The sequence below is a fragment of the Musca domestica genome, unplaced genomic scaffold, assembly GCF_030504385.1.
Source record: "Musca domestica strain aabys unplaced genomic scaffold, Musca_domestica.polishedcontigs.V.1.1 19, whole genome shotgun sequence".
NCBI classification, from domain to species: Eukaryota; Metazoa; Arthropoda; class Insecta; order Diptera; family Muscidae; genus Musca; species Musca domestica.
In genome coordinates this window covers 4,555,472-4,699,650 of record NW_026712245.1, presented here as the reverse complement: position 1 = coordinate 4,699,650, position 144,179 = coordinate 4,555,472, and the positions used below count along the sequence as shown (strand labels likewise).

The 144,179-nt window shown below is 35.5% G+C and overlaps 3 protein-coding genes across 5 annotated transcripts; 2 read left to right on the top strand and 1 right to left on the bottom strand.

Annotated features, from left to right (window-relative positions):
- Positions 1-20,760: 20,760 nt before the first annotated feature.
- On the bottom strand, positions 20,761-23,345 carry LOC101900527 (cysteine protease ATG4B). 2 transcript variants are annotated; one of them, XM_020038617.2, is made up of 5 exons: positions 22,569-23,345; positions 22,429-22,508; positions 22,003-22,352; positions 21,264-21,714; positions 20,761-21,160 (listed from the first exon to the last, which is right to left on the bottom strand). In XM_020038617.2, the coding sequence occupies exons 1-5, from the start codon at positions 23,063-23,065 to the stop codon at positions 21,063-21,065; spliced, it is 1,476 nt and encodes a 491-aa protein (XP_019894176.2). In that variant the 5' UTR covers positions 23,066-23,345; the 3' UTR covers positions 20,761-21,062. The 2 variants fall into 2 exon arrangements, with proteins under 2 accessions (XP_019894176.2, XP_019894174.1); XM_020038615.2 differs by having other exon boundaries at positions 21,579-21,714; positions 22,569-23,202.
- A 3,066-nt stretch (positions 23,346-26,411) lies between these two features.
- On the top strand, positions 26,412-29,395 carry LOC101900356 (protein asteroid). Its single transcript, XM_005175920.4, has 2 exons — positions 26,412-27,545; positions 27,611-29,395. Exons 1-2 carry the CDS (start codon positions 26,568-26,570, stop codon positions 29,249-29,251), a joined length of 2,619 nt encoding a protein of 872 aa, XP_005175977.2. The 5' UTR covers positions 26,412-26,567; the 3' UTR covers positions 29,252-29,395.
- Positions 29,396-31,049: 1,654 nt separating this feature from the next.
- On the top strand, positions 31,050-137,245 carry LOC101893603 (protein Star). 2 transcript variants are annotated; one of them, XM_059121170.1, is made up of 5 exons: positions 31,050-32,938; positions 102,966-104,228; positions 131,280-131,818; positions 131,893-132,063; positions 133,799-137,245. In XM_059121170.1, the coding sequence occupies exons 2-5, from the start codon at positions 103,139-103,141 to the stop codon at positions 134,042-134,044; spliced, it is 2,046 nt and encodes a 681-aa protein (XP_058977153.1). In that variant the 5' UTR covers positions 31,050-32,938; positions 102,966-103,138; the 3' UTR covers positions 134,045-137,245. The 2 variants fall into 2 exon arrangements, with proteins under 2 accessions (XP_058977153.1, XP_011294313.2); XM_011296011.3 differs by lacking the exon at positions 31,050-32,938 and adding an exon at positions 102,136-102,291.
- The last annotated feature ends 6,934 nt before the right edge of the window (positions 137,246-144,179 follow it).

The window sequence follows — 144,179 nt, the reverse complement described above, 5'->3', positions numbered from 1 at the left end:
ATTTTTTCTAATTATTTTTTTTTTTACATATGGTTGCTACATAGCTTGGTGCTCAGGTGATTGATATGTATCATAACATGTTGAATGAAATTTAAAAAATATATTGAATCCTCTTTGAATCTAACAAATATAATACATAAGTATTAATAATCAAAATGCATGCATTTGGACTTCAAAATAAATGGCCAAAGTATCAAAATTTGGGGAAATTAAATGAAAAATACGGCTAAAAGGCAAAACTTCTTAAAATCGGTTTACACCCTTATATAGGCACTATACCAAACAGTGGACCATTTCTTAAACCAATGATCAATGAATTACTACACAATTTTCCAAGCTCTTGATTAAGTGTTGCTAAATATATAACAAATTATTGAGGTCCCTTTGTACATGATCAAGACTATATAAAGGCTTATAAATATTTAGCGAGAACCCGAATCTCTTTTGGAGGTTTGATCTACAAACCAAGTACTATCCAATCCACTTGGAATTTTCCACAAACCAGACAGGCTATTGGACACAGAAATTATAAGAACTTTTGGAAAAAGTATTTAATTTGTTTTGTGCAGAATATAAAAATACAAATTTCTGCGCGACCTGAATATAATACCCCAACACATAGTGTTGTAAGGTGAAAAAAAATATTACAAAATTTATATTTCAATATTGTAAGTCAAATTGAATAAATCTCTGCGATAAAACAAAAATAAAAAAAAAAATAAATAAACAATTTAGAAATATTCCTCGGTTTTGCCGGCAGATACATACCCTCAGCCAATGCTAGATTATTGAAAAATATTTTGACTTCTGTTATGATTATTCAAATTGTTGAATATAGGGTAGGTTTAGAAGGAATGTGTCAATATTTTCCATTTCGTATCGGTCCTAAATAAATATTGCTACGTGCTGTTCCGACTATATTGGTTACTTCATCCTCTTTTAGAAAATCTTAAAATGTGCGTGAGTTACTAAATATAGTCGACCGAAGTATTCTACTTTCATACCTATGCGAAATCATGAATTCTATATCTATTTCAGGTTTTTGCTTGAGAAAAATTTTTAGATATAGAAAGAATCGCTGACTTCTTTCCAAAGTTATGACAGATAAAAGATATATATCATCCGCAGTAGCAAAAATGTTTGTATGTGTGAAAGTTGAAGATAGTTGGATGCTTATTTCGCTTTTTTTGAGCGTTTTGTTTTTCAAAATCTTGAACCAGAGAGGTACCAGAAGAAGTGGTCCGATCCCTCCAATTGTTGTAACAGATCTTGTGTTGATGGAAATATTGAGTTTTGCTAAATCTGAATGGAATCGGATGTTAGTTTCGTGTTCCCATCTTCGAAATGGATCTAAGTTTGACAATAATATTACTATGTATCATTTTTGAACCAAATCGGATAATTTCTTTGAGGGTCAGTCAGACAGACAGACAAACAGACGAACGGACGGACATCCCTAGATCGACTCCAAATTTCCTGAAACGAATTTTGTCCAAAGAGACCTAGAGTCTAAAACCGTTATTTCGATGAGGCACGTTTTGACCGTATCAAAGATATATACCCTCTCCAGACATATGGAATAGGGCACAATAATAGCTGAAAAGTCGCCCTTTTCAAGAAGTGGTGGGTCAATATTATGCATGTTCCCTTCTGAGTTAAGATTGACATAAATTTAAACATTTAAAAAACTTAATTATTGTAATGCTTTATTGCGTAACTAAACAAATAGCTCGGTCTACCAACGCGTGAACATGCCAGGAACAGCTTACCATGAGAAAAGCAAGAACATGTCAAATTTAGTCGGCATACACGAAGGGTTTTTACTTCGGTTTTATTAATTTTATAGCAAATGCCAAGCGTGCAGAAAACAGCAATCTTTCAAAGCTGAGTGGCATTTCTGTTGCAATTAAAGAATTCGAGGTAGCAATTAAAGAATTCGAGGTTTACTGTTAGCAAAGGGGTTGTGGTTCAATTCTTCTTAATACAATTGTATCCCAATCTAAACCGATTTCATAACTTGACAAAATTTACTTTTACACCAAATTCCCTCACACCTTCCATATTTCATTGAAATTAGAGGTACATACCGTGTTTGCTGCATAAAATGTGAGAAATCGGTCTAGAAAATATATATGGGAGCTACATCCAAATCTTAACCGATTTCTAATTTGTTTGTCAAATTTATTTTTGTACCAAAATTTAGTCACTCATGCCGAATTTCATTGGATTCGGACATACATATCGTGTTTGGTGCATAACATACATGAAATCGGCCGAAATATATATGGGAATTATATCCAAACCTCAACCAATTCAATATAATTTGACAATTTTTTTTTTTTTTTTTTTTTTTTGTACCAAATTTTGCCACTCTTTTCGAATTTTATTGGAATCGGGCATACGTATCGCGTTGGGTACATCAAATATGTAAAATCGGCCGAAAATATATATGAGAATTATATCCAAATCTGAACCGATTTCAATTTAATTTGACAAATGTATTTTTGTACCAAATTTAGTCACTCATGCCGAATTTCATTGGAATCGAATTTACGTATCGTGTTTGGTGCATAAAATATTTGAAATCGGCCAAAAATATGTATGGGAACAATATTCAAATCTGAACCGATTTCAATATAATTTCACAAATTTATTTTCTAACCAAATCCCATCACATATTCCAAATTTCATTGGAATCGAATCGTGTTTGGAAGATATATCCAAATCTGAACCGATTTCAATATAATTTGACAAATTTATTTTTGTTCCAAATTTCTTTACGCATTCCAAATTTGGCTGCATCTGTGTTTATAACCGATCAATAGATAACTAAATAGAAAACTAAATTTTCTGGTGGTACTTCCGATTCTGATGCTACATCTCCAGTTCCAAGTAGAATTTTTAAAATTTATATAGCCTAGGTTACTTTCAGGCGAAGCTGTAGTATATATGGAAATTTTCAGGAAAACCTGTGAAGCGATTTTCGAGTCGATACATTATACACATACAAAAATTTTCCTCTTTTATAGATATGGATATATGTTAGATTAGGGTAGAACGATATATTCCATTTCCTCTAACATAGACAAATATGTTGGCATATACAACATTTAAAGACTTTAAGAGAGTTATAATTCAATTTGTCCAAAATTGTCTATTCCCGCAAGTGTAGTTAGTCTGATATGAATTTCAACTTATGGCAATTTCGAAATAAATCGCGTACTCCTCGTAGGTCGTGGCAGCAGATTAAATGGACTGATTTATTCAATTTTCTTTTTTTCAAACTTCCTATAATAAAGGAATAAAATTTGAAAAAATGTGACATCGATTCCACATTTATTTGAGTTCAGATTCCTTGGAACCCATGCATTTTAGGCAATTAAGCCTCCTGGCAATATTACTTGCAAGAATCCGGAAAACAAAATAACCCATAGTCGAGTCATTTAGGTCCTTTTCATCAATTTTTCATTCTTCATGAAATTTTACTGCAGGTGACAAAACTTGGAAATTGGTAATGATAAAAAACACGTTTTAAGATAACAGTGGCAGATTATGTCTCAGATTATGCCAAATAATTCCATTAGAGATCATTGTGAGTGATGACGCAGAAAAAATTCTACGAAATTAACATAATTGACTGTAATTTAAATGACCATAAGAAATTCAGTTAGTTTATGGAATTTTTTTTAGATTCAATGGTTAATTCCGAGTATTTCTGCATAAATCATTGTAATCTAATCAATACACGTGTGTCTTATTTTTAGTTCCGCTTTCTTAATCTTTCGGATTTTTCCTGTAATTTAGAAAACAAAAAATAAATTTGTTGTTTGGTGGTATTAAAATAAGTTATATTCTTAAAATAAGACCAATGCTAAAACAAACGAAAAATAAAACTCGCGTTTGTTTCTTAAGTCTTTCGTTATTTTCCTCCAACCTCATTACAAATTCTAAGGAAACAGCTGTGATTAATTCATCTACTTTGCGAGTGTGTGTTTTTCTTTTCCATAAAAATGCATAAAACATTAGCCAAATGTCAGACTTTGATAAATCATTTGATTGATTTGTAACTGTTTCTTTAAAAAGAACCAAACACCGCCTGTGAGGGTGTGTTGTGGTAGCAGCACAAAGAATATTGAGTTCAATTCACAATTTGATTCGCATACATATTTAATATCATGCGATTCTTTTTTGTTTTTGTTATAATTATTAAGTATCACTTTCAATAAAGTTATTGAATAATTTATAAACTTCCTGTCACAGCCAAATTGATATTTATCATATCTGTAATATGACTTCAGGTACCCTACACTGCAATGGGATGAGGATTGAATTTGTTAATTGCTACAAACTGGAAGAAAACATTTTACTGTTAGACTAAATCAGATCTTATTGGTTAATTCAATTTTCAAAATGAGATCTTAAATTAACGATTTTTTAAGTTTATTTTTCTAAAATTTACCGATTTAAAAGATTATTTTGATTGTTAATATTTTCTGAAATTTACCTTTTTTCATTTATATTTTTTGCAATATCGGTGTAGGGTGCAAAATCTTCGACAGCCATAGGTTATATAATTTAATGCGGCCAAATCGTGCCTCATCGAAATAACGGTTTTAGTTCCTAGGTCTCTTTGGACCAAATCCGTTACAGGACATTTGGAGTCGACCTAACGATGTCCGTCCGTTCTTCTGTTTGTCTGGCTGGTGGGCACGCTAACTCCGATTTGGTCCAAACATGGTACATCATAATATTATTATAATACTTAGATCGAGTTCGGAGATAGGGAATATCGTCCCACTGCTTCTGATACCTCCCTCACAATAGTTTGAAAAAATTTTCAAAAAATATATTTTCTGCACAAAAAGAGAAACGATAATCCGATTTTGCTCCAAATTTGCAAATTATAATATTTTCGTCAGTGATAGCTCAGGTGCGAGAATGAACAATATCGGTCCTCTCCATCAAGTACAACTCTTATAAAATGTGATGTAAGAGTCCGTTTGTCTTCAAATTTCAAACAACCCAATAATTTTATTAAACAAAGTTCTGGTGTTAAGATGGAATATATCGGTCAACTCCATCTGGTACCTCTCCCACATAACGTTGAAATATTTAAAAAATATATTTTCTGCGCCGACTTTTCAAATCCTAATATTTCCATCAGTGATACGTCAGGTGTGAAAATGAACAATATCGGTCCACTCCATCAAGTACCTCCCCCATAAAGAGTCAAAATTTTGAAGAATTACAACTCTTATAAAATGTATTGTAAAAGTCTGATTTTCACAATAATTTTAATAACCCTAGGTCTGGTGTGAATATAGAATATACCGGTTCACTCCCTCTGGTACCTCCCCCCCAAAGGGTCAAAATTTTGCATATCCATGAAGCTCATAAAACGCCAAATCTCAATAATTCTCTCAACTTAAGATTTGTTATAAAGATTATAGAGATCAGACCATTCCCTCTGGTACCTCCCCTACGAAGGGTCAAAGTTTTGAATATCCATGAAGGTCATAAAACTCGAAATAAGCATCAGGCTCTCTATATATTTCACACGTCCCATTATTTCTACTCAGACAAGATCTATTGCGAAGATGGGATATATTGGTGCACTCCTTCTGATACCTCCCCCACAAAGGTTTAAAATTTTGAATATCCCTGGAGCTCATAAAAAGCGAAATTAACATCCGATTCTATTTAGACTTGGCACACTTAAATGTTTCCATCGACACAGGATCTTTTATAAAAACGGTAAAAATCGGACCATTCCCTCAGGTACCTTCCACACGAAGATGCAAAATTTTGAATATCCATGAAGGTCATAAAACTCGAAAAAGGATCAGGCTCTCTATATATTTCACACATCTAATTATTTCTACTAACACAAGATCTGTTGTGAAGATGGGATATATCGGTCCAGTCCTTCTGGTACCATTCTCTAAAATGTATCATTTCATATAAAGTGAAGGAAGTAGCCAATATAGTCCAAACCGGGCACGTCGCAATATTTATATCATATGTATTCAGGTCCGACACGAAATAATCAATATTGGCCCATTCCTTGATAACCTACTCCATAAAGGGTTGACAATTTTAATAATCATAACAGAGTCAAATCATAACAGAAGCCTTGACTGAGGGTATACATATGTCGGAAAACCGACTAATATTTTCTAACTTGTTAATTACAATATCGGAGTAGGGCATTTTATTTTCGTTCTTTTTTTAATTTCATTTTTTTTATTATTTTTTTACCAAATGTATCTCAAAACATCATCTGAAATCCAAGATATGTTAACACCAAACACCCACCCACACACAACACCAGACAAAAAACCACAATCGCTGGGCTTGAAGTTGTGATTTCGGTGCACAAGAAGTCAACAACATTCACCATTCATGATAAGTCAATTGAAATTATAACAAATTCGGTATGAGAGTTTGTATTGTTGTTGTTGTGCTGTTAACAAATCCGAATGAGACATGTTGGGCCATGTCTACGCTACAGGTACTGTCAACATGTCAATTTGTATTCCTCCTTAAAAAGTCTAAACAATTGTCTAATTGCATGCAGCGGCTTGGAAAAAGGTTATGGCTTCCAATGTGAGATGTGGTTGCAGTTGAGGTGTTACAGCTTCAGCTCCGTTTCTAAAGCTGAAAATCTAGTGGAAGTACTCTGTCTTGCCAAAAGGAGAGGGAGAAAAAATCATATCACTGAATTTGTAATTTAATATTTTGCTGACATTTGCTCTCTCAAACTTGGCTGAGAAAATATTCCTATGACTCAACGTGAAAACGAAACATGAGCCATTGAAGGAAGTTGAATTTGGATTTTCCAGTTGGCGCCTTGCCAACCCAAATTGCCGTTAACGTCTGTCACAAATAGATCAAATTCATTTTGTCAGTTCGAGGGAAAATAGTGTGTGTTGGTGTTGTTATCCATTCATTGTGTCTGCAAATATTATTTAAATATTGCCGCTCGCTCTATTCAATCAACTCACAAATGGTGTAGAAGCTTATAAGTTATGGCGATTTAGTTGTATCGCCCATAAATTATAGAAAAATTACCATTAATAATAACTTAGTGTAATTGGTGTATGTGTGTGATATTAGAAAACCATTAAAAAGGCTTGTTTTAGTAATTTAAAAACAATTTATTAAATCAGAATTAAGATATACCACATGGGCTTTGGGTCTGAATGAATTAGTTATTCATATTATGTTTTTCGTTTTCATTGAGTAAACTTAGAGTGAGTTTATAGAGTTCTCGGTGATTTAAGTCTCAGAAATATTTGTCCAAAATTTATGCTCCACTTCCTCCCTTTCATATTTAAAATTAAAATCCAAGTTTTGAATATTTTTTTTTTTTTTGAATTATTTAGCTTTCCTTTAAAGATTGTTTATGGTGTATTATACATTTATTTTTATACCCTCCACCATAGTATGGAGAGTATATTAAGATTGTCAATTCGTTTGTAACACCTCGAAATACACATTCCGTCTATCTGTCTGTCACTCTAGCTTCCGAACAAATTGAAGTGGGTTGATACAATTTTACTCAAATGTGTGTCTGTAGGACTTTTGGTATTGAAAATGAGCTATATGGTCCACGTTTAGATATAGCCCCCATATAACTGTACCTCCCTATACTCGGTATTTTGATGATTTTAACGACATTGTTCACCAAACCGATTCAAATTTCGCTATGAAAGTTCGTAATTGGTACTACAGTCTGTGACAGAAAATTGTTTATGCAGGTCCAGGTCTTCGTATTACCCCCATAAAACGGTACCCCCCGATATTCGATATTTTGATTATTTTATCAGAATTATTCTCCGACATTTTTCTCAAATTTCGTATTTAAAGTTCGAAAAGGGTAGTACGGTCTATGACAAAAAAATTTGCATGCACGTCCACGTCTTTGTATAGCCCCCATATAACCATATCTCCCGGTATTTGGTATTTTGAGACATTATTCACTGGAATTGTTTCAAATTTCGTAATTGAAGCTCGTAATGAGTACTACAATTCCCTATAACGGGTTTCCTTTAAACGATATTTTTCGACGGAATTTTTTGGAAATTTTTCAAGTTCCTTCAAAATGGTGGAAATAGGCCCGGCCGAACTCAGTTCCTTTTTTATACCCTCCACCATTAATAGTATGGAGGGTATATTATGTTTGTCATTCCGTTTGTAACACCTCGAAATATACATTTTAGAACCCACAAAGTATATATATTCTTGATCAGCATAAAATTCCTCTTCTTCGTATAGACCCCAATGACGGTACATCCCGATATTCGGTATTTTGATAATTTTGGCTACATTATTCACCAGTATTGTTTCAAATTTCGTATTTGCACTTCGTAATGGATACAACAGTCTGTGACAGAAAATTTTCTATGCAAGCCCAGGTCTACGTGTAGCCCCCATACAACGGGGCCTCTATATATTCGGTATTTTGATGATTTTGGCTACGTACAGACCCCAATATAATGGTAACTCTCTGTATTCGGTATTTTTAAGATTTTAACAGAATTTTTACCGTTGTTTTTAATTTCCAAAATTTTTCCAAATGGTGGTGGTGGTGTTGAATGTTCGGCCCGACCGAACTTGCTGCTTTTTTACTTATAACATTTAATTTCTTATTTAAAAAAATTTAAAAATTCTAAAGGATTCAGAAAACTAATTTTTCAAAATATGTTTTTCAAGGACTTTCGGAGGATTATTTAAAAATATGTTTTTAAGGACGCAAAAATAAGTTAAGAAGAAACTTTTGGAGAAACAAACGTGGATTTTTAAAAAATATTTTCTAACTGGCTTTCAGAAGAAAAAAAAATAATATGTGTATTCTTTAAGGATTGTTTAATATTTTTTTTCAAAAACATTTAACCCAATAAAGGACGACTTTTTAATGTTTTTTTCAAGGACATTAAGGGAAGTCAATGAGCATATTTTTAAAATAACATTCTCAATATTATATAGAATTACATATTTTTTTAAATAATTTTAAGGACTTTCAGGGTAATCTAAGTGGATTTTTCAAGAATACTTTTTCAAAGCCATACATAACATATTTTATCAGTGACAATTTAGTAATTAACGTTAATTCTTTGAAAAAATTTCATGGATAGTTGGGGTAATCAATGTGGATTTTTTAAAAATATTTTTTAATGAATATTTTTAAATGTTCTTGAAATATATTTTTTAGAATATTTTTATTTTAAACAAAACGGAATTTTTAAAGAATGTTTCAATGAGTATTTTGAAACGTCCCTGAAATATTTTTCGTGAAATAAATTAGTAGGTTGTTAAAACATATTTTTAAAGAATATTTAGAGTAATTAAAAAAAAATATTTCAAGGACATTTAATCCTCAAAAGATGATTTTTTAAAATATATTTTTCAAGGACATTATTTTATGCTTTAATTATTTTCAAGGAGTAATAAAAAATGTATTTTTAATATTTGTCAATGAATATTCCTCAATGTCCTTAAAATATTTTTTCAAGAACATTTAGGGTTAGTAAAAGGGAATTTCAAAACAACAATCGAGGATATTCATAACATACACCCCACAGTAACAATATTTGGTACTAGATGCCTCTGTCAAATTCAATGTGCAGATTAAGATATAGCTCCTAAGATATACGCCCATTTCAAATAACGATTTGTACGATTTACTTCTCATAAATTCGCAATCTTAAAATATATTTTTGTTACAGGTAACTCTGCTAAGTAGGGCATCCTATTGTCGGCACAGTCCGACTTCTGTCATTTACTGGTGTTACTAATGTGTGTTTTTTAAGAAATCAATGTTTACTATAATCAAAGCTTCAACGTTGATTATTAACATTGCCCTACATGTCGTTCATACGTTAAGTGGTTGTTGACATAACACCCCCAAAAAGTAAAAGTTCACAATTATTCACGAACCAACCACATGTTTGTAAGACAATTGAATGGTACCTAAGCTATACAGGCTGATCGTGCATTCTCCATAATTACTTAATATCTTAATGATGGTCAACTTTAAAAATGCATATTCATTTCCAGCGGAGATGATGGTTATTAAGGTTTAGAGAGATTTTGAACTATTTTTTGTTTTGAAAAAAAAAAAATAAATGTAAACAATGGAATAAAACGATTGGTTGGCATCTTCATTATTTTTGACCCAATTATTTAATTTCAAATTTATGAAATGGGGAATGTTGAACAAGTGTAATGGTCAGCCTATATTGCGATGACAATAAATTAAAGTGGGTTACAGTAAATTGGTCTTAAGGGCTAAGGAAATGTACTGTTTCTATAGAAGAAAGAAGCCTAATTATAACAAACAATTAACAAATTTCTCATATAAAATTAAGGTAATTTTTATTTGTTAATAAAAAATAACTATCACCAAATACCCGTGTTTAAACAAAAGTTGTTATCGGGAGGTTAAATGAGGGCTACACTAAAATCTGGACCTATATGAAAAATGCTTCCAAACAAGATGGTTCTCAATGCAAACCTCAAAAAACAAATTTCAAATAATTATATTTAAAATGTGGCTAAAATCATAAAAAATACAGATATTGAGAAGTTTTATTACATGGGAGCTGACCTATTGAATGGTCCACGTCCACCGAATATCGGATGATAGTTCTGATAGTACAAAAAATCTTAAAAAAAAACAGTTTATTAGACTAATTATTCCTTTCTTCAAAAACAAAATTAGGTGTTCATAAATTAAAAATGTCAACAAATCACTGGTCTCTGAAAAATCCCTTCAAATCGAAATCAAAACAACTAAAAAACAATTCACTTAGAAACCACACCTCATAAATCTAGAAATATACCCTCCTAGTCCTTGATATCAATAGAAAACGTAGTTGGTCTTTGAAAAAAAAAATCCTCATTGAAACCAAGAATGATCCTTCAATATGTTGATAATAAGATCCGCATTTGGTCTTTAAAAAAGCATTTCAAAAAATTCCTGACCCTTAAAAAAATTTCACTAAATCCAAGCCTTGGTCCGTGGAAAATAAAACCATTACAATATCTATGTTTAGTCCTTAAAAAATTCTGTAAAAATCCATTCCTGATCCTTCTTAAAAGTACCTTATAAAATAAAAATCTGATTTCAGAAAAATGACCATAAAATTTAAAATTTTAAAAATGCAATCCAGGTACTTGAGAAACTCGCCATATAACCTACGGCTAAGAAAATTGATGAAAACCATGCTTAGTCTTTGAAAAAATGTCATCATAAAATTCATGGTTGATCCTTCTAAAAAGTTCCTCATAAAATCCACAACTGGTCTCAAAAAAACTCATAAAATAAAAAATCTCAAAAAACACAGTTAGTCCTTGAAAAACCTTTAAATCATCTACGCCTATTTCTTGAAGCATTAGAAAATCATGTTCTGTTCAAAAAACTGTAGAAATGTTCGTTTAATCCTTATAAAACCAAACCACTAAACAATCCATGTTTAGTCCTTGTAAAAAAATCTCATAAAAATCACTCCTTGAAAAGATATTAATAATCATATGCTCTTTAAAAAAAGTTAAACATTTCCATATTTGATCCTTGACGAAAATCATCAAAAACTTCGCTTGTCAAAAAAATCCTTATGCAACGGAATCTAGTACTTGAAAATCCGTAAAGAGTTCAATCCTTAAAATTCTCATGAAAACCCCGCCTGACCGTTAGAAAAATGCTTTAAATTCATTCTTGGTCTGAAAAAACACGTTTAAACCTTGGACATCCTTTAAAAATCCGTGCCTGATCCTTGAAAAATTCCCATTAAATCCTCAGTAAATCCTCATTTGGTCCTTTGAAAATATCCATTTCTGGTCCCAAATAGTTCTACATTGATCCTTCAAAATCCAGGCCTGATCCGCGAAAATCCCATAACAAATCTGCGCCATGGTACAAAAAACAATAAAAAAAAATCGTTGCCTGATCCTTGAAAAAATATCATAAAAACCTCAAAAAAACCACCCCAGCCCATTGAATGGTTCATCAAAAGTTCTTGGTTTATATTTGAAAATAATCTCAAATAATCCAATTCATTGATCCTTAAAAATAATTACTTAAAATTTATGTCTAATCCTTGAAAAATTTCTTGCCTGGGCCTTGAAAAATTAATTAATAAATCCAGTCCTGAGGCTCAATTCTTGTTCTATGAAAATGTGAAATGAAAAATCCTGTAATGACAATTTAATATGTTCTACATAGGATGATGGAAGATATATAAATGATGTTATTAAGAGTGTAAGTCTCATTTTTGCCCCAAAAACCGGTTAAATTGCTTAAGTTATCCCTCGACTTGCGAAATTTTCTTTACTGTTCTAAAATTTTATAATCTCATCATTCTACATCGCAACACCCTTTTCTGACTTACATATATGGTAGACAAAGTTTGTCACATAAAAACCAGTAATGTCGCGACAACTAGACATTGATAATGAAAAATACTGAATAAAATAAAACTAAATAAATAAATGTTTATTGTTTAAATTATGCGTACATGTCTATAATTATTGCAAATTATTGATTGTTTTTATGAATTTGTTATTACATCACATTGCAATGCCGTACGTCAAAGCCGGCATGACATTTTAGTTTTTTATGGAGACATTGAATTGGCTACTTCCCATTGGTAGTTTAAACGGCGCTTGTGTCTTAAGTCTTTTGTTTTCCAGGTTTTGTCATTTGAAGTCAATGAAAATACAAACAGCTGTAGATCAGTGTTCATGTAAGATGTTGATATAGTTCTCTGATAAATTTTAATTTTCACGATGAAAAATCAATTTGATACTGCTGAGTAATAAATATATATTATTTCTGGGAAATTCAATTGTGGAGTTTGACTCAAAATTGGCATAACATCAAACTAGATGCCCATATTTGGTCTGTTCTTGGGATTTGTACGGGAGATAAGATATAAAAACCGCTTTGATATTCCATTTTCCTTTCTAGTTTGCATAACAATTAGTTCAGTTGTTGATTTTTCTTACTTCAAAACAAATATTTAATTAAAATTCACAAATTCTAAGCTAATCGCTTACATTAGATCTCGACAAACAATAAAAATCATAATAATTGAAATTTACATAAAAAAGTCAAACATATGGTCGTTTGGTCGGTCGGTCAATTGCTCTTGAACTAGAACTTTTCAATTCTATTGTTTAAAACCACATACATATATGTTCTATCTCCCACATCTTGTGGCATTGATCTAAATCGGATTATTCGGTGGCATGGTAACCGGGACTGGGTTTCAATTTCATAGCGACATGCTCAAAAGCTCAATAATAATAAGTATACCACCATTTAAGGTTCAAGATCAAATGTATTTGTTACCAAAGTATGGCTGCTTTTCCATTAAAATTATTTTTTTCTTGGTGCAAACAATCCGACATACATCCATACCTAAATACATGCGCTGCTTTGCCCAAAACAATAATACAATAAGTTAATTACATTATGGCCTGTGTTCAAAACAAATTGAATGGGAGGTGTGAAATATCCCATTTAAGGAGTGTTTTTTTCAGGCAACATGCAGACACACATGTCTACTCCAACGTGTTAGCCTTTCAAAAAAAAAGCCAAAGTAATCGATTAGCGACCATATAATGCTAATGTTAATTAATTAGTTTGTAATGATTGTTGGCGATTGGATATAGGGCGATAACAGTCGCCGTTTCAACAATTGGCGGTAATTAAAAGAATGTACTACAACTCAATTCACATGTGTAGGATTTAAAATAACGAATGTTAAAATGGTTACATTGTTTCGGAAAGGGCGGAGGTTAGTACAAGGAGATTAACACAAACTAAAAATAGAATAATTTTTAAATGAGAACAAGAAATAGACCAATTTTTTGAGGCTGTCACAGTTATATTTAGTTAGTTATTTATAAGCTACAACACTATGTGTTGGGGATATTATAAGTTTGATTGGGCCAAAAATTATCTACCACCTCCAAATATTGGTTTCCCACATAGGAAAGTATATATGTATCATTGTATCTCGCCGTCCGTTCGTCTATCCGTCTTTCCATGTTAATGAGGTTTGGGTCGCACAATATTTGTGGTTGAAATGGACCAAAAATAGAAAAATTTCCTGATTTTGTAGTTGTTCTACAGGAATCAATTATGAACCAATTATGAAACTCTAGCAAAGGGGCTAGAGTATAAGGCTGGTCAGAAGCCTACCATTTTGTTCGGTAATCGGACAATATTTAGCGGATGAAAATATACCACTACTTTTATGTAAAAAATATGAAAATTTCCACCAAATATTTTTGACCCTGTCGAAATCACAAATGCACGAAAATGTCACGTCTGACCGTTACATATATCGCATATATAGCAAAATATGAACAAACTCCTATATCAATCAAGGGGGTGTTAGTAAGACCGCTTATAACTCAAGAACGGCTGGACGGATTTTGACAATTCTCACAAATTCGAAATGGCCTTTTGCCAGAAAAGGATAAAAACTAAAAAAATCGCGTAAAAATATTCCAATAAAAAGGGAATATATTTTTATTTTTGTCATATATTCTATCGCATGAGATTTTTTTTATATTTGTCTTACAATATTGAATTTTTCGTTTGGTAATACTTTTTCACCTAACAACACTATGTTTTGGGAGTATTATATTCAAGTCGCAATTTCCGTCCGATACTCAAGAAATTTTGCATGGGCATAGAGTTAGGGTCAGAATTAAAGCCTATTGTTCTTCAAGATGTATATTTAGGGGTTCAAATGGACGCTGATCTTGCAGTGGCTCTACAGGTCACAATTATAAACCAATCCGCACGGAATTTTGCATGTGGTTAGGGTTTAGGATAGCACAGAAGATGCTTGAATTAAATTTGGCTGGTAAAATGGACCACAACTTTTGTGTGAAATTGTTTTGAATACCTATCAGCACGACATAGAGTGTAATTATAAGGAAAATTTCCCTGTAAAAACCCAACGTAACATTTTTGCAGGACAGTATGGCATTTTTTTTTTTCAAATAATCGACTAAAATTTGTTTGGACTTAAGGAGGTTTCCATTATATTATAGGGTTGTAGGGTATCACATAGTCGGTCTCGAACGACTGTAGCCTTTGCTTACTTGTTTTGTCTTGTCTTGTCTTTGGTCGATAGGTGTTAAAATTATTCCAGAGTTTCTTCGCCTGGCCAAAAGTGGTGAACTGCCGAATTTGGTTTTTTCCGATGAGAAAATATTCGTTGTCCAGCAGTTTGTAAACAAAGAAAATGATTGTGTTTACTTTCCAAAGAGATCAGCTGAAAATGTGCACCTTCGGTTGGCCACCAGAGCTCAAGCCCCGGCCATGGTGATAGTGTGGGCCGCCATAACAGCCGATGGTCGCTCTCCGCTCGTATTATTCGACTGTGGCATCAGAATAAATGCCGAATATTATCGTGAAAATATTCTGGAGGGTGTATTAAAGCTTTGGGCACGCAAACATTTTGGCTTCAGACCTTGGACATTCCAACAGGACCATCGCACTCAGCACGCGCCACCCAAGAATGGTTACAAAATGAGGTTCCTCGCTTCATTTCCAGCGTACAATGGCCCCCAAAATCTCCGGATACCAATCCGTTGGACTATTGTGTCTGGATTATTTTGGAAAGCAAGGTTGGCATTAAAAAATACCAAAGTATCGATCACCTCAAGCAAGCGCTTCGCCGGGAATGGGCCAAAATACAGCAGAGCAACATTCGGATATGAAGGCCATAATTCGTGCCAAAGGTGACCAATTCGAACAAATCTGAACTTATTCAAAAAATTTATGCTATTCCCGACATTTTTTGCTTTCATTCAATAAAAATTAAAAAAAAAATGTAAAAATTAATGAGTTTGACTTCATTGCAGTTTTTTTTATCTCACCCTTTATGTATACAGTGTCTTGCCACTGAAACTAGAACCAATTTCGAACTACATTGTGCCTAAAATCCTCAAAATACTGAATATCCGAAAGTACCATTATATGGGTGCTATAGTAAAACGTGGACCCACACAGACTATGTTCAGCCACCAGATGTAGGCTGAGGGAGATAATATTATATTTATATAAACAATTTTATGACAAAATTTCATCTGACAAGACTTAAAAAAATATTTTTAATAAAATCTATGATCTGATGAATTTTTAAAAATATTTTTCCTAAAATCTTCAGCTTTATATGATTTCAAAAAAATATTTTTTTAATCCACGAACTGATAGTATTTTAAAAAATACTTTCAAATCTGAGAAAACATAAACATTAATCAGACAGAGCTTTAAACAACATTTTTAATATAGTTAACAATTTCATAGAGTCCAATTTAATTAAACCTCTGTTTCATAGAAATAAAGAACTTCACTTGAAAAAGAATTAAAAAATATTTTAATAAAATGTTTTAAATGATCTAAAAACAATTTTTTTCAACCACAAGTTTGATTTAATTTCAAAAAGTATTTAAAAAATCGGAAAAATTTAAAAAAAAAATTAACGAAATCTCTTCTAGGACTATCGGGATATATAAAATGATATGTTTCTAATATTGTCTATCAAATGTTTGATGATCACCTATCTGACAAACAATGTTTGTCAAACACTCTAAACAACTTCACCAATACTTCACTCCGAACCAATCGAACCAGTTTTTTATCTTTTATTGTATATTCCGTTTTTGCAGAATAATGATATTTTCAGATTTGTTCCAACAACAATAACAATCCTGCTAATGATATTGAAATTAAACCCAATTTTTTGATATGTCACTTTGCTATGCTGTGTTACGAAGTGGTAGCTTTGTTACTCTAATATTCAATTATTAGTTTTGTTAAATTGTAGCATTTTTCTCCCCAGATAAATACTCCAAAAAACTTCCTGTTAAGCAGGAGATTGAGCTATTAACAAATTTCGAAATTGATTAATTACAATTTAATAAAGAAATTCTGAAATAAGTAGCGGATGTTAAAGAAATCTTTTGAAATTTGGAAATAATGATATATGATTTTGTTTTTTTTTTCGTGATCCGGGTAATTGGAAATCCCTTAATATTTGAAAAATAAAATGAGTGGTGCAATGTCAAGGAGAACAAGCAAGTGGGTGGTGATTGACCCAAGCTATTGTTGTGCTGGTGAACTTTGTTGAGTTGAACTGATATATTTTTGTAAGCTTTTATAATAACATCGAAGCAATGAAGATTAAGAACAGTAAACAACTTCAAAACGTTATTCAATTAAAATTTTTATTTTTTTGTCTATATTAAAATGAAAGATTTTTGTCAACTGTTTGTTTCTACAATGTCTCAAAACTTCTAATATTTTATCACCATTATTAACATTTTCTATTTTAATTGCATATGATTTATGTACCACCCAAAACCTTTTACTATATATTTTAATAATTAATATTAAAAAATAAATAGTTGTTATTGAATGACTACGAAAGCGGCAGCAAATACAAAACACAATTGGTTTCTTGTTTAGGCCACCAGCAACTCCACCACCATAACCAGCATAAACCAAAATGAAAGTAAAGTCAAGGTGGTCATAACATTTAGGTGTGGTCACACTTTGTCTGGCCACCAAGCAAACGACCAGTCCTAGTCGAAGTGGTCATAGTTAATGCAAAGTTTTATTTTATTTGCAATTAAACATTATTTCCATGTTGCTGAGACAAACCAAAAAAAAAGTGGTCTATGCCATGGCCCATATGACAGTGGCTAATATTTCAACATTATTATACACTTAGTTTTTATTTAAAATCCATTATTTTTAATGCAAATTCTAAACCACTGTCCCATTTTTGTTTTATTTACAGCCCAACCAGTAGTTCGTTAGTTTAAAATCCTAGGTGGTACAACAAAGCATGCAAATTGAGCCTTCGAAAAAGAAGTTGAAAAACTGAAATGTATTGGATTAAAAATGTAGGGTTTTGAAATAGTTCTGAATAAATCGCCAAAGTCTTCAGGATAGGGATAAATAAAAATATTGGGATTTGCAAAATTTAAAGAAAATCGAACATTTATTTCCAATTTTATTTGAATAATTGTTAATCAACATTTTTATCTTTTGTGGAGGATGTATTCCATATTTACATCAGATCACTGTCTGAGAGAAATCAGAGATGAAAAAACTGCAACAAATTTCAGACTGCTGTCTTTTCTAAGCCACTCGTCCGACACTTGTTAAAATTATTCCAGTGACAACTCATTTTTTCCAAAACCATTTAAATATCCTTCAGCCAACACCAGTTTTAGTATTATTAAGAAGTTTTTTTACAAATATAGGGCACATTTACAAAACCACTTCAATATCTTAACCAAAGACTCCAACAGATACCTTTTTATTTGGCTGGAAAACCACAAGTGGCTGTCGTTAGAGCACTCCAGCATTTAATTGTGAATAAATCTTTTGTGTCTCGTACCGTCGCTCGTTACCGTGATGCTGGTAGCGTAGCCCGACGTCAAGGAAGTGGACGGAAGAAAACAGCAACACCAGCAGAAATGGTTCGAAAAGTAAAGAAGCTACTTGATCGAAACTCGCGTCGCAGTGGCCGAAAAATGGCTCGTGAGCTGAACATATCACAATATTCCATTCGGCAAATATTAAAAAATGAGCTCGGGGTAAAGTAATTGAAATTTCAAAAAAGTGCAAGAACTTACACCACAACAGAAGGAAAATAGACTCAAGAGCTAAAGATTTGCTTCGTTTGGCCGAAATTGGTGAACTGCGGAATTTGGTTTTCTGCGATGAGTAAACATTCGTTGTCCAGCAGTTTGAAAACAAACAAAATGATCGTGTTTACTTGCCAAAGAGGTCAGCTGAAAATGTGCACCTTCGGTTGGCCACCAGAACTCAAACGCCGGCCATGGTGATGGTGTGGGCCGCCATAACAGCTATCCGCTCGTATTATCAGAATAAATGCCGAATATAATCGCCAAATATTCTGGGGGGTATATTAAAGCCTTGGACACGCAACCATTTTGGCCGCAGACCACCCAAGAATGCTTACAAAATGAGGTTCCTCGCTTCATTTCCTGCGCACAATGGCCACCAAAATCTCCGGATACCAATCCGTTGGACTATTATGTCAGGAGTATATTGGAATGCAAGGTTGGCACTAAAAAATACCAAAGTGTCGAACACCTCAAACAAGCGCTTCGCCGGGAATGGGTCAAAATACGGCAGAGCAACATTCGGGCAGGATGTGACGGTCTTATTGGCGGTTGGAAGGCAATAAGTCGTGCCAAACTTGACCAATTCAAACAAATCTAAACTTATTCTAATAGTTGATGCTATTTCCGACATTTTTTGCTTTCATTCGGTAAAATTATGATCCCGCTAAAGGGGAGTTTTTATCCATATTTTCAAAAAAGGACCAAAAAGGCCACTTTTTGTCTTACCTGAGTGTTACAAATTTTCGACTAAAATATTGCTCATATTGTTATCTGCAATATTGCCGAAAACATCATCCGAACATTTCCAAAATCATGATAGACATTGAAAAGCAACTCTTAAAAATCCACATATCAATATCAGCTATGAAGAAATGCCCGATTTCAAACCTGCTAAACATTAATAAACTATACTTAAAAAATTAAATTTTAAGATCAAATAGATTTTCAAATCTGATAGGCCTTCTCAAGATATAATTTTCAAAATCATGATAAAACTTGAAAAAATAATCTTTAAAATTTACGATTAAGGCCCTTTAATTAATTTTTTTAAATTGTGATCAACCTTGGAAATTTTTTTTAAAAAATCCAGAATTATGAATCTTCAAGACCTAATAGAATTTCAAAAAATACTCTCAAAATATCTGATAGGCCTTCTCAGGATATAATTTTCAAATTCGTAATACAACTTGAAAAAATAATCTTTAACTTTTGATTAGAATTGTAATGAATTGTAAATCGCGGTCAACCTTGGAGAAATATTCTTAAAAATCCAGAATTATGGATCTCCTGGCAGACCTTGACAAATTATTCTATAAAATCCACGACTGAAAATATAATACAACTGAAAAAATATTAAAAAAAAATATCTTATATACCTTTAAAGTATTCCTATTAAATTCACAATTTTAGTTCCGATAAACCTCCAAATAATTTAAAAAATACTTAAAACCCCTGGCCGATAAAGGGAAAATCGGTTATGGTAGTAAAAACTTGCAGTTGTAGAAAAGAAAAAAATATAACAATCTAATTTAAATACTAAAGTTTTATGAAACTCCATCTGTTATAACCCTATAACTCATATATGACTAACTCCATTTTCTTGATTTTTTTTTTTATTAAACAATAGAAAATATGAACAAATTATATGAAATTAATATTAATTAGTACTAGAAGTTACAAAAAAAAAAACCGTAATCTATTCAGTGGTCAATACATATTGGCTGAATGCTCACTGTCAACTTATAAAGCAATTTGTAGGAATATTTATTTTTTATTGAAAGGCCGGCAAAAGGGTGTGTTTACTTTCGATATTTTCAAAGATAAAAGCATTGTTCATTTTATGGTGGTTTCAAATGGTTTGGTACTATGGCATAACAATTCATTAAAAAACTGTTAAAATCAGGGCAGTAATAAAAAAACTGTTCATGCTAATATGTTAAACAAACACATGTACAATGGACAAAGTTTAATGAAGCAATTGATAATGTAAGAAAAACAACAAAAACGTTTTGCCTGCAGATATCACGTTCTAGATGTGGATTTCTTTTTTTTTTTTTAACACAACACACTAGATTCTTAAGTTTAATATTATTTATTTGTTTATACAAAAAAGGGGAAAAAATAAATTGAGACTAAATATAAATGAATTTTGTTTACCACTAAATATTACTAAATTGCTGCAGGAGGGTACTCCATGCAAATCCATTTGAGAAATTAAAAACAAAAATTAAGACATCTGTTTGCAGTTCTTATTTCCTGGACTTGCTACCACTCTAAAAAAACAATTCTCATTTCGTTTCTTTTTGTAAAAACCATAAATACAAATATTGTAGTTAGCAATTTTTGTAAAAAAAGACACATGTTGTATTTTAAAACTATGAAATAAATTCAAAATCATCATCGGAACCAGTGTATTCATCACAGCAGTTACGTGGCCTTAACTCCTCTGAAGTGTGATTCAGTTTTTCGAAATCTGTAAAATGAATTAAGAAACATTTTTATTATTGATGATAGTATTAAAATCGAATATCAAATGAATTTAAAAAACAAAATTAAAAAAAATGTTCAACAAAAACCTTCTGTATCCCCACAACTTATAGTTCGCGTTGTGGTCGAACTATAACTTGTCAAGTCATCAGAGTTGCTGTTGGTGTTGTAACCAATTGTCTGAAATGTTTGCAACGAACTCGAATTCATTTCACAAGAATTTGAGAAATCTTCAAAAGAGTTATAACAAGGATCGCTAATTTGCATTATTTGATCTCCGTTAAAGTTGTTATTTGTTGTAGTATTTATACTGGGATATTGATATGTTTTACTTGTATTAAGATTTGTGGTAGTTGAAGATGTAAGATTGTAAGGCATAGTAGTAGTAGTTGTGGTGGTAGTACCTGGCATACTTGATACCCATTCGGGGGATCTCGTTTTAACAATTTCAAATAATGGCTGAGTACTTGCTGTTAGAACTTTTGTTTTCAAATCCTCCAGCAGTATGTCGAACGAAATACGCGTTTTACAAAGGAAACACTGAAAAAAGGAAAGAAAAAAATTACTATGATTAGGGAAGGAGTGTATAACTCGTATCGCCCTGAGTATTTTAATAATTTTATAATAGGTGAAGTTGTAAAAGGAAATCTTCAATGTTTGCAATTTTATTTTATTGCCCCATGACAACACCAGGGCGATTCGAGTTAATTTCAAATTTACAAATTTTATGCCAAGATAGACTAAATTTACCAATCCATTCTAATTAGTATATCTTTGGAATCCAAATCATTAAATGGCTCCATTAACTTCACTTTCTCCAAAACTTACCACTGCCAACGACGGATCCATATGTGTAAACGGTATTCGTCCAGCATATTTCTGATGAAATGTTGCATCAAACTCAATTTCATCTTGTGAGGTTTTTTGTCCCACCGAACCGCATCTTTGTGTTGTGTGTGGATCCAAAAACAACACCTCATCGTCCACATAACCCATAAAATACAATGCCTGATTTGGACGGCCACCAATCATGCCACAGAAACCAACCAATTCAAAACATTTCTTTAGTGCTGGTATATAAATGGGATTTATATCGCTTAGACCCAGGCGCAAGGGGATAATAAGAAGTAATGGTTTCCAGGATTCGTCATTTTGGGGATTCTCTAGACAAAGGGACACTGTAAAAAATAAAAAATGGAAATCATTAGATTTGCATACTTCGATACAGTTAGAATAAATAAACCACAAACATACTGATGTCATCCGAGACAATTGACATGTCCATTGCCACATGAATCATTAGGCTACACCAATCATCATAACGTACTAGTTTCCTGTAAGATATTAACACTTTTTATTAAAAGGCAATCTCAAGGCAACGATTTTCTACTCACTTCAAAACCTGTGCCACAGTATTTGGACCAAACCACTGACCCACTTTTTTATCCTCTGAATCTCCCATTAAGGCAATTTGATGTATGGAGAAAAAACTTTTCCTCGAGTCCTCAAAACGATTGACTATTTTCAAATAGGTTTGATCTCGGGTTTCCGGTGTCCAAAACCAATCACGTCCCAAATGTAAGTCAATCAATGCCTGAGCCAAGACCATTTGGCCACAACGCAATGTACAGCCCCAACCTTTATCGGTGGTCAATTGCGGCTCCCCCAGAGGGACAAATCCCCGACGATATGTACACCACAAACGCGATTGGACATCTCGACGTATCAATTCCAATTCTTGTATGGCATTGTAACTTTTACCCAATATCCAAACTGTGGTATTAACATTTGGTATATCATCAGGTTCCCCTGTTGCTCCCGCGACTGCACCCACCACCGCCCCTGCCAAGACGCCGTCCGGACCTAAGTATGCTTCAAAAACACTATCCATTTTACGTGATACATTGGTGTACAAATCAATGAATCGATCGATGTTTGCAATGCACTTCAAACGCAGATAATAGATACGGGGACTTTGGCGATAGAGCTCAACAGGATGTTGTCCCAACCACGGTAATGAAGCCACTATATGAATTATTACAAGGACTGCAGCGGCAACAGCAAGAGTTTCCAGCAGTCCAATAGCCCAACAGCTGGTATTGTCCAACAGAAATGAACAGCCAGCGGACCAAAGGGATGCAATGCTATTAAAAGCCAATGTGTTTGAAAGTTCTCACTGAAATTAAATTGAAATAAATTTATAGAATAATTTTTGGAATATTGTAAGGTACATGAGGATGTAACTTACCACAACCAGTGTTTCCGTATTCGCCAGACGCTCCAAACAACGAGATTATTTTTACATCAATGGTACACCAACTGGGTAAATCTGTAATGAAATGAAGACGTTATTTATAAGACAACAAATTGTGCCACGCCTTGTAGTGGCAGATAAAAAAACACAGAAGACGAAATATACTTTTAAATATATCTATTATTACAAAGTGTGGAACCTTTTCCGTTTAATATTGTCGTTAGGAAATATATGATACTTCAGGAACAATGTCCTAGAGACCAATGCTTTTTTTCTATTTCTTGCTAGTGTGGATTGAATCGAGAGCAAAATCTAGACAAAATATCTAAAAGAGAAGTCGAAGCCATGACGATGGGGAACTCGCCGTTAGACATCTTGAAACAGCCTTGCAAAATATTTGATGTATTAAACGTTCCACTGAACCACCTGATCTGGTAGAACACCCTACTAATATGCTCAGAAGTGCTGTGCTACTTTCGGAATCTATGATCAGCAACTAAGAAGCATCTGTTGATGGTAAGTCTTGATAGTACCTCCAACTCTTTTATTTAATAATTGCGACTATTCTGTTGTGAATCTACAGCTGTTTCTTACCCAAGTAGCATAACCCAATCATCGAAATATTTGGTTTATTCCAAAGGCGAAGGACATAAAAAATCTAACCCAACTATTTTATTAATTCCATTTAAGAGTCTTAACATTTCGATAATGGTGTAAATTACCATAATTTACAAATTATCCTTAACTCATATTCGTGACGTCATCATATCTTCTCACACCAAATCAAATTATTAATATATTTTTTCTTACTTATCTAATATTAGTCTATAGATTAAAAAAACAACAACAATGTTTAATACGCAATTCCAAATGGATTAAAAAATATATGCATATTTTGCATATATACTCAATTCAATTTCAAAGCAATGCAAATATAATATTAATGTTATTTGCTATCCTTTTAACTTTTAACTTTAACACTTTAAATAAAAAGTTATAATCGAAGTATTGTATCATAGCATACAACACGATTTATTTTTTAAACATTTTAAAACGTTTCTTTCAACGGCAACTCTAATTTTCAAATCCTTCCTGTATTTATTACTCTTTTTCACATGCACCTTGTTCTCTCTGTACATTTCTCTCTAATTGTGTGCCACTATGTTTACATTCTCTTAGCACCCTTTGAAAAATGTTTGAAATGTCATCATCGAAAACAACAACGACAACGACGACAATGAAAAAAAAACTACACACAATACAAAAGCTGTCTTTATTTCTTTGTTCACCTTTCGCTTTCGATTTAAATTGAATATATTCACAAATCCTGCTTCTTTGGCAGTGTTTTAAACATATTTTTAGAAGAATTTGGTTATTTTTTATTCGTTAAATTGTTAAAATAAAGAAAACACTTTAGTCTTGGACGTTCGTAAGCAAAACAAAAGAAACCAGGGATATGTCAATCGACTTTTGAATAGAGTTGTGTCATTTCGGAAAGAACCGCTTTAAATGAACCACTCCGCAAAAGGAACAATCAGAACCATTGTAAACTAATATAGGTTGTAAAACAAACGAAGCAACAATCACATATAAATTTGTTTTTGTGCTTAAAACTAGTGTAAACATACCATAGATTTTCAATATATAATTTTAATTTCAAAAATGTAAATTTTGGTAATTGACATGGTAGAAGAATATAGGTAGACGCGTCGACACAGCTGCTGGGATAATGAACTGTCAAACTAATTTTGGAATTGAAAATGTTGAATGAAAAATTATTTAAATTTGTAAAAATTGTTGAAAAACGCGAATTATAATAGCCTCCGAATGACGTAGTATAAGAAAACATATAAAAATATACTTATATTTGAAAAAACATTTAAATTTTTTTGACATATCTATGCTCCCAAGCGTTGATGCATCTACCTGTATTCTTCTGCCATGGTAATTGAGTTATTAAATTCACAATGCACAACCAATATTTCTAAAATGCTTAATAGTAATGCTTTCATATCCTTTCTCTCAATTTATAGTTGTCAGCTGTAGGTACAAGGAACGGCTAGGAAACCGTCCTAATGCCTTTCAAAATACATACCTACGTAAGATGTACTTCATTTTACAATTTTAGAAAATATGGAAAATTCCACTACACACAATGCGGGGTCCCTGTTTTTATACCGTAAATAAGGTTTCAGCACTATCGTTGTTATATAATAATCGAATTTTATACTAGTTTTACTGTGCAGTCAAATTAGCTGGGTTGTGCTGCTATATTTTAGTTATTTTTCGATGGCAAAGGTTTTTGTACTTATAATGCGTGATTTTTAGCTGTTATCTTTTAATTTTAACGACTTTAGATTACTTTTTCTTTTATGCCTATACAGAAGAGTCCACTTCAATTGGCGCATTGGAAGACAACATTGAGAGACATTGGCCGCAATGTTGGGAAGAACATGCTAAAATCCGTTTAGTTCAAGGATGGACAATTTGAGGCGCAGTTGCGGTCGACATTTGAAATAATCTTCAAACATTAAATTTCCGAATTGTATGCTTTGTTTTGTATAATTGACATATAATGCTTACATTGATTTCATATTTTTATTTATATAGCGCGAAAAATTAATGAAATGCCTCGATCTCCTAGCAAAAATATTCTCCAAAATTTTTAATCTTTCAATCATTGATTTTGATTGATGATACACAAAATAGACAGAAGTCGCGCAAACTCAGAAACAATTAATCAGCTGGTAGCTCTGCTTTCCCTTTTTTGTTCTCTGCATATATCCATACCTTTGTTTCCATGTTTTCGTTCACAAACATGCTTTTCAGAGAAAACAGCTTTCCGCAAATGCCCATGAGAACATGGCATAAGATAAACAATAAAGTGGCATGGTAACATATACAGTCATCTGGCAACTCTGTTTCATTTACCCATTTTACTTTGCATTTATATTCATAACAATCATATCTTAATATTGTCTCTTCCCATTCGTAATGTTTTCGGCGATTTGCCACTTCCTCCATTCGAAACTGCTGGCACGTTTTGTATAGTTCCTGGGACTTCACAACTTAAACTCTACGTGGGATTATGGATAAAGCATAATAGTCTTCTTTAAAAAAAAATTAAATTCACAAGAAAATGGGAGTTCGTGGTCTAACTGGCTTCATAGCCCGCAATGCTGAGAAATATTTGACTCCATACGAACTGCACGATACCAATTTGGTCATAGATGGTGATAACTTGGCGTGTAATTTGTACAAAGATGCATCAGGAATTAACTCCGCATTTGGTGGTGACTATGATGAATTCTACAGGGCTGTGGTTAACTTTTTTGTGGTGCTGGCTGAATGCAACATCAAGGCATATGTGTTGATGGATGGTGGTTACGAACAACGTAAATTGCGTACAGTGGGAAAACGTATGCGCGGCAAAATTTGTGTAATAAAGCGCATTAATCCCAATGCTTCCATTACGGTTTTCCCTCTAATGATGAAGGAGGTTTTTGTGGATGCTGTAAGGGATTGTAATGTCCCCGTTATGCGTTGTGTCTTTGAGGCTGACGATGAGCTGGCTGCTCTGGGAAGAAAGCTCAATTGCCCCGTGCTGAGTTATGATTCCGATTTCTATATACACAATGTACGTTATATACCTTTGATTACATTGACCGTTAAGGCCCATACAAAAACCTACAAGGAGAAGGAAAAGGACAATGGTACGGAGGATTCCGAAAGAAAATTGCGAAAAACTGAAGCCAAGAAATTGGATAAGCGTACAAAAAATAATCGTGTAATGGACACCATTGTTGTCGATAACAAAGAGAAAAAGCAATATAAAGGGAAAACCTATAAATATTTGGATTGTTGTATGTATCGCGTGGAGAATTTAATTGCCCGTGGGTCCCTGAGTAAGGAAAAGCTACCTTTGTTTGCCGCCTTGCTGGGTAATGACTATATATCACGATCGGCATTTAGGAATTTCTATTTGTCTGGCATGGTTAAAGTGGGACGAGGTCGTAAGCCAAATCATCAGCAACGACGCATAAGGCTCATATTGAAATGGCTTAAAGATGAGACTGGAGAATCAGCCATGAATAAAATTATGTCAAGACTAAAGAAGGTAAGATTGTGAAATTAGAAAAAAAATTATTTGGTTATTCCTTTATTTGGCGATTTCCTTTTTAGAATCAAAGAGAATCTTTGATGGCCCAAGTGGAAGCTGCTGTAAGTGGTTACTCCAATGAACAATGTCGTTCCTATGAGTTTTTTAAACAACATTATGAAAATGTCTTTGAGGACTTTATGGACGGGGTGGAAGATGATGACAGTGATCAGGATTCTTGTTATGAATTAGAGGACGATGAAGATGAGATTACCGAAGAGGAAGAAGAAATCGAGGAAGACGATGATGACAAAGAAATTACTGCAGCCCCAGATAATGACGAAGGAGAAGCGTCGGAAATTGTTGAGGCCACCGAAGAAAAATCAGAGGATTCTGAGGCGGCATCAGAAAGCGAGGATGATGAAGACGACGAAGAGGGCGATGATCCAAATGATATAATTTCCAAATTTCCTCAATGGTTCCTAGATAAACTCTATCCCGCCAAATTACCAAGATTTTTCGTGGATCTAATGCATCTACGTAAATATATAAATAATCCACAAATTGAACATTATCCCTATCAGGATTGCAATGACATTGCTGTGCCAATATTGAGCTTAACATACTCCCTGCTAAACAATGTCAAAGGTGAAGAATTTGTGGAAAGAGTCAATGAAGATGGTAGCATACGACATTTGTATTACACATATCTGACACGAGCCACACGAGTCACCAATATCCAATACATTACGGTGGAAATCAAGGAGAAACCAAAATATGAATTTGAGCCGGATAAACCCAATCCATTGTTATTGCAAACTGTATTCGAACACAAAATGCCAGAGCTGCAAAGGGAACTACTGTTTAAAGAAATTGAAAAATTACCCGAAGATTTGCGTTTATATTTCTTGGCAATTGTCTACTGGATGCACAAGTCACAACACTGCGATTTAATTCACCTGCATGCTTTGCTAGTATGCCTGGTGGTGTTAAGAACCATTGATTCGAAAATTCCTCCCGAGCGAGATATTAAAACATTCAATAAACGTTTTGGTAAAATATTGAAGAAAGAAAGACAGGTGCGAGACAAAGAAGCTGCCGAGGGTATAAAACGAACTATACGGGATGATTTGAAAGAACTGCCCATACCGGAACGCATACAATTCATACAAAAATCCGATTGTTATTTGGTGCAAAATGAACTTCTAAAACACTTCCACATGCAAGAGTTATTCAAAAAGAAATATGATCTTTTCTCGAGTACGGTCCTACATGCCTTTGCCGAATTGCAATCTGTTGTCTTCCAATTGCACTCACTGAATGCATTGCTAGAATTTCCCTATCAGGCACCACAAATGTGCCAACTATATTGTGGCACCTTCCTATATAACCTTTACGACTTGTTCCGCAATCGTTTAGATATTGAATATTATGTTCGTAATTTTATTTTTAAAGATTCCCAAATGATGTTTGATTTCTATACATATCTATGGCAATGGTGTGAACAGTTTATACCCACATGGAAACGTACATCGGGGCAGGAAACTTTGAAAACAGTCAATAAGAAAATCATGAAAAAGAAACGTCAATTGGAAAGGAAGAAAGCTGCACAGGAAGTGGAAGCAGTTGATCCCTATGCCGATATGTTGAGCAGTACTGGAGAGGGTGAAGATGAGTTTATTGATTTGAATAATAAATTTTGTACTATGTTAAAGGTTAGCTAAAAAATGCATTGAAGAAATAACAATTTTAGATATGTATAACAAAAAAAGAAAACATGTTTTATATTTTTATAAATACCTATAATGTTTTAAACAAATAATTGTTGAACTCTAAACCTCTTATTTAGAGTTTTAATGTGGCCCTAAGTTGTCTTGTGTTTAGATTCTTAAATGAGAGGTGCAAAATTGAAGATATTTGGGTATAAAAAGATCGGTCGAAATAGTATTCAAACGAAATTCTATTTTGAAAGGCGATTGTTATTCCAAGATCCTTCAAAGTGACCGGCTGTTGAGAAGATCATAAATGGGGTGAAATAAATGCGTTTGGGAAAGGATGTTGATTTTGAATTTTTTTCGGGGGTTAACCTTCCTCAAGAGCAGACATGAACTCCTGATGAGTGAGGTGTATATTTCCGCAGCAGAAACAGCCTAGTGAAAGTTTAGACACCACTCGCACCTCGAAATGCTTGCAAATTTCTATATTAGTTGTTCTATGTTGGCTTAAATCTTCATCATGAAACTCAGATAGTGATTTGGGGGCTTTATGTTAAGCTTTCGCTTTTCGTTAACAAATGGGTTTGGTAACATTGGAGTTATAAATCTATTCAAGTTTTCCCCCAGTATTTTTGGATTATGTACTACGCATGGCAGAAGAATACAGGTAGATGCATCAACGCTTGGGAGCATTGATATGTCAAAAAAATTTAAATGTTTTTTCAAATATAAGTGGATTTTTATATGTTTTCTTATACTACGTCATACGGAGGCTATTATAATACGAGTTTTTCGACAATTTTTACAAAATTTAAATAATTTTTCATTCAACATTTTCAATTCCAAAATTGGTTTGACACTTCATTGTCCCAGCAGCTGTGTCGACGCGTCTACCTATATCCTTCTACCATGGTACTACGGCCACATGCCTTTCTTCTGTCAAACTTACAACACTTCATTCCAATAGTTTGGTAACGGTAAATAGTCATACGACATACGTTACGGCATCCAAATGAAGTAATCCGTTCAGGTATTTTATTTGAAGTAGTCGGTAATCATCAGTCGCCATGTTTCCGCAAACAACTGTTTTGGGAGAGGAATGAGAAGAGAGAGAGAGACATTTTAATTTGTACAACCGAGGCATGCAATAAGAAATTGACGGCGGCAATACTAAGACGGCTTATTTATGAAATTTAATTTCTCACAAAAAATAAATGTGGGATTCAATCCTAAGTTTCTAAAACAGAAAGAGAGTTGAAATAAACATGCCATTTTTTAGAGAACTTGGCTATTATCTCATTTTCACCACATTAAGTTGTACGTTTGGAACTATTCGTGTTCCTCTGATTTTTTGTCAATTTATCTAAAATGATGTGCAGTTATTAGTAAAAATTCGATTTTTGAACGACCGATTTATTACAAACAGGGCCTCAATTCTTGTTCTGTGAAATGAAAACTTTTATTAAGCAAAGAAATGTCAGATCAAAAATTTTATAAAGGACATATTTTTCATTTCATATTTTCAAAGACCAATAGTCCACTCCCAGGTCCCATTGAAAAAATTATTTTTAAATTTCTCTATTTCTTCATTTCTAAAATATTGTAATGCATTTTCTTTTAAAACACTTTGTTTCTATGAATTGAATAATATCCCAAATTTTACAATTCAATACAATAATATTTATTTCAAGCCGTTACCATGAAACCATACGGCGGCAAGAACTGTCTCATTGAACAACGCCGTTATCGATGACGGCTCATCCCATTTGTTTACCGACTGCGGCTTGTGGCTCTGTTTGACACACACAGCCATCATATTGTGAGAATTTACGAACGAGAGAGAACGGGTACACAACGGACGGATGACAGTTTCTCAAATTTTGTGTGAAAATAAGGCCGAATGAAATCAATAATAAAAAATTAAGAAACATTTAATTCGATTCTATTATAGAATTAAAAAAGTGCCTTCTATTTAATGTTCTGGCGAAATACGGTAAAAACAAACCTCAGTGTGTGCGGGAATAAAGAAAAGAAATAAAACTAACAACCGGACGAAATAAAACGAATGAAATATTTTGGCCAGCAGCAGTATCAGCCACAAAAAGAAATGAAAAAATATTTTATGGCAGCAAGTGTGGCAATAAAATAACAAAAAGAAAAACAAGTGAAACTGCAAGACCTACCATTGAAAGCGTGAATATATTTCTTTTTCTGGAAATAAAAAAAAAACAAAGTGCAAAAATTTCCCGATCATTTCATAGAGAATATTTTTGGTGGTACGTTTCTTGAGATTTTCCCATTTACGATTTATTTCTCCTGCTTTATTATTTCTTTGCCGTTCCGTCGACGTCGTTGTCGTCTTCATTCATACCAAAACGTAACGCCAACGAACCAACCAACCAACAAACCAGACCAACCATCGCAAGAACAACAACAAAACCAAAACCAAGAAACAACAACTAACCAACCTAAACAGTGTCTAAATGTGTGTGAGTGTATGTTCATATGCGTGTGTGTAATAATAGTGAAATATGTAAAATTAAAATGAAATTAAATTAGAAATATTTAACGAGAAAAGCTAAAAAAATTGTGTTGAAACAAAAACTCCAAAACAAATCCCAATAAACAACGTTAAAATTAATTGAAATTGTCAAAAAAATTGTTGGTGTTTTTTCTTTACATTTCTATTTTGTGTACATCAACCAACACCAAGGCAAAATAAACGTAAACCAACCAAACGTAAAAGCAGAATAGTGGAAGAAGAAGAAGAAGCATTATAAAAAATAAAGTGTGTGTATTTGTTTACTTGGTGTCTTCATCTTTCCATTCAAGAAATCATTAAAACGAAGCAACAAAAAATTATATCAAACGAAAGAATAACATACAACAACAGCAAACAAATACAGTTAAAACAACAATTGCTCAAACATCATCTCCATTGACAGCAGCGAGTGAGTGCTTGTGCTGTCTCTGTCATTTGAAATCTTATTTTGGAGAATTTTTCTTGTAATTCATCTTCTTGGTGGTAACTGCATGGGGAGCCATTGAGCCCTCTCCAACCAACAAATACCAATTCTCCACAAAACTAAAGGAAAAAAAATAATAACAACAAAAGAAAGTACAAACAAACGAAACATCGTGTTGTGCTGCAATCCAACTCTCTGTGTGGAGAAAAACAAACAACAAAAATACGACTCTCTCTCTCTCTTATTTGCAAATCTCCTCATTTGTTAGTGAGATTTTCATTTCTATCATTCTCATTGAAAGTGTTGTTGCCGTGCGTGGTTTTTTGTTTTTGCAAATTGGAGATTTCTTTGCCAAAAAGCCGGTCACGTTTTATAATCGCGTATTTAGTTGACGATTATCAGTCCGGACATCGTTGCCACTGCCGAAGTCCTCTCTAGTTGGCTGGCTGACTACTGGCTGGTGTTATCCTTTCCAGCAGGTGTTTTCCAGCGGCCTGCCTCTGTGACAGTAGTCGTTTGGCATTACTTCATTGGATTGTATGCGAGCAAATAAAACACACGCAAGGACAAGCCGGATTTTTAAAATAATTCGAAATAATCATTGCAAGTGTTCGCGAGTGAAAAAAAAACGAATTAATAGAAATTTCAACATTTGCCTTGCGGATTTCAGACTATTCTATTGGATTAGCTGAAAGTGTTGTGGATTATAATTATTAATCATCAAGTTCAGGTAAGTTAGTGACAAGGATTTTTGAGACCGATGAGAGTGGAAATTTACAATTAGGGCTGTATTTACAAAAAATGACTCAGTTTTAATCACGAGAGGGCACTAAATGGAATTAAAATGTAAAACAAATTGACAATTTTGACCAGCGAGTTGGGAAGTATTAATTTTTTATTAATTTGCCGTTACTATTTGTACTTTTTAAGACTATAAGGTCAAGCTGTATGTGCTCCAGTCATTTATATACAACTTTTTAAAAGTCGAAGACAAGAATAAGTCCAACATGAGACACTTCCAAAACAAAATCGATAAATGTGATCATAATGTAGGGGAATACAATTTAGGCTGATTAATCCGTCTCTTTTTGGGTGGCGATGGCATCAGTTTTCTCTAGCACTCCAGGGTCAACTCCATTATGAGCACTAATTTAGATCGATTCTATTTTATCTAATTGTTTTTCATGATTTCTGGAGACATTCTAAAAGAAACTGCTGGCAAAAAATAGATTAACCAAGCATTAAGTGAATTAAGCTGCAATATATTTTAGATCTACATTTGTTGAAGTTTGTTTCGTCCTTAGATTCATCCTAGATTTTTATGCAACCGGCCTTCACCGAACATTGACTCTTATATGTACAGCTATAGGCAGGACTTGTAATATTGCAGCCATAAATTGTGAGATTTAAAAAAAGCTATTTTTTATATTTGATCTGTCGATCGAATGTGAAACCTGAACTTCTTTGACAAGCTCTTTTTGAAGACGGATTATGAAAAGTACTTTCTTGACGATTAATCAGGTCTCGATATCGGAGTCCACAGACTGCATCTAACTTCTTGTACTGGTTTTAAACGACGTTCTGATATCGATTTTGAAATGCCTTGCATTCCGTTTCACAATGTTTCTAGCTTCAATATAGATCCTTATTTGTTCACCTCAGTACTTAAGCATTATATAAAGCATATATAATCATGATCAGCATAAAAATCTGAGTCGATCTAACAATATCTGTCCCTTGAAATAACGATACAGGCCACATTATTTGACGTAGAGCTTCAAAATTTGATACAACAATTAGTATTGTACCTAGGATGGTTGGTATTGAAAATGAGATATATCGGCCCACGTTTTGGTATAGCCGCCATATAACGTTTCCTCCCGATATTCAATATTTTGATGATTTTTTTTTCGCAGATTTGTCTAAAAATTTGTATTTGTGGGGCCATAATGGGGTCTAGTTCCGTTGGCCAAACATTGTATGTATAAGTCCGCGTTTTCTAATAGCCCCATATAACGGCAACTCCCGATATTCGGTATTTTTATGATTTTTGCCACATTTTTTCGCGGATTTGTCTAAAAATTTGTTATTGTGGGTCATAATATAGTTTCTAATGTTTCCTTTACCCTAAGGTGGAGGGTATTAAAAGTTCGGCCCGGACGAACTTATTGTTTTTTTACTTGTTCAATTCTGAAATGCCGATTTTTCACATATAGTTGCCATTTTGGTCTTTCAGGAGTTCAGAGGATTTATCCTTTCCTGTCTTCAGACAAAATTTTAATATGTGCTCACTATGTGACATCTCGTAATAGGTTGGATTTCGAAAGTTTCATTCCAAACTCTGAGGCAGATTTGTTGTATTTTGGGTCCTCAGGGAATACATATTAATGCTTCGAAATAAGCTGACCCACATTTTCCAAAAAAGTGTCCGAAATTCGATATTTTAAAAACTCAGTGGGAGTAAAAAATCACAAAACTGATCAGATTTTAGGGAGGTAATTATATTGTTGTGAACCAAACTATTTACAATAAAATAAACGTTAAACCAATTTCTATGAAAGTTTAATTTATGTCGGGCCTTGTATAGAAATAAGACCACAAGAGGTCTCCTATATATTTTAAACCCTCTCCGAAGATCTCTAAAAATCGAAAATATCAACGAAATCTGGAGTAGAAGTAGACAAGATTTTTTTCTAATGTCGGGAACAAAAGATACAACTTTAAAGTCGACAGAATAAAAACTCTAAAGTTGCCTTTTATGGAATAGGAGGTTTTATTGATTTATATTATCGAATACATTTTTAAGACGACTCTTTAAATATATATTCTGTCCCAAATCATCCCCAATTATTTTCCCAACAAAAATTTCATCCAAATTGTCCTGTGGGAAAATTGTAACAAATTCCAAATGTCCTGGGAAATATTGAAATTCCCTGCTTACCATCGCCGACATCAAATTCCGATCCCTTAAATGATCTACTACTCCAAGCAACTTCTGTTTTGTTTTGCCGCGCCGCAAAATTTCCAAGAAAACCTAATTCTTTAACAATTTCCCAAGGAACATTTTTCACGAAATTTATCCAACATTGGCAACTTCCTGTTTCCCACACACTCAAACACACACACTTGTAGGCGAGCAAACAATGCCAAAAAAAAGTAGAAGGTGTCTCAAATGAACTGCACTCAAAATGGAAATTTTGGCGCATTTTCCGGTACGAAAAAAACAACAAAAAGAAAACCTGTTCCAAAAAGAAAATTATGCACAGCCACAAACAGGGCACAGAACCGAAAACATAAAATGCACAAGCTCATCATGGGCTATAAACAAAATAAAAACAACAACAACAATAATATTCATATAAACAGGTAAATAAAATTGTTGGTGTTGGAAAATACCCAACGAAATGAACAACCAACCACCGCTACTTTAATGAAAATGACAATGACGAAACCACCTAACATGGAGCTGGCCATAGATTTTGCCAAATAGATAAACAACAAAATAAAAATGTTTCGAAAACAACCAACCAACAACCTGAGAAATACCGAAAATAAAAGAACAAACCTTCGAATAAACAACAGACATATTTATATTGGAAACCCACAAACGCAACAAACTACTCTTACCATTTTCCACGATAAAATTCAGTTATGAAATGCATGTGTGTGTGTTTGTTTTAGGTCTGTTACCCTTAATGGCTCACCCGGCACTTGTTCTGTATGTGTATGTGTGCCCTACACCATTTCTTTGCTTTGGTTGGTAACCATGTGAACCATTTCATTTCTGTCCAAGCGGGTGGTGTCACAAAACGAATTATGGAAAAATCGTAAGAAAAGTGTCCTTAATTCATTTCATTTGTTCGCTGCTGTAAACATACCCACCGAGACGATAACAAATCTAATGATTTAATGACGATTGTTGCAGACAATGAATTGTTGTTGTTGTTCTCCTCCATTTGGCAAATTTTCATCGTCATTACCCAGAATCACGGCATGTGTGTGTAGCGAAAATCTTTGGAAAAATAACTGCGTCTTTTCCGAAGCTATTAAAACTTTGCACTGCCCTGCTTTCGATTTCAATCTTTTGTATGTGAAAAGAAATCATTTCCTGTGGTTTTTAATGTCTCGAACTGGGAATGGCGACAATCATAACTACCTCATCTTGAATGGAACACAATTGCGTTTGAATTTTCCTCTATGTTATAAAACGAGTGAGAGGAAAGCCTTTGGAAAAAGTGTTTGCCAAATTTTGTATTTGTATAAAATAAAACACATTCGGAATAAATTTTGCAAAAAAAAGGAACAACAAATTGATGTTGGGATTGGTGCCAGTGGAATGAGGTTAAAAGTTCAAATTGCCATACTGAGCTGCAATAAACTGAAGCTTTTTTGTTTTGTTTCTTTGTTAATGCCAAGGAGAACAAAAGTTCAAACGGAAAGCCAAGTGAAGAGTTGACATAAAGGGGGCCAGTGGTTAAATGTCCTTCTGAAGACATTTATGGATTTTTATTTTTAAGGTCCTTTGGAGATAGAAGGTTTTGTATAAGGCCTAAGGTCTCTCCTTTCGACAGACTTCCATAGATCTTCTCTAGAATAGATGACCTCTTAAAGGCCTTCTCTAGTGTGGAAGATACCTTAGAAAACTTGCCTGGAATACCAGACCTCTATAGAAGTAGATACATGTTAAGGATCTTCCACTACATAAAAGACCCGCTAAGAGCCTTCTTTGAAAGGAATAAGGTTGAAAGTTCAATTTGCCATACTAAACTGCAATAAACCAAAGTCTTTTTTTCTTATGTTCTTTATTAATGCCAAGGAGAACAAAAGTTCAACAGAAATCCAATTGAAGTTGACATTTGAAATATCTTCTATTGAGAAGAGGACCTTTTTATGGACTAACATAGAGTATAAGACCGTCTTACGGTCTTCTATAGGGTGGAAGACCTTCTCAATGCCTTCTATAGAGTAGAAGACCGTCATAAGATCTTCTATAGAGCAGAGGACCTTCTTGATGTCTTCTTTAGAATAGAAGACCTACCTGAGAGTGTCTATAGAGTAGAATACCTTTTTGAGGTCTTATATAGAGGTCTTCTGTAGAGTAGAAGACCTTCTTGAGGTCCTCTGTAGAGTAGAAGACTTTCTTCAGGTCTTCTGTAGAGTTGAAGACCTTCTTGAGGTCTTCTGTAGAGTGGAAGACTTTCTTGGGGTTTTCTCTAGAGTAGAAGACTTTCTTGAGGTCTTCTCTAGAGTAGAAAACCTTCCTAAGTTCTTCCGCGGAGTAGAAGACCTTCCTAAAATCTTCTATGGAGTAGAGTAAAAGACCTTCTTGCGGTCTTCTATAGAGCAGAAGACCTTCTTGAGGACTTCTATAGAGAAGAAGGCCTCCCTATGGTAGTCTATTGAGTAGAAGGCCTACCCAAGGTCTTCTACTGATTAGAAGGCCTACCCAAGGACTTCTACTGAGTAGAAGGCTTTCCCAATGTCTTCTATTGGGTAAAAGGCCTTCTCAAGGCCTTCTATAGAAGGTCTTCTATTGGGTAAAAGGCCTTCTCAAGGTCTTCTATGGAGTTGGAGGTATTCTTTAGGGTCTTCTTAAGGCACCCCTTCATAGGATGTTTTATGAAATTGAGACATGCCATGGTCATTTTAGGGGGTTTCTTTAGAACACAAGTCCTTACATAACTCTACTATAGTACAGAAGAAGATATCTTTGATGGCCTTTAATGGAGGAAAACAATATTTTGTATTCATCATTAGAAGTTGTCTTAAGGATGTTCCAGGACCTCCAAGAAGTATTTTTTACATGGAAGAAATCCCATTAAAACCTATAATTTGCCTAACAATCTTGTCATTTTTTTAATTAAAAGTTATTTTAAGGATCTTCCAGGGCCCCCAAAAGTATTTTTTATACGGAACACCCTCCATTAAAAGCTCTGATTTGGCTAACAATATAGCCATTTTTAGTTAAAAGTTTTTTTAAAGATCTTCCAGGACCTCCAAAAGTATTTTATATACGGAATATTCTCCATTAAAAGTCCTAATTTGACCAAGAATCTTGTCATTTTAAACAAAACACCTAAACGTCATTATAGCTCTGCTACAATTTACCTCTTTTGCTGCTCAACGCCCGCTTTTATTTTGACAATGTTATGGAGGTGTTTTCCAAATGTCATTGCTTGCTCGCTTATTTCCCATTTGGTCACGTAACCTCATTTATGATTTCATATTTTTGATTTATTCGAGCCGTTGTCGGGATACATTAAATCACCCTCTCCCTCTCTCACCTACCATAGACGGTAGTCATGCCCAGCGTGGGATCATTTTTTTTCTTATGGTTTTAATAATTTTCCCAACATGATTTGCTGTTTTGTTATTACAAACGGTAGTTGTACTCGACTGATGACTGGGTGGTGGTGGTGGTGGTGATTTTAATAATCCCACAAATTTTGCAAGTCATAATTTCAGCCCCGAAAAAAACCCTACACAAAATGAAAACAACTCAATACGAATATTTTCATGTCGTTTGGTTTTCTTTAAGTTGGCTTGTGGGGAGGGCTAAAGTAGGCAAACTGAAGGTTTCCACCCTTTTTAGTTACACTCTGGTTAGTTTTTAATGTGTTTTTCCTATTCTCTTTTCCTTTGGAATATCTTCATTTGTGGTTTGTGAAAACGAGGAAAGTATAGACACTCCATGCTTTGTGGCTTTAGTTGTAGGTATTCTTTATTCTTTTGTGGTTTTCACCTGTTTGAGTTGTGTGAAATATTGAGTTTGTTTTTTTTTATGTTTAAAATCAATAGATGAGAGTTATTTATGGCATAGATTTGATGTGTGGCCTGTTGGCTTTATTTTACTCAGCTGACATTAGATACATATCAATCATCATCAAGCACGTCTTGTGCATAGATCGCTCTCTCTATATAATTCCATTGAGAAATTAACGGTAAATGTAAACATCTCAAATATATTTTACATTTCTCAAAGGTAATATTCTCTCATTTTTAAACGGAAAAAGGAGAGAGAAGAGAGTTGAGATACGATTTAATAATACAGTTTTCCTACAGACACCAGATTTTGGGTGACCTGTCCATCACGCACAGTGTGTGACCCATTTAAAATCACAAATTAGAAATTTATGAATGAAACTGTGTAGAAAAATCTAATTTCATGCTATAATTTAAAATTTTTCGATTTTAATTAAAGGTGTTGATGTGGAAAAATAATAAAAATGAAACAAAACCCCGAAATTCATTAATAAAATTTGACCATTTTAATGAATGAGTGAATAGGTATTATTCATGTATGTATCGAAATACCTACCTACATTAAAAAAATACGGTGGTATTGCTGACTGTGCGTGCTCTTATTTCTAGAATTATGACAATTTCAATGTGGTGTTTTTTTGTTATAAAAAAATATTACTCATTAAATTCCGCCAAGTAGAAATTCAGAACGCCAAGGTGAAACTATTGTAATTTTGTTTTCAACAATAAATTGCTTTTACTTCTTTGAACAAAAAAGACCATAGCAATTGATCATTGGTGAAAAAATCAGGGCCTGCGGATTATTGTTGTTGGTGTTATTCGTTATTTTTGTTGCTGTAGTCTTCATTCATTGTGGATTCCAAGTAACCTATGCATGACACATTCGCTCATACCTGCGTTGAAATTCATAACGATCGTCACCGAACACCCTCCATTTTGTTATGACGTCACTTTATTTGTTGTTATAGTATTTCCCTGTTTGTTTATTGTTTTTTTTTTGTAATTTTTGACATTGTTGTAGCTTTTTTTAAGAAATGTGACTGACTATTCACAGTCAGTTTCGGATGACTCGGTCACAAATTGATTGATAATTTAAACTTGAAAATATTTCTGTTCACAAATGAAACAAAATACCGCCAATAAATTATAAAAAAAATTGGCAAAGACAAATAAATGTCTTGGCTAAATCGATTGTTTTTGTTGTTGTCGTTGTGAATGCAAAAAATAAATAGCTATTGGAAATAGAATAGCCAGTAAACACGTGGACCTTGACGAGGTCGTCTGTACTAAAGAAGGAATTAAGACTTTTATGGGATGAAAGTAGTTCAAGGTGTCTTCTGTTCCATAGCAGAACTTTTTAGAGGTATTCTATTTTAAGCGGTTCTGGATTCAATGAAATTCCTTTTCTGTGGCCATATACAGGGTGAGATAAAAAACTGCAACAAATGCACTAATTTTTACTATTTTTTTAAATTTCATTGAATGAAACCAAACATGTCGGGAATAGCGTCCAATTTTAAAATAAGTTTACATTTGTTCGAATTAGTCACCTTTGACACGAATTATGACCTTCAAACGGCCAAAGAAACGTTCACACGATGCTCGAATATTGCTCTGCGGTATTTTGGTCCACTCCCGGCGAAGCGCTTCTTTGAGGTGATCGACACTTTGGTATTTTTTAGTGCCAACCTTGCTTTCCAAAACAAGGATTGGTATATTTTGGTGTTATCCGGAGATTTTGGGTTTCCAACGGATTGGTATCCGGCCATTGTGCGTTGGAAATAAAGCGAGGAACCTCATTTTGTAACCACTCTTGGGTGGCGCGTGCTGAGTGCGACGATGCTGAGTCCTGTTGAAATGTTCAAGGTCTGCGGCCAAAATGTTTGCGTGCCCAAAGATTTAATACACCCTCCAGAATATTTTCGCGATAATATTCGGCATTTATTCTGATGCCACGGTCGATTAATTCGAGCGGAGATCGACCATCGGCTGTTATGGCGGCCCACACCATTGCCATGACTGGTGCTTGAGATCTGGTGGCCAACCGAAGGTGCACATTTTCAGCTGACCTCTTTGACAAGTAAAAGCGATCATTTTGTTTTTGTTTACAAACTGCTGCACAACGAATGTTTTCTCATCGGAGAAAACCAAATTCGGCAGTTTACTTTCGGCCAAGCGAATCTACTCTAGCTCTTTTGAGTCTGTTGCGGTATAAGTTCTTGCACTTTTTCAAATTTCAATGGCTTTACCCCGAGCTCATTTTTCAATTTTTGCCGAATGAACTATTGCGATATGTTCAGCTCACGATCCATTTTTTCGCCCACTGCGATGCGGGTTTCGACCAAGTCGCTTTTTGACTTTTCGAACCATTTCTGCTGAAGTTGCTTTTTTCTTCCCTCCACTTTCTTAAGTTGCTTTTTTCTTCCCTCCACTTTCTACCAGTATCACTGTAACGAGGGATAATACGAGGCACAAAAGGTTTATTCACATTTAAATGCTGGAGTGCTCTAACAATAGCCACTTGTGGTTTTCCAGCCAAATATAGAGGAATCACACTATCACGCTTGAATTACATCACGAGTAACTTTTTTTCTGGAGAATTCTCATCAAAATGCTTTTGTACGCTTGTAAACAATATAATGAGCTGTCACCGGAATAATTTTAACAGCTGTCGGACGAGTGGCTTAGAAATGACAGCAGTCTGAAGTTGGTTGCAGTTTTTTCATCTCACCCAGTATATATATTTTGGCCGATTTCATGTATTTTATGTCCCAAACACGCTATGTGTGAATGTGTGGAGGAATTTGGTACAGAAATACATTTTGCAAATTATCGGTTAAGATTTGGATATAGCTCCCATATATATTGTCGGCCAATTTCACATATTTGATGCTCCAAATACGATATGTATGTCCGATTCCAATGAAATTCGGAACAAGTGACGAATTTGGTACAAAAATAATTTTTCCAAATTAAATGGAAATCGGTTGAGGCTTGGATATACCTCCCATATATATTTTCGGTCGATTTCGTATATTTGATGCACCAAATACGCTATGTATCTCCAATTTAAATGAAATTGTGACAAATTTCGTCACAGTAAAAGTAAATTTGTCAAATTATATTGAAATCGGTTCAGATTGGCATATGATTTTATTAGAAGCATTGACCCACAACGCCTCTGCAATGATGTTAGGCTAAAAAAACTACACAACAATTTAATTTAGGATACGATTATTAGGGGGAAGTATATTACTACCTTGAATTCTCTAATTACAACATAAATGCCACTCAACTTCAAAAGATTGGAGTTTTCTGCACTTTTGGCATTTGCTATGAAATTATTAAATCCGAAGGACAAACCCTACGTGTATGCAGACTAAATTTTACATGTTCCTGTTTTTCGTGAGAATACATTTTAAGGGGTCTTACTTTTCGCATAGAACCTCTAACCTTTTTTTTTTTTTGGATTTCAGAAATTCTGCAGAGAAGCTTATTGACGACATGACATTGACATTTAATCCTGTAGAAGACTTTTTAAGACGTTTTCTATCCTATAGAATTGTCAAGAAAAAAATGAAAGATGTCTAGTGTCGGTAACTCTCTTAAAGAGTTCACAATCTTCTGTATTCATTAGAAGTCATTCAAATATATTTTCAATTCCATAATCGACCATAAAAAATTTTTCCATTCTACAAAATACCCTCTTTAAGGTCATTTATTCCAATGGAAAGCCTCCAGTCTGTCTTAAACTCTTTACCAATGCCCTAATATGGCTGTCAATACTCCAAAAAAATATAGAAACCCACTATGGCAACACTGGTCAAGATCAATATCATTTCAATTCATTCATAAATCCGATTGACTTTGGCTGACTGGCTGACAGTCTTAAGTCAATACATTTACGTATTTTTCCACCGCAAACGCCATCCCAATGATGATTATAGAGGGGGGCGGGGGGGTGCGAGAGTGTGTTTGTGTTGGTGTGCAGCATGCTGCTGCTGCTGTTGGTGTTTGGGGGTTCCGGTTTCCTTATTTCAACTGATTTTTTTTAAATATTTCTTTCAATAGTTTTTATCTTTTTTTGTGGTAGTTGTTGTTGTTGTTTTTATTGGCAAATTATTTTTTTTTTGCATATTATATTTTTTATTAGCTATGGCTGGCTGGTCTGCCACTTAATATTTTACCGCCAACAAGTGTTGATTTTCTTAAAGCTTTTTATTTTGTTTCTTTTGTTGTTGTTCTTGTTGCTTTTTGTTTGCTGAGCTGTGTGTGAATTGTTAAAAATGTGGTGGTGGTGGTGTGGTCCAAGATTTATTGGTGATTTTATTTTATGGCGTCAAAAGATTATTGTCTGTTTCTTGGTGAAACGCTTTCATCTCGTCGCCACCAGCCACCAGCCACCAACCACCAACCCACAAACATTCATCCAGCCAGCCAGCCGGCTAGCTAGACAAACAATAAGAAATTAGCTAGCCAGCCAGCCGGCCGATCTCGCCATATATTTTCAAGATCTTAAATATCTAAGCGATTTAAAATAGACAAATGACTAATTATTGCAAACAAATTGGAACCACCTTCGGAAATCATTTTCATTTGTCAATGTGAAAATGATTGAAGAGATGAGATGGGATGGGTGATTTCCAGCATGAAAAGAAAGCCACTTTTCCGAAATCGAATTTTAAATTTAGATCGGAAAACAGCATGTTTTGTTTTAGTTCTAATTTTTAATGTATTCTCTTTGATTGTTCGTCTTTCCCCCCTCGGGGCGCATTTGATTGAATTTACGTGTTGCGCTTTACGTAAATGGGCTAAGAAACGCCTCTTTGCCAAGCAAACGTGATGTTTGTTTTATAGAATGAACCAAGCAGTACCAAAAAAAAAAAACTACAACAGCAAAAAAAATATAAAAATGGAACTATGCAACCAACCAGTTAACCACAAAGAAAACTGCTGTTTAACACAAAATTTGCATTTTGTTTGAAAACAGAATAAAAAAAGAAATAATAACAAAAAACAACAGCAGAACAATACTGCTTAGAAATATATGAACTTGTAAACAAAAAAAAAAGAAGAACTCATCAACAAAAATAGACAACCCAAAACATTAAAAAAGGTGGAAATAATCAACGGCGAATCTTCATATTCCGAGTTCTTTGTGATTATTGCTGTTAAAACATTTCAACACCGAAAGAATGCAACAGGTATAAAAGTGAATGTGAAAATTTAATATTGAAGACTTAAAGGGCATATCAGAGGTCTTCTTCATAAGATAAAAGGTTTTCAAGAGGGATTCTATACAATAGAAGTCATATATGTTAAAGGATACTTCAAAGAGGGCCACTAAGGAAAATGATTTCTTTTGGAGGCCTTCTATGCCTTGGTAGGCAACTATAGGCCTTCCAAATAGAAAACCTTTAAGCAGTCTTCTATAAAAGCTCTCTAAAGTGACTTCCACTTCTACAAAGTGCTTAGAAAGAAAAGCAGATGAAATCCTACTCTACAGAAGCCCTCACATGTGATCAATTCTATGAGTTAGACGTCATCTATTCTATGAAAACCCTCATAGGAGACCATCTATTCTGTGGAAGCCCTCATAGAAGGTCATCTATTCTATGGAAGCTGTTATTGGAGGTCATCTATTCTAAGGGAGCAATCCCAGGGGCATCTCATGTGAAGTCCTCTGAAAAGGCATTCTATTCTAAAGAAGCCATCTCATGCGGTCTTTTGTTCTATACTAGTTCTCACATAAGGTTCTCTATCTGTAGAATTCCTCTCATGAGGTCTTCTATACCATAGAAGTCCTCCCATGGTAGACCTCGTATTTTATAGAAGTCCTCTTATTGTAGAAATCTTATAAAAGACATTCTATTTTATAGGAGTACTCTTATAATTTCTTCGTTGGGATTCTTCTTAAGAAGTCTAATATTCTATTAAAGCCCTCCTATAAGTTTTTCTGTTCTAGAGAAATTTTCTTAAAATGTCTCCCAGAGGTATATACAACTCTTAATACATCTCTTCAATTCAATTCAATAGAATCCTCTCATGGTAGACGTCCTATTTTATAGAAGTCCTCTTATGGTAAAAATCTTCCATAGGATTAATCTTAACAGGTCTTCTCCTCCACAGAAGTCCTCCTCTATGTGTTTTTGTTCTAGAGAAAAATTTTTAAGATGTCTTCCAGAAGTGTGTTCAACTCTCTTCAGATATATTTTACTACAGGTCTTTCATTCTGTCTTATAGTCTATAAAGTCTTCTATTTTACAGAAGTTTTTCACTCAGGCGGTCATCTACTCTATGAAAGTCCCGTTACTAGGTCTTCTGTTTTATAAATTTATTCTATAGAGATTATCGGTTTCATAGAAGTTTTTTTAAAAGGCCTTATGTTCTATAGAAGCCCGCATAAGTGGTCTACATAACTGGATTCTCCATTAAGAGGAGCTCAGATTTGCTCTTTTTTATTCGTGAATACAACACATTCGCGTGGAGCTCGAGAAGAGTGCGAACTTTATACGAAGTTTACTCTCCACTCTTTTGATTTATGTGGGAGAGCTCCAAGTTTCTTCTGTTTTAAAAATAGCAATGCTCCAATTAGAGTAAGAGTTTAATCTAAGAGTGTGTGAGAGAGAGAAGGGGGGAGAGGGAGGGAGAACGTTAACAAAAGCCAGGAATTGCAGATTCAGAAAATGACGAAATACCACGATTTCGAGCGAATATTACTCTCACTAGAAAAAGAGGAAAGCATATTAACTCTTATTCGTGCGGCATAGAAAAAAGAGTAAACACGAAAAAGAGCGAGTATGCTGTGCTCGTTTTCGAATGGGAGTATTGTTTGCTGGAAATCAAGTAGATTCTACTCTTGCGAGTACTCGTTTGACCTCACAGCATTTCACACGTCTGACTTCAATAATATCCTCCGTACACAGGTACCTGCGCAATTTCACCATCATTTTTCCAATTTTTAATTGGGATTCTATTGTGTTGACCCTTGTGATATTGAAGCTGCACATCGGTCTCGCCAGATTTTATAATTTTGGATGGTTTTGGACAAGTGTCTGGTTCAAATATTTCTCAAGTTGCCCGACTATGTTAACATTTCCATTCAAAATTGTGTCTAGACCCAAAATTGACCTCCTGATATTTCTAATTTTTCCAAGGATGGTACCCTAACTCAAAACTAATTGGTTGTAATTTCGTATTATAGATTCTCAATGGATGACAAAAAATCAATATCAGTCCATATTTTGTCGAAGTCCCTTGTAGGCATGTCAGGTGTTTGTATTTATCGCTATTTTAGGTGTTTGTAGCCAGCCCCCCAATCATTGACAACCATTTGAGGCTAAAATAATGGCAAAAAAATTAAAAAGTAGACCTGTTTGGACATATTTTACCTGATTTGTATCAATCTAAATACGTTTGATTATATTTGAAAAAAAAAAAAAATGATTATATAATGCCCGTGAAGATAAATTTTAAAATATAAATGCAATGTGTTGGTGCGCAAGGGGTTAATTGAAAAATAGTTTTTTTTTAATATTAATGATTTTTACCACTTTTTTTTGGATAAATCAACGTATTTTTAAATTAATTTAAATTAAATTAATTAATTAAATTAATTTAACAGGAAAATGACACAATTTCCCGACGAGGACGAATAACAAGAGTGGTGTTGGCGGTAGGGAAACTGCATGGAAAATGCTGAATTGCACAAAAACTATGCTAGCTGCGTCATTGAGGCGGGTCTTAAATGAAAGGTCTCGAGGAGTACTTTCTGGCTATATATGCCTTATATTCCCAACTGATTTCAGATAATCGAATGTTTTCGATTTTGTAACCAAAGTGGCGGTTTCGGTAGGGAAACTGCATGGAAAATGCTGAATTGTACAAAAACTATGCTAGCTGCGTCATTGAGGCGGGTCTTAAATGAAAGGTCTCGAGGAATACTTTCTGGCTATATATGCCTTATATTCCCAACTGATTTCAGATAATCGAATTTTTCGATTTCGTAACCAAAGTGGCGGTTTCGGTAGGGAAACTCCATGGAAACATGCACAAAAACTAGTCCCCTGTTATGATCTAAATAATTACACTCGTATCCATGATCCAAAATGCATCAATAATCATAACAGTGGCAAAGTCCAAAACTGCCTCACTTACCTAGGCAAGCGGCTGGCAACACTGAATACATTACGGACACAATTTCGAACAAGTTTGAACGTTCAGATGGAACTTGTTTGATGATTGCCTACTATAGTAGGCAATGTACAGAAGACGTTCTGGATAAACAATATGTATGAGTGTGTGTGCGAATAACGTTTCATTGTTTTTTTTTTTTTTTTTGAAGAGAAGCACATCGCTCAAATTTTAGTTTGTGAAGTTGCACATAGACCGTTGAAGGATTCTGAAATCAGTTGGGAATATAAGTCATATATAGCCAGAAAGTACTCCTCGAGACCTTTCATTTAAGACCCGCCTCAATGACGCAGCTAGCATAGTTTTTGTGCAATTCAGCATTTTCCATGCAGTTTCCCTACCGAAACCGCCACTTTGGTTACAAAATCGAAAAAATTCGATTATCTGAAATCAGTTGGGAATATAAGGCATATATAGCCAGAAAGTACTCCTCGAGACCTTTCATTTAAGACCCGCCTCAATGACGCAGCTAGCATAGTTTTTGTGCAATTCAGCATTTTCCATGCAGTTTCCCTACCGAAACCGCCACTTTGGTTACAAAATCGAAAAAATTCGATTATCTGAAATCAGTTGGGAATATAAGGCATATATAGCCAGAAAGTACTCCTCGAGACCTTTCATTTAAGACCCGCCTCAATGACGCAGCTAGCATAGTTTTTGTGCAATTCAGCATTCCATGCAGTTTCCCTACCGCCAACACCACTCTGGTTATTCGTCCTCGTCGGGAAATTGTGTCATTTTTCTGTTAAATTAATTTAATTAATTAATTTAATTTAAATTAATTTAAAAATACGTTGATTTATCCAAAAAAAGTGGTAAAAATCATTAATATTAAAAAAAACTATTTTTCAATTAACCCCTTGCGCACCAACGCATTGCATTTATATTTTAAAATTTATCTTCACGGGCATGATTATATATTAATTATATTTTCTTTATTTCAGGTCAGTACCTAATTATATTCACACGGTAATTTGGTGAGTTAAAAAAATTGTTACAATTCTTCTCTATATTCAATTATTTTTGTCAAACCTAATTTTGGACAGTCTCTTAAGATTTTTGGCTTTAGCTTTATTTCCATTTTTAACCAAGATTCTTATTAAGAAAACTTTGCCATATTTTTGTCAGTGTTTCATTTTATATTCAAAAAAGTAGAATTCCCCTTTCTTATTAAAGCTCTTAGTTTATGTTTGTTTGTGTTCTTACAATTTTCCCGAGTGGTGGGTAATTTGAATAAATTTTCCACATGGCAACATACCAACATATGTACAGACATATATATATTTGTAGTTGGTGGCTTGTTTCTGTTTCTTTAACAAATCAAGAAGCTAACCTAGAGTCGCCGGTCAACTAATAATAATAGCAATGTGTAAATCGTTTATAAATTGTAATTTCCGTTTTAACTAAACAAAAAAAAAAAAAAAACAACATACAGAGATTACATGGCCTGAATGAATTGAAGGAGATGAGCCACAAGAAAGGAGAGACAGACGTGAGGATGTTTATATGACAACACTCTGCCATCTCATGGCTGATGAGATGACGCCGATGATAATAATAATCGTTGTGATTAGATGGCAAATTAAAATAAATCTCTAAGCAAAAAAGTAATAACCAACAAACGGGAAAAATTTGCACATTTAATCAAAGACAATTGAATAATTACAGTAAGCAAGTGAATGGACGGCGTCTCTTACACTCTCGCTCCCCCTCGCAAAACTCATCTTGAATTTCTCTCTGACTTAGTCATTTCCCACAAGAAGATGAGAATTGATTTGTTTTGTTTTATCTGCCTTAAACCGGCCACTAATTGTTAGCCTTCTTGTTGTTGCTGCTGTTGTGTTTAATCACCAACAATCAACTAACATAACACATTACTATATGTTGTTGTTTTTGTTGTCAGACTAGCAACAGTTTGTGACATAAAATGTCATTTAGCATGGATGGCGTCAACTAAATAAAATTTATGAAAAATTAGAACTTGAATGACATTAGCATTCTCAGAGAAACACGCTCTCACTATCGTATTCTCTGTTATAGGAAGTGATGACAAATTGGCGATTTTCTTAAATTTCACTGTTGCTATTATTGGAAACAACAGAAAAGGGTTGAACAAAAAAATTTGTGATTTATTCCCCAAACCACACGAATTTTCAAGTTTTGGCAGTATGAGGTGATTTAGAATAAAGAAATGTATTATAGTGAACCAAGGGGGATTGGAGTAGCCAAAAATGTTTCAGTCTTAAAAAAAATCCGCAGAAAAATATAGATTTTTGCCGAAATGAACAAACTTATAATTGTGTTATTTTTTGTGTCATTTTTTTTTAATTTTCAAATCTCTGACAATAACGCATTTTCACTACAAAATTGGTAGTCAGATGAAATCTCTGTGTGACCTGTTCATAGGCTATGAACTGTTCTCTATTAGGCAGTGATTTAAATTTTTCGTGTTTTTTTTTTTTATATAAAAATCAAATATAAACCCATTAACTCTCTCACAAATACACTGTGTCCCGTCGCAATTAAAAGTAAAGGCAACTCACTAATTGACAGTGCTGTCAATTGGGCGATTTTTTTCGAACAAAGAGTCATGTCACTTTTTCGAGTTTTTTTCGAGCTTTTTTTTTTTTTTTTTTTTTTTTTTTGAAAACATGATTTTATATCGGAGAAAGGAACGCTCACCAACGAAGTGGTGAAATTGAATATTGCCAAAGTCTACTCTCTATTGACAGTGTTGTCACCTTGGTGATTTTTTAATCGAAATATAATTGGCCATTGCCAAACTATTGATGCCAATGTGAAGTTTTTATACTCTCCACTATTTTTTTTTTGGAGGGTTTTGTCATTCCGTTTGTAGCTCCTCAAAATGCTAAGCTTAAGGTACATATATTCTGAATCAGCGTAAAGTTCTAAGTCTAAGAGTACCCCAGCCTATGACAAGAAATTGCATATACAGGTCCTCGTCTTCGTAAAGCCCCAATATAACGATACCTCCCGATATTCTGTATTTTAATGGTTTTAACGACCTTTCTGGTGAATTGTTTCAAATTTCGTATTTGAAATTCGTAATGGGAACTACAAGCTATGACAAATAATTGTCTATGCAGGTCCATGTCTTCGTATAGCCCACATATAACTGTAGTTCTCTTTATTCGGTGTTTTGATGATATTAGTAATATCATTAAACGAAATTGTTTCAAATTTCGTGTTTGAAGTTCGGAGTTGGCATTACAACCTGTGACAAAAAAATTACTTATGCAGGTCCAGGTCTTCCTAAAGCCCCTATATATAACAGTTTTAATTCAAACTTTATTTATTGACCATTTTTTTTGAAATTTATCATGGCCCTTCTAAATGGTGGAGGGTATTGAAAGGTCGTTACGGCCTTTATTATCACACACATTTTAGTACAGAAAAATGTTGAGGCTAGAAAAAATGGAGCAAAACATGAACCCTATAGATACAGATTTGGAAATATCCACCATATATCAATGAAATCAAATAATTCAAAAGGCAAGGTTCTTCTTAAATTTGGTATTTTTGGTACCTTACGAGTTCAAGACGACAATTTTCAAAAATATTTTAATATTTTTATAGATTTTACATTATGGAGGTCATATTAACTTCATCCTAACCTAACTTAATACCGCTATTTCATGTTTCAAATAGATTTATTTCGAATTGGTTGTCTCCAAAACTTAAGATTTTTTACTTTCTACTGATAGTCTTCCTAAAAACGTTTTTTTATTATTATTTTTTTAAATTTTGGCTAATTTTCTGTGGACATTATTATTATTCCAGCTTTTTTGAATTTTCAACCTGACTATTTTAAACATATATAAATTGAAACCTTTGAAGATTATGATTTCCAAAGTTGACAACACTTAAACTAGATCTAGTTCTCTCGATCTCTCTCTTGCTCTTTTCTAAGTCCATATTTAATTTCCTATGACAATTTCCTTTTTAAAACTAAACTGCCATCAAAACAAACATCACCAGCAGCAGCAACAACAACAAAAACAGCTACTACTAAGCGCAGTAAAAATTAGTAATAATCACACATGTCAGATGAACACACTGTCATGTACATACATACTTGACGTTTTTTAGTCTGTTTTTGTTTAATTGGAACAGATGCTTAATGACGGTGGACGACAACGACGGACAGACGACAAACACTTGTGTCTGTCTGTGTATGTCTCTCTGTCGCCGACATGAGTGAGACAAATACACAACATACGGTGGCAGTCAGGTCGGTCGGTCGCAGCGGCAGCAGGTTGTGAGTGGTGTTATTATTTTAATTCCTAACACTTAATATGGGTAAGCAAAACACACACTCACACAAAATGAAATGACATCTTCTTAAGGACCCAAAAAGGAAATACACTTCGTTGAGGATAGTATTTTTCCGCTACACGGTCTAGTTGAACGCGTGTCCTTTTTTTCGTTGGAATATATCAGATAACAAGTGATCATGTTTGGCGCTACAGTGTTGCCAATATTGGGGGTTTCTATAAGGAGTTTGTGGGATTTTTTTGAAGAGGGCCCTAGTTTTAGTTTTAGGATGGCGAGTAGGTTTTTTGTTGACTATCATGAATGTATGGAAATAATTTTTCCAAAATTTACTGATATTTTTACATAATTTCATAGTTTTTTTTATTCAAGATTTGAATGAATTTTGTTGATTTTTAGATGATTTTAACCTCCATTAATTTAGAGATCGAGAAGTTATTTAAACAATTCGGGAAATAAACCATAGAATCAGGTTCCTTTGGAGATTTCTTGAATTTAATTGGGAGTTTTTATAGGGGTTTGGTGATTTTTCCTTGCAGAGTACCTAGTTTTAGTTTTAGCGAACATTTTTTTTAATAGGAATTTTTTCAAACGTTACTGATATTTTTATGTAATTTCATAGTTTTTTATAAAGCATCAAAGTGAATTTTATTGATTTCATCATGATTTTCCCTTAATTAATTTGGAGGTCGAGAAATTATCTAAACAATTCTTGAATTGAACTATACAGTCAGTTTCCTTTGGAGATTTCTTGAATTTGGGAATAAAATAACTGGCAACTCTGTAATCCCCTGTTGTCAAGTGAGAGAAAACCCTAAACTATTCCCAAAAACTAGACAAGTCATATCAAGAGACTTAAAAACAAACAGCAGCAGTGAGTGAGAGAAAGAGATGGAGAGAAAGAAAGTTGATTACATTCCTCTTCCTAGAAATTTCAACATCTGTCAGAAAGAAGACTCTTAAAAAACAAACGACGAAATAATAAGTACTCACATATGTGTGCTGCATGCCATAAGAGTTTTTATTGATGGCAACCAGGGATGGCAATGCGACATCATAACAGTGGGATTTTCCGGTTTTCAAAAAAGTGGAGAAAGAAAGAAAAAAATTAAGTTATGGATTGTTTATGGAATCATACAAAGCGAACACAAAAGCCAAACCAAATGGAGTACAACTCGACTCATTGTTGATTTCTTTTGTTTTTTCATTCTTCTCCATTCCCTAAGCAGCACTTTAGCCTAATTCACAATTTTTTGATTGTAATTTTTAATTTTGAGTTCCCTCAACACAAATGTCAGTCACCGAAATTCCCCTTGAAATCAAATTTGTAATCAAAAACGGTTTTCTAATGATTTCTTTTTTTGATTCTATTGTTTTCTTCATTTCTTATATTTTTTCCATGTTGATGTCGTTTTTTGGTAATGAAGACGGTTTTTTTGGGTTAAGGGAAATTACTTAGGAATTGTTTTCTTTTGTTTTGCGTATTGAGTTTGAGGCTTTTTGTTTGGAATTGCTTGCCTGCATTGGGAACGCATCAGCAACCAGCTGTTGTGATTTGTTCAAATACCCATAGCTATGAAGCTTGAATGAATTGTTTGAAATGTTGATTTCAAAATGTTCAAATTTTAGTCATCGATTTGTGTAAATCGAATGGATTTACCAATTTCAAATTTCCTCAAATGAAGCACCCTTTTAAAATTACATTTCCTGCTAATTTATGCAGAGAAGAGGAGGGTGGCTCTCATTTGTCTCTCATTTCGAGTGTACTCATTAATGAGTTGTGACATGTTTGTTGTGACATGGGTAAAAGTCATAGAAAGAGCAATAATGGTGTGGTTTAATTGAAGTTTGATGATTAATATGCACGTGTAGAACGCATAACAACAATGGCAACATAAAATAAGCCGACAAAATCATAATGACAGCAGTAACAACAACAACAACACCTACAGCGGCAGCAACAGCAAACAAATATGTTTTGTTTTATTATCACCATCACAGCCAGAATAAAAAAACCTTTCTCTTAATTTCCGCTTTTTTGTTGTTGTTTTGTTTTAGCTTTTGGCTGTTGCTATGCCCCATGTGTTTTGGTAGCATGTTGCATTAATATGATGGCTTGATTGTATTACCTATAATTTGTTGCAACCAGAAACAACAACAACAACACCTGAGAACTTTGTTGTATTTTTAGCCACATTTCGTGTTTATTTCAGGTTTAATTTTTGTGGTTCAGTAATTCTGGCTATTTTTTTTTTGGTTTTGAATTTGTGGTGCTTCTCTTAGTTGTCTACCAGACATACGTTGCTCTCTTTCTATATACCATTGCTATTATCCATCATTTGTGGTTTATTTTTTTAATTTGTTGTTGTTTTTTTATTTTTTTACATTGTTTATTTTTTATTAAAGATTGGTAATTTTGATATACCTACCTAATTTTAATAATTGTCCTTCCTTTTCGTTTAATGTTGTCCCATATTTGTGGTTAAATCGTTTATTGAGACAAGAGTGTTAAATGTCATGTAAGAGAGAGAGAGAGAGAGAAAGAGAGAGAGGAGGAGATATAGAGAGTTTGCAAATGAGAATCCCACCAAAAAATTTGGAAGTTGAATGAACCGAATAGTCTATTATAAGGTAATGTAAAGAGACTACCTTTTGCATTACCTGTAGGTGGAAAATTATGGGTTATCTCTAAAATAAAAGGTAAAATAACCTACTTCTCACATTATCAAGTAATGCGAAGATAAATTTCTATAGCAAAGACAATGACCCAATATTGTCCATTTCGTATCGGACCTAAATAAAAAGGATAGAAATATTGCGACGTGCGAAGTTTGGATCATATTGGTTACTTCTTTCACTCTATATGAGAAATGTGATAATTTTTAGAAAATTTTAAAATGTGCTTGAGATACCATATACAGTCGATCAAAGTATTCCATTTTTATACTTCATCTAATAAGATAAAAATATTTATACAAGAAAATCTAAAATTTATATCCAATTTTATGCGAAATCATAAATTCATGGATATTCAAAATTTTGACCCTTTTTGGGGGAGGTACCAGAAGGAATGGACCGATATATCCCACCTTCACAGCAGAACTTGTGTTAGCAGAGAGTGAGAGGGTGATTATTTCGGATTTTATAATCGTTTTGGTTATTCAAAACGTTGACCCTTTGTGGGGGAGGTACCAGAAGGAATGGTCCGATCTCTACCATCTATATATCAGATCTTGTGTGGATAGAAATATGGAGATTTGTCGAGTTTGAATGGTATTGGATGTTAATTTCGTTTTTTAAAAGCTTCATGGATGTTCAAAAATGTTACCCTTTGTGGGGGAGGTACCAGAAGGAGTGGACCGATATATCCCACCTTCCCAGCAGATCTCAGATTTTATAAAAGTTATAATTATTCAAAATGTTGTCCCTTTGTGGGGGTACTTGATCGCACCTGACCTAGCACTGAAGCAAATATTTGAATTTGAAAAGTTAGAGCAAAATCGGATTATCCTTTTTCTTTCTCTGCCGTAAAATTTTTGGGTTTGAAAATTTCAACCTTTTGTGGGGAGGTACCAGAAGCAATGGTCCGATCTCTACCATATTTATAACAGAACTTGTGTCGATAAAAAATATTGGGATGTGCCAAGTCTGAATGGAATCAGTTGTTAATTTTGCGTTTCCTGAGCTTCATGGATATTCAGAATATTGACCCTTAATGGGGTAGGTACCAGACGTAGGTACCTTCACAGCAGATCTTGGGTTAATAAAAATATTGTGATGTGTGTAATTGGAAGGTAATCAGACCCTTACATCACATTTTATAATAGTTATAAATATTCATAATTCTGACTCTTTGTGGGGGAGATACTTGATGGAGTGGACCGATACTGTCCATTTTCGCACCTGACCTAGCACTGATAAAATATTAGGAGTTGCAAAGTTGGAGCAAAATCGGATTATCATTTCTCTTTCTATTCTCTAAAATATTTCTTTTGTTGAGAATTTTGACCTTTTGTGGATAGATACCAGAAGGAGTGGACCGATATTGTCCATCTCCGAACTCGATCTAAGTCTGAAAATATTATTACGATGTACCAAGTTTGAACCAAATTGGATTGTCTTCGAGAGTTATCGTGCACACCAGCCAGACAGACGGACAGGCATCACTAGATCGACTGCAAATGATCTAAAACGGATTTTGTCCAAAGAGATCTAGGGTCTATAATCGTTATTTCGATGAGGCACGCTGAGGGTGTCAAAATGTTGTCCTGTGAATCATTTCTGCTAAATTTATCTCCAATTTTTGAGGAAAATTGCGGTAACAAATTGACGACACCGAGTGTGCTCCTGGGAACAGAAAAACATCGAGCAAACTCAATTTTTCGATGTAGCCCCTATAGGAGTAAGCATATTTTCTTGTTTTTGAGTGGGAGCAAAATTCGTTAAAAATCGAGCAGATTATACTCTTGCCGAGTACTCTTTTAATTTTTGTCATACGGTTGTTGTATATCTATGTATGTGTATTTTTCTGTACAAGATCCACCCTCTCTTACCCTCTACTGAGTTAAAAGCCGATTTCGTAAAAAAAAACTCCCACTCAACGAGCATGTTTTGCTCCCTAGCTGAAAACGAGAAAATCTGTGCTCTGGTATAAAACGACTTGGAATTTGGAAGATAAGTACCTGAGTTGCTTAAGGACAATTTCGTTATCTGCTGTAACTGCTCTAACCAAAGTACCATGGAGATTATTAACACTCCTAAACTGCCAGCAATGAATTCAAGAAGGTATATAGGGTAAATAAAAAAATAAAAACAGCGTTTAGTTCGTTCGGGCCAAACTATTTATACCTCAACGATATGGAAAATCGGCTATCAAAAAAAACCTTAAACATAGAATTTTCCCTAACAGTCGCACTGAGACTTAATTTGGTCGAAGATTGGGGATAAAAACTCAAAAATGCGAAAAAAAAGTGTTACAAACGAATCAAACAATTAAATATACCCTCCATCTTATGGTGGAGGGTATAACATATACCATATATATTTCATTGACTCCTTTCTCCCTCAAATTCTCAACTAGTTACTTTCCGCCTTAATAACACATTTTCTTTTCCACTTTTATAGTTTCAACGGTTTCTTTTTTGTTTCAGAAAATTGTTTTAAAGTAGCAATCAAAAAACCCCAAAAAAATGTCAAATGTTTAAAGTGAAAAAAAAAAAAAACAAAAACTATTTTCTTTGACATTTTCAAACACTTGGCAAATATACTACTGAGTTGTTCATTCAAAACGCAAGGTTTATGAGCGCTAGGAGGTAGCTGAATGAATTGCCTCAATGGCAGGCATTATATACCAGTAGCCCAGTACTCCATATGTTGTTGTTCTGAAACAACTCAAAGAGACTAGACAACAACTATCGCGTAAACGAGAGGGGTGGGGGCACTAAAAACAGTGGCCAACAACAAAATCATGTAAAAGGAAATTTTTAACTAGTCAACTACGGCAACAGCAAAAAACGCATTAAAATCATGTTGTTGTTGTCGTGTTTTACAAGTACTTTATGGTCATACTAGCGGAGAGGCGGAACCAGGGGAGTCCAGCGGTAGGAAGAAAAAAAAAACAAACCTAAGAATGGTTTACTTATACACTTGTACAGGAACAGCAATATAATGATGTACATGTTGGTGATGATGATGACGACGACGAAGTGCTACCACACATCACTGTACTAAGTACGGTGTGCACTACCATTTCGTCGTAGTAGCCCACTGGAGCGGTCACCTTCTTCCACAACGGTGCCTCATTGTTGCTGCTGCTGTTGTTGTTTGTTACTTTTTTTTGGTTTATTAACTTTACGTTTTGAATGTTATTTTTGTTGGTATTTTTACGGACTCTATGTAAGAGAGAGCGAAAAAAAGTTCACTATAAATATCTGTACAAAGTTGGTACGCTTGCCTTTGTTTTTGTGGGGCTCTAAGTTTTGTTTTCTTTTTGTTGTTGTTGTCTGTTTACTACCTTGTTCTTTCTTTTGACTTTGTTTTGTTGTTGTGTTTTTCTTCTTCTTAGTTTCATGTTATTAATTATGAACAAGATGTAAAAAAAATATATAGAAAATATAAAAAAAAAAAAATATAGGCATGGACAAATAGAATATATTCAACATCACTTTTTTACTTGCAGGGCTACTCTTGCTAAAATTCGAGTGAATTTTAATATCTATTCCAATACGAGCGAGTATTGCGGAGGTCGGCTTAGTTATGCATTTCGTGACCAATAAACAAACAAAATATTGATTTTTCAATGTAGAATGTCCAAAATGCGTATAATTTTGGGGGAACAGGACACCCGGACCCCCAAGTGCATTGTCTTTATCTCAAAGTTTTGAATTTTCTAATTGTATCCTCAGCCATATGGCTACAGAGGGTATATATCGCTTGAAAGCGCCAAAATGGCCCTCATCGAAATAACAGTTTTAGAGACCCAAGGTGTCAATGGACCAAATCCGTCTTGGGCCATTTGGAGTCGATCTAGGGATGACCGTCCGTCTGTCTGTCTGGTTGGCTGGTGCGCTCGATAACTTTCGAAGGGAGTATACAATTTGGTTCAAACTTCGTACATCATAATATTATGATCAAACTTATATCGAGTTCGGAGATGGGCAATAACGGTCCTCCCCTTCTTGTACCTCCCCAACAAAAGGTTAAAATTTTCAAAAAAAAAAAAAAATAAATAAAATAAATAAAAATAAACAAAAAAATAAAAAAAGCCTGCACAAAAAGAGAAAGGATTATCCAATTTTGATCCAACTTTGCAAATCCTAATATTTGCCTCAGTGCTAGGTCAAGTGTGGAAAATGGACAATACCGGTCCACTCCTAGTGGTACCTCCCCCAGAAATTGTCCAAATGTTGAATAATTATAACTCTTATAAAATGTGATGTAAGGGCTCGATTATCTTCAAATTACACGCATTACAATATTTTTATTAACCCAAGGTCTGGTGTGAATATTGTATATGTCGGTCCACTCCTTCTGGTACCTCCCCCACAAATAGTCGAAATTTTCAAAAAATATGTATTTTTTGCACAGATAGAGAAACGATAATCCGATTTTGCTCCAACTTTGCAAATCCTAATATTTGCGTCAGTGCTAGGTCAGGTGTAAAAATGGACAATATCGGTCCACTCCATCAAGTACCTCCCCCACAAAGGGTCAAAATTTTGAATAATTACAACTCTCATAAAATGTGATGTAAGAGTCCGATTGTATTCAAAACATCCTTCCAACATCCTTCTGGTACCTGCCCCACAAATATTCGAAATTTTCAAAAAAAAAAAAAAAACATTTTTTTGCACTGAAAAAGAAGCGATTATCCGGTTTGCTCCAATTTTGCAAATCCTAATATTTGCGTCAGTGCTAGGTCTGGTGCGAAAATGGACAATATCGATCCACTTCTTCTGGTACCTCCCCCACAAAGGGTCAACTTTTTAAATAATTACAACTGTTATAAAATGTGATGTAAGAGTCCGATTGTCTTCAAATTTCACACATCCCAATATTAATATTTAACCAAGGTATGGTGTGAAGATCTAGTATATCGGTCCACTCTTTCTGGTACTTTCCCAACAAAGGCTCAAAATTTTGAATATCCATTAAGCTCATAAAACGCGAAATTAACATCCGATTCCATTCATACTTGATAAATCTCATTGGTCTGTTATCTCACAAGGTCTGTTATAAAGGTGGTAAAAATCGGACCATTGCTTCTGGTACCTCCCCCACAAATTGTCAAAGTTTTGAATAACCAAAACGATTATAAAATCCGACATAAACAGCCGTATCTCATCGAATTTCACACACTCTATTATTTCTACTAACACAAGATCTGCTGTGAAGATGGGATATATCGGTCCACTTCTTCTGGTACCTCACCCACAAAGGGTCAAAATTTTGCATATCCATGAAGCTTACGCGAAGTTAACATCCGATTCCATTCAGACTTGGTACATCTCAATACTTCCATCGACTCAGGATTTATTTTAAAGATGCTAGAGATCGAACAACTTGTTCTGGTACCTCCCCTACAAAGGGTCAAAGTTTTGATTAACCAAATCCGAAACTAGTATCCGCTTCTCTTCATATTCCACACATCGAATTATTTCTATTAAAACAAGATCTGCTGCGAAGATGGGATTTATTGTCCAATCCTTATAGTTCCACCCCCCAGAAAGGGTCAAAAATTTGAATATCCATCGATTGTCTTGTAATTTTGCCCATATCATCTGTATTAGATGAAGTATGAAAATGGAATACTTCGGTCAACTATATCGGGTACCGCTTTTACACATTTTAACCTTTTCTTAAAAATTATAAAATATCTCATATAAAGTATAGGAAGTAACCAATATAGTCCAAACCTGGCACGTCGCAATATTTACATCATATTTATTTAGGTCTGATGCGAAATGGACAATATTAGCCCTTTCCATCGGAACCTACTCCATAGAGAGTCAATTATTTGAATAATCACAATAGAAATCAAAATATATTTAAATAATTGAACATTGTGTGAGGGTGTACAACTGTCGGCAAAGTCGACTGCTCCTTTTTAAATTGTATTTTATAGAATTTCCTAAAATTTTGTCACGCCTCAAACAACTTCCGTTCTAAAATTTTCTAATCAATTTTTTTTAATCCAATAAAATCTATTTGATGTTGATTTTTCCTTACTATTTACCCTTATTTAACCTGTTCCGATTCCCTTATCAATGCTACAAAAAATGACATATATTTGACACATGTTTCCTAACCACTATCTGCAATATAATGAACATTACCGTAGAAAATATTTTCAAAAATTCCAACACTTGTTGGCGTAATTAGTGATTAGTAAATATTTACCCAGAACAACATACCTTAAGATAACAACAAAGATAAATACGCGACGCTTCCGTTTCCGCCTCTGCCTCTAGAGCAATAAATTAAATAAATATTGCAAGAATTTCTCACCTTGCCTTTTTTCTCTGTTGCTCATTCAAATTTGGCCAATACTATGCGGGGCTTAATCATCGCCGAAATTCGTCATTGATTGGAAATGTGAATCATAAACAAATATTGACAAATGTCTTATAAATATTTCGGAAATTGGTTTTTTAATTAAATTTCTAAACATTTAATATTGGTGAAATTTATTTTTTCACTTAAATTGAGTTGACGTCAATCTTAAGAGTTTTCCTCATGCCTTCTTAGCCCACAATTAACAATTTAATTATAATGTTTGCTTATTATTTTCTGAAATGTTTATGAACTGAAATTATCATCGATAATATCGACCCAGAAAAATATTAAAAAGAAACACACCAAACATTGTTTTTTGAAAAATAAATATTAAACTTAATTTTAGAGAAACCAAAAGAAGAAACAAAAAGAGGAACACTTGTGTTTTTTGGGTGGGTGTGAGAGTGCTATTGTTGTTGTTGTTTTCTTATTTGTTATTATTATTAGTATTTTTGGTGTAGTTGTTGTTGCTGTTGTTTTTCCTCTATTGTTAATATTAATGATATTGCGGCGGCGGAATGAAAACCATGAGTACATTCTCGGTACAAGGTATAAAATATGTTTCCATAAACATCTGCTGCATTGAAATCGTTTGAAACAAAATTTGTGTTGGCACAATTTGGGGAGAAACACGAAATAGGTGATTGTGTATAGTTTTTGGGGAGTATATATTTTATAATGTTCGCAAATTTTATGCGGACTTATTTCCGACCCTACCATTATTTTATTTTTTTACAGCCAAAAAATTATTCCTGGCCACAACCCACCTGAAAATATTAGGCGGTATTGATATTTTTGCCATATTAAAAACCTATTTACTGGATGAAACGTCAGGGGCGTAAGCAATTGAGGGTGCTTGAGCCCGGCCCCTCCTTTATTCTGACATATTTCGTACTTTTAATTAGAAATGATTTTGAAAGGCATTGCTACTGCTTTCGCCCTTAATGACCATGGTGTTGTAATGTCCAAAAATAGGTGGTTGTATATATATTTTTGTGTGAAGATAAGTATTCCAGGAGCAGTAGGCCTAATATTTTATTATGTCCTCATATTTCATACGAACTTTCCGATCCAGCTATAGTTTTAGTTTTTTACAGCCACAGACCACAACCGTCTTCATTATAAAGCTATTCACTGTTTGAAGTGCTGTCCCATACATGTTTATCCGGGGCGTAAGCAGGTGAGGATGCTTGGGCCCGGTCCCTCTGACGTGGTTACTATTCTAACATAGTTTTATCCATTCTTAAAGTTGATAGGAAGCGTTGTCCGAATTCTGCAATTTTTTTTCTAAACTATTTTCCGGGATCTCTGTGGTTATCCTCACTCTATATGGCTACCCCGATTGTTATCCCGACCAGAAAATGTAATCGCAATAATTATCGAACTTTTTTCTTCAACATGTTATTCTTATCATATAGGGTGGTTGCCCATACCAATATCCTGATACTTTAATATCATCCATTTGGGTGCGGATAAAAGGCACCCTAAGTAATCCGAATTCTGTCAGATTAGTCACATCGACACTATTTAATGGGGCCAATAGTTTTCAGCAATGTTACCAGGTACCTTATTCATATTCAATATATTATATGAATCCTATTGGTTACATAAAGGGTTAATGGGAAACCTAAAGTTTGTCTAAGGTGTGATTCGGACCTTTAGATATTATCCACAAAGATATTCGAAATTTATTAGGTTCTTCAGCACATTTTCCGGGTACTGTCAGGTCCCGAGCCCTAAAATGTTTATACCCTCAGCCATATGGCTGGCGAGGGTATATATCATTTGATACAGCCAAAACATGCCTCATCGAAATAATGGTTTTAGACCCAAGGTCTCTTTGGACCAAATCCGTTTCAGGACATTTAGAGTCGATCTAGCGATGTCTGTCTTTCCTGGTGCGCACGATAACTCTCGAAGGGAGTATCCGATTTTGTCCAAACTTGGTACATCGTAATATTTTTGTGAAACCTAGATCGAGGTCGGAGGTCTGGTACCGCCCACACAAAAGGTCGTAATTAATAAGTATTTATTTCATTGCACAGAAAGAGATAATCCGATTGGCTCCAACTTTGCAAATGTTAATATTTGCATCAGTGCTAGGCTTGGTACGAAAATGGACAATATCAGTCCACTCCATCAGGTACCTCCCCACAGAGAATAATAATAAATTTTATAAAATGTGATGTAAGAGTCCGATTGTCTTCAAATTATACACATCACCCTATTTTTATTAACCGAATGTCTGGGGTGAAGATGGAATACATCGCTCCACTCCTTATGGTACCTCCCCCACAAAGGGTCAAAATTTTGAACATAAATGGCGCTCATAAAACGCCAAATTAACATCAGATACCAATCTGACTTGGCACATCTCAATATTTCTATCAACACAATATCTGTTATAAAGATGACAGAGATCGGATCATTCCATCTGGTACCTCCCCCCAAAAAGGTTTTAAATAACCAAAACTATTAAAAATCCGAAATAAGAATCCGTTTCTCTTCATATTTCACACATTCCATTATTTCTACTAACACAAGATCTGCTGTGAAGATAGAATATATCGGTCCAATCCTTCTGGTATCTCCCCCACAAAGGGTCAAAATTTTGAAAATTCATAAAGCTCATAAAACACGAAATTAACATTCAGAGTTTATTCAGATTTGACACCTCTCAAAATTTTTATCAACACAAGATCTGTTGTAAAAATTGTAGAGATTCGACCATTGGTCTACCTCTCCCAGTAAGGGTCAAAGTTTAAAATATCCAAAACAATTTTAAAATCTGAAATAAGCATTCGGTTCTCCTCAAATTACAGACAACACAATATTTTTTTTAAACCAAGATCTGGTGTGAAGATGGGATATATCGGTCCACTGCTTCTGATACCTCCCCCAATTCCATTCAGACTTGGTGCATGTCAATATTTCTATCAAGATTTGCAGAGATGGTGGAGATCGGATCATTTCTTCTGGTACCTTCCCAAAACAGGGTTCAAGATTCGGAAAACTAAAACTCTCAAATAAACATTTCTGCTAACACAAGATCTGTTGCGAATATGATATATATCTGCGAATCCCTTTTGTTACCTCACCAACAATGGGTCACAAATTTCAATTTTTTCATCGATTCCAGAAACCAGAGATGAATATGGAATGGGCCGTATAACATGATTTCGCATAAAAATTGATATAAATGTTCGATTTTCTTCCCCTACCAACATTTTTATTTGTATTAGAAAAAGTGTGAAAATGGAAGACTTCGGTCGACTATATCTGGTGCCTCACGCAGATTTCAACATTTTCTAACATTTTTCAACATTCCTGGCACTCGCAATGTTTATATCATATTTATTAAGGTCCGATACAAAATGGATAATATTCATTCCCATTCCTTTGAAACCTACTCCATAGAGGTTCAACAATTTCAATAATCATGACAGAAGTCAAAATATATTTAAGTAAGCGAACATTGGCTGGGGGTATACAACTGTCGGAAAACTCGACTTATACTTTTTAATATGTTTAATACATTTACAATTAACCGACTTCTATAGCTTTATCCATTTTTTTTACATTCTGGAACTTTAGAATCATTTATTTTTGTTTATGCGTGAATTTTATCCTTAAAATTATTATCCATTCGGGTACCCTGTTATCAGGTTTCGAAGTTCACAACAATTCTCAAACTTCTCTCCTATATCAGCAAAAAAAACCAAATTAGAGTTCCAACACCAAACTACTCTCGGCCAGCACAAGAGTTTTGTTGTAGTTTCCGAGTCTATTAAACATTAATATCGAATAAGAAACAAAACAACAATAGCAACAACAATGTTGGTAATGTTTACATAATTATTTATCTATATTGTAGCAAGAGGAAGAAGAAAAAACGAAACAAAACATAAAGTAATGAAGTCGGCCAAAAGAATGAAAATTGGGGGGAGAGAGATCATACATAAATAATATATTAGACGCCTATACTCCCTCGGTTGGTCGAGCGGCGAACGTCGTCATGCCGAACTCAAAATTGTGTTTCAGTTTCCACCTTTGCCTCCTTCTTCGCGTTTCTGTTTCTGCTTCTTTCTCCTTCACTTTTTTCTTCTTAACAAATAAATGAGTTATTTGAACTAGAAACAAGAAAATTGTAGGCGGTGTTGTAAGTAGGAGACGGAGGCGGAGGCGGAGAAGGTGGTGGTGGCGGTGGTAAAAAGAGGACAAAACCTCAAAACGCTGGGGTTAACTGTGAATGAAGTAACTAATGGACTGATTTGTAGGTTAGATGGATGGATGGATGGATCGCTGGCTAGATAGTGACGCCAATGTTTGACTTTGTGGAAATGACTTAACCATTTGCAAATTAACACCTATTTTTACGTTGTTGTCTCTGGCGAAAGGTGTCCTCCGGGGAGGAACAAACACACTACATACCAATGAGGGAGTAAACAGCGAAAAAATCAATAAATGTTGTTAAATTATGAGCCATACGCCAATATGTTTTAAACACGCATGTATCAGGTCTGCATAGCCCGCCTCTCCAACGTCTATAGGTTCCGACACACAATCATACATACATACATATGTATCTACTACATACTTGTCATTTGCTACAATAGTCATCCATCAATGAATTGTTTAACATTTATATGACTTATATGACAAGGTGGAGTCGCCGCTTAACCAGTCAGTCACCTAGTCAGTCCGTCGTACGAATAGACCATGAAGGTGGTAGTGTCAATGGTGGTGTAGTCAGTGCATGCATACCAGACAGATAAGATTATGAACTTGTTTTTTTATTTTTTTTTTATTTTTCTTTATTTCTCAAGGTGTAATTTTATTTACACACTGGGCTTACACATACGCATACTTATCCTACCTTATCGTCGTAATATGCACTTCACATACACTCGGCTCCCCCGCAAGTATTTCTGTAAGACGTTGTCTGTCCGGTGATTGAATTTCACCACAACTGAGAGAACTGATGTATTTACAATTAATTGGCTGTGGAAGAAGAGAGGAAGGGAGAGGGAGAAAGGAAGTTGAAATGGCCAAGTGCCTAGCAGTGCATTGTGCCTAAATAGAAGCTCAAGGAACATCTCGAGATCTAGGTATTTGACCCAGAAACACTGAGTCATTTTACTTTTATGGACCTTTTTATCAGTAACCAAATTTCTAGACCACATTGGCCGAAATTGATATTCTTATCTTTGACCAAAATTTTATTCTCTTTGTTATTCGAAATTATTATGTTCTTTGAAATCGACGGTTGAAATGTTTATATCTATTGTTTGTTACTGGTGATTTTTTATAGCCTCAGCCATATGTCTAGAGAGGGTAGATATAATTAGATACGACCAAAACGTGCCTCATCGAAATAACGGTTTTAGACCCTACATCTCTTTGGATCAAATCCGTTTCCGGTCATTTTGAGTCGATCTAACTATACCAATATCAGTCCACTCCTTCTGGTACCTTCCTCACAAAAGGTCGAAATTTTCAAGAAATATATTCCATACACACAAAGAGAATATTTATAACTCTTAAGAAATGTGATGTAAATGTCCGATGGTCTTCAAATTACATACATCAGGATATTTTTACTAATCCAATGTCTGGTGTGAAGATGGAATATATTGGTCCACTCCTTCTGATACCTCCCCCACAAAGCGACAAAATTTTGGATATCCATGTAGCTCATTAAACGAGAAGAAATAAGCATCGGGTTCTCTTCATATTTCACATATCACATTATTTCCTCTAAGACAAGATCTGCTGTGAAGATTGGATATATCGATCCACTCCCTCAGGTACCTCCCCCACAAAGTGTCAAAATTTTGAATGTCCATGAAGCTCATAAAACGCGAAATTTACACCCGATTCCATTCAGACTTGGTACATCTCAATATTTTCAACAGCACATGATCTGTTATAAAGATGATGGAGATCGGACCATTTCTTCTGATACCTCCCCCACAAAGGGTAAAAGTTTTGATGGATAACCAAAACGATTATAAAATCCAAAAAAAGCATTCGGTTCTCTTCATATTTCACACACCCCATTATCTTTACTAACACAGGATTTGCTTTGAAAATCGGATACATCGGTCCATTCCCCCTACTAACTTTCCCACAAAAAAAAATTGAAATATCCATCAAGCTCTTAAAACGCGAAATTAACATCTGATGCCATTCAGACTTGGTACATCTCAATATTTACATGAAAACAAGATCTCTTTTAAAGATAGTGGAGATCGCACCATCCTTTCTGGTACCTCCCCCACATAGGGTTCAAGATTTTGAAAACCAAAAGGCTCAAAGAAAGCGAAATAAGCATCCAACTCTCTTCAAATTTCGCACATTTGCTAACTCAAGATCTGTTGTAAACATGATATATATCTGCCAACCTAAATATTTCTCTCAACCAGACACCTGAGATGAATATGGAATGGTTCGAAATGTAAAGAAGCGACTTGATCGAAACCCGCGTCGCAGTGGCTGAAAAATGGCTCGTGAGCTGAACACATCGCAATATTCCATTCGGCAAATATTGAAAAATGAGCTCGGGGTAAAGCCATTGAAATTCCAAAGAGTGCAAGAACTTATACCGCAACAGAAAGAAAATAGACTCTAAAGAGTTGCTTCGCTTAGCCGAAAGTGGTAAATAGCCGAATTTTGTTTTCTCCGTCTCCGATGAGAAAACATTCGTTGTCCAGCAGTTTGTCAACAAACAAAATAATCGTGTTTACTTGCCAAAGAGGTCAGCTGAAAATGTTCACCTTCCACCTGTTGGCAACCAGAACTCAAGTGCCGGCCATGGTGATGGTGGGGGCCGCCATAACAGCCGATGGCCGCTCTCCGCGCGTATCAATCGACCGCTTCATCAGAATAAATGCCAAATATTATCGCGAACATATTCTGGAGGGTGCATTAAAGCCTTAGGCACGCAAAAACATTTTGGCCGCAGACCTTGGACATACCAGGCGGACTCAGCATCATCGCACTAAGCACGCACCACCCAAAAATGGTTACAAAATGAGGTTCCTCGCTTCATTTTGGAAAGCAATGTTGGCACTATAATATAGTGTCGATCACCTCAAGCAAGCGCTTTGCCGGGAATGGGCCAAAATACCGCAGAGCAACATTCGGGCAGCGTGTGACGGTTTCATTGGCTGTTTGAAGGCCATAATCCGTGCCAAAGGTAACGAATTCGAACAAATCTAAACTTATTCTTAAATTTGATACTATTTCCGAATTTTTTTGCTTTCATTCAATGAAAATAAAAAGTATAAATTATGGCGTTTGACTTGTTGTAGTTTTTTATATCTCACTTTGTATTTCAATCGACTTTATGTAGTGAAAATGAAATAATTCGGTCGACTATATCTGGTACGTCACGCACATTTTAACATTTTCTAAAAATTATCACATATCTCACATAAAATGAAGGAAGGAAGGACGTGCCAAATCTGGCACGTCGCCATATTTATTTAATTTTTATTTAGGTCCGATACGAAATAAACAATATTGGCCCATTCCTTCGGAACCTGCGCCATAGAGGGTCAACAATTGGAATCATCACAATAGAAGTCAAAATATTTTTAAATAATCGATCATTGCCTGAGGTTATACATCTGTCGGCAAAACCGACTGATACTTTTTAAATGGTTTGTTTATAGAATGTTCTAAAATTTCGTAACGTCTCTTAGAACTTCCGTTTTAAAATTTTCCGTTTTATAATCAAATCTACTTGATGCCAATTTTTTCCATATTTTTTACCCTTATTTAACCTGTCCTGATTTTCTTATCAATGCTATAAAAAATGACATATATTTGACACGAAATTGACAATATAGGCCCATTCCTTCGGAACCTACTCCATAGAGGGTCAACAATTTAAATAGCCTCAACAGCAGTCAAAATATTTTTAAACAATCGAACATTGGTTGAGCGTATGCATCTGTCGACTAATACTTTTTAACTTGCTGTAGTTTTTTTTTTGTCTCCTAGCACCATTCATTTTCCACCCAATTCGAACCTTTTCCAATATTCCCATGGAAATGTTCTTAAAAGTTTATTTTCAAAAAAAAATTACATACATTCATAAAGCCATTTAGCACATACCTACATATGTACCTACAAATCTATGCCCCTTTGCGAAGAAGAATAATGTTTTGTTGTTTTTTAATTAACTTTTGTAAATAACCAACAAATTACAAGAACAAATAAATAAATTAAATGCACCACTTGTTCGTGTTCGCCGTACTCATCTATTCCACAATAGAAGACTTATTGGTGGCGTTGCTGCTGACCAGCAAAACATTTTTGGTAAATAATTTGGTCATGGGTATTGGTATTGTTTATTAACTTGGCCAACAAAAACAAATTCTAGTTCACAAAACATGAGTAAAGATCGATAATCAACAACAACAATCGCGGAGGAAAATTGAACAATAAACAAAAAAAACAATTCGACAGCTTTTTGAAAAATTGAAAGAAAAATAAATATTTGGAAATTTTGATTTTCTACTTTTGCGTTCGTGTGTAGGTGAGTGGTGGGAAAAGTAAGAAATCTTTGTTTTTTTTTTTGTTTTTAAATTAAAAATAACAATATTGATCATTAATATTTATGGGAAAAGTGTTTTGTGACGCATATCTATGGAGAAGAAAGGAAGAGTACTCTCACAATTGGTTAAACGTTTTTTTTTGGTTAATTGCGTGGGAAAGGAATTCATTCATAAGATTTCCTTAATATTGTATACAGAGTGAGATAAAAAAATGCAACAAAATTTTTACATTTTTTAAATTTTATTGAATGAAAGAAAAAAATGTCGGAAATTGCCTTAAATTTTAGAATAAATTTTCAAAATTTTTACATTTTTTAAATTTTATTGAATGAAAGCAAAAAATGTCGGAAATAGCCTTAAATTTTAGAATAAGTTTAGATTTGTTCGAATTAATCGCCTTTGGCACGAATTATGGCCTTCGGACGGCCAATTTAACTCTCAAAGCTAGTATCCGATTTGCTTCAAACTTGGTGCATCGTAATTTTACTATAAAATTTAGATTGAGTTCGGATATGGGCATTATTGATCCACTCCTTCTGTTGCGTTTCCCCACAATATACCGACATTTATAAAAATATATATTTTACTCCAAAGAATGAGAAAAGGATAATCCGATGTGGCCTTACTTTGTAAATCCTAATATTTGTATCAGTGCTAGGTCAGGTGCGAAAATGGAGAAGATCGGTACACTCCATCAAGTACCTCCCCCACAAAAGGTAAAAATTTTGAACAATTATAACTCTCATAAAATGTGATGTAAGAGTCCGATTGCCTTCAAATTAAACCCCAAATCACAATATTTTTATTAATCGTGGTCTGGTGTGAAGCATTGAATTTTAGAATAAGTTGAGATTTGTTCGAATAGGTCACCTTTGGCACGAATTATGGCCTTCAAACGGCCAATGAAGCCATCACACGCTGCCCGAATGTTGCTCTGCGGTACTTTGGCCCATTCCCGGCGAAGCGCTTTTTAGTGCCAACCCTGCTTTCCAAAATATTCCAGACACAATAGTCCAAAGGATTGGTATCCGGAGATTTTGGTGGCCATTGTGCGCTGGAAATGAAGCGAGGAACCTCATTTTGTAACCATTCTTGGGTGGTGCGTGCTTAGCGCGATGATGCTGAGTCCCCCTGGTATGTCCAAGGTCTGCGGCCAAAATGTTTTTGCGTACCCAAGGCTTTAATGTACCCTCCTGAATATGTTCGCGATAATATTTGGCATTTATTCTGATGCCACGGTCATTTAATACACGGCCCACAACATCACTATGGGCGGCGCTTGAGTTCTGGTGGCCAACCGAAGGTGCACATGTTAGGTCTGTGGCCAAAATGTTTGCATGCCCAAGGCTTTAATACACCCTCCAGAATATTTTCGCTACAATATTCGGCATTTATTCTGATGCTACGTCGATTAATATGAGTGGAGAGCGACCATCAGCTGTTATGGCGGTCCACACCATTACCATGGCCGGCGCTTGAGTTCTGTTGGCCAACCGAAGGTGCACATTTACAGCTGACCTCTTTGGCAAGTAAACACGATCATTTTGTTTGTTTACAAATAGCTGTACAACGAATATTTTTTCATCGGAGAAAACCAAATACGGCAGTTCACCACTTTTGGCCATGCGAAGCAACTCTTTAGCTCTTTTGAGGTGTAAGTTCTCGCAATTTTTGAAATTTGAATGGCTTTACCACGTGCTAATTTTTCAATATTTGCCGAATGGAATATTGCGATATGTTCAGCTCACGAGTCATTTTTCGGCCACTGCGACGCGGGTTTCGATCTACTCGCTTCTTTCCACTTTTCCAACCATTTCTGTTGATGTTGCTGTTTTCTTCCGTCCACTGACGTGACGTTGGGCTACGCTAACAGTATCACGGTAACGAGCGATGGTACGAGACGCGGAAGATTTAATTCACATTTAAATGCTGGAGTGCTCTAACGATAGCCACTTGTGGTTTTCCAGCCAAATATAAAGAAATCACAATATCACGCTTGAATTCCATCGAGAATAACTTTTTTTCTGGAAAATTCTCACTAAAATGCTGTTGTATGCTTGTAAACAATATAATGAGCTGTCACTGGAATAATATTAATAGCTGTCGGACGTATGGCTTAGAAATGTCAGCAGTCTGAATTTGGTTGCAGTTTTTTCATCTCACCCTGTATTTTAATTCTTAACATAGAGATGCGGTTACGGTACCGCAAATGCATACCATCTTTTGAAAACGATTTCCCTTTCAATGCTTCAAAAAAATCGTTGTTCATATTTTCTTATCTTTAAACAAAGCCCTATAAATGTCATAAATATTTCCCCCCAATTTTCTCAAACTTTGCTATAATTGTTTCAAAACAGTGGCCAATCAGAAAAATGTTCATTCCATTAAACTTTCTTTTTCCCTATTTTTTTCTTCTTTTCTTATTGTTACCTAAAAATATATAACTTTTCACTTTTTTCTTCGTGCCAAAGTTTTGTGCAAATAATTATGCAAATATTATTTCATAATTGGCCATTATAAGAAATATTTATTTTCTGAAGTTTTACAAAACCAAAGGCAAAAGAAGAAAAAAATTAATGGTCGTAAATTTGTTTATATTCAGTAAATAAGTAATTAAGTTTGGTGGGGTATTGTGTTTATGGCCGACATAAAATTTATTTCGAATTTTTCTCTCTCTCTCTCACTCTATCTGTTACGAAACTAATTTCCATTAAACTTGGTCATTTAACCCCTGGCAGACCCATCGACCAAGCACAAAAGCCAGGGAGTCATCGAATCACAATGAAAGCAGGGCAGAACCACAGCTGACCAAACACATGAGCTGATATTGGGCGGAGAGAGAGGAAGACAGAGAGAGTGCTATAGGGTAGTTAAAGGGAGCAGCTTTTTATTTTAATTACTTTTGCGAATATGTGCAAATGCAAAATGGCAATAAAAACCTCGTTTCTTTTTTTTTCGTTTTTGTTTTTGCCAAAATTTGGAAAAGGTTATGGGTTTTAAGGCAGATGTGAAAGAAACACGCGTGCCCATTTGTCGCTGTCGCCCAGTATGACAATAAGAGTATTTCTCTTCGTTTTTTTCACAAGCTTTGAATTTTATCAGCCGTCATTTTCCCACAATAATTTGTTGTGTTTTGTTGGCTTAACTCCCTACCTACCTACCTGTCATCCAATGGTGTCTGGGATGACTATGGCGACAACGGGGCCTGGGTAAATTGTCTAAAAGTTCAGGTCACACACACCTTTTTCAAGGGAACTGAGAACATTGTTTTACAACTTTGCTGGCTAATATTTGCTGTTTTAAGAGCTTTAATTAAATTTTACCGAAAAACGCCATGGTAGTGTATGTGTCACATGTGAAAGATCAGAAAGAGTGGAGAGAAATGTTGTAATCACAAAATGTTGGTGTTTTATTTGCCTGAAAAGGTTAGTTCTTCAAGTTTGATAAGATACGAAAATGGGGAAAAAGAGAACGATTGCTGGAACCGACATAATATTGGGGCCGCAATATAGAAAAAAAGTCTGAAGTCGGTTGAAGTTTTTTCATGTCACCCTGTATATATTAATTATTTTTGAGAGGAGTTGAATGAAGTCAAACAAAACAAAAATTTAATTACAGGTGATTTGGGACCAAAGCCCTCAAAATACGGAAAATCTGGATATACCTTTTATGTAAGGGCTATACCAATATAAACCTGAACACAAATTCGCTCGTTTTCACTCGGGAGTAAAATTTACTCGCGAGCGGGTTTGCTCACAGATCATGAGTTTTATACGGACTTTACTCTTTTGTTTTATGTGGGAGCGCTCCCGAGTCACTTCTGTTTGAACAAAGGGGGTTGGAGCATAATCGCTCCATATAGAGGAAGTTTTCTCTTAGAGTTAAATCGAGTGGAAATATAATTATTTTTGTTGATTTGTGAGTGCGCAAAACTCTCAAATTTATCGAAAATCTTGAGATATATGAGGACTTTTTCCAATATAAACCAGAGCACAGATTTGCTCGTTCTCACTCGGGAGCGAAACTTACTCGCGAACGGGATTGCTCAAAGTGTAGCAGTTTTATAGAGAGTTTACTCTTTTCTTTTGTATGCGAAAGCTCTCTAGTCACTCCGGTTTGAAAATTTAGAGTGGTAGGAGGATCGCTACAAATCGAGTGATAGAGAGAGAGAAAGTTTTCTCCAAGAGTGATCGAGTGTGAATAACTTTTTGTTTTCTGATTTGCGAGTGTGTGTCTAACATATGTTTTGTTGATACAGATTAGCGACAGTGCTTGGTTTGGTTTTGATTCATTTTCTGTGTGGTTTGAGAAGATAAAGATACATTTAAATACGGCATAGCAAAAACCAGAGTAGTGCTCGAAAAGAAAAGAATGTGCTCGTTTTCGAACGAATTTTGCCCCCATTCTAAAATGAGCAAAACATGCTCGCCTTTATTCGAGTGAAACGGAAAAATAGTGTTTGCTCGTTTTGTTTTATCTACTCACAGGAGTAGTGCTCCCGCTCGACTTCGAGCTGGCTTTACTCTTAGATCGGATTTTTCGGTTCCACGAATAATATTTAGGAGTTTTTCTATGCCCAAGACTTTATAAGGATTCCTATGTAGTTTAGACATTTAGAAGCTCTTAATGTAAAGAAATTCATTTGAAAGGCCTTCGAAACCTAGGATACGTTCCAAAGTCTTTCAAACTCATCAAAATCTTCTTGAAACAAAGAAGAGAGTCTAAATTCCTCAAAAAATAGAAGACCTGCTGAAAATCCTAAAGCCTAGAAAAACCTTTTCTAATGGAATTCAAGACGTTAAAGTCCTTTGGAAAGCCCCATTTAAAACTCTCAAAAAAATAAAAAAAAAACTTCTATAGATCCTTAAAACATGGTACCAAAAAATTGAATCTGTGGTCCCAAAATATTGAATTTAAAACAAATAATTTCTTCTGAAGATCCAAAAACATAGAGACCCTTGTTAAGGAATTCAAAATATCGAAGTCCTCTTCGAAGCAAAGAATTCTTTAAAACATAAGTTCTCCAAAAATATATAAGAACTTCTAAAGGTCATTAAAACATAGAAGACCTTATACAGACTCAAAAACATAGAACTCCTCTGCCCTTCCGAAGTGTTTTTAAGGCTCTTCAAAGCACAGAAATTGCCCTTAAACCCTAGAATACCTTTTAATGGCTTTCTTTCTAAAAATTCTAAAAAAACATAAAAGACCTTCACCAGAACTCCAAGAGATAGATCACTTCTTCAAAGTAAATTAACTCTTCCAATTGTCTTTAAAACATTGAATACCCTCTAAAGACCTTCAAAGCCTTTTAATGATTACGAAACATACAGAACCGTCTTAAGTCCTCCAAAACCTAGAAAACCTTCTGAAGGTCCTTAAACATAGAAGACGTTTTCAAGTAGTTCTAAATATAGAAGACCTTCTGAAGTAATTCCGACGCCCTTTGAAGTAGTATAGCCTTTAAAATATAAGATAATCTCTAGAACGAAACCAAGGAATGAGAACTACTGCAGGGCTTTAAAATATAGAAGACATTGTAAAAACCATCTATGCAAAGTAGACCCTTCGAAGGTTGAAGGTCTTCCATTCTTAAGGGATCTTCTTAAAGGCCATCGAACTACATTTTGACGTCGACCGTTGTCGATATGGTCTACATCATCTTCCCCATTCTTGTATAACTTTCAGTTCCTGACTGTGGACTAAGTGGCCTCAGTCGGAGAGATTAGCAGTCTGCAGCTGAGATTTTAGAAGGATATTTCTTATATTTTTTGAATTTTTATTATTTTTTTCCAAACAGTGCGCCGAAATATTTAAAAATCTGAAGACCGAAGCTAAATTCTAAGGGAATTATTTTATATCCAGTGCATAAATAAGACCCCTCAAACCCTAAATCCTAAAGAAACGTTCTTGAAAAATTGTTGTGGTTTTCGTTTTGGCTCTTTGACAACTTTCGGCAACACTTTGTTCGTGTGACACGTACAATTTTTTTGTTTATTTTTTTGGAGTGCCCTAACTCTAACCCCTGTTATTTGTCTTCTTCAACTCTCGTAATCTCTTCCGACCCTATAAGAAATAAAACAGCAACAAAAACAAGTTACAAAATTTTGTTGATAATCCCCCGTACTTTTTAATCGATTCGTGTTTAAGGACATACCGTGTGTGTGGTGTGAAAAAGGAATACAACAACTGCAGCAGCAACAACAACAGCAAAAATTGCATACAAAATTGGTTTCTTAGGAAACAACAAAAGAGCGTTTAATCCTAACAGCTATAAAACACGCTTATTGCAAACTATATGCTGGCATATCTGTGGCTTTACAGTTTATATCAGTGTGACCGGCTCTGTGTGGCAGGATGGTGCGGGAGAAGTGGAACTGTTTCAATTTGTGGTTGATGTGTGTCTGCATCAGATAAAATTAAACCAAGGAGGGATTGAAACTTCTTGACGACTATTTTTTAACCCCTTTGTGAGAAAAGTTGGAAGACAGTGGTTTTGTTGGGGTGAAGATGGGAAAGGAAGGCTTGGAATGTTAGTTTAAGAAACCGATGTAGTTGCGAAGCAAGAAAATGCATCTAGTATGATTTCTAAGCACGTAATGTTGTCGGTTCTGGAGATCGGCTGCTAGACTCTCGCTAAATTGAATTTTGGTGTCGAAAGTCGATTTTGGATTGGATGATGGATTTTTATACCCCCCACCACACATAGTATGTAGGTTATATTAAGGTCGTCATTCCGTTTGTAACTCATCGAAATAATAATTTTGGACCTATATATATTCTTGATCAGCATCTGTTGTAATCATGCAAGGGTCAAAATGAATTTAAATAGGAAGCTAAAATTTTGTACAGATCAGTCTTTTGTCTGCAGGCAGGTTAAGTTCGAAGATGGGCTATATCAGTCCACCATATCGTATAGGCTCCATATAACGGTACCCCTGTATTTTTTAGCCACACTTTTCAATGGAATTGTATGAAATTCTACACTTACAGTTCTTTTTGAGTACTTTACTCCCTGAGGGAGAATTGTCTTTATAGGTCCACGATATCGTATAGCTCCCATACAACGGTACCTCCCGATATTCGGTATTTTTATGGCTACAGCCAAATTTTTCAATGGAATTGTGTGAAATTCTACACAAGTAATACTTTCTGAGTGCTACACTCCCTGGAACAGAATTGTCTATATAGGTCGACGATATCGTATAGCCCCCATACAACTGTACCCTCGATATTCGGTATTTTGATGATTTTAGGGAAATTATTCACAGGAATTGTTTCAAATTTTGTATTTGAAGTTCTGAGTGGGTAAAACAGCCTATGACAAAAATATGCGCATGCAGGTCCATGTCTTTGTCTAGCCCCCATACTACGGTACTTCCCGATATTTAGCATAGTATAGTAGTATTTTAGCGATACTCTTTACCGGAATGGTTTCAAATTTCGTATTTGAAGTTCCTAATGGTTACTACAGCCTATGACAAAAATTGCGTCCGCAGGTCCTCGTCTTCGTATAGGTCCCATACAACGATACCCCCGATATTCAGTATTTTGATGATTTTAGCTGCATTTTTTACCGGAATTGTTTTAAATTTCGTATTTCGTAATGGGTACTACAGTCTATGACAAAAAATTGAGTATGTAGCTCCATGTCTTCGTATAGCCTCCATAGAGTGGTACTTCCCAATATTCGGAATTTTGATGATTTTAGCTACATTTTTCCGGAATGGATTCAAATGTCATATTTAAAGTTCGTAAGGGGTACTACAGGCTACTAAAAAAAATTACTTATAACCGTTTTTCTTTGGGCGGTATTTTTCGACGGATTTTTTTTTGGAAAATTGTTAAGTTCCTTCAAAATTGTGTAGAGTATTAAAAGTTCGGCCTGGCAAAACATACCTACATTTTTACTTGTTAATTTCTACACTGGGGTGACATGCCCTTGTTAAAATAATGGCTTGGTGAACCCATTTGCAATGACTATTTCTGCTGGGCAATTTTCACTGTAATCGCAAATATTTTCAATTCAAACTCATTTGGGTTTTCAAAATCTACTTTAACCAATGTTTAATGTCTTAAAAATTGTTTCCGAAACTGCTTTATCAAAAAAAAAAAAAAAAGAAGTTTTGCAAACAACCACCACCAGAATTTATTTTCTTATTTCAGTATTTTTTTTTCATTTTTAGGGTTTATTTGATTGACCCTTCATTGCCTGAGGAGCAGTGTTTAAACTTTGCTTGTAATCGTAATTTTATATGACATTAAGTGGTGACACACTCACTCACACACGGAGGCAAAAGCCTTAAGTTCCTGCTTCCATTAAACGTTTTCCTACCTTCGAGTCTCTTGTCGAGTCTCGGTAAAATACCACACAAAAATGTCTTACATTAAACTTTTGAATAGTGGCGGTGGGGGCAGCAGGGTAATGGGGGTTAAAATCAGGCAGGTGTTGTTTATAATTCATTCATTTTTATGCATTTGTCTGCTATTTGGCCCCCCTCTCTTTCTCACTTGAGTGTGTGCGTGTTCCCCAACCCTTTTGTTTCCACGTTCTAGGTCTTTCATTTAAATGTCGTTGTTCAAGTTTATGATTTTATTTGTTGCCATCGCCAAACACCAGCCACCACCACCACGAAACATAAAAATTTGGACATAAGCTGACTCGTCACCTCACTCACCTCACCATTTATTATGATTCCATATCATTTAACCTTTCGCTCAACTTTAATTTTCCCAAATGTTTTTCAGTTTGGTTCTCATATTTATATGTCGTGTGTTGTGATGATCCCCCTTCCCCATTCCCTTTGTCCGCGTTTCCTCTATCAAAAGCCGAGTACATTTAGGTACGAATGCCCCCCTTTTAGGTTGTTTTTGGGAACAATTTATTGTGTGCTTTAATATCATTTGACATTTATTGGACGTCTTCGTTTTTTATTGTTATATTTCGGACCATAAACTAGGTATCAACAGCAGCCAGCCAGCAACCTGGCGTCTTTGCTGTAGCAGTTGTTGCTTGGCGACCGTGGAAATTTTACCCCACCAAATATAAGTGACACGAAGTGACACGACACGATATCTTCATCATCAAAAATAATCTTGTTTCTCTTTGTGTTTTTTTTTGGGTACATCTTCATTTCCATGTCTTCCGCGTAATAAAGTTAGTTGACCTAAAATTAACTTTTTTGGCACGATTTTATAAATAAAATGTCAGATATTTTTAGTCGCCCAAGGTTTGGCAATTTCCGATGCTGTTTTGGGTTGGGGGAAATTTTTCTAGAAAGTGTTTGAAAATTAATTTAGGCACCTGATTTTAAAGATCTTTTCAAAACCCGGGAAAACCTTGCGAGTTATATGATGATTAATTAGGGAAACAGTGTCGGCAAAAAAATCAAGTAAATATATTTTAAGTTCGGTCGGCCGAGCTTTTAATACCCCACATTATGAGGTAATGGCCAATTTTTTAAATAAAAGTTATGCGACTGAATATTGGGTCCAGTGTTATGTTTGCCTGTGTAATAGATTGATAAAAAGTTTTCTAAATACCGCCAAGTCGTTGGTACGAAATTTTTTTGCTGTAGAAAAAAATCGGTAAAGAAAATTTGACTAAAAATCACTAAAATACCCAATATTCGGAGATACTGCTATATGGGTGATATACGAAATCATGGGACTATTCCAGCAGTCTTCGGTCGCAGGCGACATACCGAATTTTAAACGATTTCATTGAAAAAATCAGGATACCGTTTATCGGGAGGTACTGGTATATGGGGGCTATACGAAAACGAGGACCAGCGTGACCCATTTACGTTTACTGAAAAAATACTTATATGTGCAAAATTTCAGCCATATATCTCAATTCGTTCAAAAGATAGCGTGATTACAAAAGATAGACGGACATCAAGAAATCGACTTTAAGTTGTATGCTTTGTAGGGTCTAATATGAATGTTCCGACGGGTTAACAGACGTAATGACAAAAAGAATATACCCCCTATAAAAATAATAGAATTAGCTGTTTGGCTTTAAACGAACGACCCCTTCATGTAAATGTATACATAGAAGACTTCTTCCAACTATTCTATGTACATAAGTCCCGAGAGGGGGACTGAAAACCTCTCACCGGACTTATACACCTGGACGATCTCTCACAGGTTTTCCATAAATAGATCCTCCCACATGTTTTCTATAGTGAGAAGTCTTTTTAGAGGTCTTCTTTTTAAAAAAGTTTTCCCATAGACATTTTATTTAGAAGAACTCCTCCAAACCTTCTATAGACAGAATATTATCTTACAGGTCTTTTATAGACTGAGATTCTCTTACAGGACTTTTATACATAGAAAAATCCTCACAGGACTTTTGTAGAATTTGTTGACAGTAATCCAGATTATAGATCGATTCTAAATTTCCATAAAAGCCGAAAAATATGCAATTATTCGTCTGTAGCATTCATTTTTAACTCTTTAAACAATGCCCAACAAAAGGCAATAAAATCGAACCGATAACCAAAGAAACCCGTTATCTTTGCTCCTGACAACGACAAAAAGCCGAAGGTCGAGTAGATATAATTAATTTGACTGTCGGGTAATGGAAGATATGTCTTAAAATCGAAGTCAAGTGTTGATTACGAAATATAGCCTCGACTTTTAGGCAAGTTTTCGCAATCGATTTCCGATTAGACTATCTTCGCCAAAAAAGTATGCAATGATCAATGGATGGTTTTAATTTTTTGCCCTAAATAGGGCTCAAAAATTCAAGCTAGTTTTACTCTCTCTCTCTCTCTCTCTACCCGAATTTGAGCGAGAGTATTCCTGCGAGTATGCTTTGCTCGTTTCGAGTGGAAGTAAAATTCGCCTGAAATTTAATAGACTCAGCTGTAAACGAAATAAAGCCAAACACACAGAAAAGCGTTGTCGCCGATTTGTATTAATGAAGCCTGAGATAATGTGGTTGAAAATTTAGTAAAATGTTCTTTGGGCCTAATTGATTTTTAATCTGGAGATCATAGATTTTACATCTTCACCTTGAAATTTTGGTAAATGTATAATTTTCTGCTAAATTTTATTCCAACTGGATCTGTATATAAAAATTCCGAAAAAAAGTACTTCGACCTACTATTTCTTACTTTTGTCCCACTGCGGCCTACACTCGCTGTATCAGCTATCTAATTTTACCGCTATCTCATTCGATGATGTCGATAAATGGTCCTTCGATCTCGAATGTCTCAATGTTTTTTTTTTCTTCATCTTATTTTGACCTTCTACTTTCTAAGCAATTCGAAAGTTTACTATAAAATTCCATTCAATATTTTGTCTATTTCCTAATTTAATATTTCATTTTGAAATTCTTTCTATTCGGCGATGATTTGATCATTTCTATTTGTATCGAAATTACGGCAATCGAATGTTATTTATTTGAAAATTAACAAGAATAACAAACAGACGGACAGTTAATGCAGACAGCCGCACAGACAGATAAATGGCCGGGCAGACGGACAGATATGGCAACAAAATATCAATAATAAATGCGTGTTAAAACAACAATACAAAATAACAAGAACAACAACAAAAAACGGGTAGTTAAAAGCTGAAAGTAGCTCTCGGTGAAGCTTAATTTTGAGGAAAAAAATCGAGACGCAGCAACAACAACAACGAGTGATGGCAGCTTTTGTACCATATGCCATGCCATTCAATAATGCCCACCACAGATGACGACAACTACCAAACCGATGAAGATGATGCTGCTGCTGCGGCTTCTGATCACAATGGTCTCTGCGTTTTGGGATACCTTCTATGGTATCTTGAGCATCTCTTGAAATCTCACAGCAACAAAAACCCACGATCCGAAAAGAATTTCCCATCGACAATGAGACCGAACGGCTAGCTGGCTGCCTGACTATCTTCAGCCGATAATCACAGACATATAAGTTACCTGGTTCTTTGTGGACTGACTCGGGATGAGGTTGAGGCTGAGGATGGGATTGGATGGATTGTCTGGACGACAATGAGACGAGACTTGTTTCTCAGTTCGTGTGTGTCTTGTCTTTAACTCTTTTATGTGTATCACATTATATTCTGGGATTCTTTTTGGTCTTGGACGCCGATACTTTATTGTGTGGTGTGGCATTAGTGAAGGAAACTATGCCTGAGCCAAGACACATGGGGAAGTAAGTTATAATAATAATCAGACGAATGAAGCGGCAGCGTCGGCAGAAGAAGAAGACACACTAACGCCCAGCTTGTTGTTGCTTGTATTGTTTTTTCCCTGCTTCGTTCATTTATTAGCGTTATTGCCTGCCACCACCACCACCATCGGCACTGCCAGAATCTGGTGTGGTCTAAAGCTTCGATAACTGCTTTGCTGCTGCACCTCTTTTTCCTCTTCTTCTTGCTTTGGACTTAGCCATGTTTTGTTGTTTTCTTCGGCAACACAAACAACAACAACATCATCATCATCATAATCATCGAACATGCAACGAATATCATCAACCATAAAGTCAATGATTACTAAACACCACACATATCCATCCGTCCAGCAGTCGTCGGTATTCTCTTTTGTCTATAGTCCAATAAGAACAACAATAAGCTATGCACTGGACAGCGTCGTCTAAAAAAATTGTTAGTCTTAATTCAAGTTTAAATCCATTTCCTTGCCCCCACCCTCGCCTCTCGCTTGTCCTCTTACCACAGAGCTCTGTTGTTTTTGTTTTTGTTCTAAGCAGTAATAATAATAATAGCTTTACGTTTAACTGAAGCGTTTAAATTACAAAGAATAAGCAAACAACATAAATACCTTTGTTAGAAGGAAAGAAAAAACAATAGAAGCAAATGGTCCTTCGACATGTGGAATTTTTACTCAAGAAGGTAATAGGTGTAGAATATTTAATAAAGAAGATATTTTGCAAGAAGGATGGGCCAAAAATTAAACAATCCTTCAAGATTGACAATTTTGATGATTTTAAATTTAAATCGATAATTTAAAAAAACGTGTGTGTCGAAACCCTATAACGGTACCCCCCGATATTCGGTATTTTGATGATTTTAACCACATTTTTTAATGGAATCGTCTGAAACTCTACACATGTAGTTCTTTATCTTCTGAAAAAGAATTGTCTATATAGGTCACGATAGGTGACGTATAGCCCCCATACAATGGTAGCCCCGATATTGGGTATTTTGATGATTTTAGCCACATTTTTCAATGGAATTGGCATAAAATCTACACAAGGAGCTCCTTCTGAGTACTCCATCCCCTGAAAGAGAATTTTCTACATAGTTCCACGACATCGTATATCTCCCATATAACTGTACCTTCCGGCAGTCGGTATTTCGATGATGTTAGACACATTTTTCAATGGCATTGTATTAAATTCTACACAAGAAGTTTTCTGCAAATACTTTACCCGCTGAAAGTTAATTTTCTGTATAGGTCCACGATATCGCATAGCCCCCATACAATGGTACCCCCCGATATTCGGTATTTTGCTGATTTTAGCCACATTTTCAATGGAATAGTCTGAAAATCCACACAAAGGGTTCTCTCTAAGTACTTTACACCCCTGGAAGAGAATTGCCTATATAGGTCTACGTTTTAGAGTGGCAACCATATAATGCTACCCCGAGATATTCGGTATTTCTAGGATTTTCCCAACAATATTTAACGGAATTGCGTCAAATTTCGTATTTGAAGTTCGTAATGGGTATTTCAACCTATGCAGGTCCACGTCTTAGTATAGCCCCTACACAAACGTACCTTCTTTTTATTCGGTAGTTTGATGATATTAGAGACATTATTCATAGGAATTGTTTCGAATTTCGTATTTGAAGTTCGGAATCGGTACTACAGCCTATGACAGAAAATTATCTATCCAGCACCACGTCTTCGTATAGCTCACATATTAAGGTTTTTATTTGAACGGTATTTTTCGAAAGAATTTTTTTTTTTTAATTTTTAAAGTTCCTTCCGATTGGTGGAGGGTATAAAATTTTTACATAAAATGTAGATATTTCTAATGTAATTTTCATAAAAAAATATTATCCTTAAATACAGGGTGAGATGAAAAAAACTGCAACCAACTTCATACTGCTGTAATTTCTCCGCCACTCGTCCGACATCGAAGAACAATCGTTGTCCAGCAGTTTGTAAACAAACAAAACGATCGTGTTTACATGCCAAAGAGGTCAGCTGAAAATGTGCACCTTCGGTTGGCCACCAGAACTCAAGCGCCGGCCATGGTTGTGGGCCGCCATAACAACCGACGGTAGCTCTCCGCTTGTATTAATCGACCGCGGCATCAGAATAAATGCCGAATATTATCGAGAAAACATTCTGTAGGGTGTATTAAAGCCTTGGAGGGCCTAATACAAAATAAAAATGTAGATGTAACATGCAACATGCAACATTAATTTTTTTATTTAACTCAATAAATAAATGGAATTTCAATATAAACAATATTGCCTTTTGAAAATGTTTCTAATTTTAGTTTTTTCTTCTAATTTCAGGTTAGTAAATGTGAATTCTACTAATGTGGTGAGTGTGCAAATGGATGGAAAATGGTGAAATTCGAGAATTAAAAAATCTTTACGAGAAGGTACAACTTAAATTTAAAAGAAATGGAGAACGACCATTTAATGTTGTTGTTAAAAAAAAAAAAACATTGTCCTTTCATAGGCTTTAAAAACATATTGTAGTCAGTCTCATCGCTCCGATATAGACCGGTTAGGAACCTTAAAATGCTTTAGCATGGTAGCATTTACACATGCTTTCTCTCCCATTCCATCGCTTTAGTTCCTTTCCCTCTCTTCGTAAGATATTTTAACTATGGTAGAAGAAACTGATATATAGTTTCGGATCGCAGAGTTATTTACAAACATATTTGAGTGCATCAATATCCAGCTAACAATTTATTCCGAATTCGGTCCGAATATCTGCTTAAATATGCGATCCTGATTTCGAATTCGGTCCAAAAGTTGTGTGGAGGTGGTCAATGAACTCGAAAAGTTTTTCTTTATCAGTTTAACTTCTAGAAGAAATTTTTGAGAAATCTACAAATTTCTTAAACATAAATAGAAATCTCGGAAAAATATCTAAAATCAGAGCACTCCGAAAAATTGTTAGCTGGCTACTGTTTATGGTCAAAAATTCACACTGTGTTTTCTAATATTGACAAAAACTCTCTCTCCCACTTCATCCCTCAATGTCTCTCTCTCCCTCTCTTTCTCACTTTGGAAAAACGGTTACATTTCTTGGAAGAAAAACAAATTAGAACGACGACGTTCATTAAACTGCAATTAGCTTACAAAATTTGTTACACCAGCATAGCCTCTCCCTCCCTGGTCATCATTGCAACAAAGAACTTGGGCTAGTAAATATTTTCCTCCTTCACCATTAACAGCGTTGTTGCTGTTGTGTTTTTCACATTTTTTTGAACAAACCTTTATTGACTAACCCTAACAAGTTGGTAATGGATATTTTACAGGTACTAAAATCAACGAAGCAAATCGTACAAATAGCAAAGGAGAACAATTAGAAGAGAGAGATTAAATATGAAGTAAAATTTGAAAAAAAAAATAATAATAAAATAAAGAACTTCGAAGCCTTATAGATTTCAGCATTAAGGCTATGATCAAAACATTTTTCCTAAAATTACATATCGTAATATGTTTCCTATATTTTCTTGTAATTCAATCAAAGCATTTATACAAAGAATTAAAAAAGTTTTTTTATTATTAAAATTAAAACCTGAATCAAATTATTTTATTTGGTTCTGATTTTTTTAAGGAAATTTTTTTAATTTTTAAGGAAATCCTCTCCTCCTTAGCATTCATGTATAACAAAAATATTCCAATTACTCAGGATTTTTCCAGCACTCTCCAGACATTTAAATATTTTCTACTTGTGGGGGTGATGCCAATGATTATTTCTCTCTCTTGGCTATTTGAGACAGAAGGTTGATTAAAACACACAAACGCAGCGGAAAAAATCTAGAGGAGCGGCATTGGTTTATAACCGAGCGGGAGACAGTGGAAGAGATTATCAAAACAAGTTTGTGTGTCTTTCTTTCAATTCGTTCGGATTTAAGGGCATGTTGTTCTTGTTGTTGCTGTTGTTTCTAAAAAATTTCGGTATTGTAGGTACGTTTACGGAAATGTTAATTTTGTTTTGTTTCTTCCACATCCCGAACGGAGATAAGTAGCTAAGGTATGTGTGTCCGTCTGTCTGTCGGGGTCTATTCATCAAGATTTTTCATTTTCATAATGATGATGTTTGTTGTAGATGTTCATATGGATGGATATACCTACCAACACAACATCTCTATGTCGTCGACGCTCTATGTCTGTCCGGTTTATCCAAAAAAAATTGTCTGGATTTTTCCTCTTTGTCATGTATTGTATTGAGGGAAGGAAGCAAGTTTCTCAGGTGTCATTTGTTGGATGAAGGTGAAAAATTGTAAATTGAGATTATGTGTTGTAGAAACCGGAAGGTGGCAAGCATTTTTCTCTGCTCTCTGACGATAACCTTTTTCCCCAAATGCATTTCGTCATCGGTTTAACAAGAAAGAGATTAACAAGATTTTCCCTTTTAAGACACTCATACATCAGCATCAATGTCTCTCAAAACTAGGGATTGATGAATTTGGTTATTTACACACATTTTTGGTGGACGGCCGAACGACCGATCGGTTCTCAGTGCAAAGGAATTCGACAAAAACAACCATAAAACAGAGGGAGGAGTTTTCACCATCACACCACCTGTAGGTAGCCTAACTGAAATTGTGTTAATTTCCCCATCCGAGAAAAAAGGGAATAACAAGGAGGAGGAAAAAAACCCAAGGGAATGGAACATATGTTGCTGTTGCGCTCATTGTTCCATCAACGATGATGTATGTCGCGTCTAGCCTTTGTCAAATGACCGACCGACCGACCGATCGACCACTTGTTCGTGTTATGCACCGACAGCCCCTTTTGATGATGACTGACCATGCATTTCGAAACAAGTAGTTACACATTTTCAATACTTCACGCCCCGTTTCATTTAAGTGGAAGTCGCTGGTGTAGGTAGGTAGGTAGATCGTTAGTTGGTAATGACCGCTCAGATCCTAATAGAGAGGGAAGAGAGAAGCCATCCCTCCTTTTTAACACAATACTGAAACGATCAAAGAACATGTTTGTTAAAGAGAACCAAAGAGAGACATAGAGGGCAATTCAATATCTGCCGTGGGATTTTTTCAAAATATTTATTTTGAAAGTAATTAATTTCACAAGTACTCAAATAGTTTGAAGTTTATTTTTTGTCGGAAAATCAGAAGAGAGAAACGGAGAAACCTTGAAATTTATGAGAGAGGGTAATCTACTCAGAGACTATTTTGAACTCCGAAGTTGAGACTAAGTAGCTGATGACCAATTTTTTTTCTATAGAAAAAAATCCTCAGAGCTGAGGACCAATTTTTTTCTATAGAAAAAAATCCCCAGAGCTGAGGACCAATTTTTTTCTATAGAAAAAAATCCTCAGAGCTGAGGGCCAATTTTTTTCTATAGAAAAAAATTCCTCAGAGCTGACGGCCAATTTTTTTCTATAGAAAAAAAATCCTCAGAGCTGAGGACCAATGGCTGAGGACCAATTTTTTTCTATAGAAAAAAAATCCTCAATGGCTGAGGACCAATTTTTTTCTATAGAAAAAAAATCCTCAATGGCTGAGGACCAATTTTTTTCTATAGAAAAAAAATCCTCAATGGCTGAGGACCAATTTTTTTCTATAGAAAAAAAATCCTCAATGTCTGAGGACCAATTTTTTTCTATAGAAAAAAATCCTCAATGTCTGAGGACCAATTTTTTTCTATAGAAAAAAATCCTCAATGGCTGAGGACCAATTTTTTTCTATAGAAAAAAAATCCTCAATGTCTGAGGACCAATTTTTTTCTATAGAAAAAATCCTCAATGTCTGAGGACCAATTTTTTTCTATAGAAAAAAATCCTCAATGGCTGAGGACCAATTTTTTTCTATAGAAAAAAAAAATCCTCAATGGCTGAGGACCAATTTTTTCTATAAAAAAAAAATCCTCAATGGCTGAGGACCAATTTTTTTCTATAGAAAAAAAATCCTCAATGGCTGAGGACCAATTTTTTTCTATAGAAAAAAAATCCTCAATGGCTGAGGACCAAATTTTTTCAATAGAAAAAAAATCCTCAATGGCTGAGGACCATTTTTTTCTATAGAAAAAAATCCTCCATGGCTGAGGACCAATTTTTTTCTATAGAAAAAATCCTCAGTGGCTGAGAACGAATTTTTTTCTATAGAAAAAAATCCTCAGTGGCTGAGAACGAATTTTTTTCTATAGAAAAAAATCCTCACTGGCTGAGTACGATTTTTTTTTCTATAGAAAAAATCCTCAGTGGCTGAGAACAATTTTTTTTTCTATAGAAAAAATCCTCAGTGGCTGAGAACAATTTTTTTTCTATAGAAAAAATCCTCAGTGGCTGAGAACGATTTTTTTTCTATAGAAAAAAATCCTCAGTGACTGAGAACGAATTTTTTTCTATAGAAAAAATTTTCAATTTTTTTCTATAGAAAAAATTTTCAATTTTTTTCTATAGAAAAAAATCCTCCGTACCTAAGGACCAAATTTTTTTCTATAGAAAAAAATCCTCCGTACCTAAGGACCAAATTTTTTTCTATAGAAAAAAATCCTCCGTACCTAAGGACCAAATTTTTTTCTATAGAAAAAAATCCTCCGTACCTAAGGACCAAATTTTTTTCTATAGAAAAAAATCCTCAGTGGCTGAGGACCAAATTTTTTTCTATAGAAATTACTGCTCAGTGGCTGAGGAAATTCGCCAATCAGAACTTTTTTTAATTACAATAAAATATTTCCCCCAACTATTTTGGCATTGCATTCAATTTTGTTGCTAAGCTCTTTTATTTACAATTATCCATTATTTTTTCGTGCTGTTGCAAAAGTTTTTTTTTTCGAATTATCTCATTGTGATTTTATTACTTTCTCTTTATCTACTCTTGGCTGGACGACATTGTGGAAGCCATTTATCACCCAAGGGAACCGAACAACAAAAATTAGCCAAAACGCAATAAATCTAATGGACCTTAAGATAAACTATGCGCCACCAAAAGGACGAAATAAGGATTCAAACTGTGTATAAATTACATTCTGTAGACAATTTAATAGATGCGATTGTGAAAAGCCACAATACAATGGCCAGCAATCATCGTCACGCTGCTATGGCTGTCTTGAATTTTATTATCCCAAAACACAAAAGGGTGCCATGCTGCAATATAACACAAAAGTCCTGGGAAGAGTGAGAGTGAGTGATTTATTCCTTGGAATAAAAAGTAAATAAATTTGATTAGGGCTCCCCAACCCGTTAAGCAGTTGGTTGAAAGACATGCCAGGAGTTGGTCCCCATTGTGTCAGAAGACATTAAGTCAAATCAAATTACTGCCAAAAAGGATGAAAAATGTCCAAACCACTAAAAAGTCATGATTTTTATGGCAAAACAACATTATTTTTTTTAGTTGAATGTTGTCGTCGTAACGGCTCTTAACCATAAATCACAGAATAAAAGTTTTACTTCCAGCCTTTAAGGACTTTGTGAGGTCCTTCCTGTGTGTGTGTGTGCGTGTGTGCTATGAAACATTTCGTGTTGCAAGGAATTTGAAATTAAATTCTTATTTCTTTTGTTTTAATGCATTTGCCGCCTTTGGCTCCTTTCTTTTCAACGTTATGAACTGCAGACATGCTAATGAGTTTCACGAAGTAAAGAAAACGTAACGCAATTTCATTTGCATAGACGCGAGATAGCCAGCCAGCCAGCCGTCCACATTTCATTTGTGTGGAATCTAAAAATGTCAGTCATTCCTGGCTCGTTTCCGTGGAAGAATTAAGAGTGGTTATATTAATTCTTTCACGGGGGATGGGGGTCTTTAAGAGTCTTATTTAAAGTCATTTCAAATTTTAGTATTGAAAATCAAGGCTGACTTTGGCTACAGTCAGCTGACTCTCTGACCATAATCAGCTGACTTTCTGACAAGAGTCAGCCTGATTCTCCGATAATAGTCTCTGAATAGAGTCATCCGGTTCTCAACACACTGTCGGTTTATACACTGACTACAATCAGCTGACTCTCTGACCACAATCAGCTGATTCTCTGACCTCAATCAGTTGATTCTCTGACCACAGTCTCTCTAAACACAGACATCTGACTCTCCGGACACAGTCAGCAGTCGGTCGATTCTTTGACTCCAATCAGCTGACACTCTGACCACAATCAGCTAATTCTATGACCGCAATCAGCTGATTCATTGACTACATTCAGGTCATTCTCTGACCACAGTCAGCTGATTCTCTGAACCCAGTCAGCTGATACTCTAAGCACTGTCAGCTGATTTCCTGACCACAGTCAGCTGATTCTCTGAACCCAGTTAGCTGATACTCTAAGCACTGTCAGCTGATGCCCTGACCACAGTCAGCTAGTTCCCTGGCCATAGTGAGCTTATTTTCGATTTTTCAGTCCACACATTTTAACATCAGTCCTCCAAGGGTTAAACTACCTTGCCAAAGGACCTCTGTTGTAATTCATTAACTTCAATAAAAGTTACGAACCCCAAGAATTCCTTGCAAAGTTAAAAACGGCAATCGTGCTAATTTTGTAAAATTAGTTTTAGCATTTCTTAATAACCCTAGCAATAAGAAGGAAGGCAGACAGGCGAACGTTTTTAATGAATTGTGAGTTGAGTTTTAGCACATGTCTGTTTCGTCATTGGTGGTTTGCCTTAAGGTTCCGTATTTTTTTCTCTAGAAATACGAAATTCCTTATCGAAAAAACAGAAACATTCAAAATGCAATAAAAACTGGCCACACAGATGGGATACTAAAAGGAGAGAGAAAAAAAGGGACAGACTAACACTCAAACATTAGGATCAGCAACAGTGCCCGGCAGGCCTTCTCTCCCTCACATTCGCATTGCAGTTATTTTTTTCTTCTTCTTCATTGTCTCTAAAACCAACATATGGATAGTAACAGCCGTCATCACTTAATTTTTATAACCAGTTCATCATTCACAACAAGGACACACTCGCTCACACAGAGACTGGCATTCAAACATTCCTCCAAACAAGGGTCAATAACAAGTTCACAAATACCTGTAAGAAAAAGAAACAGAACAACAACACCAAAAGATGATGGACAACATAAAATTCGTTACTTTGGAATAGTAGGTGAAAAAAATTCCCAAAATATTTTGACCATAAGTTTTAGTAGTTTTGTTTTTAATAGAGCGCCTTTTTGATGTCCACTTCAATGACATATGGGCACGCGGTCACTTAAATTTGTAGTTGTTTTCCTTTCAGTTGTAAAAAAGTACTTCCCCCTATCGGCTTTTTTATTCATTGCTTCGAATTCCTTTACTTCCACTTGTCGCAGACTGGAGAAGTACATACTTGTAGGACTTCATGCTCTTCCGCGGAAGGTTGTAGACAAAAGATCCTCTTGATAAAATATTTCCTAGATATTTTTGCGGTCAGAGTTGCCATGTTTGGTATTTTAGGATTACATATGTATTAAATGAGAAGTGACCATTGCAGTGGTAATTCTAGCATTTTCTTTATCCAGTATTAATTCCTCCACTTCACATTTCCACCAGCATTTCTAAAATGAAATTATTTTATCCTTGCCGTATTGTGTTACATTTGAACGCTCACTACGATCATTATTGACCGCAAATCATAGCTTGGATTTGTTATATTATTTTTTCTTTGTAATACTCCTTCCTTCCTCTTCGCTTGGTTCCTACTTGAGTTCATTCGATCCCGATTTCATTGAAAACAAAAACATTGTCTCTTGAATAACTTTTCTTTTTCTATCAGTCTACGTTACACACTGGGTGTCGCAGGACAAATCCATTCGACTATTCTCACTTGACTTCTCTGCTTGGAGATAGATTCCCTGACTGTAGGCAGAAACTTTATGACCATAGTCAGTTGACTCCCTAACCATAGTTACAAGAAACACTCGGCAGCTGAAACTCTGACCACAACTAACTCTTACCTCTATCAACTGACGCTGACCGGCGTCTTAATAAAGTTGGCTGACTCTCTGTGCTGAGACGATGAACCTATGAGACTATGACCAGAGCCAACTGACTCTCTGACCACAGTTGGCTGAGACTCCGCATACAGACTTTGACTCTGATTACAGCTGACATTAACCACTATCAACCGACGCTGTCCACCATCGGAACAAAGTCAGCTGATTAAGCTGAGACTGAGATGAACAGCTGAGACTCTGACCATAGTCATCTGACTCTCTGACCACAGTCAGCTGAATCTGGCCGCCGTCTAAATAAAGTTGGCTGACGCTTTGATCACAGTCAGCTGAGTCTTTGACTATAATCGGCTGAGACGATGAACCTCTGAGACTCTGACTAGAGCCAGCTGATTCTCAGACCACAGTCAGGTGGCTCTCCGACCACAGTCAGCTGACTACAGTAAGCTGAGACTCTGATTACAGCTGACATTAACCACTATCAACCGACGCTGTCCACCATCGGAACAAAGTCAGCTGATTAAGCTGAGACTGAGATGAACAGCTGAGACTCTGACCACAATTAGCTGGCTTTCAGACCACTTCCAGCTGACTCTTAGACCACAGTCAGCTGACTCTCTGATCACAGTCAGCTAGCTTTCTGACCACAGTCAACTGACTCTGACCGCCGTCTGAATTAATTTGGCTGACTCTTTGATCACAGCCAGCTGAGACGATGAACCTCTGAACCTGACCACAGCCAGCCACAGACTCTCTGACCACAGTCATCTGACCCAACCACTATCAACTGACGCTGATCGCCATCGGAACAAAGTCAGCTGATTCAACTGAAACTGACATGAATAGCTGACTCTCAAACCACAGCCAGCTGACTCTTAGGCCACAGCCAGCTCACTTTCAGACCACAGTCAACTGACTTTCTGATCACAGACAGCTGAGACTCTGCTCACAGCTAGCTTTCTGACCACAGTCAACTGACTCTGACCGCCGTCTGAATTAAGTTGGCTGACTCTTTGATTACAGCCATCTGAGACGATGAACCTCTGAACCTGACCACAGCCAGCCACAGACTCTCTGACCACAGTCATCTGACCAAATCACTATCAACTGACGCTGACTGACTTTCTGACCACATTCAGCTGACTTTCTGACTACAGTCAGCTGAGCCTCTGATTACAGCTGACACTAACCACTATCAACTGACGCTGATCGCCATCGGAACAAAGTCAGCTGATTCAACTGAAACTGACATGAATAGCTGACTCTCAGACCACATCCAGGTGACTCTCAGGCCACATCCAGCTGACTCTTAGACCACAGTCAGCTGACTCTCTGATCACAGACAGCTGAGACTCTGGTCGTAGTCAGCAGGCTTTCTGACCACAGTCAACTGACTCTGACCGCCGTCTGAATTAAGCTGGCTGACTCTTTGAACACAGCCAGCTGAGACGATGAACCTCTGAAACTGACCACAGCCAGCTGGCCCTCTGACCTCAGTCAGCTGTAATCAGAGAGTCAGCTGACGCTGACCACCATCGGAACAAAGTCAGCTGACTTTCTGACCACATTCAGCTGACTTTCTGATCACAGCCTGCTGAATCTGAGTACAGACAGCGGAATCTCTAACTAATCGTGGCTGAGACTCTGAATACAGACTTTGATCACAGTCAGCTGAGAGTCTGACAAAAGCTTGCTGAATCTGAAAACAGTCAGCTGACATTCTAACTAATGGTAGCTGAGATTCTGTCCACAGTCAGCTCAGACCACACTCAACTGACTCTAGGAGGCTACAATTACCTGACTTTGAGGCCGCAATCATCTGATACTGACGTTTTAATCATCCGTCTCTAGCTACGATCAGCTGAAACTGAGTCTACAATCAACCAATTTGGACTACAGTCAGCTTCCTTTCTTTTCGGTCTATTGTCAGGTGGTGGTGCCTCTTAGAAAAAATCCCTGAATAACTTAGCTAATGACTACAAACTTAATCAGCGACAATGAACTCAGTCAACTTTCTGGTCATACCATTGTCCCTAACCACTGTCTCTGATGATACTTCGGATATAGGAGGACAAATTCTCTGCCTTGGCTTTTCCTCTTCATGCTTTTGATCACAGGTCATGTGACCACAGATCTAGGGAAGTGCAAGCTCAAAAACAAACCTTTTGGGTTCTGGTGCTGCCAACAGCAATGTTACTGGTTGTCATTGTCGTCGTCGTCGTTTTTCCATTACATATCGTTTGCTGTTGCTGCACATATTTTCATTTTTCTGATTCTTGGAAAATTTTGTGAAAAACAACTTAACAACAAACACATTAACAGAATGTGTGATGTCGACAATGATGATGATGGTGAACAAAACAAAAACTAAATAAAAATCTTGATTTGTTTTAGTTTCAATTTAAAGTGAGTTGGTTAGTTAGCGAGCGAGCGACTTAGCGGCGAGTGAGTGAGTGAATGGTGGCAATGATGTTGAGGTGATGGGCTGTTCTGATGGTTGTGTGGCAAGTTAGTCAGTCTGCTGCTGTTGCATTCCAAAATGCCTTTTTCATTCATTCTTTTGCTCGCACACACACACACACACACACTCACACACCAACTGCTGAAGAAGAATCTTTTGCAACAAATAATTCCATAAACCTTGTCCGTGTACGCCAATGAATGATTGTGTGCGTGTCTTTATTTTATTATTATTACTTCGTTTTTTGTTGTTGCTATTGTTGATGATGGTTTTTTGCCTTCATATTAACTTGTTCTAATGGTGGAATGTTGTGTTGCATTAGTTTCATTTTAACAAAATGAAAATGTTTTCTGTGGTATTTGGACTTGTGGTTGGTCTGTCGGATAGGGGCAGGAGCAGAATCTTCACAGCTAGCACCATTAGATACTAACCACCACTGGCATAATTTTTATTTATGGATAACTCTCCCCCGTCCAAAAAACAATACAAAATGCCAAAATTTATAAGTGAGTAATTTTAAAGAAAATTAAATGGATTTCTTTATTCATAGGGTATCTTATCGATTCGAAGCCCTGCCAACATCTGAAAATGTTTAATATCTGCAATAACACAATTATTTTAATCACATCATGAAATTCAAAATTTTAGTGTTTGATACCACCACTTATTGAGTCTCAAAATCTTATCATTTCCCAACAATTCGCCACAGCAGGTTCCATATCTTTGTTCAAAAATTGATGCCAAATAAACCATAATTTTTTTTTTATTAAATTTTACATTGCTTTTGTTATTTTTCGTTGTTTTTGTTCATTTTTCTAGAATTATGTACCTACAAAGCCCTCAATCCACGGGAGGTAGGCCACTTTATGCTTACTCATGGAGAGGATGATTACATATTTTCCGATAAATATTTCAGTGAGCATGTTTATCCCCTTTATTCAAACAAAGCCCAAAATCGCTAAGTATGTTATTTTACATCGGTGTATTGTGTTTTCGATGATAATGCCGTGCTTTCTGACTACAATAGAACTCTTTGATTCTGTAGAGCTTTTCTAACAATAGACAGTTTTCCGGACACTAACCTAGGTCAGGGACACTAATTCTAAATCGCGTCACTGGAATCATTCAGCAATACTAGTTTCAGTTAGCAAATTGATTTCATGCAACTGCACTGATTTTAGTTAGGGACATTGATCCTTGTAAGTGAACGACACTGATTTCACTCAGCTATACTGATCCTTGTAGCGATACGTAGTGTAGAAACGACCACTGATTCGGTTAGCTCCACTGATTCAGTCAGCGACGCATATTTCAGTTAACGCCACTGATTCCAGACAGTGACACTGATTCAACTTAGCTATACTAATTAATGTCAGCGACACTAATTTTAGTTAACGACACATATTCCAGACAACGATGCGGATTACATTCAGCGACACTGATTTCAGTCCACCACACTGATTCCAGGCATCTGCACAGTCATATACACTGATTCAATCAGCGGCACTGATTTCAGTCCGCGACGCTGATTCTAGTCAACGTTATGAATTGCAGTCACCAATACTGGTTCAATCAGCGACACTGATTTTAGTCAGTGACTGATTTCGGTCAGCGCCACTGATACCAGACAACGACACTGATTCAACTTGGCTATACTGATTTCAGCCAGCGACACTAATTTTAGTTAACGATAAATTTTCCAGACAGTGGCACGGATTGCAGTCATATACACTGATTTAATCAGCGACACTGATTTCAGCCAGCGGGACTGAATTCAGTCCGCGACACTGATTCTTGTTAACTTTATGGATTGCAGTCACCTACACCCACACTCAGTAAATGACACTGATTCCAAATCGTGACACTGATTCACTCAGTTGCACTGATTCCAAATCGTGACACTGATTCACTCAGTTGCACTGGTTTCAGTCAGCGACACTGATTTCACTCATCTACACTGAAATCAATAACGATATTAATTCTTGTTAATTACACAGCGACATTGATTTTAGTCTGTGACACTGATTCCAGAAAGCTACACTGATTCTAGTCACCGGGACGGATTGTAGTCACCTACACTGATTAAATCAACGACACTGATTTCAGTCGGCTACACTAATTCTAGTCAACGGTATGGATTGCAGTCACCTTCATCCATTCAGCTAGCGACACTGATTCCAATCCCTGATACTGATTTTGCACTGATTTTAATCAGCGACACTGATTTCACTCATCTACAATGAAATCAGTAACGTAATAATTCCAGTTAATAACCCAGCGACACCGATTCCCGACAGCTACACTGATTCTGTGAGCGAGACGGATTTCAGTCACCTACACTGATTTCGCGGCTTTAATTCTAGTCTGCCTCTCGGATTCCTATCTTTGATATATTTGATTCCAGACAGCCACCTTGAATCCAGTTAGAGTCCTTGATTCTAACAGATAGCTACACTGATTTAGTCACCGATTCATCGGCACTGATATCAAGCAAACACACTGATTCATATCAGCAACACTGATTTCAGTCATCGATTTCAGTTGACGATTTTGATTCCAGTTACCGAAATTGATTTCAGTCAGTGAGGAGATTCCAAACAACGACTCTGAAAGAGTGAGATACACCGATTCCAGTCGGCTAAACTTATTTCAGACAACTGATTTCAGTCAACGATTTTTGTGGACGACTCGGATTCCAGTTACCGAAACTGATTTCTGTCAGTGTGGACATTCCACACAACGACTCTGAAAGAGTGAGTTACTCCGATTCCAGTCGGCTAAACTTATTTCAGACAACGCCACTGATTTCAAAAACTGCACTGATTTATGTAAGTTGTCACCACTAATTCCAGCGATACAGCGGCACTGATATTAAGTAGACACACTGATTCATATCAGTAACACTGATTTCAGTGGACAGCACTGATTTCAGTTGCCAACACTGATTCCCGTTACCAGAACTGTTTCAGTCTTATCAGTCAGGAGATTCTAAACAACGACTCTGAAAGAGTGAGATACACTGATTCCAGTCGGCTAAACTTATTTCAGACAACGGCACTGATTTCAGAAACTTCACTGATTTATGTAAGTCGTCAACAATAATTCCAGCGATATAGCGGCACTGATTCATATCAGCAACACTGATTCCAGTGGACATCACTGATTTCAGTTGCCGACACTGATTCCAGTTACAGAAACTGATATTTGTCAGCTACGCTAAATTTTGTCAGTGAGAAGTTTCCACACAACGATTCTGAAAGAGTGTGCTACACCGATTACAGTTGGCTAAACTTATTTCAGACAACGGCACTGATTTCAGAAACTTCACTGATTTAAGTCGTCGCCACTAGTTTCAGTCAGCGACAATGCTTTGAATCAGGGACACTGTTTTTAATCAGCGACACGGTTTGGAAACAACGACACTGTTTTGAAACAACGACACTGTTTTTAATCAGCAACACTGATTCAGATTTTATTCAGGCACAAAGATCTCAGTCAGCGACACTGACCCAATCTACCAACCTGATTCAGTTCATATTCATAAAATTCTGACTCTATTTTGCAAAAATGACTTTGGTGACGAAAATGAACACCAAGACTGCCAACCCAACTTTATCTATGACTAGATTTCTAATCGATCGCTCATCATCTTCATTCTGGCTTTTCGCTGTTATAAAAAATACGTTATTTTTTTCCTATTCTCATGGAAAACTCTCACGGCCAATTGCCAACCGTACGAAAATGAGAAAAACAATTAATGAAAACAAAATCTTAAATTCTATTAATAGAATTTCAAGCATTTCATTTCATTTAAAAAGACAAATGGATGGAAATTAAGATTTTCAACACTTTCGAATTGCAATTATCACTTTTGTTGAATTAAAATGAAATCAGAAAGACGAAGAAGAAAAAACTTATTCACACACTCACTACTGGTAAATGAATATTGAAATATATTGAAGAGTGAGGTTTATTTCGAAGCACTTCATTTTGGTTCAGTTGTTGGTTGTGCTTCAGCGAAATACTTTTACGCATTTTATGCGATGATGATTCGGTTTGGTTTTGTTCTTTATGCTTTTACTTTTTTTCTTCTTTTTTTTTTGGATTAATGAACAATGCCGCCAAATGTTGAGCGCTAAACTTTATCGTCGCCGGCAACGGTACGTACGTTGGTGTGGCATATTATTTCCCATAGTTGTGAAATTTACAATGAAATGCCGGGCTAAGCTGCTTGGTCTTTTTCCAATTTTTTTTTGCTTAGCCATTGAAAAGTGTTTTCTCGTCGTAATTTTAACCCCTCACTTTTTTAATATTGAAATGTATGAATGATTTTTCATTACACTAATTGAAGAAGACGCGTCCAAATGAAAATGGAGAAAATTATTTATTCATTCACACATTTCGCATAGTGATAAATATGTCAAACAATCAGGGTCAGTTTATTCACACTATCGGGGAATATGAGAAGTGGTGGTAATGGAAATTAATTAAAAGTGGCATAAAGTTGCGCCTTTCCATGTGTGAGGGTAAATGAGGGGGGCTCCAATGAAAGTAGCTTCAGTCGATAACAGATTATGAGGGCTATAATTATATACTAATCGGGAAAGTATTAGGAATTTACAAAAAAAAAAAAAAAAAATAAAAATAAAAAATAAATAAATAAAAAAAAAATAAAAAAAAAATAAAAAACTTTAAGAGAGGGGGGCACGTATTAAAATTTCATAGTGTGTTTATGGATTCAATAGCCAAATCTAGAAATGTCCAGCTTTTTTATTTCTCTCTAATCTAATTTCTATTCTAATTTTTGATGCTTACAAACTTAAAACGTATAAAAAATTTATATTATTTGGAGAGATGATATTTACATTGGGCGCCATTCAGAGGTTAGTTCTGTAAAAAAACCTAACCAAAGTTCAATAAAAAATTATTAGGGTATCACTTTTGATTAAGCTTCTTCTTCTGTCGAAATTACAAAGAAAGTCGAATTCTGAGCAGCCACCACATAATACAACACATTTACAAGTCGAATCAGATTTATAGATGTAACATTTTTCGTCAGACATTACATTGGGCGCCATTCGCGAGTTAGTTCTCTAAAAACTTAAATCTTGGGATTATAAAGTTCTTTACTATTTTGTGTAGCTTAAAAAAATAGAAGTCTGAACTAGTTTTCAGATTGGACAATGCTATCTATGACACTTTTAGTCTTGTAACTCTCTTTTTATACCCTCCACCTTGAAAAGCTTGTCATTGTCATTCTGTTTGTAACATCCCTATATATTTGTCGACGAAACCATTAAGTATATACAGGATGAGATGAGAAAACTTCAACCAATTTCAGACTGCTGTCATTTCTAAGCCACTATACAAATTATTCCAGCGACAGCTCATTATATTGTCTACAAGCGTACAAAAGCATTTTGTAGAGAATTTTCCAGAAAAAAAGTTATTCGTGATGGAATTCAAGCGTGATAGTGTGATTTCTTTATATTTGGCTGGAAAACAACAAGTGGCTATCGTTAGATCACTCCAGCATTTAAATGTGAATAAATCTTTTGTGTCTCGTACCATCGCCCGTTACCGTGATACTGGTAGCGTAGCCCGACGTCAAGGAAGTGGACGGAAGAAAACAGCAACATCAACAGAAATGGTTCGAAAAGTAAAGAAGTGACTTGACCGAAACCCGCGTCGCAGTGGGCGTAAAATGGCTCGTGAACTGAACATATCGCAATATTCCATTCGGCCATTGAAATTCCGAAAAGTGCAAGAACTTACACTGCAACAAAAAGAAAATAGACTCAAAAGAGCTAAAGAGTTGCCTCGCTTGGCCGAAAGTGGTAAATTGTCGAATCTGCTTTTCTCCGATGGGAAAACATTCGTTTTTCAGCAGTTTGTAAATGAACAAAATGATCGTGTTTACTTGCCAAAGAGGTCAGCTGAAAATGTGCACCTTCGGTTGGCCACCAGAACTCAAGCACCGGCCATGATGATGGTGTGGGCCGCCATAACAACCTATGGTCGCTCTCCGCTCGTATTAATCCACCGTGTCATTAGAATAAATGCCGAATATTATAGCGAAAATATTCTGGAGGGTGTATTAAAGCCTTCGACATTCAAACATTTTTGTCGCAGACCTTGGACATTCCAACACCATCGCACTCAGCACGCGCCACCCAAGAATGGTTACAAAATGATGTTCCTCGCTTCATTTCCAGCGCACAATGGCCCCCAAAATCTCCGGATACCATCCCGTTGGACTATTGTGTCTGGAGTATTTTGAAAAAAAAAAAGGTTGGCACTAAAGAATACCAAAGTGTCGATCACCTCAAGCAAGCCAGTGAAGTGCAATGGGCCAAAATACCGCAGAGAAACATTCGGGAAGCGTGTGTCGGTTTCATTGGCTGTTTGAAGCCCATAATTCGTGTCAAAGGTGACCAATTCGAACAAATCTAAATTTATTCCAAAATTTGATGCTATTTCCGACATTTTTATCTTTCATTCAATAAAATTAAAAATTATGGCGTATGACTTCGTTGAAGTTTTTTTTTCATCCTGTATTTATTTTTGTCCGTGTGGAGTATCTGCTAATTCCTTCCTCAATAAATAACTAAGGGTTTTATAAAATTAACCTCACATTTGTTCTGAGTCACTTAGCGAAATTAAGCTGTGCTTTTAAGAGTCACGTAGATTGAGGGCTGGGGTATAAGGTTTATTATTTTTTTATTTAAATTTCCTTTAGTGGCCAACATAATACGGATTCACATTGGGCGCCAATTTATATAAGCTGTACTTTTTAGAGGCATAGAGAGTGCGGGTTGGAGTATAAGTTTTATTATTTATTTATTTATTTACTTATTTATTGGCTAACAAAAGTCCGGTTCACCTTCGGCGCCAATTGATATAATCGCTTTTTACATAAATCATTAACTAAGTGTTCATTTTTAATTCGTCCTCTGCTGGTAGAACACAAAAAAGTAGACTTTTCAGAGATTCAAAAGTCGAAAATTAGGTCAGACGACCTAACAGCCATTTAAATTGTTTATTTATATTTAACTTAAATTTCACGTGCAAAGTAACTGAAAATTCCCAGCTCAATAAATGGCGTAGATTTCATTTATTTGATTTCACATTGGGCGCCATTTCTTTGAACGTTGTGACTTGAAAAGACTACAAAGAATTTGTGAAGGTTCATTTTTTGGGATATGAATAGAACAGGTTTATATCTTGTGCTTTTTTGTTGTTAAATTTGCCAGATGTAACAAAATAATATTTGGAATTCACATTGGGCGCCAATTTAATTAAATAGTTCCTGTTTTGTATTCAATATTAAGAAATACATGCCCAGTTATGTTTGTATAGAAAAGAAAAAAGGTGTTATGAACATTGGCGCCCAACGTAAATCTCAATTTTATTACATATTTTATTATTATTATTTGATTTCAAATTGGGCGCCATATCTCTGAAAGTTATAATATTAAGAGATTACAACGAATTTCTGAAGCTTTACTTTTTAGATATATGGCGCCCAACGTAAATCTAAATTTTATTACTCACTTCTGGTAAAAAAATAGAATAATACTTATCATTAACTGAAAGGAAATGCTTCATTTTAACATTTCACTTGGATAGCTTTAATTTTTAACCATTGGGAACTTCTCTACTTACTAAAAACCACCGAAACTGTTAGCTTAGTCTGATACTTTAATTCCATTACAGTTTCAAAAAACATTTATCTGAAGATTTGGTTTTGTTTAAATTCCTCTGCTGTTGCTGTGCTGAGAAATTGGTTAATTAAAAAATAAATATACTCCTGTCGTTCTCTCCAAACCACAGACGACAGCTAAATAATTGGAATTCTTTCGCAAGGAATTTATGTTCCAAACATAACACAAATTCAGAATTCATAATTTGCAACGGAGAAGTAAAAAAAAGTCCCATAGCTCAGGGCAAAAATGCCTCCGGCCAAAAGTGGTATTGTACACTTCTGCAAAAAATAATATCCTTACAATGGCAGTTCAGTTTATTCTACTGGCGATGCTTCAGATTATACCAGCCATTTGTCTAACTTTAATATGACTAAATATTGGAATATAATTTCGTTTTGGAATCTGTCCAGAGTTCTTTTTTTTTTGTTTAGTTTTGCGACTGCCACCATTACCGCTTCACTGCACATCTGAGTTTGAGATGAGAGTTTTGTGTTTTTTGAGCCATTGAAAATGCCCAGCTTAAGAAAAGTAAACCACGAAAAAAGGAAGAAACATCTGCTGCTTGCTGGATGGATAGCTGGCTGGCTGGCTGACTGTCTGTCAGACTGTTGTGTTCTTCTCCTTCTTGAAGAGAGCGAACGGCCAACAATGCCACTTGCTGCTGCTGCATGCATCACAACCGACCAACCAACACCACCACCACCATCTTCCACAGTTCAACTTATTTCAATACTCTCCGTATTGAAACTCTGAATTGAAATTGGAATGTTGTGCGGAGGTTTTTTGTGCGCTCATTCCTCATTTGTTTTGTAGTCGTTCAACACATCAAACGTACCTTTTTTTCTGGCGTGTTGTGTGGATTTGTTTCTTCTTCGTCTTTATTCTATGAGACCCAAAAATAACAATAACAACAATACCAATTTTACGAGTTCGTAACGCGGCGGTGCGGCCTGTGTGTGCAGCAGTAACATTTGGAATAAGAAAAATACAATTTTGGTTGGTATGTCTGTCCCGGTGATGTCTAGTTGAAGTGCTGGTGTTTGTGTGTGTCTGTCGGTTTGTCAGTCAGTCAGTCCGTCTGTCTGTTTTTATTTTCAATTTTTTGTTGTTGTCGAAAATGCCGCATGTTGATCTTGTAGATTGTTGCACTCACTCTCCATCTTATTCTATGTCTCTCTTTTCCCTCTCCATCTCTCTCTTTGTTTTGGGAGCCGAAATGAGCCTCTCATGCATGCGGTTTTTTTGTTTTTGTAATTTTTTTGTATAGATTTTTGACAGGTGGTGTTTATTTCAGTCCATATGACCAACAAACCGTCTTCTTGAAAATAATGATGAGTCTGAACATGAGGGAGAGAGAGGGACGAGTAGGGGAATGTTTGAAGTGCCACTCTTTGGAAGAGTAGTTCTTTTTGTGTTTTTTTTTTTTTTTTCGGGCGGCAGATTTGTTTTCTAACAATCCAAAGATGCTTCTTCTTTGTGTTTTTTTCGATCTTTATACAACATCAAGATGACGTTGAAATCCTCTGAACATCCTGCATCCATCCACAATGTTAATGAACTTTAAGGGGTCTTTTTGGAAACCACATTGTGCGCCATTTGTTCTTTAAATTTCTCATTTTTTTTTGAAATATTTCTAAAATTTAATTCCTTTTTTTTCTCTCCTTCTATTTTCAGTGATGAAACACAGAACCCAGCAAACATGTTGATTGCAAAACAACGAAATTATCAAAACTTTTTCAAATAATAAACGACTGAGTATTTAAAAAAAAACAAAGAAGACACATTCTCCGGAGAGAGAGAAGCGCAGAGAGTAAGCCAAACGAGAGAAGGGGGAGAGTAAGAAAATTATGTCTAAACATCAAACAACAACAACGCTTACGGCTGCGGCAAAGGCTTTGGCAAATGAGCAGAATCTACTGCAACGTTGCGAAAGGGTCGTCCAGTCCAGTGAAAATCCCCAGAGCCCAACAGCAACAACAACTTCATCATCAGCATCGTCACACAGCCACACAACCCAACACAGAAGGCATAGCTCTCTAAGTGGGAGAGTTTGTGGCAAATCATCATCACTGGCAAAGTCTGCTTCCATAACTGATTTAGCAAATAAATTAGAAGAATATGAAAATATTACACTGCCCGATAGAATTAGCACAGAACGAACGGCGCGGACAGCGGCGGCGACGACGACGACGTCCACAACAACAATATCAACAGCAACGACGGCGGGGACAACATGTAATCGAACCACAAGTGCTACACCAAAAAGAGACTCGTCATCTATCGATGAGGTCGATAGTGATGAAACACGAAGGCGAAGATTGGCCTCTTCGTCAGCAGCGGCGGCTGCCACTACCAAAGATTGTTTAGAGTCCTACGATGAACCCGATCATCTACAGCATCGTTTTAGTCGAACAGCAGGGTTATTCAATGCGCGGCATAATTTCTCCTCCGTTGCGGATAATGGTTTCAGTGATTTGGGTGGCGGCTGCACCAGCGGGATGAGCAGTGTGTTTAGTTCGCCCTCAGCCAGTACAGTATCATCGCCCCTATCAACGCCAACAAGACTTTCGCCACAGCATTTGCCACGACATCAACATCAACAGCAGCAGCAGCAGCAGTCATCATGTTGCCAAAAATCATCATCAACGCCAGCATCTCTAAAAAATTCCTGCTCCTCCTCCATTTCATCCAACAATAAAACTCTTCATCTGCACGATCATCACAACCCCCACCATCAGCAGCAGCATCAGCATCATCACCACCACCATCATCATCACATAACAGCGTCTTCTTGTTCATCGAACGGAAGTAAAAACCTAAAGAAATTTGATCCGCGTCTGGGACCATCACCTTATCGTCAACTATTGCCAATAGCTTTGTGTATTCTCTCGTTTGCGACTGTATTCAGCATTTTAATTGTTTACATGGATACGACAGGTGAGTCTGCACTCAATATTTTCGCTATTTTTTTCGATTTTTGTTAATGATATTTAAATAGAAATTAGAGAGGATACATTTCTAATTTCCGTTGCCATCTTGTGATCCCTTGCGGAATTTTAATGGAAGGGAGGGGATATATTTTTTTGCTATTTTTTGGTGTTGATGATTTTTTTGGCTTCTTAAAAACGGAAGTTTGTTTAATTCATGGAAGTAAGGTGATGGAAATGAGAGCGGGCTACGTCTGGGATATGTATTTTTTGGATAGCTAGTTTAATTTCTTTGAAAAGTCCTAGAAATTCACGTTGGGCGCCATTTTTGCAAGAAAAAAAAAAAAATCGCGGGACAGTCTAACTAAGATTATCTTGAGATTCTCGAACTTATGTCATGGCCATGCATTGAGATTGACGTTGGGCGCCAGTAGGTCAGTGTTTAATCCATGGAAGTAAGGTGAATGAAATGGGAGCGGACATCGTCTTGTATATGCATTGTTTGGATAGCTACTTTAGTTTCTTTGGGCGACATTTTCCCATTTGGTCCTATTTGGCGGGACAGCCTAACATTATCTTAGGATTCTGGAACTGATTTTATGACTATGCATTGATAGGTCAATTTCTTTTACGTGCCGATACTATCCAGAGAATTCCCACCCCGCGTTGGGCGCCACTCTTTATAAGGCCCTCCAAAGAATCATTCTCAGCTAACTCATATAGAGGGCGCCATTTAAACTTCATTGGTACAAAACCCCAAATCCTGCGAATGTAGACCTCCACCTCTCTTTGTAAGGACTGAATTTTAATTGGTTGATTTGACGTCCAAAAAACATTACTCACCCCTATATATTTTTATATATTTCAGATGTAAGTCTCAAATAGGGCGCCATTGAAACTTCACTAGGTACCAAGCCCCAATTCATGAAAATATATATTTTTCATGTAATAGGAAATTTTTAAGTTTTCGAAGAAATCCTTTAATCATCTGGATCCAATGTAAGGTGCTTGGTTTAGATTTAGGCGGCATTTTTGTTTGGCGAATACTCCATCATAAAAGATCGGTTTTTCTCATCTGAAGAATGAACAGTCATCATTGTTATCTCTAAAGCCAAAAAATTAAATTATTTTTTTTTTGGAAAATGACCGGTATTAAGTCATAATCAAGGCTAGGTTTTTTTTTTTTAAATATGGGATTTTACAGTTTACGTTGGGCGCCATATCTAGGAATTTTCTAATTATTGACAACATTCTTTCTTAAGTTAGACATACACAAAAAATCCATAAATCGGGCGTCAGTTTTCCTAATTTAGCTTCTTTTGTTTTTCTAGTCCCACGTTGGGCGCCATTCATTGCAGTAGTTGTTTTTTAAATATAACCATACATAAAAATTAAGTGTGGGGCAGCATTTTTCTCATTCGAAATTTGAAACGCTTTTCAGGGTCGTAACCAGGGGTCCTTGTATCCGGGTCCCCCGCGAAGTGGATACTTTTCAACAACATTCAACATTCGTTCTGAAATTAGACACACGACAAAATACATAAATCCGACGCCAGTTTTCCATAATTTCGCTTGTTCTGAGAATCTAGTCTCTAGTCTAGTTATTTTTTCAAATTTAGCAATATACATAAATTAGGTGTTAGGCAGCATTGTTCTGATTCAAAATGAGAATTCCATACGAACGCTGGTTGGAGTTCCGGGTCTAATTAGAAATGGATATATTTCTGACATGTTTTGAAACTCTCTGATTGGTTTCCAGTGAACCTCTCTGGCCCTTTATTATAGAGTGTTATGAGCAATATTTTTTTTTCGATTGTGTAAATTTCGGTCATGAATACTTGGTCTAATAAGTGAGAATATATAGACCCGCGTCGGGCATCATTCTGCATACGCACTGGCAATTTTGCAAAATAGTCATAATGTTGAATTTTTAGAGTCATATATAAAGGCAAGCAAGGATTTTAAGCTGATGAATTTATACTAGATATCAAAGACCACGTTCAGATAAGGAAAACGCTTTAGAAATTATTTCGTTAGACACCTCGAAAATATATCGAAATATGCCTGTCTTTCCTTCTCATACATTATAAGCTAACACAGCTCGCTTGCCTTTTTGCCCTCCGCATGTTGGCCGCCATTTTGTGGTTTAATTGACGGCGTTTCCATCAGTTATATACCCACTAAGGGTCCTTTTTTCTTGTACTTACACACAATTAAGAGGTTTCTATTCTAATGGTACGAATTCTTAAAAAAAATATACGTTGGTGGTCTTGTCAGTAGTCATACATCGGGTTTTGTGCCCATTGTTCAATTCATGCTTTGCATTTGTCGTAGACCCTTCAAGGGGTCTAAAAGTTTTCTAATCTAATGAATACCATACCATAAACATGTTTGTGATCTTTTTGATACACACAAGCGTTGGGCGCCAATTTTAATATAATAAATCATAAGGATCACTTGTACTGAGTTTTTTTAGCTACCTTCTATACTTGTACTACCGTGCCATTTAAGATCGCATAGGTTGCATTGAAAAATTAGAAAATTCGGACTGATCCGCTACACAGAATTATTTTTCTTGCTCCTCTCCGTGCAGGTACATCCTTATTGCCTCTGGGATCCAGGGCTCCCATGTTGGGCGCCATTTTCTGTTTCAGTTAGCACTTTGATTTTCATAGACCCTTTTACGTAGATCTTCCCTGCACGCTACGAGCTGTGCCGGTTTCTGGAACTCTTAGTTATAACAGTGAAAAAATTACAGAAGAAACTTAGCTACAAAAAAAAAAAAAGATAAATAAATAAATAAAAAATAAATAAATAAATAATAAATAAATACAGTTACAAAAATCAATAGCTAGGGTGTATAAGCATTGTATTGGAAATGGGTACTTGATGCAACAACTTTTATCCAAACGTTTAAAATATTCTTTGTGATTTGTGAATTTATTGAAACATTAGAACTAAACTAACTGAAATAATTCTCATTACCTTAAGAAAAAAAACCTCAAAACATAATTAAATAAAGAGATTTCACCCCTTCCCATCTTCCCATAAAAATCTATTAAATATAAATTAAATACGAAATTGAAATACAACATCCGACAAACATTTATGTCATTCGCACGTTGCAAATTACAAACGCTCTTGACGCTGATGCGTGCGTACAAAGGTTGTGATTGTGATTCGTGCGTCTGTCTGTGGCGATATTCAGTCAGTCATTCGTTGTTCCTTTGTAGCCATGCACCGGAACAGAAACCTTGAAATTCCAATGGTGTAGGCGTTAATGGATTTCCCGCGACTAATACTTAATTTCCTAGCATTTTTTTGCAAACTTTGTTGTTGTTGTGTGTGTGAGTTTATTTTTTATAAGTTTGATGACGTCGGCGTCGGCATAAATGACAACATGAATTACCACCAGAGGGCTGTTCACTGAATGTTCAACAGCTGTCATTGAGGCAATTGTTTATCGGGCGGCGGGTGTGTGTGTGTGTTCTTTTTTTATTTTTCTATAACGTGCAATATGTCACACTTGAGCTTTCAAAGCCGGCGTTAAGTTTTCTTGTGGTTGCTTTAGTTGGTTTTCTAATAACGTTTGAAAGGCCAGGTTTGCTGCAAGCAGGCGCTTAAAGACACCAACTACCTTCACCGTTTGTCGCAATGCGCCACAATCCCGCCGCAAAACCACAACATCGAGTGATTGACAAGCAGCGACTCGTAACTTGTACAACCAACTGATATATTCCGACATCATGAAAAAAAAAAAAAAAACAGAGAGGTGGGGAAAAAACCCCAACGCATAGACATACAGACATATGGAGAGGAACCAAGTTACCTGAAACAAAAACAGACATAATTTAAAAATTGTGCGGGTGTTGTTCAGGTTTTCAACTTCACTTTTTTTTCTTTGTTTTTGTTTTTTTCTTACAAACCTCCGATTTGGCAAAACAATCATCATGGCTTTAAGGATTCGATTGGAGTGCACACAGAACGAACACTCCTTATTTTTTTTCTCTGGTTTTGCGGTTTGATGTAGTTTTGTTCTTCTCAGGATGAAGAAAGAAAGAAAGGATGTATTTTTTCGTTGTTGTGGTACGTTTTTCTGGTCTGCTGCAAATTTTGTTCTGAAATTCACTTCTTTTTTGTTCCATCCCTTTTTGTGGGGGCCATGACTCACCAGATTTCTTCATTCATAGACTTTGGTTCTTCGCCGGCTAGCTGTTATGGTCTGAAATGTTGCCAAAAAACGTGGCTGTTGTTCCATGTCTGCCGGTCTCCGGTTTTTGCCAATGGTTCTTTGATCGGAAATCAAAAGTATTTCTACTTTTAGTTTCATTGCTGGAGTAAAAAAAAGAAAGAAAAAAATGTCATTGCAAAAGAAAATTGTGAAATTCATTTGGGCGTTTTTCACAGTCCCGACTGACACAAACAGTGCAATGGAGTAGGAGACAAAAGAAAAACGAAGGCGCCAGTTTGGAAATTTACGAAACTTGTATAAAACATAAAATGCAAATTGGAGAATCTAGAAAATGTAGGGCGACTATGTCCTACATTGGGCGCGATTTATAACCATCTTCTGATATGATAAATAGACAAGTAATGTTCATTCTTCTGATGGCTTAGGTCAGACTAATTTTGTGGTGTAGATAAAGTATCTACGATAGATAAATTCCATAAATACAGTATCTTCGTTCATTTTAATTTTACAGAAAAATATTTACGTTATATGCATGACATAAATAAAGTATCTACATCATCTTAATTTCACAGGAAAAGTATCTACGTCACATGCATGGCTTAAATAAAGTATCTACATCATTTTGATTTGAAAATTATGTACGTTGGGCGCCATTTATAATAATTTTCATATATATTTTCATATATAGATAAAGTATCTACGATACGCGAATTTTACAGATAAAATATCTTCTTCATTCCTATGACTTCCTTGAAGTATTCACTTAATTTTAATTCCATAGGTAAAGTATCTGTAATTTGGGGGCTTTATCATTTTGATAGGCTGGACAAAGTATATACATCATTTTGAGAGCTTATATAAAATATTTACATAATTTTTTATGGCTGTCACGTTTATGGGATAGATGAAGTATCTACAAAATATGTATCTATTCACACATAAAATATCCACGTTATCTTAAAATAAAATATCTGCGCTTATAAAAAAATATCTGCGCCACTTTGTTTTCGTCTATAACGTATCTATGTCATGTTTATGATATCTATGAAGTATCTAAGATAATTTGCTGTCATCGATAAAGTATCTGCACCAATTTAATGGAGTATCTACATCCACCGAATGGTATAGATGGAACATTTACATTTATAAAAGTATCTGTACCACTTCGTTGTCATACACAAAGTATATATGCCTTTTTTATGACATCTATGAAGTATCTATAATATTTTGATGCCATCGATAAAGTATCTGGATCAATTTAATGGAGTATATACATCAACCAGATGTTATAGATGGAACATTTACTTCACCTTAAAGCCATTCACGAATTCTTTTTGCATTTGTTAAAGTATCTACGTCATGTACAAATATTATAGATTGAGTATCTACGCCATCTTGAGGTCATGTATATAGTATCTTCTCCACCTTGAAGTCATAGATAAAGTATATTAAACACATTGATGTCATTCACGATGTATCTATGTCATCTCGATGGCATTAATGAAGTATCTATGCAAACTTTGTGCATAAGTTAAAGTATCTACTCCGAATTGGTACCATAGATGAAACAATGAAAGAAGTATCTACACCTTATTGGTGTCATAGATGGAGTATATACGCCATCTTGTGGTCATGCATATAGTATCTACGCCAGCTTGAGATCATTGATAATGTATGTCCCCATTATAATGACATTGATGATGTATCTATGCCACTAATTAAGTATCTACATCATATTTTTGTATTAGTAGAAGTATCTACGTTATTTTGGTGCCATATATGAAGTATCTCCGTCATTTTGAAGGCACTTCAGAAGTATCTATGTCACTTAAAAAGTATCTACACCATTTTAATGTATTAGTTGAAGAGTATATATCATATTGGGGCCATATGCGGACTTTCTAGGTACTTTTGAGATTATGATTAGTGTCTACGCCACATAGAAGTCATATATAAAGTATCTCCGCTCTATAGATGACACTGATAATGTATCTATGCCATATTGCTGCTATATACTATGTATCTACGGGCCATTTTGATACTATAGATGTATTATTTACGACATCTTGATGTTAAAGATAAAGTATCTACGCATTTATTGTGACAGATTTGATATCTACAGTATCTAAATGTCATAGATTAAGTATCTACGATATCTAAATTTCATTGGTAGATTATCTGCTCCATCTGGAAAATGTAGATAAAGTATCTATGTCGTATAAATGTCCTAATGTAAAGTATCTACACTATTTTAATGCTGCATAAAAAGTATACAAGCCGTGCTCGTGTCATATGTTAAGCATCTACGCCTTTTTCATGCCATATGTTGAGTATCTACGTTCTCTACATGACATTGATTTGGTATCTACGGCATCTGAAGTATCACAGCTGAAGTAGCTATGCCATATTTATGCTAAAGAGAGAGTATCTGCACCATTTCGATGCTGTATATGAAGTATATAACCTATGTTTGTGCCATAGGTAAAGTATCTACACCATATGCATTCCAATTTTTGAAGTACCTACGCTATTTTCACATCAGACAGGAAGTATCTACGTCATCATAAATGGAGTATCCCGCATTTTTTAGTACACAATAGTATTTACGTCATGCAACAAATCATGAAATACCTTAGTTATCTTGATGTTATATATGAAAAATGTAAGCTTTCCTAACTTTCCTCTTCAGATAAAGTATCTATGTCAAATTTGTTTTTATATCACACGAAATCCACTTACCATTCGTTATCTATGTAAGTAATGCCGTTGAAAATATCTATGCGCTTTAAATGATAAATATCACGTGACCACTATTCGTACGCCCAAAATTTGTTCCCCAGACATTGCCCAGACTAAAAGGAGGTGTGGGGATGTCATGCTCAAAAAATGACTCACAAATTTGCAAATATTTCTAACTTCCGATAAATTTGCACATAACATGTCATGGACATAATAACTGAAATTTATCATCTGTTTAGTGTGGATTTCAACTCCATTTACCCACCAACCAAAATTTTAATATGCAAGACATGTTTCGTAAATGTTCGTCTGTTTCCTTTTTCTCACAGGCAATATTAGTTTTGTTTTACTCCGACAACACCACCCCTCCCTCCCCCACTGCCGACAAATTGGCATAAAGACAATTTCTTTCTTTTTGATTTATTAAGAGAAGATACTTTGATTCGTGTTATGTTTCGCTTCATTGAGTTTGGCCTTAAGACGTGGCCATGTTTGTGGTTTGTTTTTTGGGCAACTGATGATGATGACGTTGGCCACACGCCCGCTGCCGCCGCCTGCCTGCCTTCTGTTCCACAATTTTGCGATTTGGCTGCACCTCAACACCTACTGTTCTTCCGGTTAAGATTGTGTACAAATTGTTGTTGTTTTTGTCTGTAGTTCTTTGGGGCTGCCAATGTTTAGGACATGCAAATTTCATTCCTTCATTCGCTTGCGATACGTGACTGATGTATCGGAAGTGTCTTTTTTTCTCGAATACTGCTACTGCCACCAACTCACTCACAATTCAAGTAGCAAAAGTATTTTTCTTTGGCAAAGCTACTTTGGCGGACATTGCAATTACATGGACGCCACCCAGACTAGACGCGCGTCATGGAAATGCTTGTGCCGTTTTACAAGAAAAGAGACTCGAAGGAATTTCGTTTTATTTTCTCAGCACTATTTGTTGTTGGTGTTGTTGTTCTGCAATTACAATTTTGTTGCTTTAACACCTTCAAAGTATTTTGCTAATGAAATTATACGTTGAGGTTACGGGGCGTGTGATATTCTCTTTGTTATATACCCAACTCCACCACTTCATAGGGGGAGTGGGTGATTATTTCGGAAGTTTATCACAAGTTGATATGATATCTCAAGGGCTAGGTACTTAAGTTGTAACAAGAGCAGAATTTAATATAGAATTTATAGCTTTCATTTAAGATTTACAGTATGGGCTTGGGACTCTAAATTTGAGTAGTTTGGGATCGTTGTGGAATGTTCAAACCGTCTTCTAATTTTTCAATTACCTAATATTTTTTTTCGGATTATTTTCTTATAGGGTTTTGTTTTTTGAAATTTGGTTCCTAGATCGACAGATCTAAAATACTCCAAAATTTTAGCTTTACCCATTAATTAAAACAAAGATAACAACCAATATTTTCTCACAAATTTTTAAAATTTTTTTGTTTAGTTATTAGAAAATGTCACGTTAATATCGGCTGTTTGTTGTCTTTGTCTAACAAAGAAAATATCTTTTTTATAAACAAAGTGATATTTGAGTTTTTTTTCGGGCCTTCTTTCTCAGGTTTTGGTGGATTTATCAAAAAATTTTTTTTTTTGTTTCACAAAAAATTCCCACTTACCTTGCCCCCATCTCCTCCCCTCTCTTCTCTACCGACCATGATTCATCACATTTTTTCCATTTTGTTTAATTCGTTTGTTCATTCATTCATCCATCTTTTTTTCTTTCAAAACTTTATTACCATAAACGTTCTATTAATTTTCTTTTTTGGATTTCATTTTTTATTGTTGTTTTTGCTTTTTCTTTTACTTTAGAAATTTTCATTCCAAATAGATTAATTGTTTTCCTCTCTCTCTTGCTGAGTTTGTTGTTTTTTTTTGTTTCCCACTAAAGATTAGGTTTTAATGCAATCCAACGTTTATGCCATGCAGTCACGTTCCAATTCACTTTTGGGAATACCAAACTCTTGTTTGGCTAAACTATCACGGCCATGTTTGAGATGATGATTTTATTATTTCGTGGAGATTTTAAGATCCCCTCCTCGAAGAAGCCTTCCGTGTACTCCATTTATAATTATGTTCATAAATATAGGTAATTCTTGAGTTTGACATTTCATTTAGATGATGACAAGAAATGTTTTTTCGGAAGTTTATTACTTGTCGTCTACATGGAAATATCTTAATTATGGTGGGAGAAACGGGGGAACGAAGATGGAGAAAAATAAAAATGTTTTGTGAGCGTATGGAAAGGTGCTAAGAGAAGATGATAAGCCAAAGCTCTTCTATGAGCGGAGCCTGAGCTCTTTCATGGGCAGAGACTGAGATCCTCTATCAACAGAGCCTCAGTGAGCTCAGAGAGCTCAGTGCCCTTCTCAAAGAAGAGCTCATGCTTTTCTCATAGAAGAGCTCATACTCTTCTACGAGAAGAGCTCCGACTCTTCTACGAGAAGAGCTCCGACTCTTCTACGAGAAGAGCTCCGACTCTTCTACGAGAAGATCTCCGACTCTTCTACGAGAAGAGCTCCGACTCTTCTACGAGAAGAGCTCCAACTCTTCTACGAGAAGAGCTCCGACTCTTCTACGAGAAGAGCTCCGACTCTTCTACGAGAAGAGCTCCGACTCTTCTACGAGAAAATCTCCGACTCTTCTACGAGAAGAGTGCCGACTCTTCTACGAGAAGAGTGCCGACTCTTCTACGAGAAGAGTGCCGACTCTTCTACGAGAAGAGTGCCGACTCTTCTACGAGAAGAGCTCCAACTCTTCTAAGAGAAGAGTGCCGACTCTTCTACGAGAAGAGCAACGACTCTTCTACCAGAAGAGCAACGACTCTTCTACGAGAAGAGCAACGACTCTTCTACGAGAAGAGCAACGACTCTTCTACGAGAAGAGCAACGACTCTTCTACGAGAAGAGCAACGACTCTTCTACGAGAAGAGCAACGACTCTTCTACGAGAAGAGCAACGACTCTTCTACGAGAAGAGCAACGACTCTTCTACGAGAAGAGCAACGACTCTTCTACGAGAAGAGCAACGACTCTTCTACGAGAAGAGCAACGACTCTTCTACGAGAAGAGCAACGACTCTTCTACGAGAAGAGGCACGGCTCTTATATGAGAAGAGCTCCGACTCCTCTATGAGAAGAGCTCCGACTCCTCTATGAGAAGAGCTCCGACTCTTCTATGAGAAGAGCTCCGACTCTTCTATGAGAAGAGCTCCGACTCTTCTATGAGAAGAGCGTCGAATCTTCTATGAGAAGAGCGACGAATCTTCTATGAAAAGAGCGACGAATCTTCTATGAGAAGAGCGACGACTCTTCTATGAGAAGAGCGACGACTCTTATACGAGAAGAGGCCCGACTCTTCTACGAGAAGAGCTCCGACTCTTCTATGAGAAAAGCTCCGACTCTTCTATGAGAAGAGCTCCGACTCTTCTATGAGAAGAGCTCCGACTCTTCTATGAGAAGAGCTCCGACTCTTCTATGAGAAGAGCGTCGAATCTTCTATGAGAAGAGCGACGAATCTTCTATGAAAAGAGCGACGAATCTTCTATGAGAAGAGCGACGACTCTTCTATGAGAAGAGCGACGACTCTTATACGAGAAGAGGCCCGACTCTTCTACGAGAAGAGCTCCGACTCTTCTATGAGAAGAGCTCCGACTCTTCTATGAGAAGAGCTCCGACTTTTCTACGAGAAGAGCTCCGACTCTTTTATGAGAAGAGCTCCAACTCTTCTATGAAAAGAGGGCCGATTTTTCTACTACAAGAGCTCCGACACTTCTATGAAAAGAGCTCCGACTCTATTGTGATAAGTGTTCCGATTCTTCTGTGAGAAGAGCTCCGACTCCCCTGCAAGAAAAGCTCCGACTATTTTGTGAGAAGAGTACTGGTATTGGAAAACTTTGCCTACTTAAACAGAATCACCTCTTGGTATGCCAGGGGGAAGCTCTTGGTTTGTAGCACGTTCAACCTGCACAATTTTTTTTTGTCTTTCATTTTTTTAAACATTTGTTATGTCATGCTGATTGGCATATTTTCCCACCAAAAAATCGGTTGTCAACGAGCAACAACCTTCAAATGTTGCCTTCGATTTGTCATAAACTGGCCAGGGCTACCATGCACATAGTTCGCAGGGGCCTACCTACAATTATTTAATTCTGCAATCTTTCTATTTTTTTAAAAAAAACAAAACTGTTCATTTGTCTCTCACTCTACCTCCCTCGTTGTATTTTTTGTTGCTTTTATTAGCTAAATACAACATACAACAAATGCCGATTCATACAATGTCATTAGCCTTAACAAATCGCATTAGCCCAAATCTCATCGTGTGTGTGTTATGCTTTGTTGAAATGTATGTGATTTTTGTCTGTTTGTTTTTTTTTAGCCAGTTGGAAAACGCTTCTTCCTTCTCCGTGACTAGTACTACAATGGTAGCTTGCATTTGCGAGGTTTTTTTTTTTTTTTTGGATTGAGGATGATGATGTAGAAATTTTCGGTATTTAAACAAGAAGTCGGCAAGATTTTTTTTAAACATTTTCAAATCTTTACGAACATTTTGGCCCTAAATTGTGTTTTTTTTCTATTTTATATTTCCCCCTTATGCCCCGCTCACACCCACCATATGTCGAATTATTGAAGCCATTAAGTACATAACTGTTCGCTGGCATCAGCAAGTGATTGAAATTAAGCCCTTTATAGCTCGCCCCATGTATTCCAGCTTTTGCCTTTGCCCTCTGTCATTGTTTGTCAACTTTGTTTGCTCTTCTACTCGGGTATAATGTTTTTATTGAGCTGAGCTGATTTGTTTTACTGCCCTACGTTGCTCGAGATTAATTTGCAAGGCGTCATTAGAAGTTCTGCAGCTTACATACTAATGACAATTGGCTGCAACGGCGACGCCGGCGACAACTACGAACGACTTCGAGGACCGGATGTGATTCATAATTTGCTCTTTGGATTTGTCTTCACAACCAACAATCAAATGTGCTGCTGGTGGTTATGATGATGAAAACGTTCAACATTTGTCGCAATTGTCTCATCAAATAACTAACGTTTTTACCACCTTGCCTGCCCTGCCCTATAACTTTTAGATTGTGTGTCGTTTGTCATTTGCTGGTGCACATACACACATTCACTTGAACTCTTCCGCATGCTGCTTCATCTATTGTTGCCACCACGACGGCGCTAATAATCTCTGTAGTGCACTTATTTCCAAATCAAGTACGGGGCCTGCAATTTTCCATTAGACCGAGAGAGTAAGAATATAAGTGCGAGAGAGAGAGAGAATAACCAAACCTAGTGAACTTTAGCTTTAAATCAAGCAGTAGTCCCACAATGAATATCTTCCCTGGCAAAGGTGGGTCGATAAAAAGGGGCCTTGTTCGCTGGCTGGTGCGTCTTATGCCCCCTTTAGGGCAAAAGTGTGCTCCACATAAAACTTGAACTGGCAGAGCAAATTGAACCAGGGCTTATATGGAAGTTGGTGGTGGGGTTTGCTGTGTTTGTGATTTGTAAGGAAAGCGACAATAGTGATTTGAAAAAAAAAACAATCTCTATTTGTGTGTGTGTGAGTTCACATGTTGTCACTTGGAGGGGAACTGTGGTTTGCGATGCATCGGGTCAAGAAGACATATGAAACTATTCTAACAAATCTATTCCATTTTATTATCCAGAAATTATACAGGATGAGATAAAAAAAAACTGCAACAAAGTCAAACGCATTTTTATACCCTCCACCATGGAGGGTATATTCATTTTGTCATTCCGTTTGTAACTCATCGAAATAATGAATTCAGACCCAACAAAATATATATATTCTTGATCAGTGTAAAATTCTAAGACGATTTAGCCATGTCTGTCGGTCTGTCTGTTGTAATCACGCTATCTTTCGAACGAATTGAGATAGAAAGCTAAAATTTTGCAAACATGTCTATTTTGCAAGTAGGCAGGTTAAGTTCGTAAATGGGCCATGTAGGTTCACGTTTTCATATAGCCCTCCCAATGTTCGGTATTTTGATGATTTTAGTGTCATTATTCACCGTAGTAGTTTCAAATTATGTATTTAGAGTTCGTAATGGGAACTACAGTCCGTGACAGAAAATTGCCTATGCAGGTCCAGGTCTTCGTATAGGCCCCATATATCAGTACCTCCTTATATTCGGTATTTTGACGATTTTAGGTACAATACTCATCGAAATTGTTTGAAATGTCGTATTTAAAGTTCGTAATGGAAGCTAGCTCCAGGTCCTAGCTCCAATATAACGATACCTCCCTATGTACGGTATTTTGATGATTTTGGCTACATTATTCACCGTTCATTTTAAGTTTCGAATTTGAATCTGGTAATGGCTTGCCTATGTAGGTGCACGTCGTACAGGCCCTAATATAACGGCTATATTCGGTATTTTTAATATGTTAACAGAATTTTTGGCGAATGCTATCTTTTTCGAAAATTTTCAAATTCGTTCTAAATGGTGGAGGGTATTCAAAGTTCGGCCCGGCCGAACTTACTGCTTCGCCCATTACCGGCGAAGCCCTTGCCTGAGGTGATCGACACTTTGGTATTTTTTAGTGCCAACCTTGCTTTCCAAAAAACTCCAGACACAATAGTCCAATGGATTGGTATTCGGAGATTTTGGTGGCCATTGTGCGCTGGACATGAATCGAGGAATCTCATTTTTTAACCATTCTTGTGTGGCGCGTGCTGAGTGCGAAGGTGCTGAGTCCTGTTGGAATGTCCAAGGCCTGCAGCCAAAATGTTTGCGTGCCCAAGGCTTTAATACACCCTCCAGAATATGTTTGCTATAATATTTTGCATTTATTCTTATGTAACGGCGTATTAATAGGAGCGGCCGGCACTTGGTTTCTGGTAGCCAACCGAAGGTGAACATTTTTAGCTGACCTCTTTGGCATGTAAACACCATCATTTTGTTTGTTTACAAACTTCTGGACAACGATTGTTTTCTCATCGGAGAAAACCAAATTCGGCAGTTCACCACTTTCGGCCAAGCGAAGCAACTCTTTAGCTCTTTTGGGTCTATTTTCTTTCTGTTGCGGTGTAAGTTCTTGCACTTTTTGGAATTTCAATGGCTTTACTCCGAGCTCATTTTTCGCAATTTGCCGAATGGCCACTGCGACGCGGATTTCGATGATGTCGCTTCTTTACTTTTCGAACCATTTCTGCTGATGTTGCAGTTTTCTTCCGTCCACTTCCTTGACGTCGGGCTACGCTACCAGTATCGCAGTAACGAGCGATGATACGAGACACAAACGATTTATTCACATTTAAATGCTGGAGAACTGTAACGGTAGCCACTTGTGGTTTTGCAGCCAAATATAAATAAATCACACTATCACGCTTGAATTCCATCAATAATAACTTTTTTCTGGAAAATTCTCACCAAAATGGTTTTGTACGCTTGTAAACAATATAATGAGCTGTCACTGGAATCATTTTAAGAGCTGTCGGACGAGCGGCTTAAAAATGACAGCAGTCTGAATTTCGTTGCAGTTTTTTCATATTTCTCTGTACTCCCCTGTGTCTGACATGCGTATTTCTAGGAGTTAGAAATGAAGTGACAAATTTAATATACCCTTCATAGAATGGTGAAGGATATAAAAATCCGTCAAAGCAAAGAAGACGAATTCGAATTTTTGACTACAACTATCGAATGATCGAAAGTCGAAAAAAATGGCTTTCAAATTAGTGGAGCGAATTCTGAGTTTCGAATTGAAAATTGGAAATAGTTTTAATTATGATAAAAAATTTTAATCTTTTTAGGTAATTATTTGACATAAAACCACTGTTCCCTTTTACTTCTTAAAACCACTGCCATACAGAAATTAGAGAAACTAACCAAAGTCCACAAGACAAACAAACTGGAGTAAAATATCCATATTGGATTACATGAAACAAATTTCCCTTTGCCTGGTGGAAGGCTAACTCTCGCTGGCTTTGGTTGTGAACGACCGCCCGCCCTCCTAGTGGTGGACAATATAGAACTGCACAACCAACCGGGTGGCTTGCGTTTTGATGATTTTCCACTTTAAGACTCAAGTTGGAAATTACACGACGTAACCACATTATCACAGCGAGTAGTCTCTCTGGCACGACGTCGTCCATTCACATTGAATGATGGTTGTGCAGCATAAAAAGGTATAACAGCGAACGAAGAAAAAAAAAAATAGTTCACAAAACCCTAGGCCCACTCTACGTTGGGGGTTATGTCCCTTAGATTGTTTTAGAAAATCATTTTCTTAGGTCGAATGGGAGAGAGAGAGGGAGGGAGGGTGTAGGAGAGAGAATGCAATTCCTTGTGCTCTTTGGGATGTGCGTGTTATAATAGTTTGTTACCTTTTCTTTTTCTTTTGCTTTTGTTGCAATACTTCATTCTTCTTCTTCTACGGAACAACCCGCATAAGAGTCTTATCTTTCCGCAATAAACACTTTTTGTTGTTTCTGGTTTTGTTGTAAGTGTATTTTGTATTAGGGCAAAAGCTAAGGGTATAAGTCCGTTGTTTTTGGTTCTGTTTGTCTGTCCTCCATTCATACGACCACATACCTGGAGCTGCAGCCAAAACAAATGAGGTAATGCATTCTGCCTGCTGTCGCCGCCAACTCAAAATTCTGGCTTAGCTCTCTCGCCTTATTCTTACCACACACAAATACACAACAATGGAATAAAAAAAGGTTCGAACGAAGTGCAGTTCTGACTGTAAACTACTGATGAAGATAAATTACAACCCCTGGTAGTTAAAAAAAAATTGCGCAATTTCTTTTCCGTTTATTCCCCCGAGTAGAATTCAAAGGGGAAGATATTCGAAAATGTATTTTATTGAAATGGGTTTCAGTAATTGTCTCTTCCCTACTCACTTTTTATGTTTTTTTTTTTTTTTGCGTCGAAGATTTCAATCAAAGATTAAGATCTTAAGAATTTTTATTGTTTTGTAACTTTCCGAAATTCCTCAGGCATAGCACGTGACAAAATGAATAAAGTTTCGCTTAAAATATATATGACAATTGTTGTCGTTCCGCATTTAGGGGAGGCGGCACACACATGAGTTGTAAAAGGGCAGGGGGGAATCCGCTTTTAGGTCAATTAATTCAATTCTCTCTTTGTGTGTGAGTGTGTTCGAGTGGGGGTTGTATATCTATAACTGAAATTTATAGTTTATGGCCAAATGTAAATTTTCCATTCCTCGGGCAATTTGTAATTTTCCCCATTCTAGTTTGTCCTGTATTTTTTTTTGTTTTTGTTCTTTGGATAGAAACCCGAAAATGTCACACCATGTGGTGTTGCTATGCCAGAATTTCTTAAGGACATGTTTTTTCTTTTGGAACAATTTGTATAGGTTCTTTTTATCTTAATTGCTTTTGAAGCAATCATTTCGACCATATGTTTGATAATAATAAAAAAGAAGGTCCAAAGGATCAGTTATTTCTTTGTGTCCTGGCACAATTTTTTTGTGTGGGGTTATTTTTGGCGCATTCCATGGAGATGCCAGGTGTCGGGCAACAAGTTTATTGCATAGCTGTTTATAGCTGGCAATACCAGGCTTGTGATGAAATTTTCTGTTAAAGGTCTTCTGTACATAAAAAACCGTCCTAAGGTCGTAAGAACATAGAAAACTTTTTCACAAAGGATCGCTGGTCCTCGGAGAAAAACCTATAATCTTCTCTGAGAAGAACATGACGTGAGAAGACCTTTTGGTCTCTGATGAAAATACTTTCTGGACTTGCATGATAAAACTTTCTGATCTTCTCGGAGAAAACATCTGGGTCTTCTATACCTAGGTCTTTTACGAGTAGACATCTGGGTCATATGAAGTTTTCTATGAAAAGACCTTCTGAGGTAATCTACTGGTCTTCAACGGGAAAACCTTCGCTCCTATACGAGAATACCTTTTGCTGTTTAGCTTTTTTACGAGCAGAGATTAGTAATTCAACGAGAAGAGCTTCAGTTCTACAACAAGAGTTTCAGCTCTTCTACGAGCAGACCTTCAGCTCTTCGACGAGCAGACCTTCAGCTCTTCTACGAGCCGACCTTCAGCTCTTCTACGAGCAGAGCTTCAGCTCTTCTACAAGAACAGTTTCAGCTCTTCTACTAGAACAGTTTCAGCTCTTCTACAAGAAGAGTTTCAGCTCTTCTACAAGAAGATTTTCAGCTCGTCTATGAGCAGACCTTCTGCTCTTCTCTTCTATGAGAAGACCTTCTGCACTTCTCTTCTATGAGAAGACCTTTCGCTCTTCTATGAGAAGACCTTCTGCACTTCTCTTCTATGAGAAGACCTTTCGCTCTTGTATGAGAAGACCTTTCGCTCTTTTATGAGAAGACCTTTCGCACTTCTATGAGAAGACCTTTCGCTCTTCTATGAGAAGACCTTCTGCACTTTTCTTCTATGAGAAGACCTTTCGCTCTTCTATGAGAAGACCTTTCGCTCTTTTATGAGAAGACCTTTCGCTCTTCTATGAGAAGACCTTTCGCTCTTCTATGAGAAGACCTTTCGCTCTTCTATGAGAAGACCTTTCGCTCTTCTATGAGAAGACCTTTCGCTCTTCTATGAGAAGACCTTTCGCTCTTCTATGAGAAGACCTTTCGCTCTTCTATGAGAAGACCTTTCGCTCTTCTATGAGAAGACCTTTCGCTCTTCTATGAGAAGGCCTTTCGCTCTTCTATGAGAAGACCTTTCGCTCTTCTATGAGAAGACCTTTCGCTCTTCTATGAGAAGACCTTTCGCTCTTCTATGAGAAGACCTTTCGCTCTTCTATGAGAAGACCTTTCGCTCTTCTATGAGAACACCTTTCGCTCTTCTATGAGAAGACCTTTCGTTCTTCTATGAGAAGATCTTTCGCTCTTCTATGAGAAGATCTTTCGCCCTTCTATGAGAAGACGTTCTGCTCTTCAATGAGAAGACCTTCTGCTCTGCTATGAGAAGACCTTCTGCTCTTCTATGTGAAGAGTTTCTGCTCTTCTAAGAGTTGAGTTTTAGAACTTCTTCTGCTCTTCTCTTTTTTTAAAAGAACTTCTGCTCTTCTCTTCTATGAGAAGACCTTCTGCTCTTCTATGACCCTGTTTCTGTTTCTTTGACCCTTATAAGAAGAACTGCTGTGAAAAGTGGTGTGGTAATACATTGGTGACCTCTTATAGGCCTCCTTCTTATATCGTATATCCTAGTTGACCCAATTTTTTTAGATATTTTGCTCTATGCCTGTATTGAATCTAAACAAATTGTTTTCCGCTTCGTGCAAACGCATATCCATATCCTTTTCTATTTTAATGTATTGCAATGAACAATGTTCCAGTTTTTGAATTTCCTGTCATTTTCCCTTCTTTTCTTCAAAGGGAATAGCAGAAATAATGGCTATTGTTCCGATTGTTGTTCCACAATATTATTATTGATTTGGCCATTAAAATTTATGTGCTTACAATAACAACTACAACAAATGAGTCCCATTGAGGTACATTAGGGAAAACATGCAAAATTTATTCTAATGTCAGGCGTTTTCAAAAGCCAACAAAAAATCAATAGAATTCCTGACAATAACAACAACAAATAATAATTATAACAATGCCACCAAAATGTTTGGTTTGGTTTTGTAATAATAGGTTACGGTGTACTACCCCCCTCACCCCATTACTCTGTGTTAATCCATTTTTCCATACAATGACATGTTTGGGAATTAAAGTAATATAGACAAATACAATATTCAACAATAATTTCGTCCTTCCACATCAAGCTTTGAGCTATAAATTTTTAGCACGGTGTTAATTGAACGTGAGGCCAGAGAGAAGGTTTAGGGTAAATTCAACAACTGAGTGTGGAACAAAAGTAGGTAGACAGTACCTACCACCAGGGTCCTTTTTGTACATATTGTAATACATGTCCTTGTTGGCTTTTATTCATCGTGTACTGTATGTTTTGGCTGTTATACCCTTTCGTTTCTTCGACGGGCTATGGGGTGTTCAATTTATGTATCTTCAATTGTAGAACTAAAAAATATTCAATAGAGGTACTCCTAACACCACCAAAGAAGGAAGGGGTGTTTCTTATAAAAATAAATAAAATATATTTCCAAATGTCTTTAACAGCAACTACTTAAAGAGGTTGGTGTTTTGGGTTTTTTTTTTTTTGGTAATTTTTTGTTATTTATTTTTACTTCTTCTTCTTCTTTGTTCAACAACCCTCTTTTTTATTGTCTTTAAGTGTGCTGTGCCAACATTTAACCGCAATTAAATATTTTTTTTTAATTTACAATTTGCTCTTTAAACATTTTTCATGCGGTTGATATATTTGCGTATATCGGGTAATTTGGTCGCTTGTACATAATGTTTGAGGTTGGCTGCCAGGGGTCAGTATGGAACATGAAATATAAAAGAAACTTTGCCTCATGTACTCTTATTAAATTCGTTGGGTGTCCATCTCTGTTCTCTAAATTTATATTGACCATTTTAATTTGAAAATTAAATTTTTTAGGCTTTTAGCCAATTATTTTGTGGTTACTTAGGAGGTGATTGCTCTTTGTGTTCTTTAGGCTGTTAGGGGCTTTAAACCATTTTTTAAGGTTACTTAAAAGTGCTGGAACATTGTCGTTATAGAAGTCAATTTCAAGGGGCTTCAATTCCGATTTTTGGTCAGCAACTCCGTAAATTTGCTATCATTGTCCTGGAACTATCAACTGAGTTTAAATTCTTTAACAGATGACTTTGTTTTAAAAAAGGGGAATTTAAATGTTTATATTTTTAAATTTGGTTTCAACCTTGGAGTTGATATTTAATTTTTATTTTTTTTTTATTAATTCGAAATCCTTTAAGAGAGTACTTAGTTTTTGGAAGGAGGGATATTTTATCCTTCTCTTTTTTTAGTTTTATTTAATATTTTTTTCTTCTGATTTTCATAAAATTCAATATAATACATTTTAGCTGCTTCCTAACAAAATCATGTCTGCATTTCGCCTGCAAAATAGCTCTGATCTAGTTTTCTTGTTAATGGCAAATATTAAAGGCGTTCACTCCAAAATAGTTCTTTCTTAACTATTTTTCGCATATTTTTCTCATTTGTTTTCCGATATTCCCATGCTAATAAAGTAATTAGTTTGCCATTCAAAAGTTTAGCCCATATTTTGAAGAACCAAAATGAATGGCAGAAATACCATTTAGACAGCTGGGAAATTCCAAATATTTATCAAAGACAAACCCCCAGTAACATAATACTCCAAATATGGAGGGGAAGTTACCTTAACGTCATACTTTAGAAAAATATTAAGTATCTATTTCAAATCGAAAATTAGTTGAATATTTATGAAATTGTGGTTTTATTTTTCTCATTTAAAAATAGATAGAGCTATTACTACTACTCATAGAGCTCCCAAAATGTAGATATAACGATACCTCCCGATATTCGGTATTTTGATGATTTTAGCTATAACAAAAAACTTATGCAGGGTCACGTCTTCGTATAGCTCTTTTTTTAAGCGGTATTTTTGGACGGATTTTTTTTTTTAATTTTTAAAGATTCTTCCAATTTCGGCCCGGCCGAAGTTAGTTGCGTTTTTATTTTTCTTTTTGTTTTATATTTTACCCTAGCCATAACTTTCAAGCGAATGGGCCGCTGTAGTTTGAAATTTTGGTTTCTTAAAATCATTTTTGGTTTCTAAAATCTGTATTGTGAAATAAATTCAACAGATACAGAGTGAGCTGAAAAAACTGCAAACAACTTCAGGCTTTGTGTCTCGTACCATCGCTGCGTTACCGTGATACTGGTAGCGTAGCCCGAGTTCAAGGAAGTGGACGGAAGAAAACAGCAACATCAGGAGAAATGGTTAGAAAGAAAGCGACTTGATCGAAACCCGCGTCGCAATGGCCGAAAAATGGCTCGTGAGCTGAACATATCCCAATATTGCATTCGGCGAATATTGAAAAATGAGCTCGGGGTGGTAAAGTCATTGAAATTCCAAAAAGTGCAAAAACCTATACCGCAACAAAAAGAAAATAGACTCAAAAGAGCTAAAGAGTTGCTTCGCTGGGTCGAAAGTGGTGAACTGCCGAATTTGGTTTTCTCCAATGAGAAAAACATTCGCTGTCCAGCAGTTTGTAAACAAACAAAATGATCGTGTTTATTTGCCAAAGAGGTCAGCTGAAAATGTGCAACTTCGGTTGGCCACCAGAACTCATGCGCCGGGCATGGTGATGGTGTGGGCCGCCATAACAGCCGATGGTCGCCCTTCACTCGTATTAATCAAGCGTGGCATAAGAATAAATTCCGAATATTATCGTGAAAATATTCTGGAAGGTGTATTAAAGCCTTGGACACGCAAACTTTTTGTCCGCGGATCTTGGGCATTCCAACAGGACTAAGAACCATCGCACTCAGCACCCAAGAATGGTTACAAAATGAGGTTCCTTGCTTCATTTCCAGCGCACAATGGCCACCAAAATATCCGGATACCAATCCGTTGGACTATTGTGTCGGGAATATTTTGGAAAGCAAGGTTGGCACTAAAAAATACAAAAGTGTCGATCACAACAAGCAAGCGCTTCGCCGGAATGGGCCAAAATGCCGCAGAGCAACATTCGGGCAGCGTGTGGCGGTTTCATTGTCCGTTTGAAGGCCATAATTCGTATCAAAGGTGACCAATTCGAACAAATCTACACTTATTCTAAAATTTGATGCTATTTCCGACATTTTTTTGATTTCATTCAATAAAAATCAAAAAAAAAAAAAAAACATTAAAAAAAAATTAAAAAAATTAAAAATTATCGCGTTTGACTTAGTTGCACTTTTTTATCTCACTCTGGATGTTAAATTTCAATATGCCACCTTTATCCATTCACACAACCATATTTTTTGAATCTAGAAACATTTTGTTTCAATTGGTACACTTAAGTACGCATTTCCAAAACCACCTCCAATTTTGATTTCCATATAAAATTTCAAGAATTGCGCTCCATCAGTTAGAAAAAAAACATCATGGTACCAAATACTTTTCCAGCACTTAAGGTTCGAATTTCCTAATAACCATTTGGGGCATCTATGCCAGAATCCACAAATGAACTTCCAATTCCACATTTTTGAATTTTTGTGCCGTTGGTCCAATTCTTATGGTACCATATTTAGTACGTTTTGAAATTTTTCTACCCAGTCTTATATTGTAAAACCACCCCACCCCATGGTTAACCCCTACTCACAGCTTCAACCGTTTCACCAAGGCGTCGATGAACCCGTTTGTCAATCTCTTAAATGCAGAGGGTATGGCGTCGTCATTATTATTGGCCTACTGGTAATGCACTGGGTCTGTTTGTTATAAGTGGCATATATGGGAGCCATTTTTTTCATAATAAAATTTTGTCGTGTCTTTTAATTTTCTTGACATCTGGATAAAATTCTCAACCTCAGAAAACATTTCAAAAAATCTGAGGGTTTTTAACAAATTAGGTTGGGTCGAAAAACTTACTCCAATGTCGGATTTTATGACTATCTATTATCAGTGCTTAGGAAAAACCCGAAATAAATATGTCAGCAGGGTTGAATGAAAATTTAAAATGAACTAAAAAGAATATAAAATAATTATTTCCATAATGAAACTGACCTACAAAAAAATATTTGGTGAAAATTGCCTCTCCGCTTCAATAGGGAAAAAGTTTTAGAAACGATTTTATTATTTTTTTTTTGCAATTTGGCATTATTTTCTTCTGTGAAGCCAATTTAATATAAAACACCTAAATTTTCTTGTTTTCTTTATTTTCACTTGAATTTCTTTTAATTGTTATGGGCTTTTCTTTTTTTGTACATTGTAGTTTGGGATTTGCAAAATGTGTTTTTTTGACCAGCCACAGAGACAACTACAAGGTTGTAAACTCATTTTTGTTTTGTTTAAATATCAAAAGTTGAAATAATAAAAAAGTGAGCTCTTTTTTATTTATTTTTCTTTTTTTTGTGTGTGTTTTCACCTTTAAAACGTTTGCTGCTCTATGATGACCCAAAAAAAAGTAACAACAAAACACCAAACTTAACGAAAAAAAAAAAACAAAATCCCCTTAACAACACCTAACTCAATATGGTTGGGCCAAGGTTGTTTCTTTTCCATTCTTACAAATAGTTTTTTCAACAAACTATTATACCCTGCCATCCATCTATGTGTGTTCTAAGGATAAACCATATCGAAGTGGGGCTACCACTAGTTTTCCTCGTAACATTTGTTAAATTACCTAACATTTGCCGTAAATGTACCACCCACTCACCACCGTTAGCCAAGGGGCTGAAATGGGATTATTTATAGCCTCTTATCAGGTGATGATTTGATTTGATAAATTCGGAAAGTTTTTCCTTGCCATTTACATAGAAATGGAACACATGCTTCGTTTTATGTTTCTCGTATCAATTTATTTCCTTTATCAATGTTTTTTTTTTTTTTCTTTGAAAAATTTGATTTATTTTCTTCCTCATATATATGTAGATACAACCATTATTTTTTGGCTATTTTTAACTGTAACCGTCATCATAGTCATCCCCACCGCCACCGCCGGCCATGGGTTAATTGGTTGGGAATTTATGGTCTTGCACTTGTGGCTTTATACAAATAGTTTCATTATGGGGCCGCCGGCAAACTATTTTTATGAGCAGAGCTGGAGCAGCTTTTTACTGTTGTTGTTGTTTTATCTACCATTTGGGTGTCGGTGGCTTCCATCATATCGGACTTATTACTTGGTGATTATGTTATGTCAAAACACACCTTAAATTTTGAAGGTTTTTTGGCACTTGTTTGCTGTGGTTTTTTTCACTTTTTTTGGTTTTCTTCTCCCCCCAGCTATAAAGTATAACAGCAGATAATAATGATGATAATAATAATTAGCTCAAAATATGTTTGTTGTATTTTTTTAAATTGTTATGGCTTTGTTTTTGTGAATTATTTTCGAAGAATATTTAATAACATAACGAGAAAATAGCCAGGCCAGGCTCACAATGATGGTCAGGAGGGAGGTTTTAATTACTTCCACACTTTTAAAATTCTTTAAATTTAATTATTTTTATTCGTGCTGAGTTTGAGATTTTCTTAAGAACTTTTAATTTTTTATTGTGTGAATTCAGAGTTCTAATATTGGGCATCCATTAAACTTGCCATTAATTGTGGCAAACATAATGAAAATACTGAGTATCCGGAGGTACCATTATGTGGGGGCTATACGAAAATGTGGACCTATACATACTATGTTACGCTACCGGTGCTAGAACTCATTACGAACTACAAATGAAAATTTTTGGACAAATGCGTGGAAAAAATGTGGCAAAAACAGCTGTAAGTTCGGCCGTGAACTTTGATTACCCTCCACCATTTGGAAAAAACTTGGCAATTTTCAAAAAAAAAAAAAAAAAAAAAAAAATTAAATAATAAAATAAAATAAAATCCGTTAAAAATTCTGTTGAAAACTTAAAAATACCAAATGTGCGTTATATTAGGTTCTAAACGACGCCGTGGGCCTGCATAGGTACCATTTGTCAAAAACAATTACAATATTCAAATGCGAAACTTGAAAAAAAATCGGTGAATAATGTAGCTAAAATCATCAATATAGGGAGGTACTATTATATGGGGGCTATACCAAAATGTGGACCTGCACCGACAATTTTCTGTCATAGGCTGCAGTATCCATTTTGAACATCAAATTTGAAACAATTCCGATGAATAATGTCGCTAAAATCATTAAAGTAACAAATATCGGCCGGTACCGTTACATGGGGGCTATACGAAGACCTGGAGCTGCACAGACAATTTTCTGTCATAGGCGGCAGTATCCATTTTGAACTTTAAATACCAAATTTGAAACAATTCCAGTGAATAATGTCGCTAAAATCATCAAAACACCGAATGTCGGGAGGTACAGTTATGTGGAGGCTATACATGGCCCATTTTCAATACTGAAAGTTCTACAAACATAATATACATTTGAGTAAAATTTTGTCAATCTACTTTATTTCGTTCGGAAGCTAGAGTGACAACGACATAGAATTTTATGCTGATCAAAAATATATACAGGGTGAGATAAAAAAACTGTAACAATGTCAAACGCCATATTTTTTCCATTTTTTTATTAATTTTATTGAATGAAAGCAAAAATGTCGGAAATAGGATCAAATTTTAGAATGAGTTTAGATTTATGGCCTTTAAACGGCCAAAGAAACCGTCACACGCTGCCCGAATGTTGCTCTGCGGTATTTTGGCCCATTCCCGGCGAAGCGGTTGCTTGAGGTGATCGGCACTTTGGTATTTTTTAGTACTAACCTTGCTTTCCAAAATACTCCAGACACAATAGTCCAACGGATTGGTATCCGGAGATTTTGGTGGCCAATGCGCGCTGGAAATGAAGCGAGGAACCTCATTTTGTAACCATTCTTGGGTGGCGTGTGCTAAGAGCGACGGTGCTGAGTCCTATTGGAATGTCCAAGGTCCGCGGCCAAAATGTTTGCGTGCCCAAGGCTTTAATACACCCTCCAGAATATTTTTGCGATAATATTTTGCATTAATTCTTATGCAACGGCGGATTAAAAGGAGCGGCCGGCGCTTGAGTTCTGGTAGCCAACCGAAGGTACACATTTTCAGCTGACCTTTTTTCCAAGTACACCATCATTTTGTTTGTTTACTCTAGAGCCGACCATGGTGATGTTTTCTCATCGGAGAAAACAAAATTTGGCAGTTCACCACTTTGACCAAGCGAAGCTACTTTTTAGCTCTTTTGAGTCTATTTTCTTTCTATTGCGGTGCAAGTTCTTGAACTTTTTGGAATTTCAATGGCTTTACCCCAAGCTCTTTTTTCAATATTTGCCGAATGGAATATTGCGATATGTTCACGAACCACTAGCCATTTTTCGGCCACTGCGACGTGGATTTCGATCAAGTCTCTTTTTTTACTTTTCGAACCATTTCTGCTGATTTTGCTGTTTTCTTCCGTCAACTTCCTTGGCGTCGGGCTATGCTACCAGTATCACGGTAACGGGCACTAGAGATTTATTCACATTTAAATGGCGGAGTGCTCTAACGATAGCCACTTGTTGTTTTCCAGCCAAATATAAAGAAATGACAGTATCACGCTTGAGTTCCATCACGAATAACTTTTTTCCTGGAAAATTCTCACCAAAATGCTTTTGTGCGCTTGTAAAGAATATAATGAGCTGTCACTGGAATAATTTAAACAGCTGTCGGACGAGTGGCTTAGAAATGACAGCAGTCTGAATTTGGCTGAAGTTTTTTCATCTCACCCTGTATGTAGCTTACGACCCATTTAACTAACCAATATTTATTTGTTCTTTATTATGAATTTGTTAGATGAGTGCCAATAAAAAATAGATTCTTTAATAAATTTATCAATTTCTTAAATTCTTGCTACCATGGAACCTTTGAGATACTTTCGCCTAGCTGAGTTGGCTTTATATATACAAAGCAAAATTTCTTCTAAATCTGTCTAACTTTTTTCTAAAAAAATTGCCCATTGAATAGTTTTCTTTTTGATTACACCTCCTCAAAAAATGTATGAAACAAACATGTCCCCCTTTTAAAGAGAAAAGGTTTTTTTCATTACAACGCCAATCTCTCCACTGCAAAGTTCATTTTGGCTCCGACCGATCTTCTAGTAGTGCTTAGTATGTTTATAATTAAGTAAATGCAAAACAAGCAGCCAAAACACATGAACAACAAACTCTCTTTAGGCGGATTTCATCTTTGGCCACGTTATTGTAAATAAAATGACCAGCGAAGCATGACCATAACAACAGCAAGACCAAACGCGAAACAAAAGATCTACTTCTTCCTCCAACCTCCCTCTTCTCTCTCACATTTTCATAGACTTCTTTAAAGTTAGTAACCATGTGGACTATTATTACCACCATAGTCGGTTAACCTTCCTCCTCCCCCTCACTAAACAACAACAATTTCAAATCAAGTTGATTTACCTACCAACATCATGTGATGATCATGAGATGGATGGTCGGCCATCATCACTGCGATGATAATGGAATCAAACTCAAATATTGTAATTTCTTTGAAATTTTGTTGTAGTCTATTATTTTGTTTGTTGCCGAATTAATTAAAATTTCGTTTCATTTCATTGCATTTCATTTATTATTGTCTATCTTCTTCTCTCCTTGCAGAAATTCGCCATCAACAATTTCGCCTGAATATGTCGCGTGATTATGAATTCTATGGCGTGGCTCAAGACGATCCTCAACTTATAGCATTCCTGCGTGAAATCCATATGCGCAAATATTCAATGCACTTTCTGAAATCACGAACGACGGATGGCAGCGGCGGTGGGGGTGTTGGTGTTGAAACGGCAGCCACCTCCTCCTCAACACTGGGTCCCGGCAATGGCGGCACCCCAGGCGGCAATCTAATCGGCGTTCAACCGCATTTCAATTTCAGTGCCCATCCCAATGAATTAACACCCAAAATGGCCTATTATGTGGCCAATTTGCTGCAAGGTAAAACCAACGGTGCCGTCATACAATCGCTGACCGGTTCTTTGGGTCATCTAATGACAGCCCCATGGCTGGCGGACACCTTAAATTGGGCCGGTATTATTGTGGAACCGGAGCCCAGGCGATTTTTTACTTTGCGCAAGCAAAATGGTTTGCGGCCCCGTGTACAAGTGGTACATGCCTGCGTTTCACCAAATCCTTATCCCAAAGAGGTAGGCGAAATAACATACAATCGGAATGGATTTTAACTAATTGTTTTGTTTTTTTTTTTTTTCGTTTTTTCCAGATTACCGTACACAACGAAGAGTCTGAAGTGCGAATTAATAGTCTGCTTGACGAGGAGACGACATGGTTCAATTCGCGTGTCAAATGTTTTCCGCTTTATACTATCATGCTAGCTTCAAATCGTGTTGAATACGATCTTCTTAGCTTGGGTGTGCATGGTCATGAGTTGGAGGTGAGTGTAACGTATTTTGTTGTTGTTGTAATCCAAAGAAATCTTCATTTTTTTTGGTGGCTACGAATTTGATGTGCCCTATAATGCGTGTGAATGAAGTTGGGAAATAAAATATTTCTAAAGTAAAGCATACTTTAAGGCGTCCTACTTTAAAATGAAAATAAAAATTAGCACATTTGTTTTTTAAGAAAAAAAAAAAATACGGCCAAAACGTGTCCTATCGAAATAATGGCTTTAGAAGCTAGGTATATTGGGATCAAATCAGTTTCAGGACCTTTGAAGTCGATATAGAAGGGGGTACACCTGTCTGTCTGATAGATGGTCCACGAAAGCAGCATCCGATTTGGTAAACTTTTAAATTCCTTCACCGATTTCCAAAGAAAATAGTTTGCCGCATAAAAAGAGAATGGATCATCCGATTTTATTCAAACTTTGCAAATCACAATAATTGTAACAGTGTGACGTCAGGATCGAAAATATACAATTTTGGCCAACTCCATCAAGTACCTCCCCCACAAGGAGTCAAAATTTTGAATATCCATGCAGCTCATAAAACGCGAAATTGACATCCGATTCCATTCAGATTTGAATCATATCAACATTTCTATCTATACAATATATGTTATAAAGATGACAGAGATCGGACCATTCCTTCTGGTACCTTCTTCACAAAGTGTCAAAGTTTTAAATAGCCAAAACGATTATAAAATCCGAAATAAGCATCCGATTCTCTTCACATTTCACACATCCCATTATTTGTACTAACACAAGATCTGCTGTGAAGATGGAATTTGTCGGTCCCTTATACTACATTATACTTCCGTGGACTATATCTGATACCTGACGCATATTTTAACATTTTCTTAAAATTATCACATATCTCATATAAAGTGAAGGAGGGTCAACAATTTAAATAATTACAACAAAAGTCAAAATATATTTAAATAATCGAACATTAGCTCAGGGTATACATCTGTCGGCAAACCTACTGATACTCTTTAAGTTATTTTATTAGCATTTGATAAAGTGTGAAAAATGAATTCTCGTACCTCCCCCATAAAAGTTAAACATTTTCCAAGGACAAAATTATCAATAAGAGGAGGAAGTGGTCACGGGGAATTTTAAAAACTCTTTTTTTAGATTAAAAAAGGATGGATTTGAATGATCCAAATTGTGTGCGAGAATTTTTCCCTAAGAAAAAATATATAGGGCCCTTCAAGATTAAAAACAGACAATGACGTGAAACAGATGTTCGGGCCAAACATTAATTGCATTTAGACATTTTTGGTAGTATCAGTTGATATATGTTCTCATCACCTCCAAGGAAAATTGCTAATGTCACCAAAACTTTACATTCCTACTGCTGCACAAGCCTGGTGACATTTCTATACTACCCGAACACATTGAAAATCAAAATATGACTAAAAAACTATATTTCAAATATATGTGTTGTGTTAATTGGCCCTGGTGTTTGATTGCATGCTGGCGGTGCTATTTTACAATTGCCTTACAATTAAGCAATAGTGGTAGTATCTACTTAAACTACTACTCCACCTTTAAGTCAAACACAAACAAAAACACCTTCTACACCTTTTCAGAGCACACAAAAAATGAAAGTGTTTTTTAATTAGTTGTAGTTGTTTTTTTTTTCTTATTTTGTATAAAACTAAATCATTAACACAAATCATGACTAATTTCAACGATGTTTTTTTTCGTTTGTCTCTTTTCTTTACAGATCTTACAAACATTACCTTTTGACAAAATAAGAATTGAAATAATTTCAATACATTTATTGGAGAATCAAGAGGATGTTAGCAGTTATGTTCAAACATTAACCAAGTTCCTACAGCGGAAAGGCTATAAATTGCAAAAGAAATTCGGACGCAATTATTTCTATCAACGCCTACCCTCAGCGGCACAAATGAGTGCCACCTCACCAACACGAACCCGAAAAAAAGATATACTACTGAAGACGCCTTAAAAGCCTTTATACAATTAATGTGTTTTTTTTCTCTGTTTGTTTATTAAAAATGAAACAAAAACATATAACAAAATGAAAAATCATAGATGATATATAATTATTATATATCATTATTAATTATTATTATTATAGGTACACAACAAAACACACACACACATACAAATATAATTATTATTATTAATAATATTCAAGCAACACAACAAAAAATGTTTATTTTTTAAGTTCAAATGCCTAAAGAAGAAAAGAAAATGTCGTAGATGAAGAAAAAAAGAAAAGAAAATAAAATAGTTGGGAAAAACCAAAATCCATTTAAACGCAAAACGAAAGGAAAAGAGAAAAGAAATCATGTTGAAATGTGTTAAATTATTATAAATATATAGATGCAAGAAATTTATGTTTTATGGAAAGTAATTATTGAAAACCATTCATGATTCCATATTGATTACGTTCACACAGCATTAAAGAGAGATAGGGCGAAGAAATGGTTATAAGGTCTTTTGGGGGAAAAAAATAATGGTTAGGATATTTGTAATCTAATATAAAATGGTTTTTATAAATAATGTTTATAAAAACCATTGTATATATGCAAAAATTTCTTATAATTGTTGGACCTTCAAATTTTCTTATAATCCTTTTTCTCGCCATTGACAACAAGAAAAAAAGCTAAATGTTTAATGTTCTATACGAATGGATATTAGTAAATAATAAATATATTAAACAAAAAACACACACAAAACAGCCTTTATTGTATAAATTGATTGTAATATTTACTTTAATCCATAAATATATGTATACATTAATAATTATTATTAATTAATTAACTATTTTATTTTTTATAAACATAAAATAGTTGACTTTAGTTTAGCATATTTAATTCTTTAAATAATTATTTAATTATATATAAAACAAAAACGGAAAACAAAATAACAACAAGATGAAACAACGATGCTTTATAGTTATTATTATCTATATAACTTTATACATATACACATAAATATATCTATATAGTTTATATATAATTGAAACGTAATATGTATTTTTTTTTTTTTTTTTCATTTATAAATTTAAATTATTGAATTTAATTTTTTTCATTACCTTTTTTTTTGTTTTGTAAAAGCCAACCTCTCACATAACACCCCTTCTCATCCCACATTGTCCCTCCTTTCTTTCTCTATATATATGGAAATATAGAATGTTAGTTATAACGAAACCAGAAATATTGTAATCACTATATACATCTTTCTTCACTTCCGTAAAAATCGTTTTTTCGTCTCTCCTCCTCTGTTTCTCTGTTTCAATGTGAAAGTCCTGTAAAATCATTTGTCGCCACAAAAAATATCTATATCTCTTAAATGTTTCAAGTCCTTTGTTTGTAGCTATGATAGTTTACAGAATGTCACAAAAAATGAGTGGATAAAGTCCAGAATGGTTTCAAACCTGAATCCTGTGAATTTTTAATTATTCAACCACCCTTTTTTTGGTAAAATTTGCTAAGGAGGTATTCTAAAAGTTGTTCAAGAAATTGAATTCCTAAAATTTACGATCATAGATTTTTAAATAAAATTTTAGACGAAAGCCTTTCCTAACTGTTCTAAAGGTCGGAGTATATAAACAGCTAGAAGTCTTCGCATGGCATATTTTGTGACATATCATAAAGGGATGCCGCCAGAGTCGCACCCTTTTTAATTTGACATTAATATGCCCAGCCATGATGCCAAGTTGCTTACGTACCCTCACCCTAAGTATTGATCTATAAAAATTTGAAATAAAATCTCCTAGAAAACAAAAAAGCCCAATTAAAAATTTAATAAAACCGATATCTTTCATTTTATTTTTTTGATTAAAAAAAGAATACAGGCCAGACACTGCGGTAGTTCCGTCCATGTATATTATATAAATGTGCTAATTTTTGATATCTTCATTATGTCCTCATTTGAAAATCGAACGTCGTATTTTTACAACACATTTTTTAAAACTGGTTTAATCGAATAATATAATTGGAATCAGATTAGGAGGTTGTAAAACGTTGTTGAAGAATTTTAAAAATTTGAATTCTTAAAATTTTCGAACACGGATTTTAAAAATAGATTATTCTATTTAAATTTTTCAATTTTTTTGAACTGACCTGAGGATTGAAATTAGGGATTAAAATTTGAAATGAACTCTTCTATAAAAGAAAAAGACCAAAAAGCAAATATTTTTAATTTTTTTTTATATAAAAATAAGAATACAGGCCAAAGCGATGTAACTGGATACCGCGGTGTTCCGTCCATTTATATTGAACGTCGTTATGCCCTCATTTGAAAATCGAAAGACTTCTTTTAATAAAACATTTTTTTAAATTGGTTTAATCGAATGAATTGCGATCTGATTTGGAAATGAGCTTATACATATTTCTATATTTTTTGATGGAAATTTCCTGCACCTAGAGGTTTCTGCTTATATAAATAACTTAACTATGAGGCATAGTCTATGTGGTTAAGGGTGCGAAAAATGTAGAAATATGTATCAGTTCATTTCCTAATCAAATCGCAATTATATCATTCGATGAACGAATGAAAATCTTTATCGAATATTGGACATTTTATTCGATTTTGAGAAAGAATGTCTCTCGAGATTTACAATGCGTATGCAGACAATCCCCGCAGATTTTCTAACTACCTCCCCTTTATGAGGCTCTGTAATTTTTTCTTACAATGAATTAAAAATTCTACCAATAGGGTTCCAAAATTCGTCCATGCCTTGAAAATATTTGCATTATATACCGATATTCATAAAATTTCGCTACCTCATTTCAGAAAATTCCGGATCACCTCTTTAATTTTCCAACATTTTATGATTAACTCATATTTGTGGCATTCTGTAAACCCAATAAAATATTAACAAAATATACACTTAAAAATATTTAAAATCCAAAAAACGAAAATTAAAAAAACACAAAAAAATATTTTTAATGTTATATACAAACGAAAAAGTAACCAAACTCTAGCACTGATATCTTTACTAATTAACAAAATTAAATAAAGAACAAACATAACAAATATCCTCTATATCCTATATTCCAAAACAACAAAAAATTTTAAATGTAATTGCTAAAAAAAAACTTTCAAAATTGTTTCTTCCTGTTCTTGGAAAAAAAGTTCTTCTAAAAGAAAAATATTCTTGTAATTTAAATGATTGTCATACTTCCCTTATTTTTGTTTGTTATTAAATATTTCAATACAACAACAAGTGTCTACCCCCCAATTTCAAATTAAATATTTTGTAAATGTTTCTCTTGTTTTCGTGTTTAAGACGAAAGTAGTTCCAATTCACATAGTTGTAATTAACAATGTTTATTTTTTTCTTTACTTTTTTTTGTATTCTCATGTCTTGATTTAAATAAATTTATTACACATTTTTTAGGGGTTCCAAATTTAAAATTATTATACAAAAACGAGAACACACAAACAAAATCTATTCCTAAATATTATTTTTTTTTGTAGAAAATAACCAGGAATATATCTTTTTTAAAAAGAACCATTGTAGCTGTACTTTTCAAATGACTTCCTACCTTTAAAAACAAAAACAAAATATACATATAAATATTTTCAAACAATTTCAAAAAAAAAAACTTGTGTATTTTTTATTTTCGTTGGGGAGGGTGGGATAATTTTAAAGGAAGCTAAAATGTTTAAGGAAGGGGGGTAACTTAACTTTATTTCAATTTTATTAAAAAACTTGAAATTATATTTTCCATTTCATAGTTAAAAGGCGATGCCCAGGAAAATTTTCAAGAAATCAAAGCATACTTTGGGGCGCAAAAGTGAAATAATGCATTTTTGTCGTTTTACAACACTGGTTAAGACTCTTTCGTCCGCGCCATCTATTGACACGCATGATCCAAATGAGCCAATTATTTTTTGATGTGAATTTTCGACAACCTATATCATTTTTTAAAGCCGACCTAAAATTTAAAAAAAATCGTCATATGAAAGAGAAAATATTTCTCTTTGATATGAAAACACCAAAAATTTTCTTAATGTAATATTATATGACAATTCTTGGAAAAAATAGAAAAAACCTATTTTTACACTTCAAATTATTTATTTTCTGGAAAAGCATTGCACTTTGGGATAGACAAAGGACATTTCTTTTTTGGCACACCAATTTTATTCCAATATCTTAAGAAATTTCAAAATTTTTGTGGTAATTTTTTTTTTGGTAAAAAATTTTGAAAAAAATCATAGATTTCGTAAAACGAAAAAGGTTTTTCCGATTTTACCAATTTTTTCGATTTTAAAAATTTACGACAACATTTGACCAATTGCTTCGATTTTTAATGAATTTAATTCAATTTAATCAAGGAATTTATGGACTTTTTCGGTCGGGTTTAAAATTGTGCGATTTTTTTAAAATCAAAATTTATATATAAGCCGTATTAAAAAGGAACAAGTGCTTAAAATGAGTTAGGCTTAAAATTTTTTGTTTAAATTTTAGTCTAATTTTGTCAGGCATATTAAAAACTATATATGCGCGAAACTTAAATAAATATGAGATTTAAGAGTAACTGGGCTCAGGCTACGGTAAGACTTCGTTAGATCGACTTCAAATGCCAAAAACGGATTTTCTCCAAAGAGGTATAGGGTCTAAACCTGTTATTCCGATGAGGCACATTTTGACCTACCAAATGATCTAGCCACAACATCTTGGGGATAAAGACAACTCTATTCCATGGCAAATAATCGAGAAACCCAACTTTAGAATTTCCTAGAATTTCGAAATAAAAGTTGGCCTAACATGAAAACAATGCCCTTTGTCTATGCCAGACTACAATACTTTTCTAGAAAAAATGGAATACTAGGTTTAAAATACGTTTTTTATTATTTTTTTACACACTATGTCTCATAATGTTGCCTTGAAAAATTTTTTTGTGTTTTCATTTAAAAGAGGAATATTTTCTCTCCCATATGACAGTTTTTTGAAATTGTAGATCAATTTTTGATAATGATAATGGGGTGTTGAAATGAAAATTCACATCAAAAAATTTTTGGCTCATTTGTATCATGTGCGGCAATAGATGGCGCGGACGGAGGCTTCTTGGTCAGTGTTGTAAAACGACGAAAAATGGCATAGGCATTTTACTTGCGCCCCAGAATATGCTTTACATTTTTTAAATGCAGCTTTTGAGATCCTTAGCAACGACATCTAGTTTAGAGCAAAACACTAAAAAAACTACTGTGTAAATACGACCAGATGTTACTGAAACACCCTGTACCTTATGGTGGCAGTAAGCGAATATATTACAGAAACAAACCGATAGCACGAGTTTAATCGATAACATTATTAAACTGGGTGACGCTACCATTGAAAAATGGGAAATGTCTGAATGCCAAAAGTTATAGCATGTTTCCATTGGAAACCGAACAACGTTGTTCGCTCTTAGAATTATGTACACGAATTAACCCGTTCATAAGGCACGATTCGTAATTCATAGCAAAATAATTCATTTTTTCAAAAATTTTGTTTGTTGATTTTAATGGGAATTTATACGAAAATACATGAAATTCTTACTAATATGAATAGAAGAAATGATTGTTTTTCTCCCAAATATTTATTATATCATTAATTTTATAATTTTCATTCACGTTTTCAACTTTTTGTGTAAATGTTGACATTTTGAACATATTTTTGTATTTTTCTATTTTTAAATTTTGCTGGAGAGACACTTGTCAAACATTTTTTCTGCCGATACAAAGTTTTTGAAAATATTGCATCTTTTGTTTGCAGTTTTCTGTGGAAATTTCAACTTGTGGATAAAATGCGTACCTCGAATGAGAGAGAAAACAAAATGTACTTTCGTTTGAATGTACATACGCCATTCAACATTGTAGTTTTCATTCATAATTTTAAGTCTTCCCAAAAAATTTTAAAATTTCATTAAATTTTTCTATATTTAATTTTTAAATGTCATAATTTATTTTTTCGATAAATGCTCTCATTTGTTAGGGATGGGACATATTTTTTCGTTGTTCTGAGAGTGATTTGATTTGAACAACGTACAAATATGAGTGTTCGCTCAGGAAATTTTGTGTGAAGAATAATGTAGTTTTTTCATAGTTAAGGGTCAAACAACGAATAGAGAGCGAATCAAGTGCAGTGGAAACGCCACATTACATTGAATTATAGTTACCAAGTTACCATAAAGTGATTCATTTACCAAAGGATTATAACAAAAGCAAGTTCGCAAAAAGATTAAGGAATTTGGATACATATTGGGTCTAGAGTTGGAAAATATTCAGGGTTTCAAGTAGTTGCATTATAAATAACGGATTTGATTATTTTCCGAAAGGCTTTTCTTCTAACTTGCCATTTTTATACCCTCCACCAAGCTGTGGATGGTATATTAACTTTTTCATTCCGTTTGTAACTCCACGAAATACTCATGTTAGACCCAACAAATTATATATATTCTTGATCAGCGTAAAATTCTAAGTCGATTCAGCGATATCCGTCTTGTCTGTATTTTTCGTACGAATATAGATATAAAGATACAATTTTGCACATACTTGTATTTTGCTAGTAGGCAGGTTAGATTCGTAACCGGGCCTTGTCGGTCCACGTTTTCCTATAGCCCCCCTATAACGGTACCTCCCGATATTCGGTATTTTAATGATATTAAGGTCATTATTTACCCGAATCGTTTCAAATTTCGTATTGGAAGATCTTAATGAGTACTACAATCTATGACAAAAAATTAATTTTGCAGGTCCACGTCTTCGTATAGCCCCCATATAGCGGCATCTCACGATATTCGGCATTTTGATGATTTTAGCAACATTATTGTTTCAAATTTCGTATTTGAAGTTCGTAATGGATATCATAACCTATGACGGAAAATTGTCTATGCAGGTCCACGTCTTCGTATAATCCCCATATAACAATACCCTCCCGATATTTTGTATTTTGATGATTTTAGCGACAATTTTAACTGGAATTGTTACAAATTTCGTAGTTGAAGTTCGTAATGGGTACTACAACCGTTGACAAAAAATTTCGCATGCAGGTTCACGCCTTCGTATAACTCCCATATAATGATATCCCCTGATATTCGGTATGTTGATGATTTTAGGGACATTTCTAAGGGGAATTGTTTCAAATTTCGTAGTTGAAGTTCGTATAGGGTTCTACAGCCTATGACAAAATATCGCGTATGCATGTCCATGTCTTCGGATAGTACCCATATAACGATACCTCCCAATATTCGGTATTTTGAAGATTTTAGCTATTTGATTTGAAGGAAATTTCGTATTTGAAGTTCGTAATGGGCACTACAACTTACGACATAAAATTGTTTATCCAGGTCCACGTTTTCGTGCAGCCCAAATATAACAGTACCTCCCTTTTTCATTATTTTGATATTAGCTGAATTTTTCACCGGAATTGTTTCAAATTTCGTATGTAGAGGTATTAATGGGTACTACAGCCTATGACAGGAGAAGATGGAATCAATTGTTCGTCCTGAAAATACATTAAAAAAATCATATAATATATATATAATATTTTATAATTATAATATTTTTTGAGTTTCTCTAGTGATTTGATTACTTAAAAATTGTATCAAAAATTCTCTGCATTGAAAAATATCCAAATACATCAAAACTAAAAGCTACATATAAAACTTAAACATGAACCATTAAAGATCTACTCCCACTCCATGGATGACCTTAACCACATTCATGAATAGAACAAAAGTGCAGCAATATTTGCTTTTCCATGGCCATTTGAAAATGAATCCATTCAGCCACTAATTCTGCAGACCCATCTAAGCCATTCGTAATTTCCTGCTATCTCAAAATAGAAGAATTCCTTTATCCTGTCAAACAGCACCTGTTGCTAATTGCTTTTTTCTCCGTTGTTTTGACTGCTGCTGCTGCGACCACGCCATTGTTTTGAGCTGAAACAAACAAACAAAACAACAGCAACAATAATCAATGGAACTTTTAGTTAAATGACAGAGATTACAATTTAATGCTTCATTTTGCTACCATGCATGTATGCATAAAGAGAGGCGGGAGCAGGGAATTAGACAATGAGGAGACAATAAGCTAAACAAAAGGAATAAATGCCATATAAGGTCCTTAGAAGTCCATTAAAAACGGCTTAGAGTTAGTCGACAATGATGAAATGAAACACGCACATATATATGTATATGCGTGTAAGGCCATATGTCTTGCTGTATAAGAATAGACCATATTTAAAATATGGAAACATCTTCTGTATGGAAAAATAGGTATATTCGCAGAAGTTGAGATGCCACAGGATATTTTCAAAGGATGCCACTAGGTCCTCTCATAAAAATCCAGAAAGTCTTCTCACAAAAACCAGAACTTCAGCACATTGCAGGCCAGAAGGTCTTCTCATAGAAGGCCAAAAGGTCTTCTCATAGAAGGCCAGAAGGTCTTCTTATAGAAGGCCGGAAAGTCTTCTCATAGAAGGCCAGAAGGTCTTCTCAGAGAAGGCCAGAAGGTTTTCTTATAGAAGGCCAAAAGGTCTTCTCAAAGAAGGTTAGATGGTCTTCTCACAGAAGGCCAGACGATCTTCTCATAGAAGGCTACAGGGTCTTCTCATAGAAGGCCAGAAGGTCTTCTCATAGAAGGCCAGAAGATCTTCTCATAGAAGGTCGGAAGGTTTTCTCATAGAGGGCTGGAAGGTCTTCTCATAAAAGGCTGGAAGCTTTTCTCAAAGAAGACCAGAAGGTCTTCTCATAAAAGGCCAGAGGGTTTTTTTATAGATGGCCAGAAGGTTTCTTATAGAAGGCCAGAAGGTCTTCTCATAGAAGGCCAGTAGGTCTTCTCATAGAATTTTAGAAGGTCTTCCCTTAGAAGGCTAGAAGGTCTTCCCTTAGAAGGCCACTAGGTCTTCCCTTAGAAGGCCACTAGGTCTTCAGTTAGAAGGCCACTAGGTCTTCTCAGAGAAGGCCAGAAGGTCTCATAGAAGGCCGGAAGGTCCTCTCATAGAAGACGAGAAGGTCTTCTCATAGAAGACGAGAAGGTCTTCTCATAGAAGACGAGAAGGTCTTCTCAAAGAAGACGAGAAGGTCTTCTCATAGAAGACGAGAACGTCTTGTCATAGAAGACGAGAAGGTCTACCCAGAGAAGGACGGAAGGTCTTCCAATAGATGGCTGGAAGGCCTTCTCATAGATGGCTGGAAGAAGAAGATGAGAAGGTCTTTTATGAGTAGACGAGAAGGTCTTCTCATAGAAAGCCAGAAGGTCTTTGTCTCATAGAAGGCCAGTAGGTCTTCTTCTCATAGAAGGCCGGTAGGTCTTCTTCTCATAGAAGGCCGGTAGGTCTTCTTCTCATAGAAGCCGGTAGGTCTTCTTCTCATAGAAGGCCGGTAGGTCTTCTTCTCATAGAAGGCCGGTAGGTCTTCTTCTCATAGAAGGCCGGTACGTCTTCTTCTCATAGTAGGCCGGTAGATCTTCTCATAAAGATGAGAAGGTCTTCTATGAGTAGACGAGAAGGTCTTCTCATAGAAGGCCAGAAGGTCTTCTCATAGAAGGCCGGAAGGTCTTCTCATAGAAGGCCGGAAGGTCTTCTCATAGAAGGCCGGAAGGTCTTCTCATAGAAGGCCGGAAGGTCTTCTCATAGAAGGCCGGAAGGTCTTCTCATAGAAGGCCGGAAGGTCTTCTCATAGAAGGCCGGAAGGTCTTCTCATAGAAGAGCAGAGGCTCCTTCTTCTTAAATGCCAAACATTCCCTGTTTGACCTCCTTGTGGCCTCATATTGGTGTGGGATTTCATCAAGCAATTCCAGTAGCTGCCATTACATCGCCATAGCCACACATTATGTCTGCGTATTATGTTTATAAGTTCAAATGTCCTCTCAATGACTTCTGACCGAATAATTTAACCATAAAACTGTAAACTTATAAGCCAAACACAAACACACATACATAGTTGTTGTTGTTATAAACTTGTGTGTTGGGGCCGAAGCAACAATGTCATCACAATAACATTATCTCTCTTCCAGCCACACACATATTGTTTCTGCTCCATGTGAGCGACACTATAATAACGAATTTAATACAAACAATAACGAAATAATTGTGTTTATTTCTCCCCATGTCAGACAAAAAAGCGCAAAACAGAACA

Excerpts from the sequence above, each read along its gene's own strand:
- LOC101900527 (XM_020038617.2), bottom strand. The coding sequence starts at position 23,065 with ATGGATAGTGTTTTTGAAGCATACTTAGGTCCGGACGGCGTCTTGGCA. Across the intron at positions 22,509-22,568 it reads ACTGTGGCACAGGTTTTGAA|GAAACTAGTACGTTATGATG; the intron begins GTGAGTAGAAAA and ends AATATCTTACAG. Across the intron at positions 22,353-22,428 it reads AATTGTCTCGGATGACATCA|TGTCCCTTTGTCTAGAGAAT; the intron begins GTATGTTTGTGG and ends TATTTTTTACAG.
- LOC101900356 (XM_005175920.4), top strand. The coding sequence starts at position 26,568 with ATGGGAGTTCGTGGTCTAACTGGCTTCATAGCCCGCAATGCTGAGAAA. Across the intron at positions 27,546-27,610 it reads TTATGTCAAGACTAAAGAAG|AATCAAAGAGAATCTTTGAT; the intron begins GTAAGATTGTGA and ends TTTCCTTTTTAG.
- LOC101893603 (XM_059121170.1), top strand. The coding sequence starts at position 103,139 with ATGTCTAAACATCAAACAACAACAACGCTTACGGCTGCGGCAAAGGCT. Across the intron at positions 131,819-131,892 it reads CAAATCCTTATCCCAAAGAG|ATTACCGTACACAACGAAGA; the intron begins GTAGGCGAAATA and ends CGTTTTTTCCAG. Across the intron at positions 132,064-133,798 it reads TGCATGGTCATGAGTTGGAG|ATCTTACAAACATTACCTTT; the intron begins GTGAGTGTAACG and ends TTTTCTTTACAG.